The 126,273-nt window shown below is 42.3% G+C and overlaps 1 protein-coding gene and 1 non-coding gene across 2 annotated transcripts; one reads left to right on the plus strand and one right to left on the minus strand.

Moving 5' to 3' along the window:
• Positions 1 to 15,908: 15,908 nt before the first annotated feature.
• PRDM5 (PR/SET domain 5) lies at positions 15,909 to 99,457 on the minus strand. Its single transcript, XM_045537354.1, has 15 exons — positions 99,214 to 99,457; positions 91,266 to 91,349; positions 83,602 to 83,724; positions 77,461 to 77,629; positions 74,038 to 74,212; positions 72,127 to 72,248; positions 68,670 to 68,749; positions 64,359 to 64,443; positions 62,977 to 63,134; positions 49,917 to 50,010; positions 46,228 to 46,388; positions 42,582 to 42,675; positions 37,042 to 37,127; positions 20,911 to 21,015; positions 15,909 to 18,749 (listed from the first exon to the last, which is right to left on the minus strand). The coding sequence occupies exons 1-15, from the start codon at positions 99,304 to 99,306 to the stop codon at positions 18,585 to 18,587; spliced, it is 1,794 nt and encodes a 597-aa protein (XP_045393310.1). The 5' UTR covers positions 99,307 to 99,457; the 3' UTR covers positions 15,909 to 18,584.
• LOC123627772 lies at positions 67,151 to 67,260 on the plus strand. Its single transcript, XR_006731482.1, has one exon. It is a non-coding gene; the product is annotated as a U6 spliceosomal RNA (small nuclear RNA).
• Positions 99,458 to 126,273: the final 26,816 nt, after the last annotated feature.

Raw genomic sequence — 126,273 nt, forward strand, 5'->3', positions numbered from 1 at the left:
CGTAAGTACTCTGCTCTCTTGCTCTCTGCCTTGTCTCCAGGTGACCTCGACGACTTCCAGAACTTCACTTGTCACCTGTGTGCCCACAGTTCCAAAATACACATCTCTACTCTAGATTGTCCCGATGAGGCAAACACCCATGTGCTTTCCAGACATCTCCCTGGGCAACCTGGCAGGGAAGCTCAAGAGTCTCCGTATATTTTTAAGGATGATCAATCACATTTCGAGAATTAGACTCAGCAGGGTGTTCCAGGGAAATTATCGGGTTGGAAGCTGCAAGTTGTAGAAGTCAGTTTTTCTTCCTATAATGAGAGACACTTAATAGGACATTGAAACCCCACCCTAATTATCCTCCAGCTTAACATTCAGGATGTTGCCCGGTCACCTGTGCTGTCTGACTGCATCCTGCCGTCTGTCCTCCCTGCTGTGCCCCACACTTCCATGCCGTGACCCTCCTCCCACATCGTCCACACAGACAATCCACCCCCTCACCCTCGTTCACCACTCAGGGGCCAGCCAGGAAAATGGAAAACACACTACGTGTTGGAACAGAGGGATGTCCTAGAGAGACGGCCTCATACCACCTCTGAAGTCCTCAAAGAGCAAACAGGTACTGAGGTGACCAGGAATGACGACTGCAGGAAACAGCCCCACGAGGACTAGGGGAACAAAATGGCAGAGATGGGAGCATGAGACCCCGGAGACTCACGGAACTGGTGTCCAGGCCCTGGAGCCCGGGGGGCCGAGAGGAGGGACCCTGCGGGGCTAGAGCTCAGAGCTCCGAGGGGCAGCTGGTGCCCAGCGGGGCTGGTACCGCCATGGGGGCATGATTGGTGCTCAAGTCCTTGAGGAACCGGGAGGTTGGAACTTGTGTTTCACACCTGGTCCAGCTGGATCTGGCGCCCAAGTCCCTACACGCTGCTCTCCCCAGACCTCGATTCTCTCCTTCGCGCGCTAGTCTCCACACTGCTCTCCAAGTGCTCCCCCTAATAACAATGCCAATCACGCCAGACCCTTCCTGAACCCCCAGAATCACTTCCTGTGCCTGAGGTTTTAAATCTGTCCCGCTCTCCCTGGTGTCATCGGCCTTCGAGAATTTTCTAGCCTTTTTCAATGTCCCCAAGTGCCTTCCACACTCCCACAGCCCCTCAATCTGCCCTAGAAAAGCAGCAAATGTTCTACCTTCCACATCTTAGAGACTACACATTTCAGCTTCATCTCACCCCTGAATCTATTCTCAAAAAACCACAATACAGAGATGCAAAAATCACGTTGGCTTTCATTTCCGAGGGGCCGAACCAGAGTGAATGAAGTAGCCACTGCACAATGAGTTTACATCATTTCGTCGGGAAAAAAAAAAAAAAGGAACCTAATTTTAGCCAATTAGAACTTAAGTGACAGCTAACTGTGTAAGTAAGACTGAAAGGATTCCATGCTGTCAATGCAAAGCTTTGACACCTTTTCTGATTTTCGCATACGCGGTAGACAGGTTAAAAGGGATAAGTTCTAAATTCTCATCAGTTCAGCAACTGGGAGCACACGCAGACACACTCAGTGGAAGGAAGAGTTTTACTGCCTGTGAGTTGCAGCATTTTGGAAACCTCTGGAGCATCGTTTTCCCATATTTTTCTTTTGAGTTGAAAACTAGCTTTTGACGGGAAAAGAAAATTTGCTACTTACCCTTGCAAGGTGTCTCTTTCCTGTGTGAAAAACACGCAGGTGACGATGTCAGATGTTTCCCGTGTCCTGGGGCCTGTGAAATCCAGGGCTGTGAGATCTTGTTATTCGTGAGACTCAGGTTGCAGGTGCCGGAGCATCTCCTGCCCCGGGTGTCTGCCTCCTGCCCCGGCCTTACCGTTTTATTTCCATAAAGCAAATATTAAAGATTCTGTTCTTCCATTTCGAGTCTAAAATCACTATTATTTCCCTCTATTAAAAAACAAACATTATCCTGGAACTCTGAATTTGTGATTTAAAAAGAAAGCAAATGTTATATGACATCTAATTGCTTAGAGCACTTTAAACCCAATCTCTTTGTATAAGTTCAGGACCAACTTCTGAATAATGCGACTCTGAATACAAGTACCATTTCTATGTTGGTAAGAATTTGCCTACATGTCCAAAGTATGTCCATCTATAACTTATTCGACTTCCAGAGTCATTCATTCATTTAACCGATCTCAGTGCCTAACAGCCAGCTGCTGTGTATTAATGCCTAATTCCTTCTGTTGTTTCTGAACTCCTCCAATAGCCGAGTCACAATGACAGTGTGTCACAATGACAATGAGTCACAATGACAATGTGTCACCCACACAGGGGCTGAGCACTTGCATGCAGGGCTGAGCTCCACAGTGGCTGATACCACCACGACTTAGTGCCTCAGTTCCTCCCATGCCCTCAGGTAGACGGCATCGGGTGCGAGTTTCGGATCCCTTTGAAGACGCATGAGAGGTGACAGCCACCTGGACGGCAGAGATGCTTGACCCGCCAATGAAGTATTCTGAAATCTGGGACGTTCACGTAGGTGAGGATAATTAGTCTTAGAAATAAACTAAGTCTGATAAAGCCTCAGGAGTAGAAACTAGCCAGGATCTCATCTAATAAAAATAAATTAAGTTGAGGCTGAGGCGGGTGGATTGTTTGAGCTCAGGAGTTTGAGACCAGCCTGAGCAACAGTGAGACCCCGTCTCTACTAAAAAATAGAAAGAAATTATCTGGACATCTAAAAATATATGTAGAAAAAATTAGCCGGGCATAGCGGCACATGCCTATAGTCCCCGCTACTCAGGAGGCTGAGGCAGGAGGATTGCTCGAGGCCAGGAGTTGGAGGTTGCTGTGAGCTAGGCTGACGCCACGGCACTCACTCTAGCCCAGGCAACAGAGCGAGACTCTGTCTCACAAAAAAAAAAAAAAAAAAAAGTTAAGTGACTGTTAATTATGTCAGGCACGAAGGTCGTCACTGAGTCATCACTTAGACTTATCACATTCAATTCCATCAGACGTCAGATTTAATGTCAAATGTAGAAGTAGGTATTACTGTGCCTATTTTTTGGATAAGCAAACTGAGATATCAACAGCTCTTCAATTTTGGGTGTGACATGTAGGATTAATCCCACATGGGATTAAACTCACGTGGGATTTGAAAGACCTTATTTTATTCAGGTTTATGCCTCGCAGTAAAATAACACAGACTCTCTTGTTCACGAGGAAGACGCGAATCACCGGTAACAAGCTTAGCTCTGTGCCTTCGTCTACAAAGCACTTAAAAAACCACAGGGAGCTTAACCATAAAATGCATCTGAGAAACCACCATCAAAAGCACGTCCTAGCTTTTCAGTAATGATATTAGCTAGCATTTATTAAGTGCTTGCTCTTAATACGTGACCACCCTATAAGCCAAGTCATTATTTCTCCATTATACTGATGGGGAGACGAGAGATAAGCCACATGGCCACACGGCGGATCAGGGTCCGAGCCAAGATGCAAACCCAGGCGTTCTGGGACCAGGGTGTGCCCGAAGGCTTCCCTTTTCAGTCACATTAATTTTACCTAAATAATATTTCCAGAGATCCTACTATCTACAGACCTGGGTTGGCAGCCTAGAGAACACACACACACAATCACAGAAATTAATGGAAATAGCACATACTCTGTGTGCTAAGCCCAATGCCGGATTACATGGGCTTACAGCAAAATTTCTATGTCATAGGATAAAGCTCTCTCTTCCAAAAGTCAAATGATTTTAAGAGCCGTGACACTCACAGGCTGTCACACAGCATGCTTTACATAAGTCCAGCAGCTCGATCAGAGCCAACATCTGGAAAGCACAGATCAGATGCCAGGTCTCTGCAAATCCAAAACTGACTGTCTCTTCCTTGTACTTTGCAAGTGTGAGGTTCCCACTTACAATCTATTTGGAGAAATGAAATGTAAAAATACTATAGTAACAAAATATTTGAATACAGATTCAAGGCAACAATGAAAGTCGTGATCTCACTACATTTCCTGAAAGCCAAATGGCTAATCCTCTGCACATCTTCAAAAAAGTTAAATACATACATACATGAATGTTTGTATTGAAAGAGAGGAAACTTGCTATTTCTGTTCTTCCAGACTACTTAGACTAATTTTCGGCAGTTTTCTTTTCCCGTGGATCTTCTATTCATGCAGTAGCAAACTATTTATTATTTCCTAAATAATCTACATCCTTGAAAATTCTTTGGAATGCCCTTCCCATGTGAAATTCTATTCATGCTTCAAGATGGTTTGCATGCCATTTTCTTGGACAGTGCTACCCCAATTTCTCTGTCATAGTAAGCTGGCAATTACCACATTGTGCAACAATCACTGCTGTATGTATTTGTCGCCTGCTACACAGACTGCTGCTTAGTGCATAAGCCATGCTCCTTTGGTTATTTTCTAAATTGTTTTATGTTGACCATATTCTCTTTGGTTCACCTTTTCCTGGAATTAAACAACTATATCATAAAGTATTCCAGGTGTATCCTTAAAAGTTCTAAAAACATTTCAACATTTGTTCTGTAGAACATTGTTCACTGCCTATTTCGTGTGTATTTCTGTGCTTTTAAAATCTCTTACGTTCAATCCTTATTTCAGTTTTTAGTCTTTGATTCCTGAAAATTTTATTTTTATTATTTCTACATTTACTTCCCTGGAAATATTTTTTATCTGACTCATCTGCCTTTTCACCTTATTCATTCATTCAATAGTTTTTTACCGAGCAAGACTATGGAAAGACCAGTAATGAACTAATCATTGCCCTCATAAAGTTTAAATCTTTATTCTGAAATTATTTGCTGGACTTTCTGTTCCATATCTTCTGTTAGCCTGTGAAGAATACTAAAGAGTTTTATAAGACTTTTCTTCCTGCTCTCATACTTAAATGTTTTCTGAAATAGGATTTTGTTCTGAATGCTCAGGGAGACACAAGGCTAACAGAAGATATGGAACAGGAAGTCCAGCACCACTGGTGTCTACAATTCAACTCTGCTGTCTGTGTCTAAATCTCCTTCCCCTTCTACCTGATTGTCAGACACAGTACAGAGACCAGCATCTGGCAGCATAAAATCAACAGCCTCTCCTCCTGCAAGGACACTTCCTAGGTCAAGTACACAAAGTCCCATCACCAGGCCCTGCTGCCTCATTGCTTGTGCCCAGCGCCAACCACTAGACCAACCTCCTGTCTGGCAGTTTCCTTGAATATGGGGAGAAAGATCCAAGTGTGGGTGTTGGGGCAGGAGGAGGGAGGCAGCACTCGGTCCACCACCTCCAGAAGGGAGTGCCCCCCCCCGCCAATGTCTTTTTTTTCCTTTTGAGACAGAGTCTCGCTCTGTTGCCTGGGCTAGAGTGCCGTGGTGTCAGCCTAGCTCACAGCAACCTCAAACTCCTGGGTTCAAGCGATCCTCCTGCCTCAGCCTCCCGAGTAGCTGGGACTACAGGCATGTGCCCCCAGGCTTAGCTAATTTTTTCTATATATTTTTAGTTGTCCAGATAATTTCTTTCTATTTTTAGTAGAGACGGGGTCTCTTGCTCAGGCTGGTCTTGAACTCCTGAGCTCAAACGATCCACCCGCCTCAGCCTCCCAGAGTGCTAGGACGACAGGCGTGAGCCACCATGCCCGGCCAGCCCCCCATGTCTTAAAAGGCTCCTTTTCACTTTCACTGTCACAAGAGCAAACAGACAACCTACAGAATGGAAAAAAATTTTTGCATTCTACACATCCAATAAAGGACTGATAACTAGAATCTATTTAGAACTCAGGAGAATCAGCAAGAAAAAAATCAAACAACCCTATCAAAAAGTGGGCAAAGGATATGAATAGAATTTTTTGAAACAAGACAGAAGAATGGCCAACGAACATATGAAGAAATGCAAATCAAAACCACAGTGAGATATCACATTTCCAGTGAGAATGGCCTTTATCAAAAAGTCCCAAAACAACACATGTTGGCGTGGATGTGGAGAGACAGGAACACTCATACACTGCTGGTGGGACTGCAAACTAGTGCAACCCCTGTGGGAAGCATTATGGAGATACCTTAAACAGATACAAGTAGATCTACCATTCGATCCAGCAATCCCATTACTGGGCATCTACCCAAAAGAACAAAAGACATGCTATAAAAAAGACATCTGCACTAGGATGTTCATAGCAGCACAATTCACAATTGCAAAGATGTGGAAACAACTCAAGTGCCCATCAATACATGAGTGGATTAATAAAATGTGGTACATGTATACCATGGAGTTCTACTCAGCTATAAGAAACAATGGTGACATAGCACCTCTTGTATTTTCCTGGATAGAGCTGGAACCCATTCTACTAAGTGAAGTATCCCAAGAATGGAAAAATAAGCACCACATGTACTCACCATCAGATTGGTTTCACTGGTCATCATCTAAGAGCACATTTACAAATAACTTTACTCGGGTGTCGGGCAGATGGAGGGGAGGGGATGGGTGTATAGATACATAATGAGTGCGATGTGCACTGTCTAGGGGATGGACACGCTTGAAGCCCTCATGCAGGGGATGGGGGGCAAGGGCAATATACGTAACCTAAACTTTTGTACCCCCACAATATGCTGAAAAAAAAAAACCCAACAACAAAAATTTCTTACCTAAAAAAAAAAAAGAAGTCAGGGAGAAACACCCACATGGTCGTGCCCTCCACAGCAGGTGAGGGTGCTGCCGGCTGCCCTGGTGGCCATCCGTGTCCACCTCCCGCAGCCACATGTGTGGCTGCAGACCAGGAAAACGGGGAAAATTGTCCCGATTTTTATCCAGCTGTACCAGTTTTAGGTGAAGAATGGGTCAATAAATTTGACAATAAACATTTTAAATACATCTTTAGAGATGATTATTGAAGAAATAGCAATATTGTAAAACAGATGATGTTTCACATTCATTCTTTTAAATATTTTACCTTCACAATGTGGCAAAAATGAATCCAACGTCATGACGTCCAGAATACAACAATGGAATGCGTTTTCATGCCACACATGTGGGCATCGTACTTCCGTTAATTGGAACCATGTGCCACATAAGCCCTGAGTGACACATTGGAATCGCAGTTGTCTTACCCATGCATCTTTACAAAACATGTCCAATAAACTGTATTGGAACACATTTTTTCCACGTGGGGATTTGAAATGAAATGCAAAGAATGGTTAAGTGTGCAAACAAAGCCACATTTTGAAAGTTGCAATCTGTATAAGAAGAGTTTATAAACTGTATCCAAAGAACAGTTAAGTGTGCAAACAAAGCTACATTGTGAAAGTTGCGATCCGTATGAGAAGAGTTTACAAACTGTATCCACCCAGCAAACAGCCAGAACAGGCTCTGCGTTTGCAGAGAAAAGGAGTCTCTGCTGAGCACACAAAGCGCGTCGCTTAACGCCATGTGGTTGATGCTGCAAATGTGGGCAGATAATGTGGGCTGGAAACATTGTTTCATCTGATGCTGCAAATGTGGGCAGATAATGTGGGCTGGAAACATTGTTTCACCAGCGGGTGTCTGGTGATCACACGCACATTAAAGCGCTTTTGCTAATCATAGGCACGCACACTCCCCGCTGGTGGTGACCATCTGACACGGGGACCCGCACGGATCGGGGGCTCATCAGCACATTCCTCTGTGTGTGTCCGTCCCCAACCCCCCACCCCGGGGGCTGCTGGAGTCTTCTCGAATGACTTCTCCTCCCCCTACTCCCTGCACAGATTACAACGTAACATCACCCCGGGACAGAAGTTCATCCTTTCAGGAGAGGAATCGAATACAGCAGATTTTATCAACTATCGTCCCCGAGCTTGGTCTGATAGGAGCAATCTGAGAGCTTTGCCCAGTATGGAATCCTAGAGCTCCTTGGAATCAGTGGCCCAAACTCAAACAAAAGGAAGATCCTGGGTGTCGGGCCACCCCCTGAGACTACCTTACAATACCTTCTGTGTGTTCTAGTCTGCAAGAATTGCAAAAATAATTATGCCCCACAGCATGCAACCTCCACTTTCATATGTCACTCAAAGCAAAATAGTATTTTTTAAAGCAGCACAAAACAGCCATGCAAGCTGAAATTTAGAATATCCCTATTGTAAATCTTGGCTTTTAAAGTCTTGGGTAAATACCTGCATTGAAGGTGGGCTTTTAGAACTCTGCTTCCCTTACGTTGCCCTGGCGGCTGGTGCCAGGGCGAGCATGCGGGGTGCTGATGGGACTTCTGGCTGTGACCCCCCTCCCGCCACCTGCACGGAAGCGACATTAAGACATCTTAACACACCGCCTGTGAGACAGATAATCCCGATCCTCACGGGCTGTCACTGAGTCTCAGGCTGCTCCTGCCTGAGCAGTCGGCTGAAGTCACATTTGCTGTGCGTGGTCCAATGCCTGCCCACGTCCCTGGGGCTGACAGAGATTAAGCCCCTGCGAGAGCCAGACTGCGGGCGTTTAACGCTCCATTACGCAGCCTTCTGCGGGGCTCAGGGCACCACGGCTTCCAGAACACAAGCGAGGCAGACGCCAGTCCAGCCTCCCTGCCCTTCTGCGCCAAATGCGTCAGAGTGACCCCTGCTCGGGAAACACATGCCGCCCAGGCAGCGTGATGGAAAAGTCCACGCCTTGGACACGTCTCAGCATCCTTGGCCACTAGGGAATCACAGGCCGGACAGTTTTCACAGCCGCTGCCCCATCTGCCCCTTTGCAAACCGCATGCTGATGACGGATGTTTCCGGTGTGGGGAAGACGACTCTCCCGTGTTTCTGTCTGCCTCGCAAGCAGGGGCACTGACTCCCTCTGTTCTAGAATATCATTTTAAAAATGTTGATTTAGCAAACAGCCTTGTCAGACAGAAACGGTGCCTCCCTGCAGAGTGAAGGGCGAGTCTGATCACTGTCCAGTATGATAAAGAGAACGTTTCCCTCCAGAGCTGCAGCTCGTTACAAAGTATCTGGGTTCCCTGGGGTCAGGGCTGCCATCTTACAGCAAAACATAGTCCACATGCAGTTCCACCTGGCATTCTTCCGCTTGTCCTGTAGGACTTGGGGCTCGAGAATGAGCACAAAAATGACCCTCCGGCTGCTGTAAGTGTTGTGAGTAATAAACTGTCTTTTGTCTCTGACCCAGGAGTCCAGAGTCCTCTGCCGGCATCCATGAAACTGGTAGGCTAACTTATCACGTTGCAAGTTGAACAAAAATCTCGGACCCTTCAAAGTTTTTGACAGTTGTCAGTCCTTATCAGTTTATGAGGGCATAGATATTTATTACATGTTTGAATGTGTGTATTGTGCATTTCTCCATCTCTTGATCTGGCCATGCATGTATGTATAATAAGTCAGTATTGTTATATCTGTGCACCAGTCTTGTTTAATAATTCTTACTGTGACAGTTGTACCATCATGACCTGAAAAAAGTGTCTACTTTCTCATGAGCTATTTATGAAGACAGAACTCAGAACTACATTTATTTTTATTTTTTTCTTTTTTTGAGACAGAGTCTCACTCTGTTGCCCGGGCTAGAGTGCTGTGGCGTCAGCCTAGCTCACAGCAACCTCAAACTCCTGGGCTCAAGCGATCCTCCTGCCTCAGCCTCCCGAGTAGCTGGGACTATAGGCATGCGCCACCACGCCCAGCTAATTTTCTCTCTATATATATCTTTAGTTGGCCAGATAATTTCTATTTTTAGTAGAGACGGGGTCTCGCTCTTGCTCAGGCTAGTCTCGAACTCCTGAGCTCAAACAATCCACCTGCCTCGGCCTCCCAGAGTGCTAGGATTACAGGCGTGAGCCACTGCACCCAGCCCATTTATTCCCTTTAAAAATGTATTTATCTTTGTAGGTCCACTTACTACCAATGATCATAACAGTAACTACCCCTTGAACTCCAAAGAGAGGGAAACGATTCACTTTTTGTCAAAATTACACAGCAAATAAATGCACCTTTAAATTGTGCACTAACAAATCCACTATAATGTTACAAAATAAGTCTTAGGCTTTTTTGCTTGTCTTAAAAAATGACATGGTGTATTGGAGTGAGTGGTCGTAATAATAATAAACATAACCCCCATCAGGTGCAGGAAACTTTGAAACCTCAAAAAAGATTTTGTAGGATCAAATCATGGTTTCATAGAATGAGGATGTTGAAAGACAACACCCAACCTGTATCCAACACCTGAATCTTAAATAAATCTATAAAATCCCTGAATAGTAATTTCCCAAACACTATCTCCAGGAAGAGAGAAGTCAGTCTCTGGAAACACTCCATTTGAATATTTGAAGGACCAAATTCTTTATCACATGGAAGGAATATTTATTTCTGAATTTCACATCTGATTCTGCATCCGACGGAACCAGGTTTTCTGCTACGGATTCCAACGTCAGGGCTGACATTTTTCAGCTTGGTGACGTACGAAATCTACCTAACGTGTCCCAGCTCAGTCTCCTTATCTGTGTCAGGGGCACAATGATGGTGGCTTTGTCGTGTGAGGTGGGGGTAACATGGGCCTTGGCACATAGGACATGCTCAGGTGATGGAGGTGACGGCTGTTGCTCACCTTCATTTCAGGTTGTGCGTGTGGGTGACATCATGCCATTTCCTAGTGACAATGCTCAGGTGACGGTCGGACCCGCGTGCACCACTCTGTACCTCACGCCACATCCACCCAAGCTCACCTTAACATGGTCTTGGTTTCCATTTGATGCTAGTGTGACATTTCTGCACAGAAAACGGGGTCTTTAATCTTAGACAAGTTATTAAGACCTACGGTTGGCCTTGTTCAATTTGACTATGACTCTTACATGGCATCGTAGGTTTTTAAGATGGAAAAAAAAATCTCATAATTATTGAAGTTTAAATTGTTACAGGAAAAAATAAAATTCTAGAGCTATTCGTGTTTGGTACTTAGAATCTCACCAATTCTTCATGCAACATTTACTACATTTGTTTATGTTGAAGATGAAAAATATCTATATTTGAATGCACCCTCAATCGCTTACATTTTTTCAATATGTACCCTCAATAAATAGTAATTCATTCATTAAACACATACACACCCTGCTGTATGTTATATTAACATATACTATAAAATATATAAAACTATGAGTCAAAGAAAGGAGTTAAATTTGAAGTATCACATTAAAATTTTACTGTATTAACTGTAGTTAATGGTGGTAGATGTAAATGCTGATTTCAAATAATCTTGATAATTTTGAATTGCCATGGCCATTCTCTCAGAAGATCTAACTGCCTTTATCTTGCAATGTGGTTGGCAAACGATAGTAGAAGAGGTGTCTGTGTTACTCTTTTACTTGTTGGTTGCTTTTCTTCCATTGCTGGGATTATTGTTTATCCATGATTTCCTTATAGAGACTTTTTTCAAGTCTGTTTGTCTTGCGAGGTATGGTGTTCAGGACCAGATAATAACCCATCTAACAGCTTAACTATGATGCCCAGCAACCTGCTCAAAGCTGATGAGTGAGGACGCCACAGTGACTCCTTCCGAGCTGTGGAACTGTCACCTCCCGTACCTAATGCAACATGTGACCCCCTCCCATAGAGCCTGAGTAAGGGGAATGTCAATCCCTGTATTGAAAGTTAACAAGGCTCGTTCTTTTTTTACAATTCAGAATAAATTCTCAATAGAAATTGTAATATTTTCTTCTTGCAATTCCCATGGATCCCGTTTCTTAACTCTGTGCTTGTTGTGAAGATCCGTGTTGTGCTGTGTTACACAGGGAAAGCTGCCTCGATCAGGTGTGGAACTTGGAACTGTGTCGTCTCTGTGTAGGATTTCACCTTTCATAAGAGCAGAGATGCCTGGTCAGTGGTCTTGTCACCCTTTGAGGGGGAGGCCACTTGCCACGAGCCTGTGTCTAAAACAGTGGCAGCTACATGAGCTACAGCTACGGGGCTGTGAAGGGTCCGCACACCCGTTGCATTTTTCCAAAACAGACACCTAAGTTCAGATGTTTCAAGCTAACAAATTCCCTAGGACTATAATTGAGCTATGGAGACCACCTATGTCGGCAAGATGCACTGCAGATAAATCAGCCCGTCCGTCTTGCATCTGGGGACTGCACTTGTTAAAGCAGGTGACACAGCACTGCTTGCTGAGAGGCCAGAAAACGGATGATTGCTGGGACGTCTCGTGGTGTGTCATTTGTCCCAGAAACTGACTTTACGAAGTGTCCGTCTGAGTAGCAGTTTATAACATGCCTTAATTCAGCAGTAGCTGAGCGAAAGTGAACAAGATTTCCCAGGGTGCCGAAGTTCCAGATTGTGTCTCAAAGAACCCCATCAATTATCGTGACTCTTTTTGGTCAGCTGTGCGCCATGATTAATTGGAGGGATCCAGAGTTCCGCATGTCCGATGTCACACACTTCTTTGCTTCCCATCTGTCTTGTTCAGGGTCGACCAACAAGTTTCACTTCTCGTAGCTGTCAACGTTCCTCCAGCAAATGCCTCACAATGCGGGGGAGGGAAGCCCTGAAGACGTGGCAACAGTGACACATAAATGAATAGCAAGAGAGCAAGGATTTGGTAGAGAGGCAGGCTTGGAAGCATTCAAAATGGAGACATTAAGTTTGATTCTCTTCAGTAATGTGTAAAATGCAAAGCCTTCTGCTGGATCCAACCAATTTACATGGAGATGTTGAGTCTCGTACCCCCTATTAATAGAATCAGAGGCAGGTAGATGCTTTACCCCAAATAGAAACTGAGAACTGATTAATGATATAAACACATTCATGGGAACGAAAAATTAATACATGGAGGAGAAGGGGAGTTGGATCTCTGATGCGAAACCTCTTAGCAGAATGCAACCTTTTTATTTTCTTTGTGAGATGAGAAAACAGGCCCACATTACCCGGCAGATGATGCACGGAGAATTATTGTCTAGCCCAGGCTTTTTGAGGTTTCCAGGCATTTAATACTCTTAACTAACCTCCATCAAACATTTCCACAAATAAAACCCTTCCTAAGCCACCTAAATCTTTTGGAAAATGGAAGGTTTATCAGAAAACAATGAAAATGAAAGCCAATGAATCGAATTTACCTCTGAGTCTTAAGAAGTTTCCTGTTATTTTGAAACAAACATGCCGTCTCCAAGTGGGAGAGAGAAACAGCGTCTCCCCCTCTGGCGTAAAGGACAGTTTCCCTGCAGGGGTGGCTTCAGCCAGGGCTCCGGCCACAATCAGCGACCTTTCCTCCCACAGCGGCTATCTCATAGGGAAAACAAGGCTGGAGAGCTCTGGATATTTTGTTGAATTTCCCTGAGTAAAATATGCTCTTGAATAAGTGACTCAGACTTGAAGCCTCTCAACCCTTTCCTTTCCTAGCCTTTGAAGAAGTGTTAAAAGTGGGCTGGGAATGACAAGAGGCTAAAGTGAGAAAGCAGTCCTTACTCAGTTCAGTCAACAGATCTTTACTGGATATACGTGATGCACCAGCCACTATTTAATTATCCTGGTCTAGAACCTAATTCTAGCATATACAAACGTCAATAATTTTGCAGTTTTAATATATACTGAATTTTTCAAGACCGTAACTTACCATTTTGAGAAATGGTCGCTCTTTGTTCGTTCAGAAGTTTTCCAGGAGTCACTCCACATTTCTCAGATCACAGTAAAGGTGGTGACGCAGCTCATGGCCTCTCAGCCACCACCGAGCCCACCTGGGCCGGTCTGCCCCTGAGCTCTCCCAGTCACTCAATTCCACAGCGAAGCCCTACTGTTCCAGCACATTCCGGTGAAAAAACAATCCTCTCCCCACTGAATTCCCTTTGCACCATTATCAAAAATCAACTGTCCCTATATGTGTGGGTCTATTTCTGACCTATTTCATTCTGTTTTGATATATTTGTCCAGTACTTAATCAATACTATACCACCTTAACGACTAGAGTTTGAAGCCAGGTAATGTTAGTCCTCCGTTTTATTCTTCTTCAACATCGTTTTTGCTATTCTTGAGCATTTATTGTTTTGAGATCAAGTTAAACTTTATTCTGACAAGTTCTAACTTTTCTCATGCCCTCATCTGCATTATTGTTTTATGACATCTTTGTGTAATTATTAAATTCCCACATTTAAAATACTACTTGACTGAATTCAGCAAAAAAATATTTTGTTTTCTATATGAATTTTAAAATCGGCTTGTCAATTTCTAGTATACATATATTTCACACATATATATATGTATATAATATATATTTTAAAGGCCTGCTGAAATTTTTGTCTGGGCTGCATTGAATCTATACATCAATTTGGGAAGAACTGACATTTTAGCAATACTGAGTCTTTATCCCATGAACAAAACATATTTCTTCATTTATTTAAATCTTTTAAAGTTTCTTTTAGCAACGTTTTATAGTTTTCAGATCTTCTACATCTTTTATTAGATTGATCCCAATTTAGATGATCAAGCTTCTGTGGTTCTACATCCTTTCTCAATTTTAAGCATATCCATTACTGACATTATTTAAAATCTTATTTCCTCCTGCCATCCAATGTGCCAAGACAGCAGGGGGTCAAGGAACAAGACCTTATTCTAATTGCCTAAAAGTCTGCATGATTAGGAAGCTAAATGTGCTATCAAATATTTACATAACATTTTTAAATTTTTATTTTGATAACTAAATACTATATATTTTGTAACTAAATAGAAATATTTGTTTTAGTATCATGTTAAGCATTTTTTTTAAAAAACAAAAGAAATTTAGACACTAGGATCAGCAGCACCATTTTAGTACAAGATAGCTGTTACATTTCATGCTATTCCATGGGCCTAGGAAATCCAGAATATTCTGACATGCCCACACTGAAGGCTCCAGAGGTAATTTTCGATTCTGTCATACAACACGTTAATAAAATGGTGATAACCCAGTTTTGAGCCCACGCTAGCCTAGGCTGCGACTCAGCTCCAAAGAACCAATGCCCCAGGGGATTCTGAGAAACCAAACTTACACGAATGCATCATTTTTAAATCCAACACTCAGGTGATTATTTTTGGTATCTGGGAAACCTCAGAAGATGGGGGCAGCACTAAAATAATAAAACACCCTTTAAAAAAAAGGAATACCTAGAACATAAGCCTTAACTTTCATTACCTGAAAATCGTATTTGTGAGCATCAGGTTATTTTTGCTCAAGGTGCTACTATACCTCAGGTTTCATTCACCCAGGTTTCTTAGTCCTCTTCACATGCTGTTCTGCGCATGCCCAGGACCGAGATGAGGGCAAAGGAAGCTGTTTCTCTCCCTGACACCAACGTGGCTCAACTTCAGAGAGACGGTTCAGATTTAAAAATGGTTAGACGTGCAAACTATAAAGGCAGGAGGTCCAGAGATAATGGCAATTGTATTTCCTTCTTTCATCAAAAACAACTTTAAAACATTCCTTTAGATTTTATGATAGAATCGTACTAGTTATAGTTCTACAGGAGAATAAAATACTAACACCAAGTCTGGTAGGGATATTTATTACAGATTTATAATAAAATAAAAAAGCTATTGGAGTTCTGCTATATTTACAACAAATGCTCTGTTGATATACATGCAAAAAAACATCAATATTAATGGTAAAATCTTAGGGCTTTAAAGAGGCACATTTCCTGCTACCTACCTTCATAGATGATTCAAAATCTCAAGATGAGTTTTCATAAGCAACATTTATGTTTGTGAAGGAAAAAAATGAATATTTCTAGTTCCTATCCTTCTTCCCTTCCAGCTTTAGGAGAGGAGGCAGCACGCAACATCTAAAGCACAAACCAAGGCTGTGCGCGAGACTCCCGCGCACGACCCAAGTGACACTCTGCTGTGAGCAGGCTGCAACAGGTCTATGAGCAACGTAGGCACCTGTGTGTGCAAAAGCACCGCACAAACGGATCCTCTTCAGACAAACCCCTCAACACATGCGGAGGTTATAAGAAATACGCGTCTTGAAAGTAGCGTTTCAGCTATCCTGTGCAATCCCAAGAACAAATGACCAATAAATGCTTTTATGCTGCAAGTGTCGATCATGATTAAACAATAAAGCCTTCCTCATGGCCAGTAACACAAAAAAAAGAAGAAAAAAGAAAAATATTAATATAAGCCAGTGATTGCAAAACAAGAAATTCAAGATATACAAATATCACGAATGTTAACATACCATGGAGGCAGTAATTATGAAGGGATACCCGAACCCACCCACCTTACTGAATACCCGTTAAAATTACTTAGCCAATTACTAATTCTGAGTTCCTTAGACTCCATGGGCACGTGAGAGGTTGGCCTTTTCCTGAGAAACACAGCTGAGCCAAAATCTTTCCAGCAGGAAACAGGAGAAAGGCATTTCAGCTTGCCTTAGAAGGCACTTCCTCTGTGACTATCTATCTACGTTTTTAATTTGTCAAACAGGCCTAAAAAAGTTCTCATCTTTTTGTTATTGCTATGTGATTTAAAAGCTGCAGCACACAAATGCTAATAAATCTGAAACCATAAATAATCATCTCTTGGAGAAAAGGTTGCAGCAGTACAAACAGCCTTGTGAGGGCTCGTTTTGGCTTCAGTCCCTTGATAGGAGGGGACGATGCACGAGTAGGTCCTTCCACACCACCTGCTGAAGACTCCCTTGTCTGTACACCTTGAGCAGGATGAGGCCCAGCACCTCTTCCCGGTCAGGTCACGCCGGGGGGCACCTGGGGGTCAGGGTGGTCTCCCAGCAGCCCTGGGAGCTGTGGTGCGCTGAGACCACACAACATCGGTGTTTGGACTCCCTGCACATGTCAGTCAGCACACAGCTGGGACACGAAGGCCCCTTACAGAGAAGGCAGCGTCCAAAGGAATAAGCACGACACATTCAAATAACACACACCACCAAACTGCACAGCTGCCCTTTCGTACTCAAATGGCATTAAGCACACTGTTTTGTTCAACCAAAAACGTTCTGTATCTAAAAATACATTGTTGAAACAAATGACACAGTGAGAAATAAGACGAAAATTTGTTTTTATAAAATAGTCTATAATTTCAGATACAAAATGCTATAGATAACCATACTTAAGATAACTTCTAAACTAAAATTCTAGGATTTGTATTTTTAAAAGTTATCTCTGGTGACTTTCCAACTCAGTATTTTACAGAGTTTACATGGCTACATTGAATCTTTATGTTTCTTTTTAAAGCTGGATGGAACTGGGCATGAATATATTAATTCTAAAATGAGACTCCTGACGTCAAGAACTGTGTCTTTGGATAATCTTTCTCAACTCCTTAGAGCCAACGACTCCCTCAAGATTATACTTCATCTCTTTTGAGTGAGTTCCAGCTAGAGAGGTGCATGATTTCAGTTTCATTTTAACTTTTTTCTGTTTTTTGGATTCCTTTAGGTTATTCTGACATCACAATTACACTGTATCGTACCGACTCCCCAAACAAGCTGTTCATTGTGTGCTGCTGCCGAGCGTAACGCTGAAATACAACCTCGAGGAAGAAATTACACTTCTTGCTTCCAACTTCCCTTAAACATCAGTAATAATTTCAATCATAACGGCTGCCAGATCTGTAATTTTTATTCTGGATTCCTAATTATATGGGATGATTGAAGATAATTCAAGAGTGTTTCAGAATCACCTACTGCCAAGATTCTGGAAAATGTCTCTTGCACAATGGAATGTCCGTGCGCCGAGGACTCTGTGCCCTAAGGAATGGGAGGGAAAGGACTCGTTCATCGAACTAATGTGGCGAAGCCCCCACTGTCCTGCCACTCGGTCACTCGACAAAGACGAGGAAATGCGTCTGTTTCTGCTTTCAGTTATATACATTTGTATCTCGCTGCTTTCTAAATATCGACAGTATAAACTCAGGAGAGGCAGCCACATGCCTATTTAAGCGTTATGGTCATTTCTGTGATTTTATAAAGGTCGTCCAGACCATGAACATCTGCATCTGCATCACGAAATAATCCTCCTAGGAAGTCTCTAAAATGAGCAGTGTTTTAATAGATGGTTTAGTTCTCGAATATCTCTTTCTTTTAAACTCGTTTGTTGGATGGCGCTAGTAGATAAGATAAATTCTTGGTTTGTTTTATAAAATAGCAGGTATAAATATTCACTCCATTACCGTGGCTTGAGACCTTTGATGACTCTCACCCTTACCCTTATTTGCCAAGAAATAGTTGGATATCTTGATTGCCTTCTGCTGAAGTTAATGATAACCAGCCGTGATAACCAGTATTTGTAGGCACGTGCACACACAGTAACAATAGAATAAGAAGGTCTGTTAGGGGAGTCTGTTAAAAACTTCATTACAGAGAAACTGGTCAAGAAGGAGAACCACGACTCCTTTTCTCCATTTTTATAAGACAGAGTATTTATAAGACGTAGTATTCTGCGAGGCCATGGCATTGTTTTTTTCCATTGGTACCATTATTTTTTTCTTTTTTTTTTTGTGTATGCATCTTCAGGGTCTACATCTGCAGGCAAATAAGGACTGTGGAGCCAGCAGGTTACTTCTGGCGGCTTCTGCCGCACTAATCAGGTGAGAGGAGTCTGGGATTCCCATCAGACCCTTCTGAGCGGTTTAGCTCCTTACAGCCCCCACTTAGCCGTCAGCGACGCCGTGGATATTGTCCATGTGCACCTTGAGGTAGTCGTTCCTTGTAAACTTCTTGTGGCAAAACTGGCATTCGGCCAGGGGGCGATTGGGATTGTGAGTCATCTTGTGTCGGATCAGCATTTTCTTCAGGCTAAAAGCCAAGTCACAGACCTAGAAAAGACCCAAAGGGACCAACCGCATTACACTGAAGAACCTGAAGAGACACCAATTCATCACTGGTACGATACACACTGTGCAAATTCTTTCTTTTTTGTTTTTTTTGAGACAGAGTCTCACTCTGTCGCCCAGGCTAGAGTGCCCTGGCATCAGCCTCGCTCACAGCAACCTCAGACTCCTGGGCTCAAGCGATCCTCCTGCCTCAGCCTCCCGAGTAGCTGGGACTACAGGCATGCGCTGCCATACACCCGGCTGATTTTTTCTATTTTTAGTAGAGACGGGGTCTCACTCTTGCTCAGGCTGGTCTCGAAATCCTGACCTCAAGCGATCCTCCTGCCTCGGCCTCCCAGAGTGCTGGGATTACAGGCGTGAGCCACCACGCCCGGCAACTTCCTTCCACTTCCCATTCCTATTTATTAGGAACACACAGCTCAGACCTCACTGATTCTTGTCTCATACACGCGTACCTGTCGTCCTGCCAAGGGGATGTGCTTATTTTTTTTTAATTGAGGTGAAATTCACATAACAAAAATTAACCGTTTCAAAGTGAGCTCAGAAGACGGGACTGGAGCAGAGGTATTATTTGCGTAGATCTCCACGTAAGTGACAGCGAAAGGCATGACTGCGATCACCACGGGAGAGAGAACCAAGTGAACGGAGCAGAGGGCTGGTGCTCGGGTGCCGAGGTCCAGACTGCAGGGCCAGGGTGGAAGAGGGGCCCGCACAGGACAAGGGAGGGAGAAACGGCCGGAGAATCGGAAGGAAAACAGGGACAGCGGGTCACTATGGAAATGCTAAGGAAAGGAGGGGTGTGCCCAGGAATGTCAAACGATGCTGAGCGTTCATTCGGGCGAAGAGCTCGAGAGCACCCGTTGGATTCCGGGTATGGGGGCCGTGGGGACCTTCCTGAGAGCTGCTGGGGGGGGGGGGGTGAAAACACGCAGGGCAGGAGTCTTGCTGCTGGGTGGGCAATGAGCACATAGAACCGTCACACCATTAACTGTATCTTTTCATGCCAGAATAATATTTTCTTTCTGATTATCAAAGTTTACTTTTTAATTCCTGAAGCATGAGGAAAATACAGAAACAAAAGAAGAAAAATAACATCATCCTCAATTTCTCAGCCGGTGTCACTTAATATTTAATGTTGATCTATTGACATTCTTCTCATATGTTTATTTATTCAGATAGAGTTAAACTTTTTATTTCAGTATTTTAGACTAAATTGCATTGATCTTATGATTCTTCTTTCTTCCCTTTACATTTTCTATTGCCTTTAAATATTTTAAACATGGCCGGGTGCAATGGCTCATGCCTGTAATCCCAGCACTCTGGGAGGCTGAGGCAGGAGGATCGCTTGAGCCCAGGAGTTTGAGGTGCTGTGAGCGAGGCTGACGCCACGGCACTCACTCTAGCCCGGGTGACAGAGCGAGACTCTGTCTCAAAAAAAAAAAAAAAAGAAAAAGAAAATCAGAGTTTATCTGCTGCCATGAAACCAAGATAAGTCAGATGACTGCAGTGTGGTTACGTGGATCATGCGATCAAAAGCTATAAACCACACGAGACATTGACAAGCCGAGATCACTACACACACACACACACACGCACACCCACACACACGCACCCACACACACCCACACATACACCACACACACCCACACCCACACATACACCACACACACCCACACCCACACACACCCACCCACACAGCACACACCCACACATACACACCACACACACATCCCCACACACGCACACACACCCACATGCACACACACACCCACACCCACACACACCCACCCACACACACCCCCCACACACACACATACACCACACACACACACCCACACACCCACCCACACACCCACATACACCACACACACACACCCACCCACACACACCCACACACCCCCACATGCACACGTACACACACGCGTGCACACACACACACCCACACACACACGCACACACACCCGCACACACCCGCGTGCACACACACCCGCACACGCACACACACGCGCGCACACACACACGCGCGCACACACACACACCCGCACACACACACCCGCACACACTCACGCACACCCACACACACACACACACACCCTCCCGTTACTGGAGGACGCTACAGAGAGAAGAGAAAAGCCGAACTCACGTCGCACTGAAAGGGCTTCTCTCCGGTGTGCGTCCTCCTGTGCTCGTCCAGCCCCCGCTTCTGGCTGAAGGCCTTGCTGCACTCCGAGCACTTGTACGGCTTCTCCTGCAACAGAACAGACCCCGACATGCCTGTGAGTGGCCGGACGCAGAGCCCCCCTCGTCAAGCTGCGTGTTGAGGGAGGGAAGCAAACTCACCAAGGTCTGGGGGACGCTGCGGTCGGTTCACAGGGAGGCTATGAGCTGTTTTAAATTTTCAGGGGAAAAAGCAATGACCAATGTCTGTCGCACGCTGCAGACTCCGAGCTGCAGCCGGTCGCGGTTTCGGCATCAGACTGTGCTACGTTTCTGTCCGGGGTGTCCTGTCTCTGCACAGCTGGATTCTGGGGGGTGCTGAGATCTAGCTACTTAAACTGAACTCTTGGGCAATTTCAGAGGGACCATAAAAATTCCCTGAGACACTGAGGGGCAGCAAACAGCCCTTTCCTGAGATACCAAGAGGGTCGGGGGGGGGGGGGGGCTGTGATCTGGATGATGCATCCTTTACTATCTCAGACGGATTCCTGGGAAGGAAAACCTCAAAACTAATTTTTCTACAGATTTTGGGGTAAGTTTAAAAACTAGAGCTCAACTGTGATTTATGTATTTTCATGTCTGTTACCCAGTATTTTTCCCTGGTGAATGTTCTCTTATAAAATATAAATTGCTTTTTAAAAATGAGGCATTTTTATCATAAAAACAGTAAAAACCCTCTTAAGGAAAAGAAGTATCTCAAAAGGAAGAGAAAAATGTCCAAATTCCTTAGCCATCTTTTCTCTTTTTTTCTCATGGCCAGGACCTAGTTCATCTTTAGCCATCTTTAGCCATCTTTGATGCTGCAAACTTAACTATATCACCATCTTCTTAGTTTGGACTGAATTGTGAAATAAATCAGGGAACACTGTTCCATTCAAACAGCTGGCAAGTTGCTACTTAGCACATCAGTAAAAAGTTTTGTTTAGATTTAAATAAACTTGCAATGCAATTTTTTTTTCAAATATACCTTTAAAAATATTGCTCTAACACTTTTTTTGGATTTAGGCAGTGTTATGTATGTGTTTCCTGTTAACAAGCTGTATTTCTATCTTCTCCTTAGTATTAAAAAATTTTAACTTTTTGCAGACCAACAAAACAGCATGTAAATAGGCAGACAGACAGAGGTATGCCCCCCAGCTAGCTTAGGAAATCAAATAATCTCAAGCTAGGCACCCCAACTCCGACCTGTAGCATCTCCTACCTGCTCAGGAATGACCACTGCCCCAGACCTGCTACTTAACATTTCCTTGCCTTTCTCTATATTTTTATTACCTATATATGGATGGGACCCTAAGCCAAATATGGTATTATTTTGCCTTTAATCATATGTATTATAGTACCAAACTGTGTATATTTTTGTGTGTTCGTGTGAGATGTACTCAGCATCACCTTCATGAGCTTCTAGTCCTCCTGTTAGTTCTGTGAACACAAGTAGCTCCTACTCACCAATCTTTAACACTGTGCAGTATCACAGTCAATGGACGTATACCACGATCTACTTCCACATGGTCTTCAGTGACAGATAACTAAGTTTGTCCCAACTGCTCACTCTGACAAGTGACGATGCTCCGCATAATCTCGTGCATGTACACTTGGACTCAGTGAGGGAGACTCAGTCAGGGATGTATTGGACTCAGTGAGGGAGACCCAGTCAGGGATGTACATCGAGAAGTGGGACTGAATCTTCAACTTTTCTACGCATGGCCAAATAGCTGTACAAAGTTAAACCATTTCACACTCCCAATATTCGATGCATTCTTGGGATCTATCACTTTATCTTGCAAAATTTGAGACTCTCATTTGTTACATGAGTATATATATATATATATATATATAAATTCAAAACTACTATGTTCTTGGAAAATAGGATTTTTTATAATTCTCACTAGTTACATGAGGGTATAATAAATTTAAAACCATTATGTTTTAGAAAATAGGATCTTTTATAACTTTGAAGTGACTTCTTATGTGTAGTCATGGTTTTTTACCTTGAAATTAATGTGGTTGTAATATAGCTAATAAAAGCTTTTTAAAATTACTATTTGCCTGGTATATCCATCTTTTTGCTTTCAGACAGTCTATATTCTTATATATGAGAAATGACTCTTGTAAACAGCATACAACTGCATTTTTTTAATCCAAACTTTTCTTTTCTTTCCTTTTTTTTTTTAATTTCAATCCAAACTTTTCTACGATTCAAAGATTACATTTTTTTTAGATGGCCCCACGATCACATTTCTATGTCAGTCGAGCAAGAAAGGTTCTCTGCACTCTCAGGCCGGGACCCAGGAACGTGAAAAGTGGCCGTGTTTGCCCCTCAAACCTCGACTCTCCATCCCAGATCTTAAGCAGAGTCTACACTGTGCCTAAAGAGATCACAGGAGGAAATAAAGTTCCCGACAGATACTGGTCAGACTGTACGGTGCTCCTTGGAAGATCCTCTAGAGCTCACCCTGGAGAGGAATTCCGATACGTGGTGAATGTCGTCAAATCCGTGTTCCAGAATCCCACGTACACCAGAGGCAGAGCCAAGAGGTTCCAGGCCACGTAGCTCAAGAGTTAAGAGAACCAAATAAACTGAGGCAGGAGAAAATAAGTGCATTTCCTGCCACCTCCTGGCTTTCCTTACTGATTTCTTCTCGTCACCTGTAACGAGCCGTGTCAAGGAAACAGCAACCCTTACGTGGCCGTCGGAGCTGGACAGAGGAAGGGCACAGAGTGGCTGCGTGGAACCGCATATAAGGTCAGGGAGACACCTGCTTCCATTCCTGCCCCTTTCTCTGAAAATCACAGAGAAAGTCTTCATTGTCTCTAGAGTGTTCCTGAACATACCGAGTCCTGACTCTCCAGCCCAGAAGGATCCATGCGTAAGTGCGAGGGTGCAGGAGAACTTCGACTTCTAATCTTCAATGCCCACCCTCGTCACAAAGCCCACCGGGGACCATGGTGGTCAGGGTCGTCCCATGGTGGCTGACACTGAAAGGGACCATGTGACACAGAAAGCTGAGGACATCATCCAGGCCAGCAGAGCCGAGGCTGGGCGCCTGCTTCCCTCCCTAGGACACAAGGCGACAGGCCACAGGTGTGTGTGGCCGGACTGTGCAGGTGTGTCTGCTGCCGCCAGACTCCCGAGGACTCTCCCACTCCTCCCCCACATACGAACTCTCACAAATCACTTTCACATTAATCGTGTCCTAATTCCATTACTGCTCTTCCTCTATCTTTCACTCCATCACAAAAATTTTTTAATATGAGCACAAAATATGATTCAATAAAGTATTATGGAAATTGTTTATAACACTGTCAGAGTGGAAGAGGTAGCATAAATTACACATTTTCAACTCATTAGCTGGATTTAACTGGAGACAAAATGATTAGAGGTTCTTGATTAATTCTGTTTCTGAATGATTATGCAATTTAACTGACAAATAGCTTGTCCTTTGTCAGCATAACTTGGGCACCGTTGCTAAGTGGTGGCAATCTATTTGTCAGTTAAATCGTGTAATCTATCGGAGGCAGAATTAATCAGGAGTCTAATCAGTCTGGCTTTAATCAAACGACGTTTGTCAGGATTCATTCAGAAGGTCGGCTTTTCAGAGCTCTGTGTCCTGCGATATAGCTAATAGAAAGTCATATTTTTGTGTTGCTAATACAAAAGAAAAGTAACTTCACATGTTATATTTTTTGTCAACATGAACTGAATTAATAAATCCCAACAGCATTTGAGAGGGTTCTGGAAAAACAAAGTTACACTTTTGATGAATCTTGGAGGGATCTGAACGTGAAGCCCTTTGAAAGAGAAATTCAGTAGAGGCTCTCTGGCAGTTTAGCTAAGGATTGTTCCCAAAAGGTACAAATCATGCCCCAAACTACGCAGCTGACCAAAGACAAGGACAGCTCCTCCTTGGGCTGTTGGAGGGATCCGTCCAAGGATGAACCATGGGCAGATTATCTGTATACAGTAGGTGCATCATATCTAAACAGTCCCTGTGGTTGCTTCCTATGGTTTACATTAGGCCACAGTCAAAGAGAAACAGAAAACACAATCAATGAGCTCGTTCTCTGGTAGTCAGAGGCCAAGGTCAAGGTGTCAGGAAGCCGTAGATGCTGGACACGTTCTTTCATAACAGTGGTAGCCCGACTCCAGTAAAATTAAGAAAGAAAAATTAGTAAGCAACGAAGAGAAAATGGGCAGATGTGGTGAGGAACGTTAGAACCTGTGGTATTTTGCATCTACATAAACCCAGGTTTGCTTAAGACAAGGTTCAACCAGAGAGTGAAACACTAGCTCTTCCGTTGCTCTGTTCTAAGTGAACACACTCGACGGAGCGCGTTTGTCTTGCTCAAAGCTGTAACCAAGCCACAGTGCCCGCACGTAACGAAATACCTTACCCATGAGCAACCTGAGTATCAAATGCAATTCAGAGAACAAACTCGGCAAACAGGAGTCAGATATGGGAGTGCGGCTTTGCCTCTTGCTCTCACACACACAAGGACGTATCAGGATATAACAGTTACCTTTTGTTCCCAACTAATTTCACTTGGTTACTTTTTCTAAATTATTTTATAGCTATTAATATTTACCCCACTATAGTTCAGAAAAATGATATCCTTTGCCAGATGATTGTTTCCTTTTTTTCCTTAGAGACAAGGTCTTGCCCTGTTGCCCAGGCTGGAGTGCCGTGGCGTCAGCCTCGCTCACTGCAGCCTCCACCTCCCAGGCTCAAGCGATCCTCCTGCCTCAGCCTCCCGAGTAGCTGGGACTACAGGCATGTGCTACCATGCCCAGCTAATTTTTTATTTTTTGTAGAGACAGGGTCTCCCTATGTTGCCCAGGCTGGTCTCAAATTCCTAACCTCAAGTGATCTTTCCACGTTGGCCTCTCAAAGTGCTGGGATTATAGGCATGAGTCACTGTGCCCAGCCTCATTTCCTATTTCTAAATTTAAAAACATCTTTAAAAAGCAAGAAGCATAAATTTGGTATGAATTTCCTAAATATGAAATTTCTAAATAAACAGAAATCTTATAAATTTCTACTTTCCCCCTTTTTTTTTTTTTTTTGCTGCTAAAGCAGTAGCTGATCTCTTAGTGGACACACTACAAACTGTGACATAGACAAAATCGGCAACTTATAAACAAAAGGCCTCCATTATATTTTTAAAGGATTTGGGAAGAATTCATTTAACTCTCAAACCTGCTCACATTTGCAAAACGGATTCTTAATCTCCGAGGTGGAACCTGGAGCCTCGGGGTGAGGATGGCCACACACAGTCAGTCTGTCTCTTTCCACCCCGCAACCCGGCGAGACCCACTTGCCAAACCTCCCCAGACGGGGCACAGAGCAGCGCACACCCTCCGCGGCGGAGACTGTGGAACCCATTCTAGTCTTTCCAGATGCTTCCACTTCCCTCGATGCCGGGTGAAATCAGCGACCCTCCCGCAGTAAGATGGGCGCGGTGACCCCAAGATAACGATGACCTGCCTTTATAAAACGTCCCACTGGCAACAGAACTGCAGGTGAGATTTGGAGGAGGGTTTGTGAGTTTGGCCCCAGGCATTCCTGCTGCGCAGGGCGACGGGGACGAGGGACAGTTCGCAGGGCAGCGTGTCACACCCCTACCAGTGCCTCTCGGTGGCCCTGGTTCTCAGAGGGCCTGTGCCACCAGCTGCACACAGTCGAAACACAGTTTCCCTCTAACAAGCAGCCTTGTCTAGAAAACTTCTTTCCCAGATGTTTACGGCCTTCGTGGCTTTTCACTCACCGTCTTATTTTCATAGCTGGTGTGAGCTTTCAACACACGACAAAACATGCCCATGGCCTCGTAAACAATGCACCTAAAAATTACAACTCTCAGGAAGCCACGGAAAGGTAGGAGGATATTTAGAGCAGGTTTCTACGTAACACATCCATAACTGGTTTTGCCTTGTAGCTAATGGAAAACACACTTTCTATAAACTAGGAAAACGGATTGCACAATCCATACATAGAAAACCCAAAATAAGCATAGTACATAGGATATAATTTTTCGATTAAAGTGTTGCATAAAAATCTTTAAACAGCAATGAGGCACCTGGTCCCTTTTTAAACAATCCTCTCGAGGCCCACGGAATGATGCATGTAAGGGAAGAAGTGACCGGCAGCCAGAAAGCCCCAGCCCTGCCCAGAGGTGACAGAAGAGCTCGTCTGGCATAAAGCAAGCGGAGGGTCATTCAATCCAGCTCAAAAGCCTTATTTTCCTGGGGCTGTAGGGGTGGCCCTGAAGAGTCCATTTGGAATAGTGAGTCAAAACGGACCACACTGAACTTCTCCCTCATACACTCCTGATTTCTAGTACAGTACATTTCAGCCCTGCCTGCACATTCGAAATTTTAATCTTTTTAAGAAGCTCCCTGGGGCTCACCCCTAGAGAGCCTGATTTAATTAGTTCGGGCAGGGCCAGGTCCTGGCATTTTAAAAGCCCCCGAGGTGCGAGGTGAGATGAGAAGCGAGAACTTCTTATCCGGTCCACTCATGCTCTGAGGGAATTCTCCTAAAGGTAACAATTACAACAGCAGCAGCAACAGCAACAACTTCTCCTTTTCCTCCTCCTCCTCTTCCTCACACTCTGCCACCACTGCCCAGTGCACGAGCTGCCCACTTTGCACCGGCTGGCGAAGCGCTCGAAACTTTTAGAAGCTTCTCCCCACCCCCACCCCCATGTAATTGTTAAGCAAAGCTGCAAATTCGCTATGGTTATTCTCACTTTACAGATGAGGAGACATTAGCTTAAAAATATCACCGAGGTTATGCCACCGGGTAGAGAGGGCAGAGATTGAAATGAGGCGCTCCTAATCTCAGGACAGTGTCTAGAGCAACCCTGCCAGCTCCCTGCCGAAGCCCCTTCCCTTCCTCCGTCCGTGCTGGCAGAATCCCGGCTCTGTCTGCTGCTTTCCTGCTGCCAGGTTCAGTGCCCCAGAGGACGACACTCCCTGGCTCGGCCAAAACGCTGACCCTCGATCAGGCTCAGTCGGTGCCTGTCGAAGCTCCCGAACCTGCCTGCACGTTGGAATCCGCCGAGGAGCTTCGAAAAGCACCGATGCCTGGGACCCACCCCAGAGCCTGCGAGTTCATGGTCTGCATTGTGCCCTGGGCTTGGGCGTCTTTAAGCCCTGAACCCCGGGATTCTGATCTGCAGACACATTTGGGGACCGTTGGGCCAATAATGGCAACTCCTTAGCTCGGACAGAAGCACAGCACCGAGACAAAGAACAGAAAACTCAAAGCCCAGTGACTGGCTACTAAAAAGGATCCCGTGCGACACAGTCTGACACCAGCTCTAAGAATGGGAGCAGGCCTTCTTTCTTTCGTGCGGCAACATTGTTCTCACACACAGAGTTATAAAGGGGGCTGAAAATATATTTGCCGATAAGAACTCTGAGAACAATGTTAGACTTGTGCATTGTAAAGAGTGTCCTTTGTAATCCTTGAAAGAAAAGGAATGCTGGTTAAGTGAAAGTGTTATTATTTAAATTATCTAAAGGGAAATTATACTTTCCCTGCATAATGATTAATTGTTTAGATTTTATTTTCCGAAATCTTACAAAAGACTATGAATCATATGAACAGGAAGATTTTATTATAAGAAAAAAGTTATGCTCACCATCTTAAAAAACTATGAATCAAACTTTGAAATAGAAATGCAAATTATAATGAAAATATAAGGAAATATAAAGAAAAGAGCTGGAAAAGAATGTAATGGAAGTAAATATGATAAAAAAATATGGGAGAGGCCGGGTACGGTGGCTCACGCCTGTAATCCTAGCACTCTGGGAGGCCGAGGCGGGAGGATCGCTCGAGGTCAGGAGTTCGAGACCAGCCTGAGCAAGAGTGAGACCCCCGTCTCTACTAAAAATAGAAAGAAATTATCTGGCCAACTAAAAATATATATAGAAAAAATTAGCCGGGCATGGTGGCGCACGCCTGTAGTCCCAGCTACTTGGGAGGCTGAAGCAGGAGGATCGCTTGAGCCCAGGAGTTGGAGGTTGCTGTGAGCGAGGCTGACGCCACGGCACTCTAGCCTGGGCAACAGAGCAAGACTCTGTCTCAAAAAAAAAAAAATATATATATATATAGGAGATATATAGAAAAGATAAAAACATACGTCACACCTACACAAACACATCCCTCTACACACAAAGATGCATATAGTGTCTGAGACAAAAATCTTAAGTTTCAAATAACAAAGTGAAGTCAACTATGAAAATAATAAATTTTCAGATTTGTATAATAACAGCTTAGCTCACTGATGTAACTACCTTGGTTCTCTTGTCATGTATTGTCTTCACTGCTTCTGTTTTATGCTAACATTTCGCTAATGAAAATCAAAGCAAGTCTTAGAAATGTATGATAGCCGAAGTTCTTTTGCATGGTGCAGGGAACTTCATTTATTTACCAATGAAACATTCCTGACAAATTTACAGTCTCAAACACACTAATCCACTATACAGGACAAATGTAGGAAGAAAAAACTACGTCCTCTGTAAAGGTCTTTTCCTGTTTGAGCAAGTACGTTAAGCTTACATACCAATTAGTTTAACTGTTGCAAGCTCTGTTTACAAAGGCAATCTGACAGCAATCAAGAGAATTTCCATGATTACGTGATGTAACTGAGAGTAAGCTCATCAGCGGAAGTCTCCGTTGACTATAGAGCAAGACATTGTATCAGGAACCGCGGAAAACAGAAAGGTTTAAAATGTGCTCCTCATCCTCAAGAAGAGTAAAACGGATTTGCAAAGAAAACCCAGGGCGGATGGAGTAGATGGACTCAAGTGCAGTTACTCAAAACCTTCAGCGTTTGTTGCTACCCGGTCTGAAATGTGGTACGTAGCAAACACCAAATGCCCCGTCAACGCGGGCGGATGAGGTAGGAGAACGACGTGAAATGAGAACTCAGCACAGTCACAGACCTTTACATTTAAGCAGCATTTAACCTGTTCACAGCTGAATTCATTCGACTTGCCCACTTCTGACACATGTGACGGTGGCAAGTATAATCCACCTTTGAATAAAACCACAAAGTTGACACCGGGGTCTGCAGGAGAAAGGAATTATGCAAATGCTGAGCCTTAGCAATGGGATCGCTCATGCTCAAGAAATAACATACTTATCCCATTGCACAATTTTGACAATAACGAGAACACAGCAGAACGGTGCCATCGCACATGCAGCTAATTCCCTCGTCGCCAACGGAGCATTCATTTCAGCCACGTTTACGTCAACAGGTGAAACAAGCCTGTCAGGGAGCGGCAGGAGCCGGAGGACTCACGTCATCGCTATCAATCCGTGTCCGGGTCAGCCCACCGCACAGACGGCAGGGGGCTCGTGGGATACCTGCCCCTTCCAAACTCCAAAAATGCTGGAAAAACAGCCTGTCTATTTGCACAGGTGAGGAGTGCACAGTTGTCCTGGCAAAGATCTGGCTAGATTTGAATTTGTTCAAAAAGTCATAAAATGTTTTGACAAAAATTCAGCATAAAAGGTTAAAAAAGGTGGGACCTGTGTGGACAGAGAGCCCCAGTCACTGCCACTCCCGAGAGGGACGTCGCATGTCCCCAGCTGTACCAGCTGCTGTGGTGTGACAGCCACCCTGCTGCAGTCTGGTCTTGTGACCTGCCCAGGCACAGCCCAAGGTCCCGCAGCAACACAGGGGCCACCAAGGCCCAGGCCCTGTGCAGGCACCAGCCACGGTCCTACGAGCTGCTCCACGACGGGTCGCGGTCCTGTGACACGCCTGGGCGCAGACCAAGGTCCCTCAACCTATGTGGGTGCCGGCCAAGGTCTCCTGACCTGCCTAGGCTCTGAGCCAAGGTCCCACGACGCACCCAGGGGCCACCCAAGGTCACGCCAGCCGCCTCCATGGAGAGGGACTTGCCCAGCCCCCGCCCAAGCTTCCAACAGTGGCCTGGGGACCCACCCACCAATGCAAACGAACGTCCCCCAATACTGGCTTGTACCCCAACAACCGCAGGGGGACAGCGGCACCGCAGTCTCAGTGCATCCACCCCTCTCCTGCCAGTCAAGCATCTGGAAAAGGACACAGAAGTGCCACCTAGAGACCCTGCTTCCTCCTCACCAAGCAGGAGCGCTGCCAGCAAAGGAGGACAGGTGTGCCGCAAACCTACCAGCCCTGAGCTGAGAGAGGAGGTTTCAGACGAAAAGAAACCAGCTAAAGAATTCTCCTAACATGAAAAAAAAAGCTAGTTTGATATCCTGAAAGGATCACAATAGATTAATAGCAGTGAACCCCAAACAAAAGGAAATGGTCAAAATATCAGTAACAGACGTCAGAACGGGAATCCGGATCCCAGCTACTGGGGAAGCCCAGCAGGCCCGAGAGATGCTGTAGCAGCGACAAGTTGTTATTTCATTGAGTGAGAAACTGACGCCAGCGTTCTTAGGGTTTTTCTAAAGGATTGGTTCATGCGATACGGGCCACCATGCTCTAGAACTGCGGTCCCCAACGCCCGGCCCGCGGCCTGGGATTGGTCAGCGGCCCGTTAGGAACCCGGCCTGCATTTCCGCCTCCCCTGCCCCCGCTGGTCTGTGGAAAAACTGTCTTCCATGAAATCCCACCCACCCTGTTCAGAACATCTTGATGGCCGTGTGCACAGTAATAAAGAACAAGGTCTTTAGAGACAGTGAGATCCAATCTCCAGTCCTGCTGCTGCCGGTACTGGTCGTGGCATCGATGACTTAAGATGGGACAAGCTACTCACCCTCCTTTGCAACGAGAGATGGGACACCCACGTCACAGGGTCTTGCTTGTCTTCATGCTCGGCACGCAGGGACCCAATAATGATATTTTATGTACTATATTAACCTACTTTCCTCTATTTATTATTGCAATATGCATACGAACAAATAACGCAATTCAAAATTGAAAAAGGCACACAAATCATGAAAATAGAACTGTGTGACTTTATGAAGAAAGAAAATTATGCATGAACTTCAATACAGCATTGTTCTTGAAATATATTAGCAGGACCTTCATATAAATAGTTATTTCCAGATTCTTGTGGTATTTTAGTAATTAAAACTATGAAGAGAGTGCAAGATGAATATAAAAATCTGCTTCAAAAAGAAAGTAGTACAGAAAAATGGATTGCTTTTCTAAGAAGAATGCACTCATTTCTTTTAAAGATTAATTGTATATTGCCTATCTCAAAAACAAAGAAAAGCTCTCTTTCTATGTATTTCAGACAGCATGTACTTTCCTTTAAGTCCTGGAGTATATTATTAAAGTCTAAAGATAACACAGTGGTGCTGAAGCAACAATGAGCTTAAATGCTAAATATTTATGGAGTTTTATTTTAGGTAAATCTGCAAACTGCTCTACTGTACTCTTTGTGGATAAACCAAGTTCACAGAGGAGTTCGGCAGACATCCCCGAAACACAGGGGGGCTCCCTGAGCCGGAGGGAGGAAGTTGTTCTCCGACACCCTCTGCCCAGGCCCTGCCAGGCAACTCGGAGGGGCCGGACAGGCACCCTTGCGCCCCGCTCGGATTCCAGGAAGGGATGTGAGACTCCAGCTGCTGATGCCAAGAGCAGCTCGTGCCCCAGGGAGGACGGGCCACTGGCACTGTCTCGGAGACGGCCTCCCCACACCGCTCCTCCGGCGGACTGTGTTTATACGGCAGCACGAGCTTCCCTTTCCACCCAAACACCTCAAGCTGGGCAGGGACATATTGGATGAGAAGGCAAATACCATTAAAAAATTCCATGGAAAAACAACATTTGATACTCGGGGCTCAGCTTAGTCTCTCACATCAATATAACACTACTCTTGTAACCCTAAATATAGCGAAACAGAATTGAATGCCGCAAAAGAGGTTTGTCTATTTTCACAAGGGATAATTAACCAACCCAATGAATCTGTCGAGAGAATGAAATCCAATTTATTTTAAATCTTCCCCTCTTACAAAGCCTACAGAAACCCAAAGATCACCATGATCTAGTACAATACGTAGACCGAAAGTCCTTATTTTAGGAGCCTCACTTTGCGTGCCAGAAGAGTAAAGTCTACTGAACTAGAAAATGTAAAACTGTCTTTGCTGGCGATTTTAAGAGGACAGACTGGCCCACGGCACACGTCACACTCAGAGTAGGAACAAAGGCTGCTCTGGCAAGTCCGCTGACCGTCAGAAAGCGTTTTCACAAAAGAGCAAAGAAGAGAAAGAAAAGGGGAAATGATGCTGTCAGCTCTTGAAAAGGAAACAATTTTTCAAATGGTCTGATTTTCCCTTTTACAAAGGAAAAGCAGCTTCTTGTGATGGAAAAAGAATGCTCAGTTTCACGCAGGTATATGTTTTGAGCCAAATATAATACAATGGTATCTTAAAGTCATTTATCTTAAATGATTTGCTTGGCAAAGCATGCAAAATTCCTCAAGAAATACGTGGGTTCTAGAAATGATAGAAGATTTACTTATTCCAAAGTCAAATCAAAGATGTTTTCAAACGGTGGGCATGGGCCACATCCCTCTTGTCCCCCTAGCACAAAAGCTGATGAAGTTTAGAAACTTTTAAGAAATTTTACATTTTCTCTAAAATTATAATAAACTATTTTAAAAGTTATAAAATTGGTTTTTCATCCCTTCTTCCCAGCTAGATACAAAAGCAGAAACAGCGGCGAGTGCCCGAGCACCAAACCCGGCCACCCTCCCTTCCCCGCACTTCTGCCCTGGATCTACCCGCTGCCCTTCCCGACGCCATGGGGGAACACCCCACATCCCGAAGTGTCTCTTCGGCCCTCCCAGGGTCATCTGTGACGCTCCCCTCTCCCTCACTACCTGCACGCAGCACACGTGCACACCTCGCCAGCAAAGCTGTCCTGCATGCGTGTCCCGACTCTCAGATCCCGTGGGCCTGGTGCGGGTCCCCACTCGCCTGGCTCCAGCACGGCTCCTTGCCAGGTCCCCCCCTTACGTGACAGCTGCCTCTTTCCGTTCTCACTAGAGAGGGACTTCGCAGCAACCCTTCTAAGGGACAGCGCTGAGCACGTCACTCCGACTCCAAGCCAACCCAAACACACGCCACAGAATCGGCACCAGCTTCTCAGTCCCTGCCTGTCTCTACTCAAGTCATCCTTCCCCAGGTACCCCCAGACCGAGTGACAGGCACGGGCCCCCCTAACTGTGCCTGCGGGTGCTTCTCGCCCTTCACTCGGGCCACCACCTCTGCCCGGCCTGGCCGCACCGTCCTCCTCCAGCCTCAACTCAGGTGCCACCCTCCCTCCTCCAGCATTTCCCGAAATCTGCTCACCCTCCCGCTCCCCGACTCAAGACCCTTGCTCTGGCCTCCCGATCCTGAGCTTTTCATCCAGGCCTCGTAACATGTCCGTGAGGATCCAAGCTGATGTTCACCCTTAGGAGATTATTTTCTGTTATTAGCCAAGGCCACGGGGACCCCACGCAGTGCTCCCGCAGGTGGGGAACTCTCCCGCCTTTTCCTCTCCCGTCTGCGTGTGGCCCTCACTCCTCTCGCCCTAATGTCTTGATCCGCATAGAACGGACTCTTTCCTTTCTCCTTCAACATCACACTTTCCCTGCACCCGCATAGTTCATCAGCTTGAGGTACTGGTCACAATCTTTTGGACGGTTTTCAAACGCTCCATCAACGCACCACCCAAAGCCCCTAGGTAAACCCAGCAATGCCCGATGCCCACGCACCCACCCCAGCACAGGCTCAGAGCCGCTGGCTCCACTGCAAAGTGCTGGGGGAAAGTGCAAAGGGCAAAGGTCTGCTGAACCCAGACCTAAAACCTGAACCACCCAAGCATCTGGGACGGGAAGTTTCATGAAAGAAAATTAACAGAGTATACAACACAACAGACTTGTTCCTTGTAACCACTGGCAATTCCATTTTAATTCTGCAAGAACTGACCTGGCTGTTCCTACAAACAAGGCTGAAAAGAGCTGTCACCTTAGAACCCTGAAACTTGTGTGAGCTAACCTGGGTGTTTTATTATGTGGTGTTCGAAATGCAGAGATTCTGGAATAACTTTCTAATGGGTCCAGGTGCCTTCTGTGTTGAAATCAGAAGTAATTAAATGAGACATGGAGCTTTCTCTGGGAAATGGTTACAAACAACAATTTCCTTTGAACCTAACGTTTAGAAAATGGCTATTTACGAGCTTGTGCCCCGGCTCACTGAGCAACTGTGTTGGCTCCAGGTGTCTAAGACAGCACAAACATAACTCCCATGATTTCCAGATGACCCACGGCTCCTGAGAACACGCCGAGATGGATTTCAGGCACTGCACACACAGAGCTGAGCAACTGGCATCACCTACCTCGGGCGCGGGCTGTGGTCAAGGCCCTGCACTCGCAGACCCCGGCGAGGAGGCGGCCGGGCTGGAGCTGCCCCAGGGCCAGGAGCCTCAGTGCTCTTAGTTTATTTTTGCATTTTTCTGAACTATGTGTATTATTCTCACTAATAACATCAAATTAAAACAAAGTAAAAAAAAAAAAAAAAACAAATTGAATTGGAAATAGCACACTTTCTTGAGAAAACCCAGAAAGTATTTTTTCCCCTCAGTGATTTAAATAGCCTCATCTATGGTAAAAGCATGCCTATCTTCAGTAATCCAATGAAACAGATAATACGCAAACTTTGGTTAACATCACTAGTTTCTATTAAGAGGAACCAGGGCACCTTTGTTGGCATCTTTTAAATAAATACATTATTGATACTTTTTTGACAATTGCTCATGTGTAAAATAACCTCCTAAACTAAACTAAAACTAACTTAAACCCCTTTAATAATACTCATTGTAAAATAAACATTTTGAATATTGTACATTTAAATTATACTAGTATTAAGAGTAATATTTGCTTAATCCTTTATAGTTTATGAAGTATTTTTACATTTAGGAAGTATTCTAATTCCTAACATTCCTAATCATAACATACTATAAACCAGAATGAGAAAAGTGCTGATGGGTTTGCTTTAATGAGTGGAAAACTTCCTTTCTTTGCCATGACAAGGACAGTTAGAGTATTTTCTTCAACAGGACCTCAGACGGCCTCTTTTATGCACTACAGAACTGACGTGGAAGTCTAGAATGATATTATACTGAGAAAGATATTATTATTACGTGTTTTCTCTAAAGTTTTTATTTTATAGCTAAGGTAGAAAAGTAAAATCCAGGAGAGGCCTAAATTAGAATTGCTCTAAAGGCAATTATGCACGTCTCCTAAAATTTGAAAAAAAATGTCATTTATGTACAGACCACAATCACTTTTAAAAGGCCAAATGGAAAAGGAACTGTGAGGACGAGAGCGCACTGAGAAGGTGCGCAGAGCAAACTTGAGGACAGCTATGGAAAACAGCCCAACACATCCAGGTGGAAAGCCCACAGCAAGCATCTAACTGTGCCCCCGCGTGAACAGAGCTGGGAGTCGTGTCTGGACGGCGGCTGAGCTGCTCACGTGCTTTTAGAGGCCAGAGAGTCAGACGCTGGAGTCAGGGAAAGTCACGCACAGCAGGACAGCCGTCCAGCGCGGGAGCCGACAGCCAGGAACCAAGGGGCCTCGGAGGACGAACGGAACCCGGTGCTGGGGACGTTCCGCAAAGCACTGAACCGCGGGTCCCCATTTGCCACCTCTCCTTGTCATTTCAAAGAGCGGAATCTCCTCTCCTGTAAATGTACTTGCTCATAAGAATTAATGGCCAAATGCTGACAGACTGGCCTCTACTCGAACATGTTCCCATTGTCGGTGAATATTCTGAAAGATAAACCCTTTACACGTTAAACGTTAAAGTCTATTTATCCGGCAGTTGGTCCTTTATGATTCCTGAAAATTGATTCACAATTCAAAGAATGGGGAACCCTTGGGATTTGAGTTTCTGTTTCTTTTTCTTTTCCATTGTTTTGCCTTTAGAAAGATCCTCCAATGTCCACCATGAATGTAAACAGAATTTCAGACAGATTGCCTTTATTGTCTCATGGAAAGCTCAATACACATTTCTTTTGAGATAAGTGTGGTTTACCTGATCGGCAAGAACGAGAGCCTTACCCTGGTGTGGGTGCGGATGTGCATCTTCAGCCCGTCGTTCTTACTGAACCCTTTTTCGCAGTAGGGGCACTGGTAGGGACGCTCGCCTACAATGAAGGGAAACAGAGTCGCAGAGTCAGCACGGGCCACCAGCCGCAAGCTCAGGTCCCGGCCACCGCACGGCCCCGGCTGCTTCAGCAAGAGGCTCAGGCACTGCCGGACAGACACCCCCGCGGGCCGGGTGGGACAGCCTTGTCCCGAAACCCGCGTCCCCCTGGGGAGGACACCCGGCCCACGGCACGTCCAGGGCTCGGGCGCAAACCACACTCCCCCGTGGGAGACTCACCGCACATTCCTCTCAACACTTGAGCCCAAAGTAAGTCTCCTAAATTTTAAGAATCTGCAGCCGGGCGCGGTGGCTCACGCCTGTAATCCTAGCACTCTGGGAGGCCGAGGCGGGTGGATTGCTTGAGCTCAGGAGTTCGAGACCAGCCTGAGCAAGAGGGATACCCCGGTCTCTACTAAAAATAGAAAGAAATTATCTGGCCAACTAAAATATATATATAGAAAAAATTAGCCGGGTGTGGTGGCGCATTTCTGTAGTCCCAGCTACTCGGGAGGCTGAGGCAGGAGGATCGTTTGAGCCCAGGAGTCTGAGGTTGCTGTGAGCTAGGCTGACGCCACGGCACTCACTCTAGCCTGGACAACAGAGCGAGACTCTGTCTCAAAAAAAAAAAAAAAAAAAAAAGAATCTGTTAAAAATATTTTATAGTAATCAATTTATTCTGTCACTAGACTGCTTGTTACAGGGGTCTTTATTTACCTGGTCCATTGATATTTTAAGTTTCATATAAATGAATCTGTCTCAGGATTATGAGTTTCAGACTAATTTCGTAAAATTCATGTGTGTTAAACAGAACCTTTGGTGGTTAGAACACTAGATAACAACTGATCCGTACTTTCTGATACAACTGGCACCTCTGCCCCCTAGATGTTATAATTCAGAGAACAGCCAAGATTTTTTACGGCAAGCAAACACACATACACGTCGCATTTAAAAAAAAAATCATCCAAAGTGCAACACAGAACAATCGATTTTACTGTAACAGAAAAACTTCGCTGAGATAATTTCAGGTCATGCAACAAGTCTTTAAAAAAAGCTACCACTTTGAGTTTTAGTGTAATAACTAATAATATCCAAAATGCTTTGACAAAGACTATTAAAATACTCTTCCCTTCTAACTGCGTATCTGTGCGGGGCCGGACTGTCTCCACATTCTGCAATCAAAGAACCTACTGCAGCAGGACGAAGAAACAGACTCTAGAATCCAGCCGTCTCCTCTCAAACCAGACAGTGATTTTCAGAAATATAAAATAACGTCTTCCTCCTCACTAAATGCTTTCTGGTTTGGAAAGTGCAGTTATTTGCTATCAAAGTATGTTATGTTAACATGTAGTGGGACTGATATTGGTATTTTTAACAAACTAGTAAATATTTTAAAATTCTCTAATATGGTAAACAGCTGTAGTATAACCCATGCAAACAAAAGCTTCCCGGAGTCGTCAGTTGTTCTTAAGAGTGGTGTGGAGTGACGAGGCCACGACTGAGCCCACTGATCCCGGGGCTGCATCAGCTGTCCTCTCCTGGCTGTCCCCACCTCTTCATCGTGGCCTCCCTAAATAATACACAGCTAACTACTGCCGGCAGAACAGGGCGTGACCCTGATCCGTGTCACGCTATAACACAACCATCAGCTCGCTGGGCCTAGCATTGGGAAGGGGACTAATAAAACCGCATGACTCCATAAGGAAAAATAACACGAGGAGAGAGACAAATGGATTTGCAGAACTCAATGTCATGAGCGCTGCTGTCACAGTAGCGAAATAACCACGTACGTCCGAGTGGTCCTGGAGCCAGGCTGCAGCCTGGGAGGGTGAGCGTACGGGCAGCCTTTGGGGGACAGGACAAAGCAAATAAAAGAGAAGCACAAGCACCGTTTGTTCACGCAGGAGAAGAAATCTGTGCCAGGACCATCATGGAAACCCAGATGCCAGCGCCAGCCCGGACAATAATTAAAATTTTAGGAGCAATTACTGGTTTAAGTGCTTTATTCTTCCCCACTGCCCATCCTTACGAGTACAATGAAATGTAGGCACACAGAATTCTCAGGGGTGGAATTATGTGGACTAATCCAGTGCTCGACTCAATTGGTTTCGTCTGTTCTGTGCTGGAACCTGTGTTTCAAGCATCCTGAACAATGTAAGTCCCTGGCTATAAAAACACCCTGTACCAAACATAATGCAATTACATCATGTCTCGGGGCATTATTGTAGACTTATTATCTGATGTGCGGATATAACACACGTGCCCTGTTCCCTAACTGCCCTCCACCCTCCACAATCGCATGCACTAGCACGCACAGGCAGACGTGAAATCTGCAAGTATGGCACAGAGACATCTTCCGAGAATCACTGACGCCGAGTGGAACGCTGTCGACTCCACTCTTGCCCTCACCTCACCCCAACCTCCCTCAGCCCCAAGTGCACCTAGGAGAGGGCGGCCGTGTGACACAGAGCAGACCACCAGACTGCAGGGGCTGGCTCCGAACTTTGCAACTCTCTGTTCCTGCTTCACCGATTACTTGCTGCCTCTGCACCCTCAGCAATGGTGCCAGCAGCCGTCGGCACTCCGGGCACACCTGCCCTCAGCACTCCTCCAGGCACCCCTGCCCTCAGGACTCCTCCAGGCACACCTGCCCGGCACCCCTCCAGGCACCCCTGCCCTCAGCACTCCTCCAGGCACCCCTGCCCTCAGCACTCCTCCAGGCACCCCTGCCCTCAGCACTCCTCCAGGCACCCCTGCCCTCAGCACCCCTCCAGGCACCCCTGCCCAGGCACCCCTCCAGGCACCCCTCCAGGCACCCCTGCCCGGCACCCCTCCGGACACCCCTGCCTGGCACCCCTCCAGGCACCCCTGCCCTCAGCACTCCTCCGGGCACCCCTGCCGGCACCCCTGCCCGGCACCCCTGCCTGGCACCCCTCCGGGCACCCCTGCCCGGCACCCCTCCAGGCACTCCAAGCACACCTGCCCTCGGCGCGGCTCTGCTGCTCAGGCCCTTGTGCTTCTCTCTACTTCTCTCTTTGCTACTCTCCGCTTCTGCCACACTTTGTCTCGAAAGCCTCGCTTCCTCTAGATGACATCTGATTCAGCTGACCTTCCTTTCCTTCTTTAGAGCACCCGCTATTCCACAGCCAGTTGCTCTGGGTTATGTGTTTCATGTGAAGCTGTTTAAGTGGCTACTCTAAGACAACAAGTACCAAGTTGACTGTGTGTCTTTTAGCTTCAGCCAGAAAATTTCCAAAATAAGAATCTATGTTCCACTGCTGTCCTTCCTCCACCTACGTCTAATATTCACAGCATTGTTTCCGTGGTCTGCTGAAACCGTTTCTTCATGCACAACACAGCTGCTGTGCTAGACGCTGTGCCCGGGGCCAGGGACACGGTGACACAGAGCAAGCCTAACACCACGGCTCTCGAACAGGAAGCTTCAGCTACACAATCCCATTACACAGTTCACCGTACAACTAGAGTCCAGCTACTAAAACAGTTTTCAAACTAATGTAAAATCCTTTGGTTATCAAAATTAACAGTATTCTTTCAAGTCTTTTTTAAATACTTATCTACATGATAGATAAAATCCAGAAAAGGTTCTTTCAAGAATGTTTAGTTGTTCATTTGCCCCTGACTAGGGCATGGCCCTTTTTCACTGGAGAAACTGCACAGAAACTGGTAAGAAAATAGGGGACCCCCGTTAGGGAGAAATCCATGGCATAAAAGATATCACAGTCACACCAACCTTGTATCCGGTAAAATCCTATAGCTTGCAAGCAACATTGCAAGGACTTTTTCAATTTAAAAGGTCACGTCTGACAGGACCTACAGGAGGGGCTGTAAGAGGAAGCTCTTAACCTTCCATAAAAAGGAAAATGTTACTCCCTATTCCATCCATTAAAATCACATATAACATAAATCACAGTTACATCACAATCAAACATTAAAAACCTAACGTTCACTTTAGATGTTTCACTTAATTTGGGGGGGGGGAGGTATCTGTCTATTAAGTATGAAATGTCTGATTTCCTTAAGTACTAAGTTTGACAGTCGATATCTCTGACATTTCATTTTGACACTTCTTGTTTTATTTTTATTGTGAAGGTACATCCTCAGTCTTTCAAATGCACATTTTGGCTTATAATTATCTTTCAAATTTTTTAGAGCCATTTTTGTGAAACTATAGATAGAAGTTTGAACATGAGTTCCATCGTGGAACCAACTGCAGCGCAGACAGCTCGAAATATCAACGGAGCATTTGGGAAGGACGAGGCTAAGAACACACAGTACGTAGATGGTTTGAGAAGGTCCGTTCTGGTGATTTTAATCTTGACAACGAGCCATGTGGGCGACCTGAGACCAAGGTGGAAAACGATGAGCTGAAAGCTGTAGTGGAAGCAAATTCATCTCTCAACCTACGCGTGAATTAGCAGCAAGGTTTGACATTACTATTTAAATAATATTGGACCATCTGAAGCAAATAGGCAAGGTAAAGAAGCTGGATAGATGGGTTCCACACGAATTAAACAAGTGTCAAAAGAGAAATCGCCTGGACGTTTGCCTTTCTTTGCTGTCACGACATAAAGGTGAACCGTTTTCACAGTGTATTGTGACACGTGATGAAAGATGGATTTTGACAATCGCAAGCATTCAGCACAATGGCTGGATAAAGATGAAGTGATAAAACACAGTCCCAAACTGAATATTCACCAAGTAAAAAAAGCTGATGGTGTCTATTTGGTGGTCCAGCGCTGGTATTATCTGCTACAGCTTCTTGAAACCTGGTCAATTGATTACAGCGATGTCTACTGCAACCAATTGGATGAAATGATGAGGATGCTTGTGATTAAGCAGCTGAGATTGGTCAACAGAGACAGGCCAATCCTCTTGCAAGACAACGCTGGACCACATGTCACACAAACAACGCTGCTCAAACCACAGAAGCTGGACTTGGAAACTCTCTGCCATCCACCGTATTCATCAGACCTTACATCAACTGACTCCCACTTCTTCCGGGCTTTGGACCACTCCTTGCAAGGAAAAATATTCCATTCTCAACAAGCTGTGGAAAACGCCTTTTGCAATTTCACCACCACTCCCTCTCCAGGCTTCTTTGCTGCTGGCATGAACAAGCTGCCATTAAAATGGCAAAACTGTGTGGATAGTTTAGGCACAGACTTTGGTTAACTGCACTGCTTCTTGTTTGAGATATCAACATAATAAACTACACTTTTGATTTGGAATCAGACATTTCATATTTAACGACTTAGTGCACTTATTCAAAGTTCCTCCAGAGTAAGAAACTGGGTTTTATGATACTTTGAGGGAGAGAAAACAGGCAGGATTCACTGTTAATCCGGGAGATATTTTGTGCTGTTACAATGTTTCCCGTCTCGGCAGCGCCTGATGTTTCTGCGTTTGTTTTTCTCACCAGGTGGCGTCGTCCTACCTGTGTGGCTGCGGATATGGACCCTCAGGGTCCCGCTGCTGGCGAACTTCTGGCCGCAGTATGGGCAGACTTTCTCCTTTTCTCCCGTATGAGTCTGAATGGAAAGGAACAAAAAGGAATGTGAAGAATTAGGTAGAGATGATTAAGTGCCTCTGACAATAGCAAATCCTTATTTTCCAGGATTAGGTTTCATTAAAATGATTTAATATCACAATGAGATTTTGCACAATTTATGATGGATATTCCCACTGACTCAAAAAAAAAAAAGAAAAAAAAAGACCTTTAGAATCAGGCATTAGTGTTAACTTGAAAATAATTCTGTAGTTGTCTTTTGAAGCCTGTGTGGAGGCCCATCTAAGAATGATTAAGTGATGCAAAAACCCAGAACGTGCCGGCAAAACCACATGCTCAAAACAGGGCTAGGGCTGCCAAGAAACACTTCCTCTGAAGCATTTTTCACATTCTTTGTGTGCATTTAACTCTTGAGGACAGAATTAATCTTAATAAAGTCATCTGTTACTTTCATTGTGCCGTCTGACTAGACTGGTTTTACTGCAAAGTAGAAGGGAATATAAATCTGACTTGGCCTTTAAAATCGGCAGGTGTTAACCGAGCAGTCGGCGTGAAAGAGCATTTCTGTCCTCAACACACATCTAATCTAGGCGTAGAACAATCACAGGGGAGGAAAGGTGAGTGAGTACCATCAAAAGCAAGTTTCAATAAAAGTTGGAGAGTTCAAGGAAAAAGGAGCGGCCCTTCCCCAAAGGAGGCGGCAGATGGAGCATTTTAAACTGGCCTCACGATCTCATCAAGAGAGTTTTCCTCTGTCAAAACAGAACGTTCCAACACATGAGAGGTTGAGCAAATTCTCAAAGCTCTTGTGCTTCTCAAACTTAGGAGGAGGAGAAAAACGGGGAGCAAGAGGCAATTCCTGCAGGTATCTGAACAGCCTCCACGAGACTTTCAGAATGTTTTTCAATGATCATCTGAAATTTATAAAAGCATATGGTGCATCATCTGGATTGCAATCACAAAACAGCTCCCAGGGCCTGTGTCCGCATCTGCTCTTATGCAAATTACTGGCAAGTATTATTATTTGAACTGCCATGGACAAATGAAAAAAAAAGGCAGGAAAGGGTTTTTAAAAAGGACATGTTCTCAGAAAGGCAAACTGGCCAGGACAGAGAAAAAGGGGTGAGGCAGGGACCTCATCACCTGACAGCTTCAAAGAACAGCCAGTACAGCAAAACATCATCATCCTCCGTATTAGATTCATTGCTAATTTTAATGCCATTGGTTTCACAGCCTTCTTGATATTTAATTTGCAATTATGTAATCTGCATTTGGATGTGTATCATTGAATTTATGATTTTTAAAAGCATGAGAAACTAATACCTTAGTCAACATCTGTGTCTTTTAGAGTTTTTTCCCCCTTGAAAGGATTTATGTCACACTCAAGTTTGAGAAACGTGGTCTAATCAACTGCCGCGCTAGCCAGCAACACTGCACAACAGGCATCTCCTGGAGTCTGCATTTGGCAGGCACCTAACTTTCCATTTTCACTACAAGCTCCTACACAAAAGACTTACACATCTTTACACACAGTAAGAGCCTTTACTCCCCCGGTCCACGTTACGGTTCAGTTTAAAGGAAAAGGTGTAACGTTTTGACTTATAACGACCTATCTTCTCATTCCCTGACACAAGGGGGAAGGAAATATGGCAAATCTTTCTTGATCAGTATAAGGTTTTTGTAGAAATTATATATACATATATATTATTATTACTGGATTACTCCAAACAGGTAACAACCAATTTATTTGTAATATCTTTCTAACAATCACAGGATTTCTTCTGCTGCCAGTTAAATGTGACACTGTTTACTTCTATGACCTAAGGCACTTGTCAGTGGTAGAAGTTTTAAACTAAAGGATGTTAATGGTATATCAATGAAAAAAACTGAAATATTCCTTTCTGAAAGACAGGTACAGGATTCGGTTAGCCGGTTTTAAGACATTAAAGGTATGAAGTGAAACTACCTTAAGCACGGTAAGAAAGCAGGGAGTCAGCTCACTGCAAGAACAAGGATGGGTGGGGGGGCGTGAAAAACTCAGTGGAAATCACAGAGGGGTGGGGGGGGCAAAACCCCACCTGACAGGTACAGCGAGCACCATTTGAGTGACAGACACACACACAAGCTGTGACTCAAGCATCACAAAAGTGATCCACGTAACCGACAACATTTGTACCCCTTGAATATTGTGAAATTTTAAAATTGTTTCTTAAAAAGAACAATGCTGGATAAATGTACGATACGAAAACAAAACACTACAAAATATACTCTGAGACAATTATTGCAGACAAGTTACAAAATCTCTCTTGAAAACTCATTATACTTTTCCCTCATTTATTGAAAAACAACAAAAAAAGTGTTAAATTTAGGCAAAAAAGTAATTCAAGCAAAGAAAGTTGAAGGACAATTATATTCAGAGATTTTAAAAAGGAAGACAACATCATTACTGAGCATTAAAGACAGAGGAAAGGAAATTTACTAAATTCAGTCCTTTCGAAACAGCTGCATCCAGCACAGGCACTCCGGCAGAAGTCACACTGAAGTGACGTCACCTCTCCACACTCAGTTAGCACCACACTGACTGCCAGGAAACGGCCACACTTCAGTTACTTCTAAAGTTAACATTAGCATCTTTAACTGCATCTGATAGAAATTTTGCTACTTCAAAAATACACTTAATGTGGGCACAGAAATTATTTTAAAAATATTTAGAGGTTACTAGCTCACCATCATTAATAGTGCCTTTACATTTTTTTTACTTTATTTTCAATAATACTCCAACCCACGCAAACATATTATAGCAAATTATTTTATAGTTCCGAGAACTCTATAACTGAAATCTATATATGAATATTACCTCTTTCAAAAACTGTATTAATGAATTCATTGCACATTCTTTCCAATGATGCCCTACACAACAACAAAAATAATGAACTACTGCTGTGAAAAAAAAAAAAAACACACTTCAGATATATTTATTCCACAAATAAAAAGCAAACTGTTGATCTGCTTCACGTAATTATCCAATTAGCATAATGTAAAAAAATAGAATCCCCAAATCACTGTAAGTGAGAACATCATTTTATTTGAGTTAAACAACCACTTACCAAGTCCCTGTTCTGCACCGGGAAATTCCCTGCGCCCTAGAGATGCAACATGAAGGACTATTCCAGTCCTAGAAGGGCTCAGGCTAATAACTTGCCAATAAACATAGGAATTAGCTTTCAAAAACAAAATTATTAAGGCACTACCCATATTTCTTCAAAAGAAAAAGCCTATGTTAATCCAAATAGGTATAAAAATTGATAAGCTCCCGCTCACTGAGTACTTTGTACCAATCGCCTAGTAGCACAGCTAAGAGTTACGGAGAATCTGCATCTAACCCTGAGGTTCTCTTTCATGGAAAAAGGTCTGTGCTGAAAAAGGAAGGAGGTGAACATTTTTTGAAGTGCTGATGTAAATAATGCATTTGTCATTTTGAGTTGTTAAATTAATATAAAATTGTTACATAATATATACGCCCATATTGCGTAAATATATAATCCATTCAAATTAACAGAAAGCGTCCACTTACTTTCTTATGACTTCTCAGCACTGACGGTGTGACAAACGCCTTATTACAGAGCTCACACCTGTACTTCTTGTGTCTTTCGTGGACCACTTGGACGTGAACATTTAACGTATCCTTCCTTTTAAAGGTAGCATCGCAGTGATGACACTTGAAAGTCCTCTCACCTGAGAAACAAAAAAGTCAAATAAGAGAAACAACAGATGCAATGGGAGGGTCCTATTAGCTCCTCCTAACGTGTGCCAGACTTAGTGCTGTTCTCTCCCAGTAGTTCATCTGCACTTGAATGTTGTAGCAGCACAATTCACAACTGCAAAGATGTGGAAACAACCCAAGTGCCCATCAATACATGAGTGGGTTAATAAAATGTGGTACATGTATACCATGGAGTTCTACTCAGCCACAAAAAACAATGGTGATCTAGCACCCCTTGTATTTTCCTGGATGGAGCTGGAGCCCATTCTACTAAGTATCCCAAGAGGGGAAAAACAAGCACCACATGTACTCACCATCAAATTGGTATTAACTGATAACACTTAAGTGCACATATAGCAATAACATTCATCAGGTGTCGGGCAGGTGGGAGGGGGAGGAGGGGATTGGTATATTCACACCTAATGGGTGCGGTGTGCACCATCTGGGGGATGGACACGCTTGAAGCTCTGACTCGAGTGGGGCAAAGGCAATATACACAACCTAAACATTTGTACCCCCATAACATGCTGAAATAAAAAAATTTTTTTTAAAAGCTCTAAGAATTTAACATGATTTTTATAACAAATTCCAGTTCCACATTTGCTAATTCACTGTGTGCCCAGGGGACAGTCCTTTAATCTTAAATTTTTCAGGCTCTTCAACTGGAAAATTCAGAGATTGAATGATGTAATTTCCTAAAGGTACCATTGAAGATTTTTGAGAAGTATGTGTTTCGAGGTGCGTGGACTCCTGAGGTGACACAGGCCTCTCTCAGGCAAGGCGAGCTGCCTCTGGGGCCCCCTAAGCTCCCCTCAAACCCCACCGCTGCCCCACGTCCTCCAGTGAGCAGGGCCCAGGCAGAAGCCCATGGCGGGTGGAGAGCCGGGGAGGGAAGGCCCCCGGGAGGGGAGGGAAGCCCCCAAGAGCAGGCGGACTTGCCTCGGAGCAGCCCCCCCTCGTTCCCAGAGCAGAGAGGGCCCCAAGCCCCCCATTTCCTCGGCACTATCCCAAGAACCTGGACTGGGGGCTCCCTGCCTCCTCGGCTGCTGCGAGCCAGCCTCCCAGGCCAGAGACAGGCAGGGAGGCCACCCAGAGAGACAGAGACTGGGACGGGCACGAAGACTGGCAGCTGCTGTTCCCACCCTGCAGCCCTCGGGTGGGACCTGAGAGTTTTCACCTTCTTCTCATTTCCCTTACCTCGGCCTAAGGCAAAAGCCACTCCAGAAACTAGGGCTTAGGTAACTCATAAAATGCTATCTTTGTAGCTTTTCTTAACACCTCAGCCCAACGTTTAGCAGTCCATTTTAACACCATTTTAGCAATGTGTGTGCACAATGAGAAGACAGTGCTTTATACCAGGATGGCATAAGATGTATATAGCACATGATTTATATGAATAAGACAGACTAGTATTTGAATATATTTTCCTTTTTTAGAAAACAATTATATTAGCATAGATTGCCATATCATATCAGTTTGAGGCAAAATATAGAAATAACTAAATTTCTGTACCTAAATAAGAGATGACCTCAATTTCAGCCAAGTTCTTCTAACTTCCTTCCATTATAACTAGCATTAAATTTAGAAATGTGAAGATCCTATTATTTTTCATACCAAATGGAAGAAAGGGAGGAGCCAGGGAGGAACAAAAAGAAAAAGAAAAAGAAAAGTTACCTTTCCTTTGTCTTTTCAAATAGAATTACAGCTCTCCAATTTCAAGTTTCTTAGAGTCCTGTTGATATTTGATGTTTAAAACAAAGTCACATCCAAACCCTGTGCACACTGCGTGGATTCTGAGAGCCGTTTGTTGCCTCTGTGCATTGTTATTGCAGGTACTATATCCTTGCAAACTCCTTTGTCTTTACATATTTTTATTTATTTAAACATTTTATTTGTATAAAACGTATAACCAGTGACAGTATAAGGAAACATCAATTGATATAGGATTATAAAAGTTACTGTTAACAATATGAAATCTATTTCAGCACTGAAAGCGATTTTCTTTGAAAAAAAAACTTCCAAGATTGCTCCTATCAAAGCATTTTCCTTAAATTATCAAGGGAATCAAAATGTTGGTCCCTGGGCAAAAACCTCATCAGACTATACCAAGAATATATAAAAGCTTTTTTTTTCATATTTTAAGTCCAGATTTTTTTGTCTTATATTTATCAGAATTATTAAATTCTGATACGAGATTTCATCTGATTTTTTCAGATTTCCTTTTCTTACATTCACCATAATTTTCCCTGTCTTAATACCCAGAAGCTGGCCAGCAACCTGCCCTTTGGTTTGCAGTATATTAGGAAATAGCAATAATTTCCAAAATAATTATGACAAGGCATTCTTTATATTTTGAGCCAGAGTGCTGATGTAAGTTTCTAACAACAGCCTTCGTATTTTGAAGTTAAATGGGTTTTGATTTTCATATTATGTCAGACAAGACCTAGTATTTTGTCCTCTCTATTTCAACTATTTCTAGTCTTCCCATCCTTTTTACTTACTGATGTCTAACTTTACCTTCAGTAACGCGCTTACTCACTCAATTGTCAAACTGGCTTTCCTGGCCAATGTCATGACACAGGTTCATAAAGCCTGAGATTACTGTGCTGAGCACCAGCGCGTTAAACACACAACACACAGCTCAGTCTACACGCAGTAGTCACTTCAATCCTGTTTCTCAAGTTGATGAGAACCAATAAGCTGCAATCAAAAGTATTAGATTCCTTCTGTTAAAAACTCCTTGCTGTTATTAGAAATAAGATTTCATATTTCAAAAGAAAAATTTCCTGAGCATCAGGCCAAACTTAGCCATATAACTCTTAATAGCTTGAAGTTCACATACCTGAATCCCTATTTTAAAATCCATTTATTTCACAACAGTTATTTTTCTTAATCAAAATGGTAGTGAAATAAGATGGAAATTCCTGCTATTGCACAACAAATTTTATTTCTTAAACATACAGTAGTGATTTATTAAGGAAGATGGAAAGTTTTGCTAGTAAGTTCTGGAAGCTGTAAGCTGGATGCAGAATTTTCATTCCTTTTTATATTTAAGAGCAGATTACAGGCTGGGTGTGGTGGCTGATGCCTGTAATCCTAGCACTCTGGGAGGCTGAGGCAGGAGGATCGTTTGAGCTCAGGAGTTCCAGACCAGCCTGAGCAAGAGCGAGGCCCCGTCTCTACTAAAAAATAGAAAGAAATTAACCGGACAACTAAAAATATATATAGAAAAAATTAGCCGGGCATGGTGGTGCATGCCTGTAGTCCCAGCTACTCAGGAGGCTGAGGCAGAAGGATCGCTTGAGCCCAAGAGTTTGAGGTTGCTGTGAGCTAGGCTGATGCCATGGCACTCTAGCCCAGCAAAAGAGCGAGACTCTGTCTTTAAAAAAAAAAAAAAAAAAGATTACATACCTACTCACAGGTATGTCATCTGGGAAAGGTTGTAAGAACAAAGCCCAAGATAATTCCTTCTGTCCTCGACTACCTGCATTGAGACTTACTGTTATGTATCAGCAGGTGTCTCTGCAAAGAAAACGGGGTCCGGAACAAAGCCTTGCACTCCTCGCACTGGAATGGTCTGTCCTCAGAGTGAGTCTGCAGAGAGAAGACCGAGTCAGGAGGATCTAGAATCAAAGCACCACTACGGTAATTAGAGCTGGGATTCATGCTGTGAAAGAGCAAAGTTCCCTGGTTCTTCTGGGGACATTTTTCCACCATAAAATGGGAAACACAAATATGCTGTGTTCACAAGGGAACAATAACTGTATTTTCAATCTCTCACATTAATAATTTGATACACAGTAAAGGAAATCATTTCTATTATTTTAAACTGCTAATTTCTGAATACACACAGATTTCTCAGGACCTGCTCTGCAGAGTGAATTGGTGTGCGATTTCTCTACAATCTAACCCCCTCTCTCTACCAGTGACCAGGCTTTATGCTGGTACAACATTTGCAACATAGACAAAGGAAACTCTTTTCGCCCTTGTCCTTCAACTTCACTGAATAACTGCAAATAATTTTTAGTCGTAGGCCCTGCTTTCCCCCTAAATTCCATCAGAGCATTTCTTCATGGTAGAATTAACCCTAAGTAACATTTGTTAAATATTTCGTTTGTGGGAAATACCATGGTAAACACTTTACTTTTTTTTTTTTCATTTGATTCCAACAATAACTTGATGAATAAAACACTATTACTGTCCCCAGTTTACAAATGAGGAAACTAAGGCTCAGAGAGTTCCGGTAACTTGTAAAAGGCACAAGAAGCACAGATGCAGTCGACACTCTCAAGCACGGCAGTACATGACGAACAAAAATAAACTGATAAACAAGAAACAAAAAGTCACCAGCTAAATCTAAAATTCAAAACAAAAAACAAAATATAAAGCAACCAAAACAGCAAAAGCATGTTCACTCCACTTGTTATCCATTTTGCATCAGTATAAACCAATTTGGCATAAATTAGTAAATAACTTCTTATTCTACCACGGATGGCAAAATAAAAAGGCTCATAAGAAATATCAAAAATTGAACTATGCTCTCTTAATATTGTACAATGAAACAAATCACATAACAGTTGGATTTTTATGATACATGTGACATAAAAATAAATGGAATAATTTAAAGGAATTCACTTAGAACATTGATTTACATATTTTCTTAGCTTAATAGACATAGTAATATTCAAGATATAAGTATTACTCATTAACACAATGTGGATGAGGAAGAGATTACCATGTTTGTATTCAGTTGTGACAAATACAGAGAAAGGATGAAGGGAACAGATATTTAAGAGCCAGCATAAATTATAAATATTCAAATGTGCTATTTAGCCACAGAAATTAAAATGACTGCATGGAAACACACACATAAGTAAAACAGAAAAAAGAGAAGGTTTCTTTCATTATGCAAAATATATGAACATTTAGTATAGAAAAATATGGCTTTTCAAATTGGTGAGAGAAGAGTAAAATATTTAGTTAATGCTTTTGAGGCAACTCTCCGTAAAAAATAGAGTTGGGTCTATTACTCATCTCTTATAATAAGATAAATTCCACATCAATTCAGGTATATTTCAAAAGTGAAGAATAAAACCCTAAATGTACTAGAAGAAAATATGAGTGAATTTTAAAATAACCTTTTAGTGGGAAAAGGCTTTCTTGTATGGCAGAAAACCAGATATTTAGATGAGAGAAATACATTTAAAACTGCAAAGCAAGAAATTCTGTGACAAAGAAAACATGTGCAACATAAAATGAAGTTTCATATTGGTAACAAAGAGTTATGGCACATTAATAAGAAAAGATAAAAACTCCAAAAGAAAATGGGCAAAGGACTCCCTCCCAAGCAGCACTCCCCAAATTTCATTCATTATTTTATTTCGTGCCTGATCTAGACTATGCACTTCACCCTCCTATATACAAGTCTTACGTTAGATGCTGCGGATATAACAGTGAACAAAAAAGAAAGTCCCTGCTATCATGAAGCTTTTACATTAGCAGAGAGAAAGACAATAAAATAGTAAAATATGTACTGTATTAGAAAGGGATACATGCTATGGAGAAAAATATAGCAAGAAAGAGGACAGCAAAGGTTTCAGAGGATGGGGTAGCAATTTTAAATAGGCGCCAAGGAAGTTCTAGCTGAGGTGACACCGGAGAGAAGCCCTGGTGGACACGAGGGAGCAGGGGCAGGTGCTGTGTGACCCAGGAGACCGGCGTGGCTGGAGCCGCGTGGGAGGCGGAGGAGTGGGGAGATAAGGGCAGAGGAATGGAAGAGGTCGGGGGAGAAGCAAATCATGCAGGGCCTGGTTGGCCATTGCAGGCACTTTGTCTTTTACTTGGAAAGAGACGTGAATCCCCCAAGGCGTTTTGAAGGGACGAGTGTCATGATCTGCCTGACATTTAACAGGACGCTGTATCAGCTATGAGGACAACAGGATGCAGGGGACAAGGAAAGCAGAGAAGACAGACCAATACGCCAAGCAATAGATAAATAAAGCTTATTGTCCCTAACACTCCCAGGGTGGTGGCCACAGAGGCGAAGTAGTGGGATTCTGTACATCTTATCAAAGTGAACAGGTTTTGCAAAGGGACTTGGATATAAAGCGTGAGCCACAGAAAGGAAGAAGCATGAGTAACTCCACGATTTGTACCAGTGCAAGGATGGATTAGCCATCAACAGATATATGAAACAGTGGCAAGAAACAGTTTGGGTAAAAGAGGAGGGGTTCAATTTTGAACAGGTTCAGATAACTATTAAAAGATATCTAGGCCGGGCGTAGTGGCTCACGCCTGTCATCCTAGCACTCTGGGAGGCCGAAGTGGGTGGATTGCTTGAGCTCAGAAGTTCAAGACCAGCCTGAGCAAGAGCCAGACCCCGTCTCTACTAAAAATAGAAAGAAATTAGCTGAACAACTAAAAACATACAGAAAAAATTAGCCGGGCATGGTGGTGCATGCCTGGAGTCCCAGCTACTGGGGAGGCTGAGGCAGGAGGATCGCTTGAGCCCAGGAGTTGGAGGCTGCTGTGAGCGAGGCTGACGTCACGGCACTCACTCTAGCCCGGGCAACAAAGCGAGGCTCTGTCTCAAAAAAAAAAAAAAAAAAAAAGAAAGGATATCTAGTAAGCAGTTAGGTATCTCAAGTCTAGATTATGGAATATAAAACTTGGAGATGTCAGACTACATATGGTGTCAATGTTTAATATCATGAATAAAACAATGAAATATTAAAAACAACATACTATCTGATTCATCAGATTGCCAAGGATTAAGAAGATGGATATCACCGAGTGCTGACTGAAGGCTGAGAACAGGCAATCTCACATACTGTGCTCGGGAATGTAAACTGTCAGTGCAGTGTGGCTCTACGCACCAACATGACAAATGTGCACACCCCTGACTGGCGAAATCCCTTCACAGAAACACACCTAGCAAGTTTTTGTACAAATGTGTTTAAAAGAAGGAAAACTCTCAAATGCCCATGACAAGATACAAACCTGGTTGACTAAATTATAGTGGATATTGTAATTATTTATTTTCTTAGATATGGAAAATCATCCATAACATTTTGAGCAGCAAAAGCAGAATGTACAGTGTCATGTGCAGAATATCATTTAAGCCACATATACATATACACTCACACAGAATGGAATCTAGGACGATGCTGTGTAAGACACTGAGCGGGGTTTTCACAGGACAGTAGAAAGGGGTATTTGACAGAAATGTTTGCTTTCTTCTTTATACCTTTCTTTGCTGTTTGAATTTTCTACAATGAGTAGACAGCATTATTATAAAAAGAAAGAATCTATTTTGTTCTTAGAGCATCTAGATTAGAACAAAAAACTGCTTCGGCCTTCCAAAAATATTATATTCCATGCTAACTCATTCTTTTCCATTTTCCCAATCTAGGACAAAACAACTTGTGGAAATGACTTAGTGGCTTGATTAGGAAAGAAGCTGGGCTGGCATAATGCCTTTCAACTGTGTTCAGCCAAAGCCACAACATCTAGATATTGGCCTAACGTCAAAAGCAAATTTTAAGTAGTAAGCTGTTAGTGTATACCCAGGTGAATAAACACTTATGTTGAAAATATTCCAACACCACCATCTGGGCTGAGATGGCAGATAACGTGTACATTCAATCTGTAGGAAGCCCTGGACCATCTCATTTAAGTAGGGTGTAGTAAAACGCTTGCATGGTGTAGAGAGAACCTCTGTTGCCAAGGTACAATTTATTTTACAAGTACCAGATGAAATTAAGCTTTTTAAAGGTGTCATGATCCAATTGTTCATCTCTAAAGAATGCCAAACTTTTCACTGATTTATTAATTGAATGATCCTTGACAGACCTATAATGTTCTACAGAGCATAACTTGTTTAAATGCCAAGTCACTGCAGATGATACCAACAACTGCCAATGCAACTAACGAACTAGTCCGTTAACAAATACTATGGATGATATCTTTTTATATACCAATTTTTTTTATGTAGTAAGTCTGATTACTGTTGCAGATGGAGAGAATACATTAAGAAAATCTGTTGCACTATTTATAACACTTACTAAAACAGAGGTCAAGCTATGGCTTTTCACTGATAATATGATCTTGTTCTAGAAAAATCCCAAAGATGCCGCCAAGAGACTCCTGGAATTGGTTAATAAATTCAGCAGAATCTCAGGTTACAAAATCAACGTACACAAATCAGTAGCCCTTCTATACCAGCAAGAGTCAAATCAAAAACTCAATACCATTCACAATAGCTGCAAAAAATAAAATACTTAGGAATATACCTAAATCAAGGAGGTGAAATATCTACACAAGGAGAACTATGAAACACTGATGAAAGAAATCACAGATGACACAAATGGAAAAACATATCATGCTCATGGATTGGTAGAATTCTACATTGTTAAAATGTCCATGCTGCCCAAAGTAATTTACAGATTCAATGAAATTTCCATCGAAATACCAGTGTCATATTTTCACAGATCTAGAAAAAATACTTCTGTGCTTCATGTAGAACCAAAAAAGAGCCCAAATAGCCAAAACGATCTTAAGCCAGAAGAATAAATCTGGACACATCTCATTACCAGACTTCAAACTGTGATAGAAGGTTATAGTAACCAAAATAGCATGGTATTTGGTACAAAAATAGAGGCACAGACCAATAGAACAGAACAGAGAATCCAGTTATAGAACTATCTGCCTACAACCAACTGATCTTCGACGAAGTATTCAACAACATACACTGGGGAAAAGAAGCCCTATTCAATAAATGGTGCTGGGAAAACTGGGCAGCCACGTGCAGAAGAATGAAACAGGATCTACCTCCCCTCACCACTCACAAAAATTAATTCAAGATGGATAAAGTACTTAAATGTAAGGCATAAAATCATAAAAATTCTAGAAGAAAAGGTAGGAAAAACTCCTCTAGATACCAGCCTAGGCAATGAATCTGTGAAGACCCCAAAGGCAATTATAACAACAACAAAAATAAATAAATGGGACTTCATTAAAATTTCTGCACAGCAAAGGAAATAACAGCAAATAGACAACCTGCAGGATGGGAGAAAATATTTGTAAACTATATATCTAATAAAACTCTTAATATTCAGAATCTATAAAGAACTCAAGCAAATCAGCAAGAAAAAAAAACAAACTCCATTAAAAAGTGGGCAAAAGACATGAACAGAAGTTTTTCAAAAAAAGATAGACAAATGGCCAAGAAACATGAGAAAATGCTCACTAATCATCAAGGAAATGTAAATTAAAGCCACAGTGGGATATCACCTTACTCCTGCCAGAATGGCTATTATTAATAAAGTCCAAAAACAATAGATGCTGGCATGAATGCAGAGAGAAAGGAACACTTATACACTGTTGGTTGGGACTGCACATTAGTATAACCTTTATGGAAAACAGTATGGAGATTTCTCGAAGAACTAAAAGTAGACCTACCATTTGATCCAGCAATGCCACTACTGGGCGTCTACCCAAAGGAAAAGTAGTCATTTTATCAAAAAGACATCTGAACTTGAATGTTTATTGCAGCACAACTAAGTGCCCATCAATCCATGAGTGGATTAACAGAATGTGGCATATGTAAACCATGGAGTACAACTCAGCCATGGAGAAGGATGAATTAAGGCCTTTTGCAACAATTTGGATGGAACTGGAGGCCATTATCCTGAGTGAAGTAATCTCTCAAGAATGGAAAAACAAACACCACACATGCTCTCTAATAATTTGGAACTAATTTATGGGCACAGAAAGAAGGAAAAATAATTGGAAATCAAGAAGGGGGAAGGAGGGAGGAGAAGAGGGGTAAAAACTTACATAATAGGTACCGTGAACTTTATTTGGGGGATGGGCACACTCCTAGCCCTGACTTCAGCGTTATAAAAGCTACCCATGTGACAAAAACACTTGTACCCCCTTAATATTTTAAAATTTTAAAGAAATGTTGCAGAAGGTTTGTGGCATAGTATACATCAATTCTCAAATTAGTACATGTCTAGCCACATATATCAAATATTAATTTCATGAAAGCAGAGAAAGCAGGGTAAAAATTTCCTTAGGGCCATTTACAATTAAAAATTATAAACTTGGTTCTCAGTAACATACATTGCTCCATAGTATTAAATAATAGTATTGCTAATGGTATTTCTTATTTGGGTTATGTGCAAAGCAAGAAAACTATCAAAAAATTAGAAGAAATAACTAAAGATAAAATAAATTTGGAGAAAATATCCCGCATGGATATTTGTTAGAACCATTACTTAAAGAAAAGAGTTTGGTTACTGAAGACTCAAGTCTGCATATCATAAGAATATTACTGTCCCACTGGGCCACATAATAAACCTAAACCTACATAAAACGCACGTCATCTGGCTGTTTATACGGTCTGCGGATTAAATTTTTACTGTCAAGTTTATAACCGGCTTCTTTAAAAGTCCTCCTCCTCACAAAAATAAACTGAAACTGGAAATATACTGAAGAATTCAGTCTCTTTAAGCTCAGTACAGAAATGGCTAGTTCATTCCACACAGAGAAGTTTGGAGCATAAAATTCGGGTGATTTTCCTACAGAACTATTGCCTTGCACAGCCAAACGCAACCTTTCCAAAGCTTGAGAGTCACAGCTCTGCGAGTACCAGGCCGGAACCCCGTGGAGCTAACTACGGGGTCCTCACATCCGTAGGGATGCCCGGATCAGGGCAAAGGGAACATGCCGAGAGAAGAAACAAACGGACTTTCAGGAGAAGCCTTAGAAGGCAGCAACTGAGATTCTCACTAAGGAATTCTTTCCCTGTACAACAATGCTAAGAAACTGAATCTCATAGCTCTCATCAAGAAAGCTGCTAACAAGCGCTGCTTTGGACACACACACGACTTCCCAGGCTGGCTGATCTGACCAGCAACTGAAAAGTTCGGCCTCTTCGCACTTGCCCGTTTATTACAGATAACTTGGAGCCACACAAAACACGTTTATTCTTCTGCAATGTAACTCCTTAAACATGTGGACACACCAACCACGTCACGTCCCAGAACTATCCCCAGGTAACAGACACCTGCAGCTTCACTCAGGAAGCGACAGTTTTCACACTAATCACAGTAATTGTAGAGCAGAACTTTCTGCATAAAAATAGGTATCCTAATTTTAATAACTCACATGTAACAATTCATAGTAACATCACTAGCTGCTCTAGTGGATACCTTATTTCCTAGGCAGGATGGCTAAATGTGTAACTTTTCATTGAGATTTATGTACCATCCATAAACAAGTGCAGATTCTTAAAGTACAAACCACAATAGGGCAATCTAGTCCTACCAAAAAATTACACTCTCTAAATATTAATGCCAGTCCTTGAATAGGAAATAGTTTTTTATATAACATAAATACCTAGAATTGTTACTAAGATAAGATTCCAAATGTTTGGTGAATACTAGATGAGGCAAGACAGTTAGATCAAGTCAAATATTAAAACGTGCTCGTGTGTGCATACATGTGTATATGTGTTTAAGCCACCACACAACTGTTTAAGTGTCACCAGTGCTAGAGGACATATTCTAAAGGAAACCACATATAACAAGCTGATTTGCTTGTCCAAGATCATACAGGTGTGTCAACTAATGTCAGAAGATCAGACTTCAGTCAGCTTCTAACTTTAAACACAGAACATCTGAGATGAGGCATCAGGGTCAAAGCCCGTTTCATACCAAAAACACTGCCCTCTGGCATGTGCAACACACAGTTCCCATTTGTGCATTTCTAGTTTGCACTGGTTCAGGTTTGTGGCATGTTCTGGTATGATAAAAACTGCTATGTAACAGGGAACATTAAATCTTATTTATTTGAAATAATTTTTCATGAATTTTACTTACTCAGAAAATACCTGCCACATTCAGAGCACACTGTGGTCAAGTAAGTGCTATGAATTAAAGTGCAGCATCTCTCCTCAAAGCTTATAGGCTAAGTGCGTGTGCTGGAAATCAGAACCCTTATGTACACTGTTGGTGGGAAGACAAATTAGCATATGCATTATGGAAAATAGTATGGCTAGTCCTACAAAAAAGTTAAAAACAGGACACCCTATGATCCAGCAGTCCTCCTCCTGGGAATGTGTGCAAGGGAAACGCAATCTGTATGTCAGAGTGACACCCGCATGCCCCTGTTCACTGCAGCACTGCTCACAACGACCAAGAAATGGAGTCAACCCGAGAGCCCATCGACGGGTGGGTGGATGGATAAAGAAAACATGGTGGATATACACGATGGAATACGGTTCTGTCTTCAAAAGGAAAGAAAATCTGTCATTGTCCACAACCTTAAGGACATGAAGCAAAGTGAAATCAAACCAGCATGAGACAAATACGGCATCATGTTACTTACATGTGAAACCTAAAGAAGTAGAACATGTAGAAACAGAGTGCATGGCGGTTGTCGGGGACTGGGCGGGGGGGCGGGGAGAGCTGTTGGTCAGGGGATACAAGGTTTGGGTCAGACAGGACGGATACGTTCTGGAAATGTAACAGCACAGCATGGAGACTACAGTCAATAGTAACGTATACTTGAAAGCTGCTAAGAGAATAGACCTTTTTTAATCTTTCTGATTCATTTCAGCTGTCAAAAATCACATACATATGGTCTACAACATCATGCTTTGATACGTGTATACCTTGTGGAATGGTTAAATCAAGCTAATGAACATGCCCATTGTCTCACATCTTAATTTTAAGTGTTCTCACCACAGAAAAAGATGAGAGAGTAGACTTTGAATGTTTTCACCACACACAGACAAAAGAGACAACCACGTGAGCTGATGCGTGTTAATGAGGTGGCGTCCATTCCACCATGTCTGCATATATTAAAATACCACGTTGTATACCATAAATATATTGTCAATTGTGCCTTAAGAAATATATACATAATTTTTAAAATAAATTATACACTACTATCTTGCCATATGCTTGAAAAAACAACAATTAAAGTAGGGTAAGCAATTGGCCATGAGCTAAGGAAGCTTCAGATAGTGACCCGCATCTGGTACCCCCCGTCGGGTTCAAACTCCACGCGCCCCTCGCGATCCGGGCATTTCCCCCTGTGAATGTGCGTCTAGCACACAAAGACGGGTGACTTGGTACAATCCCACACCTTACACAAATAAGCACTGCTTCACCCACGGCAGGACTGAGGAAGAGGAACCGGGTCCAAAGCTGAAGGAAAAAGTGGCTGTGATGTACTGATTCACTGTCTGTCTCCAATGCAGCATCTTATTTACTTTTTTATTTTTTACTATGTTAAACTTACACCATTTATTCTGGTTTCAGCACCTAATGCATAATCTTTGTAGGGAGAAACTCATCCTTTTCTTTATTCCTAACAGAATTCCCTCTAAGCAAAGTCTGAGTTATATTGTCTTTTAACTTGTTTGATCGTGACTAAAGAAATACTTTTTATTTAAAAATCTAATACACGTGCACATACACACACGTATTATTTCATAAAATGATCCATTTTTAATGGCTACTTGTGACCCAGTAACTTGATTTCAGAACTCACAAAGTGGTCATGGCCTGAAGTCTGAAAATGCCCAGCTGAGAGTCATCACTATGCAAGGCCCAGTGGGATTACTACAGGAGAAGCTGAGACCAGATTTCCTCATAAGCTTCTGAAGTTCTATTCCTGGCAGGCTGCGTGAGGGGCCAGGAAAGAAGGTCCTGTATTGGAGCAGACACACACCTGTCCCCAAAGAGCTGGATTACGGCTGCACCAGGGACAGCCCGGGGGGCTCACTTCCATCACCAAGCAAGTACCACCAGCCCCGGGCCCCGGGCGGTCTGGCCCATGCAGACATCCCCCCGCAGCAGGAGGGGAGCAGCACTGTGCACCCCCCCGAACTGCGCTTTGCACTGGCTGTGAGGGAGCAAAACGGACAGCAAAGACTGACCAGTTTCTGTCTTCTTGTTTCTGAAACGTCTGTCCAATTGGGATTTAAAGAATCAAGGTAAAGTTGGATCCAGATAAATAATCTCTATTTTAGCTAGATCCTAAAATACAATTATAAATTATATCAAATGATTACCACATAAGAGCAGGGAGAAGATAAACTAACCCTTGAACCATTATAACTGGCAAGATGACGAGGTTCTAAAAAAAGAAATCACCCCTTCAGAATTTCACTCTATATCATCATAATCACAACAAAAAAATGACATTTATTTTTTCAAGCAAATTTAAATGTTAAAAGACAAAATAACTCAAATAAATAAAAATGCACAGGTTACATACTCAAAAAAAAAAACAAACGTAGAATTAATTTATGTAAATACCAACGCTTGGACATGCTACATGATGAAGATCATGCTGACTCATTCTGACTTCCATCGTATATCCTTATTTTCAGTTTCCTAACTAGCCATTAAAGAATAATGATAGGAGGGCTGATCTGCTGTTTTTACATGATTCTTGGATAATATTTCAGATATTTTCACATAACCATACCAAACATATGCGAGTACCGTAACAGTGTGAAACATGTTTGTCTCGAGCAGAAGGGTTGAACATGCTTTCTATTTTGCAAATTATAGGCATTGTTGTTTCTGTCCTCCCTGAGGCATCATCATTACTTCTGTAGGATTTACGGCTGAAACTGTGAGACACAGAGCAAAGATTCTGAGCCAAGTTCCCATCTGGCAAACTGTAACATAAGGCAAACTGTAAAAAGCTCATAAATGTGGGCAGTTTCATCAAAGACAAGAGGCTAGAGGGTTCCAGAGACTGAGGAGGAAACTAGCTAGATAATTTTTTACAGTCATGTAATTCTAAAGTAGCAGCAATGAACACAGTTCTGCCCCTGATCATATCATTGAGGTAAATATAAAGATGGTAAGAAAGAAATTAGGCAGAGATGATTTGAGACACTATCAATCAACTCTATTTATTCTTTCATAAATTTGCCTTTTTTCTTCTTGGACAAAAGCTGAAATGGATATAATTTTTAATAATTTTAAAAGAGATAAAATGATTTCATTGGAAAGTGCCCCATAAATATTGAAGTGACTATAATCTCCATGGATTACAAGTGAAAAAGCAAGTAACAAGTTATTTTTTAAAAGATTATATACGTGTTATTTAATAGCATGCTAAAATATATCAACCAAAATCAACAAGCAAATATTTGTCACATCACAATTATGTTTTTACATGCATTTCTAAGATGTTGAAGATCTTTGGACAAACCTCCTAAATTCAATTCCAACATTATTTACTTACACAAAGTAGATAAAACTAATACATTCTGAAGCAAGAAGTTCAGCAACGGTAAAGTGTAAGAAACGAAGACAAAAATCAACAGAAGAAACTGAGAGACTCTAAGCTGAAGAGAAAGGAGAAGTTAGGTCATGAAGACAGAAGGCAACTATCAAGATGTTCTAGTGTAGAGAACAGAAAACTTACCGCTGGACAAGCAGGCTGAGGTCGCTGCAGAGAACTGTGGATGGCAGAAGGTGCCAACACTATCATGTACACATGACAAATCTATCCTAACATCAGAGTCGGGAGCGATACACCAGAGCTATGTTTTGTGACAATTTACTTGGCAGCATAGATTGCAGTGAGAAGTGACAAGGCCCAAGAAAGCCCCTTCAGATGAGGACTGACGCCACCCAGAAGAGAATAATCAAGATATGGAATGGTCAAGGTCAAGGACGGGACAACTGTAAAGGTGAAGAAATAACGTAGAGGATGGAGTCTTTATGATTTGGCTTCTAATTTCATAAGGTGGCCAAGACTGAAGAAAGAGACTGGGATGATTATACAGTTTTGTCATTAACAGAAAGGGGAAACCCCAAAAGGGAAGTTATCTGGGGCAAAGCAAATGAGAAAGTCATCCTGGGGCTACCGAGTTCATCCTGCCAAAAAGACGCCCAGCTGTGCATCGAGGGAGCAGTTGTAAACGGGAGTCTAACGCTGGGAACCAAAGAGGATCAATCATTTGGAATCTGTCAGCATGGCGCTGGTAGCAGAAGTCACGGATGGAGCTGACATTTCTCAGGGAGAGAGAACTCAGAAGAGGCCACAGCCAAAGCACCCAGGATGACCCCTGGGAGGACGGGAAATCACAGAAGTGTTCAGAGACATGAGTAGAAGACCTACCAGATTATACTACAAACACACAAAGATGAAGAGGATTTCAGAAAGGTCCCACAAACAAGAGTGTCAAACTTGTCTGAGGCCACGCAGCCCTGAAGGCGCCCGGTCTCGCCCGATCTGGGAAGCTAAGAGTGTCAAACTTTATGGAATGAAGGAAGAGAATACATATTTCGCAGTGAGTACAACCCCATGGCCCACACTGCACAGCGACGGACGGGCCGAGAGTCGGGACGTTTCCAGAGAGCACGGAAGACGCACGGAGGCCGGGGGGCCCGGCCGAGAGGGTCCCAGTGGTCCCAGGACGTGCAGTGCGCCCCAGCTACACAAAAACTTCTTTAAAGACAGACAATTGGAAATGAGGTCAGCACATTAGTACAAAATAATAAAATATTAATGAGTGTTTACCTTCTTGTGATTCTTGTAAACATTTCTGTGGGCAAAGCCCTTTCCACAGAGCTTGCACTTGTAAGGTTTGTCTTCGCTGTGTATCACCTTGTGGGCACCCACCTGGTCCAGCCTCTTGAAAGACTTGTCACAAATCTCGCAGTGGTAGGGCCGTTTTTCTGTGAAGAGTGAGTGGAGACAGTCTGATATCTAACAAAGGTGAAGGCTGAGACAGGAAGCGTGCTCACCTTGGACTGCTTCCCACGACTGAGCAACTGAGGCACGGCCCAGCACCCAAGCGGGACCCACCCCCCGTGCCCCTGTGTTGGGAAAGTCCATCTCTACTCCCAGATGCAGCCTGAGCTTGTTCTCTTACACAGCCGGTTTGTAAACTGAATGTACAAAGTAGCTTAGAGATAAAGAAGTTTACATGCGAGAAAGAAGTCCTATTTCCAGATGAAATGGGCTGATCTGTGTGGGTACATCAGGGTCTCAGCCCCGACTGCCGAGTGGCCCGACTGTGACGGGGGAGAGGCCGGAGCTGCGTCCCGTGGGGCGGCCGGGCCCCGCGGAGACAGAGCTTCCAGTGCACCGCAGGAACTAGACACTCAGGCATGTAAAATCCCTATCTATGTAATATTCTTACAATGTTGACGACTAAATAAAAATGTGTATCAAATAAAGCATACTTGAAAGCCAATGATTTTTTTGATCTCTGATTTTAATTTACTAAAATACCTACAACAATCTCCAAACAAAGTGGACATTCAAAAAGATTATAACTTCAATGGCCTCAAATTATGGATCATATACGGCACTTCAGAAAGAGAATCCACACAGCAAAAATTATTTTCAGAGCTGATTTTTCTTAAATTTGTATAAGTAACACAGACCTATTACTCAAACTTGCTTAAAATGAAACTATGGCTTAAAAAACTTGCATTCTCAAAACCTATTTATAAATTTCTCACTAAAAACTTTATTAGCATCTTATGTGGAATGTACAAGTGTCTAGAAATGCAGGAACTGCAGTTGTTGAATCTCTACCGAACGTCAGATGCTGCGCTGTGACTGCACACGATGACCTTGTCTAACCTGTGTGGCTATTTTGAGAGACAGGTGCCCATTTCACAGGAAGAATAAAGAAACTGAGGCTCAAAGAGGACTAGGTGACACATCATATGGTGACTGTGAAGATCTTCAATGTCGTTTAGTCTAACTACATCTGCTTTATAAATAAACTTAGGTCTAGAGAATTAAGTCACTTGTTCAAAAGCACATGACTAGTTAATGTCCAAACTAGAACTTGTAGCCGGGGCTCCTGATTACCACTCAGAGTGCCTGAAAATGACAAAGCAATTCATTTTTACTGATTTCAGTATAAACAAAAGCATGTAGTTTACCTGAGTGTGTGATCATATGACGTTTTAGCTGATTGGCTGAAATAAACTTCTTCATACATTCTTGACAATCAAATATCTCGTGAATCTGCAAAAGGTTAAACTGACAGTTAAATCAACTGTCAAATCCTAATAAATTACATACAGTGCAAGCAAATATCTAAGCATGTGGACAGTTGCTACTGTAATATCCAAACTATACATTACAACGCAGCCCTAACTTACTCATACTAGCCTATATAAATTGATAATGCCATGAACATAAGTTGCCCAGTAAGAACTTATTACTAAAAGAAAACACAAGATTCACAGTCCTTAGTTATGTAATATAGCTGACCTAATTAAAATATATTAAATTTATACTCTGTAAAAATTTATACCTAGTAATTCTGAATCTATTGTTATGCACCAATTTAGACTTGGAAATAAATATGTAACCTGCAGGTAATAGAATTCTTTATAGTAGGCAATAGTATTTTAAACTTAAATGTATGTAGTATAAAGCAAAACATTACAGCAACAGACCAGAAAATACATGACTCTGAAAAGCATCTAGTTTACAATAAAGACTTACATGATAGAACCTTGATAAAAAAAAATGGGAAAATATAGGTCAAAGGATACAAAGTAGCAGTTATGTAGAATGAATAAATCCTTAGATCTAATGTACAACATGAGGATTATAGTTAATAACAGTGTATTGTATCCAGGTTTTTTGCTAAATGAGTAGATTATAGCGACTCTTGCCATGGGGGGAGGGAGGGAAATAATTGGTAACTACGTGTTAATATTTCACTATAATAACCATTTTACTACATACGTATCTCATAACATCATGTTGCATACCTTAAATATACACAATTGCATTTATTTTAGAAACATAATAAGGGAAGACATAACTTTAGCAAACAATTAGCTAACGTAAATATTACAACTGGGTATTAAATCAGTTCTTTCCCTCCCAGATTCTAAAGCAGAGAAACTGAACAGGCAGTAGGAAATGTAGAAGCCAGTTTACTATCAGAAATGACGTACTCAACTGTAAAAGCAATGTATTCCGTGATGCCTTGTATTAGAAATGTTGAGCATCTCAATGAACACGACTGTCACATTCTTTTGCTGAATATTCAAAAACGGTTTTGGTGAAGTCCTGTTTTCGCTTCTACCTCATTAAAGGTCCAGCTCACAACACTAAACCCCAGAGGAGCAAAGGCCCTTCTTCCTCCGAGAAGGCGGAAAGGAAAAGTAGAGACACAAGGCAGAAACCAAAAGATGTCATTCTACTGGAGCCTGACGTATGCCCCCTTGCTTAGACGCAGTGGCATCTAATCTTGGCCAGGGGGTATCCGGAGTCCAAAGAGCACCACGGTGCCTTTAGGAAGCGGCAGGGGGTCTGCACACCTGCCCGCACAGGTGCTCGCAATGCTAGTGCCACAGAGTACAGAGGAGAAACTTCCAGCCCGAGGCATGTTAAAGGCAGCCTCTTCAATCGTCAAAGACCTTCCCAGTGGCCTCAGCTGCTCACCTAGGTTTGAGGAGCAATGATATGATGTGTGATGTTTATTTAAAGATAGTAAGAGCAGACTTACATTCTTAAACTACTTTCTATAATACATAATATATAATTTGCTAATGACACAAACACATGTAAAAATGGTATGCATTCTGAGCAATACATAAATGAAAACTTTTATTTAGTTTATTTTCATTTTTATTGGTATCTAAAGTTTTCAAAATTATTAATCCACATATTAAATGGTAACTGCAAAATACTCAATATTCACTTCTTAACTCTCATGGTTTCTGAAACATGAAAAATTTTTCAAGGTTGAATTGAATTGATATTCCCAACATCATAAGAACATTTACTATACATAAAAGCATTTTTGCATTGATTATCTTACTTCTAGTGGAAAATTCAGGCCAAAGATATTTTCAAAACTCCTTAAAAGTCTTAATAACACAATCAGATTTAAGGCAAAAATGATAGGTAAATACTATTTATGCCTAATGCTTGGTTAACCATATTTTTTAAAAATCTTATAAAATTTCTAGTTTACCAAATTGATTTATAGAGTAGTATTTTTGAATTTGAAGTCCCAAATTAAGTAATTTTCAAGAAGGATCAGAATATATCTTATTGTAATACAGAATAATATATAGTAATTTAAGATACTATACTATGCTATAATTTGGCATTGTCATAAAGCACTATCTACTGGGCAAGGGGAAATACCACAGCTAAACTCTATTAGACATTAGATATACCCAACTATAAGAACAGCCAAAACTAGAGCCAATAAAACTGCCTACGGATTCAGAAAGGCTGAGCAGTGAGGGACTAGGGTATAATGGAGGAAGGACTGCATTGTGCTAGTAAGTCATTAATATTACGAATAACATTCCGCAAGGACAACTCTTGAGCTCTAGCTCCTATAATTCCACAACCACCAGTGGGATTTCCTGCTGCCAAGATGTTCCTTTCAGGGGAAAAAAGTTCTTATTATCATGAAGAAAATAAATGAAAAGGGGAACATCATTCAGAATATGCTCCACAGCCAACTTTGATGAGCACTCCAATTGGTAAAATATCTTAAATTATCAACCTCTAAAATGTAAACAGATCAGAGAAACAAATCATAGAATCATAAAAGAGGATGTGATATCCTTTTTCCAGCAGACTGAATCTCTGCCTCAGACTAGGGCTCTGCTTCAGAAGCCACAGGGAGGAGGGGCAGGAGAAAGAGCCCTAACAGACCGGCATTCTGTGCAAAACTTCTTTAAAAGCAATCTTGGTGCTGCTCACTTCGGCAGCACATATACTAAAATCAAAATAATACAGAGAAGATTAGCATTCACCCTGTACAAGGATGGTACACAAGTTCATGAAGCATTTCATAATTTTAAACAAGCTGATCACTTCCCAGCCTTTTGGCTAAAATCTGATACAATCTAATAAAATCACCACTTGGAAACTGAAAAAAAAAAAAAAAAAAAAAAAAAAAGGTAGTTCCATGGCACTCGGAGGGAAAACAAACAAAATAACACCAATCAGTTCAATGTCCCATGTCATAAGTGAGAAAACAAAGGCCCAATGTGACATCGAGGGCTGGTGACAGAAAAAGAAGAGACCCACTGCCCTGACTCCCAGTCCAGTACTCGTCCCACTATGTCTCCCTAAGGATCAAAACCACTCAACAGACAGGATATAACGCAATAGTTTAACTACCATACATGTTAGAAGTTAAATACACAGCACATGATCGTAGCAACTGGATTAAAAAATCGTATGAATTTTAAGTCTTGTCAAATCACTTTGGAACGGAGATATACATAAGCAAAGAGATAAAATTCGTATTACAAATCATAACAAAAGGAAAATTTTGTTTTCATTAGAACCATCTCCCCTCTCCTTTGGTATAAAAATCACTAAAATAAAACATTTCAGACTCCTAGATATTCCAAAAAATATGTGACATTAGAAAAGAATCGTTTATATCTTTGTTATAATAATAAAATACAATATGAATATTTGGACCCAGTCATGATGCAAACAAAAAATCTAAATTTTATTATAATTCTATTTTATTGAAAATTCTAACTAGTTGCTAATGTTGTTAGAGTTAATAACTGTCATTTATTTTTCATATTAACTTTTCACATCAAAATAATAACAGCAACGTATACTTATTAAAAATATGTTAATTTTATTTCCTCCTAATATAACCATTTGTTTGGGCATACAAATCTATGAGTTCATGCTTAATCACCTTAATGGAAAAAATGGCAGAAAGTAAAATCAAGTTCACTAAACATTATGTTGGCAACTCATTACATTATTATAACATATTATTATATTACTTTTATTTTTAGCTTGTCAAACTATTGCAGCTTTGTTGCTGCAGACGGAAGTAGAATATGCATTCATTTTAGTAGCCAAATGCCATGCCCTGCACATTATAAATGCATAAAAATGTATAGTTCCTCATAGATTTATATTTCCTGAGCAAGTAGCAACTGATAAAGCTGGAAACCAAGGTGGGGTGTTATAAATGAGGAACTCATCCAGCCGAGACACTGCACAGTGAAGAAATATTTTCACTAACGCTGAACAACAATGAACAATTTAAAATATCCTTATGCAGTTTACTTTTCTGCACGTTGGCCGTGCATTCTAGAATATATTGTGCTTAAGTTAATGACGTAGCTCTGTCTTGACAACACAAAACAATCAACTAACAATTTGCATGGCCAACACTATAAATGACCAGAAGATCTTACACTGGGATGACTGTCAATGTTTGTCTTACTGACCTTTCTGTGTTCCTGTAGGCTTGATGCTGACGAACACCTTTTATTGCACACGGAACATACGAGCTTTTTCTTAGGATCTCCTAAAACAGAAACAAAATACCATCATGATTTGAACGAGACTATTAAGAGGAGCAACAGATACGGTTTTTCTAGGTGATATGTAATTTAATCTTCACAATGTAGAATTCTGAACTATTCAGCGTTGTAGACACATCCATTAAACTCCAAAAGTTGTATTTTAAACCCTTTCTTTGTAAATCTGAGAAATCTTCCATTTCATAGACTACTTTCTATACTTAAACAGGCCTTTCACTTTTCCATGTACTAATTATTGTCTAGTATTAAAAGAGAAAAGCACATATCCACAAAGAATTCAAATCAAAATTAACCAAATGTGTTTATGAAAGAAAACATTGGATTTATCAGTTCATAAATTGATTTTGCTAACTTCTTTTACATGTCCATAGCATTTTATTTAATCAGGTTTTTAAAGATGCAATTCATAGATTATGCTTTTCAGCACCAGACTCTTGTAAAATCTATGAGCAGATGCTTCATCAAATTAACGTTAAGAAATAAAATAAAATCAAGGACAGTAAAACATTATATTGACAATTCATATTAATACACAAATCAAAACAGCCCAATTTCGTCTGCTCACATAATGATTACGCTTATAGTAGCTCATTTCATATTTCAAATTTCACAGTGGTTATAGAAATGAAGAGTCAATAAAACTTTTTAAAGTGATATAAAAACAGTATCACCTGTACCACAATAAATAACCTCAGAATGGTTTACCAACTTTTAATTGGCTGATTTCAAGTATACAAAAAGGAAAAAGCACACAGTACAATGAACCACCAGGTCCATGTCACCGGCCCACAATGACAAATCCACGGCCTCGACGGGCCCAACCTGAACTCATGCACTACCCCACCCCCATTATCCTAAAAAGCAAATCCCAAACAAGTACAACCAACATTACAAAGTGATTTGACTTTATTATAGGACTATGTTTATGAAAGAGAAACACATTTGTAGAAAATAGAAAATATGAATTTTTGTGCTATTATTTGAGCTACCTATTTCAATGTTTTCAGTATGCTAAGATATTACAGCCAAGAGAAACTTTCTTAGCGATTGACAACCGAAGGGCTACAAAGGGGAAAATTCTCTCAAGCAAAATGAGGACCCGGTAGCGTGTATTTGGCGATCGATTCCCCATACATGTCTTTCACACACGAGGGCCACTGAGAAAGAACATTCCCTCCTTCCCAGCTCCCACGGGTTGGGACTGTCCACCTTCCACCAGCAACACCTTGTCACCCACCCCAACCCTCAGGGCAGCTGCTCCTTGAGACTAGGCCCTGTCCTGCCACCGGGCGGGTCATAGGAGGGGAGTAGAGGAAGGAACAGATTTCTCCACCAGCCCTCTGGCTTAACCCCGTGCCCCAGCACCCCTCGTCCTGCAGGGTCAAAGGTAATACATCCAACCCCCACCCCCACTCTTCCACCTTTCTCCTCCTCACACCTTCTCTTCTTCATCCTAGAACTCAAATCCCAGTTCCCCTGAGAAGAAATACAGGAAAAGCTTACGATTATTCATCTGAAGATGCAGGTAGACATTATCTCCCCTAAGTCCAAAGTCTCTCTGTTGGCACCCACAGAATCTGAGCAAAACAGAACGATGGGAAGTAGGCTGAGGAGCTGAGCCCCCTTCGACCTGTCTCTGCTGGGTAAGTGAAGATTCTCATGGCCCTCCCAGCTGCCACAGGTTCAAGGACAACAGCATCCACAAAGCCACTGTAGCCAGCTCAGATTCAATTTACAAAGGACCTGGGAAGACGTGACTTACAGCAGTAGAGGGTGGTGGAAGAAACCAACACAACTGTGCCAAATACGTATTCACTTAAGTACTCGAGTTTCAACACACTGCGAGTTAAGTATGGTTTTACGAACTGGTCTGAGGACCTACCTACCACATATTACGGTTTCTATGGAAAAATGTGGTCCACATTTAAAAAAATCAGCTTCTCTCCTCTCAGCATCTTCAGTTCATGTCACCTAACAAGAACCATTGGCCATCGCAAGTGGAAGCTGCAAGACTTTCTCTTTCCTTGAATATCTTTGCCTTTTTCCACAACAAAACATTCTACAACCACATATATGAGTACTGCTTTGCTTGCTATTCCCAACAGGGAATATTCTTTCCCAAAACATCTGTGTACCTCACGGAAGAAAGGGGACTATGAATGAGACAATGAAACCATGTCCCAATTCCAGCAAGAGATATGGCATAGTGACCTTTAGCCAAAATACGGCAAGATTTCACATTTGATGATCCACAACATAGGAAAAATAAGAAAATGAAATTTCCTTTCATGAATTATTTCCTACAATTATTTCTGAGTTTCCATAATGAGTAACGCTATAATATCCAAGGCCAATTACAAGAAGCCTCAAAGAAATTTTCTTACAGCACAGCCTGAATACCATATGCCCTGTAGCAAGAATGCAGAAGTTTCCAGAGTTTCAGAACACAGCTGGCTTTTTATTTAGTGCAGCAAAGTTAACTTTAAAACTGACATGAAAGTTCTGTTACAATATATTACAGACATAGATGAAGAAAATTAAGAATAGCATTTTAACCAGAACGGCATTTAAAAAAAAAAAAATGACGGCAAATCTATCAAAAAGTTGTGCTTGCCTTTTGCAATCATAGGGAAGGTCATCCACTTCCCAGAACCAAGTGCAAAAGTGAACACATGAGAAAAGGATGTGCACAGAACATGCAGAGTCCCGTGAACCTCCTTGCGGGAGGCCTGAGGCAGTGGACAGTAAACCCAGGTACATTCGCTGTCCGCCTACCCCGTGCTGAGCAGGTAACATCCAAGTGACAGTCAAATTTTATATTTGTTTTACCGTTTAGGAATTCATATATAGTGTTTGTATTCAATTTCTGTGTCAAAATGTAATTAGTAATTTTCTTTAATATAGGAGTACTTTAAGCATTAAAAAAATCAGATTTTAGTGTAAAAATATTAAGGCAGAAGGGTGTCACTTAATAGTTTCAAAATATAACTACAATCGTCAATGTTAACAATTTATAAAATAAATTTCATATGCTAAAACATTAAAATTGTTGTTCAAAAAAATGTTAATTCTTAATGCACCTGACACAGAGTATCTTATCTAGCTACACCAAGCACTAGACTCGAGCGAAGGTCTATAGTTACGACTAGGTTCAGAGACAGGGAAAATGACAAATGGTGCTGAAATCAACCTAAGAAAGAAAGAGTTTTCAACGAAGAAAAAACCCACGGCGGGAGCCGCACATCTGCGTGAAGCACAATGGAAAAGCCAGCTCTCTCCTCGGGAGTGAGAATCAAAAACAGGTCACTATGGCCCAGGGAAAGGAAGCCCCTTGAATAATGACACCCCAGTGACTCCTCACCAGTGTGGACATTTTCCTGGTGCCTTTTCAGGGCATCCTTGCTCTTCAGCCTCTTCCCACAGCTGCCAGCCTTGCACACGAACCTGGCATCGCCCCGGCACGTCCCCTGATGCTGCTCAAAGCTACAAGACAACCAGCAAGGGGACAGGGAGAGGCAATGGTGAAGATGTACCTACGAAAGTCACACGTCACAGCAAGCTTTGGTAACACATGCTCCCTGTGGAGTCTCGGGACCATTCCATGCATTACCTCTGCGGGTAAGAGGAAAAGCATTTACGTTCTGAAGCCATGGGACACTGAATTGCTAACGAGCATGGAGGCCGCATGCAAAAAGTGACCCACAGCCATACGACAGTCATCTGAGAACTCAGACACAAAACCTCAATGCTGAGCTGAAGGAGGAATTGCAAACAGAGCACTGAAAACCTCGCGAGGAATTCTTCAGACTGCTTTTCGCTGTGCACTGAAGAACACTAAGGGGAAATAGGAAAAAAAGAGAGAAACAAAAACTGGAAATATGAGACAAAAATGTATAAGAATATACCAACTCTGAATAAAGTCACATTCATAATCCCCCTTTTCATTCTGTCTTTTCTGCCTTTTAAAAGTTTTAGTAGTACCTTAATTTAACTATAAGTCCCAGCCTGGCAAGGGTAACTTTTGTATAAATATATAATACTAACTACAACAAAAGCTGACTAGAATGCAATTTAAAGACTCTTTAAAAGTATATAGCCCTTGTTTTTTTAAGAACCTGTAAAAGAATCTCTAAATGTGATCTCTTGCTATTATAAAAAGTTTTGATGTTTTAAACATTAAGCTAAAGTTTTGAGCAGAAATTTTTCATCTCAAATTTTATAAGTAAAAGCTGATGCATATAATATATGGAAATAATCTTAATATGAAATATAGCATATTTCAAATTTTACTTTAATGAAACAAAAAACGTAACATTAAAACTATGTTAAAGATTTCTTGCTTATATGTAAAGTGACATTCTCTTAAAGATAGAAGTTAAGTTTGGAGAAAGAAAGTAAATGAAGGGAAGGGAATGCATGAGAGGAGAGAAAGATGTATATTGATGGTGAGGGATCATGTCATTTATATGACTTTCATATTGGAATTAATTGGTTTCAAAAAAAATGATAGCCTACAGTGGCATCAAATAGGCAAACATGCTTTTAAGTTACTTAAATTCAATTATTTAATTAAAATAAAAAACCTGTAGTTAGTAAAATAAAAATAACGTTTTTACAAACACATGTACCCACTTTCTCACATTTAATAATTCATGATCCTATAAAATATTTAAATAAAAGGATAAATTTTATGTCATAAATTATAAATTGTTAAAATAAAGGCACAGAGCAATGCCTGGGATCATTAACTCAACGGGTTGTCACATCCTGTACCTACTCATCTTTAATTATTCCTCCGAAGTGGCTGTCAACCACAGGGCTTCCCAAAATGTCCACAAATGCTGTATACTCTGAACTCTCTCCATTTCTTAAACTTTTCTTTAACCGATTCCAGAGGGAATAGAAAACACAGACAACTAAAACTTGATCTGTCACCCCAAAGGATTAGCTGAATTAAGTATATCTGAATTTCAGATTAAACCAATAAGCTTAATATTGGATGGCAAGCTATTAAGGGGACAAAGATGAATTAGCATAAACAATATGGACTTGTTAGAACTGATGACCAGAATATTTCCAATATCAACATACATGAGTTAATGACAATGACAATGGAAAAGGCTTAATTTCACTCAAACACACAAACACGTGCACACACACACACACACGTGCGCACACACATGGATGGGTTAGAAACTCTAAGTCAAGCCAAATGAAGTAGTTTAATAAAGTGTTAGCTTATAACTTCACAGACGTTCTTTAATATACGCACTGTCTCTGCAAAGCCTGCTTAACGGGGAATTTCTTCCCACAGTTCTTGCACTTGAATTCCTTCTCCTCCGTGGGCTTCTGGTGCAGCGCCTGCAGGTGCTCGGCCAGGATGTCCTCGCTGGCAAAGCTCGACTCGCAGTGCGGGCAGGCGCAGTCCTCTCCCCGGCCAGCACGACCTGCAGGTCGTGGGGAACGGCATCTGGTCACAGCCAGGAACCGCTCAGTTTCACTCCCATTTTAAAAACCAAAACTAACGTGCTTCATGGCACCATATACGCAAATTCTTACTATCTCGGTGAATATTAATAGTACTGTCCAGAAAACGGGAAGTGTTACTAGAAATACATTATTGTTTAAATATTGTTATATGTGTTTTCACCAAATGAATACAAAATCAAATTCAATATTTAACCTATTCTATGATGTTAACTTCCCAGTTATCACAAATGTTAAATTACAAAACAGAAGTTTTCCTTGCCATGGGTCATTTTTAAGCTCACCTTCACAGGGAGAAAAATCCAACCAAGCCATACTGCGTTGAATTATCAAGGAAAAACCCACGTATAAGTGAAAAAAAAATCAGGGTTATAAAAACATTCGTTATACAACAGGTATAGTGAGTGAGAATCTACCGTCCCATGTGGACTGATGCAATCCTGCCTGACTTTCTCAGAATGCTGCGTAAATTACACATATTTTTTTCTAATTATCAAATAAAATTACAATTAGAAAATACAGAAAATATTAAGAAAATTAAAAACACCACTAATCCCATCTTGAAGAGACAAGTGCGATAATATATTTCCAAGCCTGACTTATCTTTAGGGCATATACATCTTATGCAGTCTAGGAACAGGTACATTTATGATCATACTTACTATGCAATTTTATATGTTGCTCTTTTTTTCTCATCATCTTTTCAAGTCAAATGTTTTGGGTTTGTTTTTTTTTTAACACTTAAAGTGCCATCTTAATATGCAATTTTACATGTTGCTCTTTTTTTCTCATTTATCATCTTTTCAAGTCAAATGTTTTGGGTTTTTGGTTTTTTTTGAACACTTAAAGTGCCATAATTTATTTAAACTAAACTTTCCATTGTTAGACATTCGGGTGGCTCCTTTGCTCCTTTGCTTCTTTTGCTGAGTTTTTATTTAGTCTCTTTGCTTTTCTAAACAAGACACTAAAAATTCTAAAATCAAAACAGCACCAAAGTAAGTACTTGGTTCATACATTTAAAAAAATTTGTTTAGGTTTCTGATTTTTTTATAAAGATAATGAAAACTGGTATTTTGATAACTAAAGCAGAATGTAGGTCAGTAATAGATAAGTAGGAGACTTATTTTTAAATCAAAATAATGGACATAATAACTAGCCCTGAGCGTAACATAGAAACAAATAAATGCTAAAATGAAGAAAACACAGAATACAGAAGTAATTCCCATCACCCGGAATCTGATATTCCAAACAGCATAATGCACACTTGAAAACCAGCACAGACTATAAGCCCATCCTTACCTTCCTCTCAAATAATTCAACTAAAATAAAGAAAAAGAAGCATAAGCTGGCAAGGGGGAGAGAATGTTCATACTCTCTCATGCTAACGGAAAAAAAAGACAAACTGTGTATAACAATTTAAAGAGGTTTATTCTGAGCCAAATTTGAGGACCATGACCCGGAGCCACGCCCAAGAGGCCCTGAGCAAGTGGACTCGCTGTGGCTAGGTCACAGTTTGGTTTTACACATTGCAGGGAGACAGGGGTTACAGGTAAAGTCGTAAATCAGTATGTGAGAGGCTACATTGGTTTGGCCCGAAAAGGTGGGACATCTCGAATGAGGGGAGGTGGGGGGGCACTTACAGGTTATGGGTGGGTTTAAAGATTCTTTGACTTGTAATTGGCTAAAGACATGAAGCTTTGTCTGAAGGCTTGGAATGTTTTAACATAAGCAGCTGTCAGTCAGAGACAAGCTATCAGACACACATTTGTTGTGTGAACTGAGGACCTGCAGGTCTGTCACACTTACCCTTAGGACTGTTAGTGGGTTACAAAGATGTCCCCAAGAAGGGAGGGGGCGTGACGAGGCCTGTCTGACCCCCCTCCTCCTGGCAGGCAGTTTAAAGATATTCCCTTGGCCACGAGGGGGTCCATTCAGTAAGTCCGTGGGGGGTGAGCCTTAAGATTTTATTTCAGTTCACACTCAGCGGATGACTTACGGTTAGAATAGAAAACTCATATGAAAAGCGTTACTACCACTGTGACTAATGAAACCAGGCCCACTTCTGAAGTGGCTTTGCTACACAGAATGGAAAAATGCTATATAGTAAGTACCAGCCTGCTATGGTTTGAAGTTCAAGTACCCCCAGAATTCATATGCTGAAACCTAATTTCCAGTGGAACAGTATTAAGAGCTGGGCCTTTCGGAGGGGCTGGGTTACGAGTGCTCTGCCCTCGTGCGTGGGATCGGAGCCCTTATAAAAGGGGGACCTTGTATGCCCCTTCTTTCCCACGAGGACACAGCTAGAAAGTGACGCCTAACGAGCGACGGGCCCTCCCCAGACAGCAGATCTGCTGGCACCTTGATCTCGGCCTTCTCAGGCTCCAGGACCACCAGCGATACATTTCTGTTGCTTACAAAGAACTCAGCCTGAGGTGTGTTGTGATAATCGCCCAAATGGACTAAGATACAGCCTGTCACCAAATGTGAATACCCAGAACATCGTTCGTATGCCCCCAAACTTCCCTCAGGAGTAAAACACAGCATCATAGAAATGAGGCCCACTAATTCCTTCTTCCCCGGAAGCTGACAAGCGAGTGACATCTATCTCCTGGGCTGCAGGACTGATTTCGTGAGCTCTGACTATGGTTACTAGTTTCGGTCATCACACTAGGGAAACCCAGCGACCCCACAGGCCTATGGTAAGAATAGGAAGAGATGCCCGGAAGCCCCAGATTCCCCAAAGATCTCAAACGAGAGACCAACCCAGATCCCACCTCCAGGGATCAACGCCCTCGGACCCGGCAGGGCCTTCCCGTGCACCTGACCTCACCTGTTCCCACGTTCCCACCTGTTCCCACATCTCGGGGAATGAGCGACCGGCCCGGTGTTTCCAGACGGGCAAGTGCCGGAGCGACGGCAAGAGGACAGAACTCCTCACTGCTGGTCACCCTGACGTACCCATGAGAGCAGGGACAGCCAGGAGCTGCCCCAACAGTGCTGCACCCCTGACCCACGGGGCACATCTGTCCCCGTCCCCAGCGTGCTTTTCCTGCTGTGAGAAAGACGAGCCCACCGCCGGGAACCCCGAGAGTAGTTTTCACAGCAACTCGCTGAGACCACATCACAAAGCGACTATAATCCAAGCCCAGCGCAAACCACGCTGCGTCTGCACCCTGCGCCCTCAGATCCCCCGTGGAAGCTGCGGTACCTTTTCTGCCGGCGGCGGATTCAGAATCCTCGGCCTCCCCTTCCGTGAGGGCCGGCACGATGCGCTGGTCCTCCTCATCGGCCTCCCTGTCACTGTCCAGGTAGCCGATCAGGAGTTCTGTGTCCGTTTCTATGTCTTCAACTGCCAAATAGAAAATGTTTTCCCCTTCCTGAAACACAATGTTTTAGAAAGCTGAACCATTCACTCATTTCCGATAGTGACTAAGAAATCGTTTTCAGACACACTGAGGACCATGTGCCCAAGAAAAATCACTATGACACTTTTTTTATATCTCCAATTGATGTGGATGCTGAAAAAGGAGAGCGACAATATTGTCACCTGGAAAATAAAAAACAAATATATATTCTAGAAGACAGTGGCATTTGTACATATACACATAAGAAATACAGATAATTAATGTCAAATTTTTAAGTAAATTTTGCATCATGAATTGGCCTTATGCAAATAACCCCTTGCTGAGGCCTATAAATGCAGTTTGTCAGGCAACGGTGGCATTTCTACATCCAGACAGAAAGCAATGAGATAGCAATGATTTTACTATGATTTACATCAAATGCAAAACGAAAAGAAAAAAAAAATTTCAAGTTTCAGAGCAATTGCAAACACAGTCTGTCCCTGAAAGAATGTACAAAAAGCTGAATCAGAAATAGAAGAAAAGAGTAGACATCCGGTGAGTTCAAGGTGTTGACTTAGCTGTCATGTGCACCTCACCTAAACTCCGGCCTCCTAAACACCACTGAAATGAGAGAAGAGAAGGGAAAAAAAACCAAAAACACCAGGTCCACCACCTACATATCAAAACTTGTTAGAAAATTGCAAAGACATGGTTGAAATGATAGATGCCCAGTGCAGAGGGAACCTCAGCCAGCCACAGACCCAGAGGAGGAATGCTGCGAGGAACAACCACCTTTCCGAGGAAACCCCAGAGGAACTTCACGCTTGGAATCAACTGGCAAGAAAAGCCCAGGTGGCCTGGGGCCAATCCCCAGGGAAGCTGGGGCTGAAGCTGCCAGGCTGGCCAGCCGGGACAAAGCTCCAGCCTCGCTTTCCTTCCATCGCTGAGGGTTTGTTCCAGGAACCTTCCTGGCTGGACCGTGGAGGACAAAGGGAATCAAACCGCAGCCTGGATTTACTGAACCTTCCTGTTGGGCAAACATGCTCCTCCCGTGAGTGAAATTCAAAGTCGTCTTTCCTCCGGTAGGACCCAGACGTGGGCTGCAGAGGAGGGGCGCAGAGGGGAGGAGGCCAGAGAGGGAGGAAGAGGCATGTGTCACGGACGTACAGGTGTGCACGCGTGTACACACAGAACGCACGTGGAAACTGGAAAGGTGTGCATCAAATTGTTGACAGAGTCATCACTGTCGATGGAAAAGAAGCCAAAGTCTGCAAAACAATTTCAAAGAGATTTATTCTGAGTCAAATCGGAGGCTCATGACCCGGAGCCTCGCCTGAGAAGCCTTGAGCAAGTGGACTCGCTGTGGCTGGGTCACAGTTTGGTTTCCTACATTTCAGGGAGACAGGGGTTACAGGGAAAGTCATAAATCAATACGTGGGAATCACACATTGGTTTGGCCCGAAAAGGGACATCTCGAAGCTGGGGGCTTATAGGTTACAGGTGGGTTTAAAGATTCTTTGACTTGTAATTGGTTAAAGACATGAAGCTTTGTCTAAAGGCTTGGAATGTTTTAAGATAAGGAGCTGTCAATCAGAGACAAGCCACAGGACATACGTTTGTTGTGTAAACTGAGGCGCTGCAGGTCTGTCTTGCATCCCCTTAGGCCTGTTAGTGGGTTACAAAGGACGTCCCCAAGAAGGGAGGGGGCTTGATGACTGTGTGACCCCCCTCCTCCTGGCAGGCGGTTTAGTTTAAGGATATTCCCTTGGCCAGAGAGGGCCCATTCAGTCAGCCAGATGTGGCTACACCCCCTACTAGCAGGAGTAGATAAAGAGAAAGTAGATAAACAGCCTAACGAGGTGTCGCTGGCTCTGTGGAATCAGCTGGCTCCCACCAGCAATTCACAAAAGCACCTGTAGATTCTAGGAAATATTGTGGAAATACCATTTATATAAGTCTGATAAGAAGAAACAGAAATAGAGAACTAGAAGAAACTATAATTTTGTTTATAAGTGATAAAATCTTTTTGATATTTCTTTTTGTTGGTGGTTTGGTTGCTTACTTGGTTCTGCTGCCATTAGAACTCTGCATCAACACTCTGATAAGCCTGTGCAATGTAAACGTCCTATGCGTACTTTAAAAACATCAAAGTTGCTTCTCTCTTTAGAGATCCACGTCTGACCTTCTAGCTCTTTCATACTGGAATTTCATGTGTTGCCAGAGAAGACCCCAGAATAAACCAACTTCAACCGTCACCAAGCGAGGTGGAGATGGGAGACCCAGTCGTCTGTGATGAAACCTCTGCTGGAAACGGAGAATCTAAGTGACAGCAGAACGGGAGCGGAGCTGTGCTCACCGCCTCAGTGCCCAGCCCTTCCCTGCTCGTCTGGACCATCCCCACGTCCCCACACCCTTCATCCTTCATGATGTTGACCAGGGCCCACACATTTTCCCAGATGCTTTTTTTTTTTTAGAATATCAAACCACCTTTTCACTTATGTTGATAATATATGGCAAACAGTCCCAGGGAAGACATGTCTGGAAAAATGTTCCTAAGAACATGAGATGTAACACTCTTACCTCTGAAATTTTCAAGTCATTCATAATTTCAGCTCTAAATAGCATAATACTGATTTTAACAAATAGTTGTCTCCCAAAAGATCAGAAATTTTTAAAAGCCTGCAAAACATTAATTAGTTCAAATATTTTTACAAGTACTATATATACATTTTTTTCTTTTAGTGTGACAAAATTAACATTTAATAAGAATCACTCATTTCTTATGGAGCTTAAGAATGTTTGGGTTCATTTTAAGCTGTATCTTTCACATTCAGACTTTTCCAGTCATAGCTGGAAACTTTTCAGAAGTCTGAACATACCGTTCAAATGATTATTCTGAAAAGTGTGCACGTGGGAAAAACTGTTTGCTTACTAGATCCTTCTTCGACAGTTCAGATACTTAAATCATTTCCAAAGCAAATTTTATAAAATCAAATAAAATTGCAAAACTAGAAATGTAATCAAGTCTTCAAGGAGTTTCGACCCTCTGCCAAAGCAGAGCTCAACTTTGTAATCCCTTGTTCAGAAAAGTTGGACCAAGTATCGATGTTTTCCACCAAGCGAGCCACATGGCCACAAACGTTTCTCATTTATTCCACTCCTGGGGCGTACGGCTCAAATAAAAAATTTCCTGAATACCCCAAATTTCAGATGCAGTTTGGAATGCCAGAGATTCCTAACGTTATGCAGGAAACACTACGATTTTCTCTTACTGACTCAGTATTTCTGGAATGCAATCCTCAGGAGACCACTCCACCCGATTAGAAGGCCGACATTTCTTTCAGCCATGTGACCCAACTATTATGCTGTCTGCCCTTGCTCAGATGTGGCTGTGAACCCTCAGCAGTCTGCAACTCTAGCTACTGTTCAAATACCAGAGGTGTCACCTCCAGGGAGCCAGCACAGATCCCTACCACTAACAGTGTGCTCAACCTCCCACCCCCACCGTTAAGAAAGAGTAAAAGAGAAAAGAAGTTAAAGCCACTGTCATTGCTTCTGCACCGAAAGCCTCTCCTAGGGGCCTGTGAACAAACCGAGATCCTAATTAAATTCAAGCGTGGAATTTCACAAGCTGCTCGTCACGTAAGTCCTATTCCGATTCCATCCCTACCAATTCCATCCCTACTGTTCCCTCCTTGTTAAGCCATCGAGAAGGTCTCAGAGCACCAAAGTTGCAACTTACATCTTCTGTAGATTTCTATTCTTTCAAAGAAAAAAAAAAAACAGTTGGAATAAAGAGGAAAAGTACTGTACTGGATGCACCAAATGAACATGAAAATTCTGTAAGCCCTTAGGAAATGTGAGCACTAAAAATGAGAGAAGTGTAAGTGTCTCCAACGTGGTAGAATACAGGGCACAGTGGAGCAGCAAATGCAGACAGAAGACCAAGATGAATACTTGTCGCTGTACCGACAGCTTTTCCTTCACTAAACATGTCATGAGCAAGATGTACAGTGAAGGCGACTCGTAAACAGATTCTCTGACGGAGTCTGAGGCAAAACTCAAAGCTAAGCACATAATACCTTGAAAGTTTAGGCAGAAGAAGAGAGATACCGATTCTACACAAGTAATAGGCAATAGGAAGAAGTTTCTCAAACTAGAGGAATTTGAGGAAAGCTTAAAATCATCATTTAAACATAAACAAAAGAAATCTCCTTTAAATAACACTCTTTGCAAACGATGATGGAAAACCTACCAAAACAATGGGTTTGCTTAAAATAAATTCATGGTTCTACAGGCAATTTTGCTAACAGTAATATACTGACAATTAAACAGAGTCTGTAAATTAAAATCACGACATAAACCAAAGAACCCATGAGACAAGTTTGCCTCAGAAAGCCATGAAAAAATACAAAAATATTTGGAAATAATGTCTACATATAAAAAAACAGCTTAGATATGTGGTTGGATAAATAATAATGAAAAATCTGAAAAATAGCTTGAATAGCTGCAAAGGTTCTATTCCACCCCCCTCCCCCCAGCTGTTTGAGAGAAGCCATCACTCCTGTATTGGTACAAAAACAGACAGTAACCACTGATCATTTAATACTTATCTGTACTGAAAACACATCGGTTAGATGACAACATTAGGAAATGGAATATTCTAGATGATTGTGTTTTCTGAATACTTTAAAACTTAATTCTGTGCATTGTTCCTCATGCCACTGTTGATTTTATACTCAGAATTGAATGAAATCAGTATAATCCTCAACAAAGTATCAAAACTAAGAATTTCTACAAAGAAACGAGCAGATGCATATGAAGCTTCTAGAACAGGACCCATGGTAGATAATCCAGCACTGTTAGTTCCTCACTCTTTTCGCTTCCCTTCTTGCTTCTGCCAACCATAGCTTGACTCCCTGTTCTGCAATTTAGGACTCAAGAGGCTGAGCTTTCTCATTTGATCAGTAAACCCTTTGCCAGAACTCAGCATTCCCTTATGCTCTTAGTCATCTGATCAATGCATTTTAATTAATGGGTCACTCTGAAAACTGGATCTTTTTCTCTTCTTACCTTAAGTTCCACTGAAGGACCTCAGCTCAACCATGGTCTGTATCAGAGCCTGGTGTTCTGTGCGGCAGGACACCAGGACACAGGCAAACAGGACTCGGTAAAACACGGCTCCCACCGGTCACCCCGCCCGGGCCACAGGGTGCCAGACAGTGGGTCTAACGTTACTCCGGGTATTTCTGTGACAGTGTTTTTGAATGAGATTAACATCTAAGTGTGGGGAATGGAATAAACTACATCCCCCTCCGTCACGTGGGTGGGTGTCACCCAGCATATTAAAGGCCAGAATAGGACAAAGGGCCAGCCCACCTTCAAGTGGCAGAGAGGCTCCCTGCCTGGCAGCCTTAGACCTGGAACCCTGGCTCTTCCTGCCCTTCAGGGCTCCGGACTTCAACTGGTGCATCAGCCCAGTCGATTCGGGCCTTGCTGGCCTCCATAATCATGGGAGCCGATTTTATATACTTATTGCGTAAATATTATATATATATATATATATATATATATACACTATTACATATATGTTACATACACACACATATACACATATGCATATATGTATCTCCCCTATTGGTTCTATTTCTCCAAAAACCCCTAACACCATAACACAGAGAATAGCACTAAGAACCAAATAAACTTTCAAACCAAAAGCAGTATCAACAAACATTCCCAGAATGAAATAAAAGTGCTTGAAAACAGTATCTGCCAAGGTCGACGTCAGACGACGTGATTCATTCATTCCCTCGAGTATTCCCGGAGGCTCGCAGTGACCCGGCCCGCCCTCCCCTGCCCTCGCTGACTAGGGGGGGCGTCCACTGCTCCTACCAGGCAGTTACTGTTATTTGCAGCAGGTCACGGGGAAATAAGTCTAAACCAGGGAGCGGAGTCATATGTTCGTTCATCCCCCCAACAGTGCACAGAGCAGCAGGCGAGCTCACCTGAATGGCGGCCAAGTTCTTCTGCTCCTGGGAGGGCGCCTCGTGCACGAGCCGGAGCCAGTTGGAGTGGCGCGGGTCGGTGGCGTCCAGGACGTACAGCACCTCCCCCTTGCTCCCGCGCACCTGCAACACACAAGGCCCCTGCGTTCACCCCTGAAGGCAGGATAGGCCGTGCTGAACACATCAAGGGTAGGACGTGGTATGTTTTCATACGCAGATACCTTTTCTATGGGCAGGTGTTCCATGCCGGACTGGCATGCACGCTGCCTTCAAACGTGCATACAAATAGGGCCTCGCATTTCATCTGGCAAATATGCAGATGACTCACGATTGCAACCCACTCTCAGAAACACAGCTGCTCTCTGGCCTGAATGGTTTCTCTCCGTACGTATGTTTTAATATACGTGTTGCAATCGCAATGGTTCGGAAGATAAATCATAATTGCAACCTTCTCCTTTTCTCCATAGAAGAGGCTGGTACTGCTTGTTTCTCAGTCGTGGGGGTGGAGGTGGAGGAATTATTAACACTTCGGTTTCTCTCTTCACCTGCTCATGGCATTATCTGCATAAAGGGAGGTGCACGCAGATTCCTCGGCAACAGTAGCGCATTTTCACAGAGCGGGAGATGCAACAGTCATCACCGCTGGCATCCTGCCCCTGGCTGTAAGATCCTCAGGAGGGGTGGTCTCAAAATTAACAAAATCAGGTATTTGCTCAGCTTCTGGCTCAGTCTGTCAACCACAGGTTTGAGGCAACGTGTGAGCTCAGCAAACTGCACCGTTTGCATCTTGTCACAAACCCGGGAGCAGAATGTCTCCGGCAGCATGTCACCAGCACCCCACGCTGCATGGAGATTCATGTTCATGGGCCTCTGCCGGTGGCTGAATAAAGTCCCCAGATGGGCTGTCCTTGAACCCCATTGCTTCTGTTTGTAGTGCAGAAGGACTCTTTTCAATTATATTGTTAGTGAACTTGTTTCAATTTTACAAAAACTTTTGGTACAGATATTGCGAGCTTACTTAGAAAGCAGATACTACAGCTTATTTTTTTTATCCTCCATAATTGTGGCCAGCACATTTGTCCTTTGTGACGAATCTACATGTGTTTATGCTCAGGTTCATGTGATGAACTAACTCTCAGAACTGTCGTTAAAGTTGCAGAGTCAGCATTACACCCAGTTCAGAAATTTGGTATCGATCTTAAACTGGAATTATTTTTTGCCTTACTGTCCCAACAATTTGTTACATTTTTTGAAAAAGTAATATAGCACATGATGAAAAATTCTAACAGTATAAAAGGGTGCACAGTGAAAACTCAGCCAATCTTCCCTCCTACTCTTGACTCTGAAGATGCTGTATTTTTACCAGTTTCTTTGCTCCAGCGACTATAAAAAAGTGTAATTCATTGCTTTGCAAGAACATATGGCAGGGGCTTAAAAGAAATTATAAAAGATCCTTTATTTGAAAGAACATTATGCACTGCTCTAACAAGTAAGTGCTCAGTAAAAGCAAAGTCATCTTTTTCTGGCTGACATCTTAAAATTTACATTTAATAGAGCTAAATGTTTGTCAGAATAATGTGACTTCATGCACTATATCTTCTGTAAAACATTTCCTTTCTTAAAAATACTATTACAAATAACTGAAAAAATTTTATCGTATTGAATTTAATTCTGATTTCAGGAGACCTATTTCACAGATTCTTTTTTGAATATTGAGGAAACTTGTTATCAAATTGACTTCAGCAAATAGCTGAAAATATCTTTCACACTGTTACCTTTATTTATTTATATTTCATCCAAAAAAATCTTTTTCTTTTACTTTACCATAGAAAATACAAACAGCATTATTGTGCAATTTGTGGCAAACCTTCTTCTATATTCACTTTGTCCTTTATTGTTCTGGTACTAGCTTCTACATTTCCATTTAATTCTCCACTTAATCACTTTCTTTATATAATTTTTCCCATAAAGTTTTTATACTAGAAAGCTATGTAATGATACAGTAATTAAAATATCCATTTTCTAATACATACACACAACATACTACATATATATAAACACATGCATAACAAGAGTTCTATATAATTGCGAATTAGAATCTACAGAAGTATTATTGTAAATCATGCTGTCTGCATAAAATATTTAAATACACATCTTAAATATGTTACATCAACATGTAGGGAAAATGATTTTATTGATTTTCAAAAATTACTGGAATTATTCCACTGACGTCCATTAAGTCAGTGATATGTCTCTGTGTAATATTAAAAACAATGCACATGCCTGGTACCCTACAAGATAGTATTTCACAAAATGTGACAGAAAAGTAAAATGTAGCCCCACCCAAGAATAAAGCTGTTGATTGAAAAGATATTGTATACTGCCTCAGTTTTTTAAACTAATTAAAACTAAAATAAAATCGAAAATTCGGTCCATAGTTGCACTGGCCGGATTTCAAGTGCTCAACGGCCATGTGGAGCCAGTGGCCGCCATCTTGGGCAGTGGCCATTGGTACACTTAAGGTTAAATGAGGTTTTGTAAAGTGTTATTCTAGAAAAAAAGGTTTGACTGCAAATACCTTAAATTTCCTCCTTTGCCCCTCATTTTATAGCTCTCAATGTAAAGAAAGTAAAACCATGAAGTATGACAGAGTTCAAAAGTCTAACAAAAATCAATCTAATCACAGCTGCACTGTACTTTCTTAAAGCTGGTTTTCTTTTCTTTTGCCAAATGTCTTCTTTTTCTAGCACACAATTAGAAATCTAAAAACATAGGAACCCTGATTACCACTAATTTAATGACACTATTTATTCAATAAATACTAAAACTGATACCAATACCCATTAAAATTTCCTGCATTGCTAATGGTTTTACTTCCAAAAATGCACACATCCATCTCCTGGAATTCTTTCCAAGGATCTGAAATACATTCTCTGAAACTGATCCTAAGAAGTTAGCTGAATTTTTAATATAAGGATTTAATGTGTTTAGAAGATTTCTTAGAGAAACATGACTCTTCAAATTAAATTTTGCACAAAATATTAATGGGTACATAAAATAGTCAAAAATAACTGCTAAACGGTACAGGGTTTCTTTCTGGGAAGATGAAAATATTCTAAAATTAGAGTGGTGATGGTTGCACACTCTATGAATATACTGAAAACTACCGAATTATACATTTAAAAGGGTAAACTTTATGGTATGTAAACTGTATCTCAATAAAGCTTCTATTAAAAATAATTCACAAATGCCTGCTGAATTCATGCCTAAACTATTAGCGAAGAAAACAAGGCTCTCAGTGACCACGTATCAGATAAGCAATGTTACTACTGCATACGCTGAAATAAGATTTACTTTAAGAAACTCACAATTGTTGGTCCTATATATGCTTAGAAATATACATAAAAATATCAGCAAGAGTGGATACACAGAAAAAACATAAAGTGGGACTTTATCTTCATATGCATTGCTCTAATTTTTTACATCATGGGTGACATGTGACGAAAAATAAATGTTTTGAAAACATCATAACCTGGTTGATATGAGCATCCCCCTTAATTTACACTTTTCCTACCCTTATTTACACTCTCTCTACTTGAAATACTTCCTCCGACCTCTAAAATTACATAAAAGCACTGTTCTTTGAACAGCTCTTATAACCAAAAACACTTTCATCAAGTGCACTATGTTCCCAATCAAAACATTTGCACATCATGGAAATAATGAAAGATATAAATATTAGACTCCTTATCAGCCATTATGTTTTACCTTCTCTGCCAGGTATCTTTTGATCTAAGCAAACAAACCCAGCACCTAACACCTCCTATCTGACACCGAGCAAGCATTCCTGACACACTTGTTAAATGAAGAAGTAACAAATGTGGTCACTCCAGGGACAGTGCTTCCGAGATCCTCCCTGACCGTCCTCCTTCCTCAAAGGACACTAGATCTGTTCCTATGTCCACCCTTCTGTGCGCTCTGAGAAAATGACGACCTACCCCAGCCCCAGGTCATCCCTGACTGAGTAAGAGCAATCCTATTCCCTTTGCCAGTGCAAGAATGGACGTGTTACCCACCTCTGACATTTTATGGGAGATCTACTAGGGGAGAAGGATTTTTGAAAAGATATCCTTTTTCCTTATAGACACTATCTTGTCTGAAACCTGCCTGATACTTGCCCACAGCCTGAGGACTCAGCCACGGCCAAGGTCGAAATGTAGAGCAGTGGGAAGAACCTGGGTGAAGCCTGCTTGACTACTGGACTTCTCTCACTTGACATAACGTCCATCCTCATTATTTAAGCAAGTTGGAGTTGCTGTTATTTGCAACCAAATGCATCTGTTTCATAAAATTCCTGTGGTGCTATAAATAGTGATCAGAACCACAAAGATGGTGCAAGTACTCTAACAATACGGAAGTTGTTTTTTTTCTTTCTTCTTAATAACACTACTTAGCCACAAACTCCTAGCATTCTTCTAATCAGACCTCCAGTTTGGCTCAACAGCCACAAGTTGGACGACTGACTTAGGTAGGAGCCACAAAACCAACACAGAACTTTCAGAAAACATGAAACATCCAGTCACTTTGCATTTACCCCAACTAGAGGGCTAGTGTCAGCGGAAATGTACTGTGGCTTTTGTTTTAGGAGGCCCAGCATCCATAAGGCTTCATAGGTGGTATTTTTCCACCAATGTCTACGCTAATTGATTCCATTTGGAACCTGAAACAAAATGTTATCATCTGCAAAAGAAAAACATTTGGTGGAGAGATTTCTTTGTTCCAAACACCTAAAAGGTCTCCCATAAACAATAAAGAAAAATAAAAGCCTTTAAACAATTGAAAACATTTTTTCCAAAAACTGAAACACATTGGAAACCTGGTACTGAATCAAGTTCTCAGCAATATAACAGCTGTAATCACAAAATAATGACAAAGAAAGAGAAAAACATATAAACAAAATGTCTAGTCTCATATCTGACCAATCAGCTCCTTTAAAAACTGTATTTCAGTGAAATCAGCATCTTCATGAAAAACAAAAATGTCTGCAAAGTAGGCAAAACCCAAGTAAAACACTAAAGGAGTCAACAAGTTGTTTCTGTTTTTTTAACTTTTAAGTTACATATTTTCTAAGAATGCCAATGGTAAAAATAATTTATGATTATTCAATATATTTATTGAATAGGAATGATTTATTAAATGTTGGATGGGAAATGAACTTTTATTCAATTACAGTTATGTTCTAGACAGTGAGCCAAGACCTGGGGAATAAAGCAGTAATAAGACTATGCCCTTTCTTCCGAAGTTTACAACAGAGTCCACCCCACGCTGCCAACCCTCCCACTCGTACCCTCTAACCGCCCTGCCTGGGATGTGCCGCACCTCCCACTCCACCCGTGTGGCTCAAGCCAATTGCTTAAAGTCATTCCCGACTCTTCTCTTTCAACACACACTCCAACTGCAAGCTCCACGGGTGCGTGTCACTTCCAACACACAAGGCGAGCCGACCACTTTGCACAACTCCATCGCGAAGGCCCAACTCCAGGGCCACCAAATCCCTCCTAGACCCCATGGCCTGGGGTTTTCATCCCGGTGTTCGATTATTTCAAGTAAATTTTCATTGAAGTGTAACACCATCACTGAGAAGTGCAGAATCTTCAAGCACACAGCTCAACGATCTCCCACAAAGTAAACGCACCCATACACACAGATCAAGAAACAGCACCCCACAACCTTCCCAGGTCCCCACTCCTAATCACTACCCTCCCGATGAGGTAACTACAGCCCTGATTTACCATTCTATAGATTAACTTTACCCTGCATTTGAACTTTGGGTAAACAGAATCACATAATTGTATTCCTTTGTCCCCAGCTTCTTTCCCTCAAGGTTGTTGCTGAGATTCATTCATACTGCTAAGCATAGTAGCGATACATTCGTTATCACAACAGTTACACAATATGAATATTCCCAAATACATTTGTCTATTTACTAGTAGACAGAAATTTGAGTTATTTTTAGCTTGGGATAACTTGTGATAGTGCTGCTATAAAAATTCTTGTGCAAGTCTTTTAGTAACATACACACTTCTATTCACTACTTGCCTCATGGAATTGCTGAGTCATATCATGGGCTTATTACATTTAGCTCGAACTAATAACGCTAGATGGTTTTCAAAAGGATTGGACCAATTTAAAAACCCAGAAGTCACGTATGAGAGAGTTCAAGATAATCCTCATCTACAATCAGCTGACTTTAGGTAAACGAGATCCTCCTCCATAGGTGTGTGACCCTCATCCAACTGTCTCCAGCCCTAATTAAAAGGAAGAACTGAGGCATTCTGGAGAAGAAATCCTGCCTCACAACTGCAGAGATTCCAGCCTGTGGGCCTGCCCTGAAGATTTCATACTTGTCTCCTCCATGAAAGTGTGAAAATACCACCTTGAAATAGGTCTATTTAAGTATGCATACACACACACATATATACACACACGTGCGACAAAGATACATATAAAATATTTTTGGTTCTATTCCTCTAAAGACCCTGACTGATACACACACAGGCAGAGAGTCTGTGTGTAGTTCTCTCCTCCAGTTTTCCAACTTTTCCTGATTTCCTGAGTCCCACCCCTCTCCGCCCCACCCACAGGTATCTCAGGCCTTCGCCCCCTCACAGAAACCTCCCAACAGTCTTGTGCCACACGGCAGTGACTCAGTCAACAGCAGACCACACGCACAACAGTGGCCCCATGAGATTATAATATCACATTTTTACTGTACCTGGTCTATATTTAGATATATTTCGATACCCAGACACGCACCATTGTGTTACAAATGCCCACAGTGTTCAGTACAGGGACACCTAGGAGCACTAGGCCACAGCACACTGCCCAGATGTGCAGTAGGCTAGACCATCCAGGTGTGTGTGAATACACTATCATGTTCACACAACGACAAATTGCCTAACAATGCATTTCTCAGAACATATCCTTTTCGTTAAGCAATACATGACTGTATAATTCTTGGGGCCGAGTTTTCCAAATTTTTGTTTTAACAGTTTCTACACCTCTGTTTTCCTATTTGTCCCTCAGACCCTTCTTCTAATAGCTAGAAAAGAACAGCAACAAATGCAATGGGCATGACGAAGAGGAAAACTCTCAGAATACACAGACACACGCTGGCATACACAGGTTCCCGCATGCATAAGGGAAACCTTAGATTGCAAAGGACTGTCTACAGTATTGCAGTTCTTTCATTATGTTTTTAAAGGTAAGATACGTTTTAAGGTGGGATTTTTGTGCCAACATGAAACTCACAATTACTTCTATACAATTAGAAGGAAACAGGGAAATAAAAATTAAAGGAAAAGTATAATTTCATTTACAGAAATCGAATGCATGCCTATTTTGAAATCCAAATAATCTTACGCATGAAAAACTTATTTTTCAGTGATGAACTATAAACTTCACAGTTCGAATTGTCTAGTAAGACATTTCAACAGTCTATTTTTTCTAAAAAAAATGCTAAACTTTCAAGTTACTCATGTTTAAAATTAAAACATTTTAATACTTAAATACTTAACTGGAATCAATATGGATTCATGTAGCCTTATAAATGCATTAAATAATATAAAGGAACATTTTTAACATTAAAAGTAAGTCACGCTCACCTCCCACATCAGCCTGTAATCCATATTTTCATCCAAATCTTCAGGCATTCTCTTCTCTCCAGCAAAGGGTCCAAACTTTTCACCCTGCGTAGCAAGAATTATATTGAAAGAGGATTAGTACAACAATCAGGTTGCTAAAATAAACCATTGTTTTCTTCTGGATTTTTGTTTTTCCTCTAAACCTTCACGCCCAATATTAACCAATTTGCATAACACAAAATATTTACATATTTAAAATCCAACTTAATCTGTCTTGAATCTCAGACCCTGCATCTACAACATAGGAGCCAACATAAAAGGGTTAAATCGCTTAACCTTCAAATCCTGGCAAGGAACTGCACTGTGAGCTTCAGGTTTCAATCTTCCTCACAGTCTGTCAAGTGGTCTTGAAAAAGCACCGGGTTTTGCTCGACTTGAGAGACAAGCCCACCAGGCAGAAAATCACCTGGTTTCCATAAAATTTATAAATTCATCCCTATTGTGAATGAGAGGGAAGCAGGCTTGCCATTCTCAGAGGGAGACTGTTCATAAATAAACTTTAAATTCACCCGTCAATCTTTCCATCAGCCGAGTGGGCACACGTTACACCCGGGTTTCACCAAGTGGGTGCTCTGTAGCCCACCTGCTGCTTCCAAACACGGAGCCCCGGGCTTTGTAAAAGTCAGACTCTGGGGGCAGGGTGTGGGGAGCCGCTGGCACAGCCCCTGCGGAGTGTGAGCCACCAGCGGCTGGGGACTCACGAGGACATGCACGAGGGCAGGAACACGCTTTCTCTCTGCAGCCACCAAAGCAGGGACTGCAGAGACGGGGGGGGACCTGTCTGTCCAACCAGGCACTCTGCAGTCACGTGTGTGGAGAGGACACAGACCCACTTGTGCCTTCACACCTGCCTAGGACTATTTTTCCGTAGAATCCGCCCCTTCACACAGACACAGTAGGGAAAAAAAAAAAAAACCAACAAAATCTCCAGGGGAACTTCTGATGAACATTGTTAGGGGAAAAAGAACCACCAATGCAATGTTTCAAGGAATATAAATTACTTAATGAACAACAGAAAACCCAACTCCCGGGAATAATAAAATTTTAAAGCTGAAAGAAATTATAAACAGCTAAGCCAGGCCCTCCATTTTAGAGTTGGAGAAAAGAGAGCCTGAGACGTCATCAATGCTGGCAGGGCCGGGAAGACCGTTTCTTTAACCTCAGGGCAGGAAAGACCTGCAGGGATCCCTCAGATTCAGACTATAATTGCAAGTAACTTAAACACAGGCATAGCAGAGAAGCAGGGGGATTGCCGAGTATTCATAATAACATTAGGGGTATTAATAGAGAGAGCAAACTCGGGGGAAGCTGGGAGCCGGCTCTGCGTGGCAATCCTCTCTGCTAACACGGCTCTCAGCGACACGTCTCAGACAGCACGACACCCCAAAGACGGTTTCTTTGCAAAGTAATCATTCCTCTCCTCGAGAGGGGGCCTAACCAGTCTTTGATGGTAGTTAAGAAAAGCTGCATAAGAAATGAAAGAACGTGGGAGGGGGATTATGTGCCACACTCCCCACTGAACCCCTGAGAAAACCAAAGCTCAGAGAGTCTCAATGACTTGCTTGAGGTCGGTCACCCAGATGATCAAAGACAGGATCTACTCCGAGTGGAGGCCCAGGCACCCACCGCTGTACCAAGCCACCACTCCGAGTCCTGACGCTGGCACTGATGGCTCAGTGCCCGCAGCCTCGTGCCACCTTCCCACTGACCACGATTTAGCGACACCCCGGGCTGTGCCTTGCTCAGTGCACACCCTCAGCACACTGACTGTCGAATGGAAGAAACTCAGTGAACTGATGTGAAAACTAATCTAGAAAACAGACCAAAAATGTAAGGTGTGGTTTTTTTTTTGTCATAAATTGGAGGAGTTGCTATTAATGGAAATGGTTCAACTTTCAGTCTACACTGTTGTGGCCTTGATCAACTACTGCAGAAGGTGACAATAATCTGAGCACACACTTTCCAATGTAACTGATCTACCCAAGCCAGTCAGTTACTCTCTGAAGTAAAAATCTGGAGGAAAGAAAAACTGAATCAATCAATTCAGCAATATTCGAAGGACTCAAGAGAAAGGAATGCAAACCCAAATAAATGCAGTGGGGTCAGGGAAGAAGCCTGCTTGGTTGCAGGCCTAGTAATATTATGAAAGGACTTCAAGCTTTGAAAACGCAAACTAAGAATCAAAATGCTGACTTTAAACCTTCACCATTAATAGTGAATGGTCACTCTTTAGCATAAACTCAAACCGCTAGGGTACAATAAAGATGTATAACTGGTGTATATACACACAGGGCTAATATGTAACAATAACATGGATATGTGAAACATGTAAGCTAAACAGCAACTCTTGAAACAAGGATATACTTTTAAAAGAAATTCCATTAAATAACAGCATTCATCAAAACTGAGAGAAGTTGTTGGGGAAGGCAGGCAGTAAGGTAAAAGCATTCTAAAAGTTTTGTCAAGGGGAGAAGGCAGGAAGAAAGGAGAAGAGGGAAGTAATAGGAAAATGGAAGAACTTGTGGGGGGAAAAAGTGTGTTTTGTGGGAGAAACACCTGAATTCTAGTTATCAAATGATAAAATCATGCACAGGTGATAATGAAAGAGTGAAAAAAGAAGAGTACGGCTAACAAAGCAGTATGAGGGGAGAAAGGAACAAACAGTAACTTGGACAGCAAAAATAAGAATAAAAAATAAGTTGCAAAAATATAAAATAATAAGCATTAAAAATGACAGCAGGAATAAAATCAATTATATCAGTCATTAAATATGAAGGAGTAAAATTCTCCCACTAAATGAGACAATAATACATTATAAAACATACTCTAGCTACACATGATTTGTGAAAGGATAAAACAAAATGATTAAAAATGAACTAAAATGGCTAGACAAAGAGATAACAAAAACAAAGGGCAAAAGTATCAATAACAGATAAGGTTAAATTAATGGCCAAATGCACTAAACAGGATAAAGAGCATTATGTGACGATAATAACTATTTATGAAGAGGATATAGCCCTGAGAAACCTGCAGCACAATATCAGAAATTCAAGAACTACGGTGGGAGATTTTAAAACACTTCTTTCAAAACTGGTGTTAAATCATGAGATTTGCTAAATAAAAAAATAAGAATATGAAGTAAATACCCATTTAATTTTAAGACTTTATATCTAAAAGTTCAGTTTCCACCAAGAAGCTGGAAAGCGCATCGCCCCCATCCTAACCACGAGAAAGGCCAATAAACTACAAAATCGTGACTTTTCTGGAGAGGAGCGCTGGCTGACCTGTGCCAGGTCACAGAAGGAAGAGCTTCCAGCCACCACACAAGCAGGTGGAAAGTCTAACATTTTAACAACTTGCTAAAGGCCTTTTATCCTGGCCTTTTTCTCACATCAGGAGAAAGCCTTTCACCACTGCAAGAAAGAGCAAACCATGTCATGCCCAGGACCCAGCGAACACCCTGCCGGGAGGAGGGCAGCCAACCGCACAGGCCCAGGAATTCAGACCGCAGCCACCAAAGGGCTCCTACCTACCCCTGGGCAAGCTCCCACAGAGGACCACCCGCTGACGGGGGCAAAATCTGGCTCCCGTGGGGAAGGGAAGAAGGAACACTAAGAAGGCCCAACGCCCAGGCCCAGGCAGATGAAGCCTGTGTAAGAATGAGGCCGGAACACAGCCGAGAACCCTCCGACCCCAGCCTCCCGCCCACCCCTCCCCGCGTCCCTCCCCATCAGCCTACCAAGCACCAACACAGCACGCACACATCTGCGGCACCGTGGAAGGACAAACAAGCCCAGGAAATCCGCGGCCAGCACACCTGTGACAGGAGACAGGCGAACTGAAGGTCTTCGATAGATAAAAACTTAGTTCAAAACAAAGAAATGAAGAGCTCCTGATATGGTAAAAACCAAAGTAAGTAACAATTTGTCTCAGTTTTAATTGCCCTAAAAGATGGTCTAAACTAAAAATAGTAAAAAGGTACTATACGGTTACAAGAATAGCCACACCTGGATGGTCACCCCGATAAGGGTCTCGGTTCCTGGAGTCACACATACCACCAGCCCCTCCTGTTTCTCAATACCCGCCCGAAAACTGCAACGGGAAATTCCTTGCTCTCCCCCCCATGAATCTTCCTGCCAGAGAAGCCCCTACCCCCAGCCCTACATATATAAGCCCACTCAAAACTTCTGGGCGATGTGACTTCCTGGGTCTCTCTCTTGGGGCCCGTGAACCTCGCCCGGGAGCGCCCCAATAAAGCCTCGTTGCTTACCCCTTGTCTTTCTTTCTCTGGCGCCGGCCAATCCAAGAAACCTTACATTTGGGGCCGAAACCCGGGAGGGTGCTTTGACTTTCAGCTGCGTGGCCCCTCCCATGGACTCCGGCCTTAGACCTCACGCAGACCACCTCCTCTACCCCCAGCACAACCACCTCCATCCAAACCCCCTGAACCCCTCTTCCCAATCTCTCCCGGCTGGCTCAGCTCCTTCAGTCTCCCGTCCAGTGTCATCTCTGAGAAGTCTTCCCTGTGGGCACGCCTCAGGTAGACCCCACCCCTCATTTACTCTCTGACCTCTCAACCTCTTTATTGCCTTCATTTAATCTAAAACAGGCTTCAACTATCTCGGTAATCTTTCTTTTTCTGCTTGTCTACTGGCCTCCCCACACGAGAAAACAAGCTCCTCGCGGACACACTTGCCTGTTTTGCTCATCTGCAGATCCTCGGGGCCTAATATCGTGCCTGCCACATACGGATGACTAAATGATTACAAGTCAGGGAAGGAAAGCCTACAGCTGAAAATAAACGGGAAGGGAATGGAGGCAGGTGGTGGTCTATTCCCCACCTTAATCTCTTCCTCAAAAATCACAGAATCTGAGAGTTTGAAGCAACCTTAAGCTTTACTTTTCCACTTTGCAGGTTCAAACCTAACGTTGAAACCACCACCCGCTGGTTATTCACATAAACCAGGGAAAAAATGATTGTGATACAAAAAAATGCAACGTAGTGAGGTGTTGGCTTAACTTTAACTTATTATTGTATGTATACTTAATGTATTAGCTTTGAGTAACTATTACTAGTTTTAATCTGCAGAGTACTTTTTGCAACCTAAAATTCCACGTCTTTAGTGAAGCATGAAACTGCTCATGAGATGACACAACAAGCACTTACAACAGAGTCTGGCAAACGGCATGCAAAACGTGACAATTTTGTTATTTTTTCTTATTATTAGCAAATCACAATGTGTAAAAGTGTGAATGAGCTCAGGCCTCCTTTTTCTACTCAAGGGCTTTCCACAAGACTCCTTTTGACTTTTCTTAATGTTGTCACTGTGTACATTTTATAATGAAAAATAAAAACATTAGAAGCACTAGGGCTGCAAGAGAAATCTAGCAGGACTAAGGTTGAGCTGGGGAATTAAGTGATCCTGCTGCAGACACCCCACTCTAGGAAACTGTGCACAAAAAGGGGTGAGTCTAGAGAGGGATTAGGGGGGTCCTGTTGCCAAGGACATCCCAACTCAATGTGGGGAAGGTAATAGGGGTGGAGTTGCTAGCACGATTCCCCAAACTGGGTCTGGCTTAGAGTCTCGTGAGTTTGAAATCGACAGATGTTTTGAATTGTAACAGTTTTTTAAAACAGGAGTACTATACAAGCATATGTGTTATAAAAATGTGACAAAACATCTGTAATTTCCAACACATGTCTCTAAAGTGGTATATTCCAAAATTTGTTGAGAATAAAGAACATGAAAACTTTTAAGGAAGGTCTTTAATATAGCTGCTGCTAACCCTCTCTTCTCAGATCCCATAATTGATGGCCAGAGTTAGGCCTAGTACAAGGTGACTTGGAAAATACTTGAGAATTAAGAGATTGACTCTACACAGACAGGTAAGGGGTGCATTACTGTTCCCCTGCAGCCTTATAACTCGGCTAAAATCTACTATTCAGGTTCAGCTTTGCGCTCAGCCTCTGGAAGGCAAAGGAGCTGAAGTTTGCTTTAAGGTCATTTCTGGCATCAGTGAACCTGTCTATGACCTTGTGATTGAATACCTTGGGATCATAATTAAATATCAATAACAGTTTAGATTTATTGCAAACATCTGCATATTCACTTTGAGATATAGGCAAGAATTCTAGATGTGATCTGGATGAAAATCTCTGTGTTTTATATACATTTTCCTGGCCAATTACACTAGTTTATCAGTAAGTTACACTAGCCAGCACAAGATTAAGTATCTACTTATCATTGTAATAGTACAATGATGCAATAACATATGATGATTCTAGAAGCCATTTAGTCCATGCACCAAAATAAAATACTTCCAAATAATCAAATATGTAAAAAAATTGAAATTAATAAAAAAAAGAATCCAAAGAAAGTACATTGGCTAGTTGTTTGTAAAAACCTAAATACTAATATAAGGTTAAAAAAAAAAAGGATTGTGTAATAATTCTAATCTTTGTTAGGATTGTTTGGTATATTACTATTCATTAAACAAAATTATTTTTAACAACTGTGTTTAATTTTTTAATTACATTGAAGCCAAAGACCTTCAAGAAAAGTCCATTTGGGAATTTTTCACATCTTTGTGAGAATGAATTAAAAGAAGAATTTCAACTCTGTACAGAAGTCATCTGATGACAGCTATATTTGGCTTTGGAAGAATGTGGAATTTACCATGTGGCCATTTGGCAACCTCTATTCAATACACCTCTAACTCCTGTTTTTCACATTTGAGCGTTCTCCCAAACTCCATCTGAAAAAGTAAATACGCGATGTATTTTTTCCAGTTTTGCCCTGAAGTATGTTGTGGACCGTGGTGTCAGTGGAGCCGTTTTTGAAGATTTGGGAGCACCGTGCACCCCCTTCACCTGCTGTGCAGGTGAGAGGCAGCGGGAAGAGTCATGCTCAGATGAAGGGCACCTGGCGTCTCCCCGTGCATCCTCTGAACCTGTTAGCGTCTCTTACCTGGACAAGCCTGCTCTTGCCCAACCTCCATTTTACAAAATACCTGCTAACAAAGGGGGGGAGGTGGACAGACTAGGACAACGGCAGGGCTGGAGGTTTATAATGCCCATTGCTCCTTAAAAGTCAACAAATGTTCTGCAAAGAATGTGACTTAGAACTTTAGTGAGACTTAGGTTTGGAGTCTAACTCAGCAGAAAACACAACTTTACAGAATTTCTGCTTTTTCATCCCTAAATGAGGATTAAAACTGATGTCAGGGGAGGCTTGTGCCAGAGAAGCTACCAAGAGAGGGAAACTTCCAAGATGGGCCTTGGCACAAAGTATCTGCTCATTTAACGGCTTCTCCGCTGCCTTCGCGGCTCCGGAGTTCCCCTGTCCCGTGAAACAACCACAACACAAGTTATGGGGTCATTGGCTCCGACTCCAAAGCTTTAGAATATTCTAGGCCTTTGCTCTTCACAGGCAACGTGTCCAGGCCCTTCCTGGATGGAAGCAGCAACGCGCTCGCTCTGATAACGTGCCTTGAACTAACTTTCTGGAAGGAGAGAGCAATCCGATGCCAGAAAAAAATCCAAAAAAGCAGAGAAAGAAGACGCCGGGATGCAAAGGCGATCCAGCTGGCACCTCCCCGAAGGCACACGCGTTCTAGAAGGGAGGAAAGCGGGCGTCCGGGCGAGTTCCAAGCCCGTGTTGAGCCGCCCCCCACCCCCGCATGGAGAGCCGGGGCTGTCGCCGCGCCCACTCGGCCCACGGGACACGGCAGCGCGAGGGCCCCGCCACGGCGCCTCCCGGCGTCTCGCAGCCGTCCCCGCGGAAGAGGGGGGCTCCCCGGCGCGCACTTCCTGCGCCCGCGCCGAGCCCCGTCCGCCCGCGCCGGCGACACCTACGTGGCGCGGCCCCCGGAGGGACGGCGGGCGAGGGCGGCCCCGCGGGTCACCCACCTTTCTCACGCCGCGGGCCGTGTAGAGCCCCATCCCGTCCTGCACGCGGGAGGACCGGAGGGAGAACCTGTCCGGCACGTACATGCCCAGCATGTTCCCGGCCGCGGCGGCGGCGGCGCATCGCAGGCGGGTGCGGGGCGGAGGGAGCCGCCGGCGGGGCCGGGGACGCGCGTTTCCTCCCCGAGTCCCCCTCCCTGCGAGTCCAGGATCCCCCGCGGCTCGGCCCCTCCTCGGCCCGGCTCGGGCTCGCCCCGGAGCGGCCTCCGCCGCCGCCGCCGCCGCCGCCGCGCTGATTGGCCTGACTCGCGGCCCGGAGCGCCCGGCGCGGAGCCCGGAGCAGGGCGGCGCGCGTCCCGCCCGCGTCCGCTCCGGGTTTCGGGCCTCGCCTCCCAGGACTGACGCCCGGCGGGGAGTTCTGCCCGCCGCCCCCCAGACGCGGGGCGACCGCCCGGCCGCGGCGGAGCCTCCCCCAGACGGCCGCACTCGGGGCTCGGAGCCCGCGGGAGACGCACGCCGGCGCCGGCGGCCAATAACCGCACGCTCCGATCGCCGGAAACTAGTCGGGTTCGGTAACGTGACCCCTGGCGAGTTTTCCGCGTCCCCAGCTAGGCCGTCCCCGCGTCCCCCCGCTGACCGCAGACCTCGAGGCGGGAGCGAGCGCCCGAGCGACACTTGTCGCCACAGACGCTGTTTTAGTGAAGTCGGGAGGTCGCGCCGCCCTCTGCCCCTTTCCCCCGAGGGACGGGGATGGTCCGCGGGCCGGGTCGTTCCCGGAACCCCATTGACGCTCCCAATGCCGGTTCCCAAACCCTCAGAAACATACGGCTGGTTCTGCCACAGTGGACCACACACACCACACACACACAGACACACCACACACAGACCCACACACACCACACAGACCCACACACACCACACACAGCACACACACCACACACACCACACACACCACACACACACAGACACACACACACACACACCACACACACACACACACCACACAGACACAGACACACCACACACACCACACACACCACACACACACACCACACACAGACACACACACACCACACACACACCCCACACACACCACACAGACACAGACACACACACACCCCACACAGACACACACACAGACACACACACACACCACACACACACACAGACACAAGACACACACAGACACACTACACACCACACACACACCCCACACACAGACACACACACACAGACACACTACACACCACACACACCACACACACACACCACACACAGACACACACACACACACACACACACCACACAGACACACAGACACACCACACACACACACACCACACACAGACACACACACACACACACCACACACAGACACACACACAGACACACACACACCACACACACACCACCCCCTCACACACTCACACACACGCGCGCTCCCGTGGCAATGATGCCTGTTTCCCTGAGAAGCCCGGGACGCGAGCAGCTCCCGCGTGCCGATAGGGAGTCCGCTTTCCGTTCAGGGCGCTCGCAGACAGCAGAAGACTCGCAGAAGCAGAGACCTGCCCGGGCGATGCGCCCGAATAACGGAGTCCACGAACCCTCCTTCCGAGGGAAGCGGGTGGCCGGCCCTGTGGGGACACGCGGAGCCGGGCACTGGGAGTCGGCGGTCTCGGGGCGCACAGTAGGTGCTCAGTAACTATCTCCGTAATTAAAATCGCTTCTGGGACGGATCTGGCATTTCCAGACCAGTCCACGGGGAGCCTGGGACTTGGTTGGGCCTCGCAGGGGTCCGCGCCACGCGGGTTTCCCAGCGGTTTCGAACCCGGCTGAGACCCGGCCGGCCGGACCCGACCCCGGCGCGGCGGGTGCGGCCCTGGCATTTTCCGCGGGCACTGGCGGGGTCAGACGGTCTTGCAGCCACCCCTGCCAGACAGGGTTCCGGGTCAGACAGGGTTCCCGGTCTAGCCCTCTGCCATGTTGCCTTGGGCGCAGAAGTTTCCAGAACTTTCGATCGCCGGAGAGGCAGAGAAATGCCTGGCACAGCCCTATTTTTCACGGCAGACCCTGCATCTCTGTGGGCTGCGCGCTCCGATTCTGGGCAGCGGGGCTGCAGCTTTGAGAATGTTTCCCTCCCCGAACGTGGGGATTTTTCCTAATTAGGAAATGCTAAAAATAAGTAAATAAAATTTAAAGATAAATCTGAAATCAATACCATGAGAAACTTCCCAGATCTCTTATGAATCTCGGTCAGAGATTTTTTTTTTTTTTACAGTTGACGCAAACATTGTCTTTTATTAAAGCATACAATGTTCTTTTTTATCTATTTAATAGAGCACTCTGAAGATCAACTAACCAAAACATGGGAGCCAGCAATAAAAAGTTCTTAATAATAAGTTCCAATACAACACATAAAAAAGGATACATGTCTGCCAAATCAAAATGCACGATACTGACCGGAAATTTGATTTTGAAGCCTATAAGACAGTGAGAGTACAGTGAGTCATTTCTTAAAACTTTCAAAGCTAGAAAAGTGACCTTTCAATAATATCTTTGAAAAACGGGAAATTAAAAGTCTGCTTTATATCAGGAGTTTAAATCCAGACTTAAAAAAATAAATAAGAAAATCAAAAATTGATATTAAAGTACTACCATGCACCTGATTTACTTATTCTAGAAAATATTGCACTATCTTGACACAAGAGAAATTACTCAAAATACATTTCTCCTTACTTTCAGATTTGCTTTTAGAGGATTTTTTTTCATTGGTATGCCTAAAGCAAGCTCTAGTTATTGAAGTCAAACTTGTATGCTTGTGTGGGCCTTGTTTTCTCATTTTAGGGAAGACTTGAATTATAATTCTATATTAATTCTTTTACCACATACACTGTTGAATTCTTTTAATTGTGCCTCAGTTATTAAGACTGATTCCAAGTGCCATAGTACACTAAAAGCTTGATAGAAAAAAAGAAAAAAAAACCCTGAGATTTATTTGTCTTTAGTTTCCAGAGAGCCAGAGGGATTTTGTAGTGAATGGATATAAAACTAAGTTCCCAAAGGAGAAAAGAATAAAGATTTATTTGGTATGACTCAAAAAAAAAAGCGTTAAAATAAAATTCAGAGTATGGGTGTCAGATTCTTGCTCTTAAACCATCTCTCCTAAGCATTGATTCTACAATAGCAATAGCACCATGAAGAGATGACCGTGAAACTTGGAAAAGTCTGAACATTAAATTTTTCTTAATCTCTTGTTTTTAAGAGATGGCACTACACACTTGAACGCAGTACCAAAGAAGAATCATAAAAATTTTTAACTTTCTAGTTAAACACTAAAGGTTGTCAGGACTACAGTGAGTAACATTATGCTATAGTTTGACTGTTTCTCCCAAAAGTTCATGTGTTGGAAACATAATCCCCAATGCAACAGTGTTGGAAGGTGGGCCCTAACGAGAGATGACTGGGTCATGAGGCGAGAGACCTCATGAACTGATTAATGTCATTACTGCAGGACAGGGTTGATTATCTCAAAAGGGGGTTGTTATCAAAGCAAGTTTGGCCTGATTTCCTCCATCTCTCCTGCTCACTTCTGCCCTCTGCCATGGGATGACCCTGGCCAAAGGCTGGCAGCATGATCTTGACCATGAGCCAAATAAACTTCTTTGTGAATTAAGTGGTCTGTAGGAATCTAAGAGCAGAAAACAGATTAAGACAGAAAATTGGTTCTGAAATATGGGGTTGTTACTATTACAAATACCCAAAAATGCGCAAGCAACTTTGGAACTGAGTAATGGGTAAAGACTGGAAGAATTTGGAGGAACAGGCTAGAAAAGGCCTATATTGCCAGGAACAGAGCTCTAAGGGCAATTCATGCGAAGGCTCAGAAAAAGATGCCAGAACTAGGGACGTTACAAATCTTCTAAGAAATTATTTAAGTGATCATGACCAGAATGTTGGTAGAAATATGGACATTAAAGGCCATTCTGAGGAAGTCCAGACAAAAATGAGGAACAAGATATCGAACACTGGCAGAAAGGCCATCCTTGTTATAAAGTAGCAAAGACCTGGGCTGAATTATGGCCATGCCCTGTAGGACTTTATGGAATGCAGAACAAGAATGATGAGCTAGAATATCTTGAGGAAGAAATACCTTAGCAGCAAGCTTAGATATTCAGGCTGCTGTGTAGCCACTTTTAACCACATACAGCAGGATACAAAAGCAAAAGAATTAATTAAAAGGGAAGCAGTAGGGAAAGATTTGAAAAATTTGCAGATTGGCCTCATAGAGTGCAAAGCCTGTTGGGGAGAGAATGCTACAGAGATTCACATGGCTAGAGAGGAGCCAGGTGCTATTATTCCTCAGGACAATGGGAGAAAGACCCCTGGGCATTTCAGAGATCATTGAGGCTAACGCTCCCATCACAGGCCCGGAGCTTGAGGAGGGCAGAGTGGTTTTGAGGCCTGGGCCCGGGCACTGTCCCTGGGCCTGCTGCCCAGAGCCACCTGAGGTCTCTGCCTGCCCCGTTTCAGCACGGAGCTCCCCAGCTGCCCTCCGCTGTGGCTCGAGTGGGCCCAGGTGCAGTTCAACCTGTCACTCCAGAAGTGGCAAGTGGCAAATCTTGGTAGCATCCATGGGATGTTGAGTCTGCAGGCACGCAGAATGCAAGAGCCCAGCATGCATGGCTTCCTCCATCTGGATTTCAAAGGATGTCACAGGCAGCCTTACCGCAGGAGCAGAGCCACCAAAGAGAAGCCCACGAGGGCAACACCTAGCGGAGCTATGGGAGCAGGACCGCCAGCAGGACGCCAGGACTGTAGAGCTGACAGCGTGCACAGCCAACCAAGAGAGCTGCATCATGGGCTGAGCCCAGCCCAATCCGGGAGGACAGGGCTACCCAAGGCCTTGGTGACCCAACCCCTCCCCGGGCTGCTCAGGATGGAGAGTGTGCAGCCAAAGAAACTATTCTCCAGCCTTAAGATTTACTATTACTATTTTCTCTGTTGGGTTTTGGACTTACTTGGGGCCTCTTATTCCTTTCTTCTTGCCTATTTCTCCCTTTTGGAATAGGAGTTTCTATCCCATGTCTGTCCTGTCATTGTATTTTGAAAATAGATCACTTGTTTAATTGCACACAAAACCATGAGCAATGTTAATAACCACTCTAAGACTCAGTTTCCTTTTCTGTACAAGGATGATAATGCCTAATTTGCAGAGTGCCAGGCACAAAATAGATAGGGTCAAAATAAATGGGCATTACAGTTAGTACCATGGATCAGGACTATGTTTCATAGCTGTACTTCAGGGTTCTTCACCAAGCCATCTGGATTTTGCTCAATTACACAGAAGTGAGTCTATTATGGTAGCACATGGCAGCGCCCAATCATTGCTCAAGGGCAAGGACGACGTCTTCAATATCTGTATAATGCTAGCAGTGAGCCCACGATGCCTACAGAGAGATGACTAGGAGCCTAAACATTTCCAGTGGGAGTTTGCAGGAAAACTTTTTTCTCCTCTGAGCTTATAGATCATTTGTATCTCCAAAAAAGGTGAAAATAATTCTACCAGTAGGTAAATTCTTAAACATAGTTTGTCATTTTCAAGTTCTTGATTACACTGTCAATTCATTTAAAACTTTGTAAGAAGTTCTTTAATTTTTAGCTCAAAATGCGTGGTATCTATATAAAAACAAACCTTTAAGATCATCCTATATTCCTGCAACAAGTATTTATAGAATTCCTAATTATGTACCAAGCACAAAGAGTAAGCAACACTAGTTATCAGATTTTGCAAACACCAGAGTGCAGGAAACTGTTCCTGTAATTGACGTTGCTTCAGGGTGGGGGAAGAGGGACAGGGAGCTGTCTCATGTGTACAAAGAATGTCTTATCCAGGCTGCATTAACGCCCAGTTGGAGGCTGGGTAAATCTGGGCAGGGAGGTGGGGGCAGTCTTCCTAACAAGGGGGCTTTAACAGCATTTCTGTCTCTGTAGCATTTATCTCACTATTAATAATAGGAAAAGAACGCAGATATGGAAGAGTCGGATTAAAGACAGTACTGTAGTCCTACACAGTAATACAAACATACTGCAGAGCTCCCAGCAAAGAGGCAGGGCCTTTCCTAAGCATCCATTAACATACTGCATTTCAGCAAGTGCATAAGCAAAGTCAGATCCGCCAGCAAGGTTCTAGAAGGTAGAGGTTGACGTGACATCTTAACCCGAAAGAACAATTGTAAGGGACATATTCACCATGATAGACGCAGAAGAGGATTCACAAGGGCCAGAGTTGCTTGTTTGGACTCAAGTTTAGGCAACGGGTAAACACGGGGCAAGACACATATGGCACATGCAGTAAATTGTACACAAGGCAAGTGATAAAGTATTATGAAGAATAAAGTGCAAATTGTTCTCATCGAGAGGGTGGGTAATATCATTTTAAACAAATCATTCATTAGGTGCTAAGAAAGTTCCTCGACAAGTAATTAAATATCAACAGAGCTGAATGACCCCTACCTGTGTTTTACCACCAAAAGTCTGGTGCTCAGAGTGGGCCTTGCAGAATTCTGCCTATCGAGATTGAATATTGTCTGGGTATACTTGTGACTCTAATATTTAGAAAAGATAATTAAAGTCAACACCAAAAAAATAGAAATATTTGAAATCTTTGTAATAATTTTCACACACTGAAAATATGAAAATGAAATAATATGACCTAATCTCAAAACTATTTGGTTAATTTATTTTGGATTCCTGGGTCTAATATTTCACACACATTCCCCTCTTCTATCCCCTCTATTTCTTCCCCCTTTTCCTGCCAGTCTCCTGGAGCTCCAGTGTTATTATATGCTATAAAAAATATTTTACTCATGCAATTGCCTGCTTCTTAACTTTCAAGCTCAGCAGGGGAAAATGTGGAGGTATTTATTCTCCAGTTTTGTACTTTTTTCATGGGAAATGAAAGTTGAAATCTCAAAAGTAGCAACTTGCAGCAAAACATTATTTTTCTTCTTTTCCTAATATGTCTAAGTGACATCAAGTTCAAATACTTTATTACAGGTAATTCTAGCCAATTTAAATGTTCAATTTCTCAATAAAATATGAATCAGGAAAAGTCAATATCTTTGCAAATATAATTCCAAATTTTGCCCTCAGACAATCTAACTAAATTTCCACTGACTTCTGTGGGATTTATAAAAAATAGATCTAAGGAGAGAATTTGGCCCATGAAATTTAGAATGATTGTAAAGTAGGTGAGATAGGTGAAGAGTTTTAACTTATTTTAAAGAATATACCTAATATAGAATGCTTTATTAATTCATTCAAAAATATATATTCATAGCATCACTTGGTTCAAAGGATATTTTCTAGCCCAATAATATTCCATGTGACAACTAGTTTTAATATAAAGCCTCAAAAAGCTCCAAATACTGTCTAACATATAGCGTGAAAGAACCATTTTGATCCATGGAATATATTTAATTGTAAGCAAAAGATCCTAACACTGATTCTAAGAAAAATAAAGACACATAGTAAGATAATAAAAATAAATAAATAAAAATAAAAACTGGCTTTAAATAGTTTTTCACTGAATTCATGAGTCAAAAGTTTATTTTAGACCTTTAGTGACACACCCTCATTATTAGATTAATTATTCTGATTTTGCTACCCTAGAAATAGTTCTGCCGGCATCTGTGATTGAAATGCTGACTGCTTGTTTACCAGACGTTTTTGATTTAGATTGATTCCATTCTTGTCTTGCCCATATCACTGGCACTACCCATAGTTCAGACCCTAAATCCCAGTATTTGTATATCTCTACTCTAGCTTCTTTTTGTTTAAAGACACTGTAGGCATCACTGCTAGATTAATATTCTAAAATATCACTTTGATACTCCCTTTTTCTAATACACTGAATGAATTCACATGCCAGCTGGACATTCCTAAATTTTTATCCTGAAGTCACATATGCTCAAAGAGAATGTTGTCACAATATTCATGTAATTGAAATTACAAATTCACACCAACAGAGGAATAGAAAAACAAAGTGGGAAGTAGTCACAGATGGATAGAACAGTCAGAATGAGAATAAAGTACTGTGCTAGGTTAGAGTACAGCAGTAGATGCTAAAAACAAACAAACAAAAAAACCCAGTTCTCTCCCTTTCCGTTCAATGAAAAGGGTGCAAGCACAGTGGTGTTTAAAGCCATTTTATGAGGGTGCACCTAATCTGTGGATTCACAGTCGACCTCAGTCTGTGTCTGAGAAACATTTGACAAAGAGGATGAGGGGGAACCGGAGACTCAAGCTCAAACATGATTCATTAACCTATATGCATAGCCTTGACTTCTCTTTATTTATTTTTTATTTTTTTTGAGACAGAGTCTCACTCTGTTGCCTGGGCTAGAGTGCCGTGGTGTCAGCCTCGCTCACAGCAACCTCAAACTCCTGGACTCAAGCGATCCTCCTACCTCAGCCTCCCGAGTAGCTGGGACTACAGGCATGCGCCACCATGCCCGGCTAACATTTTTGTATATATTTTAGTTGTTTGGCTAATTTCTTTCTATTTTTAGTAGAGATGGGGTCTCGCTCTTGCTCAGGCTGGGACTTCTCTTTAAAACGCACCTGAAAGTTTTAAGATACTTTGTTTTCCAGTCAAAAGAACTGAAACATTATTATACTAATTACCTTAGGAAACTAGAGAAAAGAACCAAAGGTCTTGGAAAAAACATTTTTGCCTCTTTGACAAATATTTCTAGGCACGGTAAAATTAAATATCCCATTGTAAAAAGGTAAAGGCCCCCAGCTGGGATATTAGTTTCTGAATAATCCTGTGGATATTCCCGGTTTGAGCACCAAATCATAACTCACTCGTGAGGGGTTGTTAGAATCGTAAACTGCCGTAGTACAGTTTTATGAAGGACAGAAGGACCTCAGACTGAACCTGCCCAATTAAACGGATTAAATTCTAGCTATGAATTCAGGCCAGGGCCGTGCATTATTGTTTTACTACAGAATAAACATAAATTTACCAACGCAGTGAGGTTTGCAGCTGGTGAAAGTCCATGATGTTCCCCATGGAAATGTTTATTTATTTAACTCCAATTATAAAGTTAAAAAGGAATCTAATGCATCTAAGGCAGAAAAATGAGGAAAGAAAACATCTGTAACTTAGAGATAAACATTGGGGACTAAATTTATTCTCATTTATTTGTGAATTATTTTAATTTGAGTTCAATGCAAGTACTTGAGGTGCATAATTCCAGGGAGTAGTAAAATAGACCTTAAAAACACAATGTACCAGTGTACAAGTAGCAATGAAGATAATATGCCTACAAAAATATATGGCTTTAAGAGCCGTACCTAACATATGTTCAAATGCAATAAAGGATGAAACTTTGTGGTTTAAGGTGACCCATATATTTTCTTCTAAAAAACTGTTGTAGTCTGTACAGGTTGCTGTATGAAAATACCGTAAACTGGACGGCTTAGAGACAACAGAAATTTGTTGCTCACAGTTCTGGAGGCTGGATGTGCAGGATCAAGGCTCCAGCAGGTCTCGTGTCCGGTGAGGGCTGCTCTCTGGACCACAGGCAACAGCTTCAAGCTGGGTCCTGACAGGGTAGAAATGCTGAGAGTCTCCAGCCTCTTTTATAAGGGCACTAATCCCGCTCATTCATGATGGTTCTGTCCTAATGGCCTGGTCACCACCCAAAGGCCCCCTCCTAATCCTAATCCTATCACCTTGGGGATTAGGATTTCAACATATGATCTTTGGGGGACCCAAACATTCAGGCCATAGCAAAAATACAAATAATAGTCTGAAAAGAATTAGAAGAAATTAATATTTATAAAATCCTTAATAATTTGGGGTGGGAAGGGACGAGGCAGAACAGACATTATTTATTATATAAAGTATTATTTCTTTACTTTGAGTTTTATTAGTCCTTGATTCAAAAAATAGTCATTTTCCCCACACAGTGACTTAAGGTATCAGAAAGTCATTAACGTTTCACCTTGTAATTGTATATATTTTAACATACATGTATGTTACAATAAATCACTATCCTTTTGCAGAAATTGCACATGTTCTAACTGGCTTGTAAGAAATGCTTACAAGGAGAGCACACTGAAATTAAAATTTGTATCCTGACACTGCAAGAATTCTTAATGCACATGTAATTAAAATGGCCATTAATGAGTATTTGCACAATGCAAAACTTTCAAAAGAATTCCCCCCTGAGAGATATACGAGGATAAATAGACATAACCCCCTTCAAGAGCCAGTTCTCCCACCTGGGAATGGTGGAAGGTGCAAATGTTCTGCTTCCAATAGCAGATGGCCTTAAGAACTGTGGTTCTCTTTCTCGTGGTTTTCACAGTCTTTTCTAATGCCCAGAAAGGCTTGCAATCAGCTAGAATAGACTGATCCTTTTTGCAAAAACGTGTAATATTTGGGGGCTTCACGTGGGGATCTCTCTCCCGTGCCGGTACATACATAAACACACACGCATTCACTCGAACAACAAGGTGTGAGAAATTAAGAGCAGGTGGAAAATCCTAGTAGTTCCCAGATGCTGTTAGAATCAAATCCCTCCCGCCACGGAGAAAAGTAATGAGTCCTGACAGACGGGACACCTGGGCTCAAAATCAAAGCAAAGTCCCTCCCCCGGCAAAGCCCAATGTCACCGTCACACAGCATGGCCCTGCTTCCCCACGCTTTGACTCTTGGCAGCAAGGCCTCTGCTGTGCTTTGAATGTTTGTCCCCTCCAAAATCCATGTGGAAACCTAAGCCCCAAAGTGGCACTATTTGAAGACGAGGCCTTTAAGAGGTGACTGGGTCATGAGGGCTCTGGCTTCATGAGTGGATTAATCATTCATGGATTAACGGGTTGATGAGTGATCGCAGGAGTGGGCCTGGTGGCTTCGTAAGAAGGGGAAGAGAGATCTGAGCTGGCACGCTCGCCCCCGCACCACGCGATGCCCTGTGCCAGACCCTGCAGAGAGTCCTCACCAGGAAAGAGGCCCTCACCAAAGGCCGCCTGTTGACCTGGGACTCCTCAGCCTCCACGATGGTAAGAAATAAATTTCTTTTCTATATAAATTACCTAGTTTCAAGTATTCTGTTATAGGCAACAGGAAATGGACCGTGGAAGTCTCTGCCACTTTTCTAATTTTATTTAGTACTAAACCTCTGTACAAATACCATCCACCAATAAAACTGATCCCTCGTCTTCTTCAAATGCACCCAGTGTGTTCACGCTGCTGTCAAGCATGCTCCCCTGTTTCCTCCAGTGGAAATGTCCTCCTTTCACCATTCTACTGACCGATTTTGCTTGCCCTTCGAATCCAAAACGTAAGACAAAACAGACAGAATCATACACACACACACACACTCCCTCTCTCTTTCTTCTTCTCTCTCCTTCCTCTGGTAAGTACTCCTTGATCATCCCAGAAAGGTGACTTGTGCCTGATCTGAATACCTGATACACTCATCTGTCTTGTCCACTTTATTTATAGCAATTCTTGACTTTGGTTATCGGTATTTTCTCTCCGAGTAACAGCCAGCAACTGAGAGAAGAAGGCCAGACATGGGAGTCTGTCTTGGTCAAACACTAGCTTACATCTGCTACAGGGTCTTCTCTGTAACTGAGCTCCTCAGCTGCAGAATCAGAGAACTGGACCAGTAAATCTTTCATGTCCCTTCAAATTCTAAAAATCAATACTCTAGCATGTTGCTGGAATCAGGAAGTTCTTATTTCTTAATTTCGTACTTTTTATTCATCATATCGGTTTGCTAGGTCTACGCTAACAAAGTACCAGGAATGCAGGAGCTTAGACGACAGCAGTGTACCTACCGTCTTACAGTTCGGGAGGCTGGAAGTCCGACGTCGGGGGGTAGGCAGGGCTGGTTCCCCCTGGGGCTGTGGGGACAGTCTGTCCTCTGTGTCTTCCCGGCTCCCTGGACTCCTGCCTTCATCCCCACGTGGCGCTCTTCCTGTGTGTCTATCTCAGGACGGTGCCAGTGACATTGGCTTGGGGGCCACCGTTCTCCGGTGTGACCTTACCGTGACTGAAACATGCGCAACAGCCCTGTCTCCAAGTAAGGTCACATTCTGAGGTCCTGGGGGTTAGAATGTCAACATATGTATTTAGGGGAGACAAAATTCAACACATAGGATTCACCTTTCCAAAAATATAATCTAAACCCAACACGTTGGAATAGGTCATTCGATTCCCACCAGTTGGCCCAAACGTCTTACCCAGCTATGATGCAATCCTTTTATTGAATGAGGAATACGCAACTGAGCCGGTTCTCCGAACATACTTTACCCCATGGAATTTATGTTGTCAATGACATTTAATTATTATGTGATTTGAAGCCACGGCTTTTCTGAGTCTTTCAAAAGAAAATTCAGTCAATTCTTCATTATTGAGTCTATAATTACTGCAGATTGTGCCAGTCTCTTTGCTCCCAGCACTTCCATCCTTGGAAGTGAAAGAGAAAAAAAGAGAATCAAATAAGCCGCTCTGGTAAGTAGTTTCATGGAGACCAAGCGCCTTCTCACACATACGGACACATACGTCTCATCTGCTTGTTAACCACGGTCCAGACAGAGCTAAGTGCTTTTAAAATACATTTTTTCTAATCCTCACAGATCCTGTAAGGAGGTAGGATTTATTATTAATTTCATTTTCCATAAGAGAAAATTGAAGTCTAAAATCACACAGCTGGAGGTGAGGAAGATGGTCTACATGTAAATCTGTACCCTTAACCATGATTCTATATTACGAAATTAATAACTAAATTGAATTACTTGTCTACTTTGTAGACTTCAACTTTCTACCTTGTCTGCCATCATGAAGTATGATCGCATAACCACCTGCCTCAGAAGATTGTAGTGAGGAAAATACAATAAGAAAGAGTGTAAAGCACATTGGAGACCATTTATCAGCCCTACCGATAAACAGGGCTATTCCCACTTCAAAGACATACTGACTCTTCCAGGCAAGGATAGTGTAACTGGTAACATGGGCCCCGATATTAAGCCTAACTCTAATGATACTTAACCAGAAAGATCCCTCTGAAAAATCCGGTTCTTTATGAAAAACAAGTGTCAAGTTATATTGCCCTTCTTTCTCCAGTCTGATCGCCCCCTTTTAATCTCCTGGAATTTGTAAAATGCACTATCTTTGCGGGACTAATCCAGTGATGAAGATTTGAGAATGGATTTAAACCAAATATGAAGTACATTTCTTATGTAATAAATGTAACATTGATGGATTTTTAATAAACTTGTTAAAACACTATAATTTGTCTTTCATCTCTATTCTCAATCACTCAATCCCATCTCTAAGCCTGTGCATTTGATACATCCACACTGAGAACTGAACCTAGAGCAACTAGCCAAAATTCATATTGCTGTCTGCCAGTATTCCTGCAGCCCTCAACATCTGTAAAGACACAGGCAAATTTTGACGTCAAGGAAGTGGTGTGAAACCCTTACTAAAGCCTGGACAGCTTGTCGATGTTTTCTTAGGGGGAAAAAATCTGCATTCTGAATCAAACAGTCAGATTCTGAAAATAAATTCCCCCAGAAATTCTAAGGGGCCAGAGAAAGTCTATGAAACTGGTAAGAGCAGTTGGTGGATCCCACCTATAGCCTAGGCCATCTCCACACCCACTCTTTACTTCCACAGAGAAAACCGAGCAGTTCTTCCTTTCCAAACCCAGCGCCAGCAGGGTTCTGTCCTCTCAGCTGGCTGGCCAAGGTGCAATATTCCTTCAGACTTTAAGTCAGTCACCCTGGATTCAAAGAAGCTCATAAAAAATAAAATTGTACACTCTCCCATGCTCAAAATGCAACTCAGTGTTTCAGTTTTACTAACTAAAGAAGTACTCATTGATTTTTTTTTGAATGGTCTAAAAGTCATCCATTATTTGAATAACTAAAACTGCAAAATTGCATAGGCTTTTATTAAAATAGTTTAACTGCAATAAATTGTTTTTTTTTTCACTATTCAATTATACAAGTCACAATACTCCTGAAATTTGCCAACTAGACTTTTAACAATGACTGTCAATGTCTTTCTGTTTTCAAGTTCACAGTTAAGGGGATACTTAACCTTGAGGCTGATTTTCTTTGCTAATTAAAACTTTGCAATATGTATAATGTGTAATGATTTCAAAATTCACTTCCATCCCACGTTGTTAAAGAGATGATCTAAAAGTGATTGCTAATTCTATTACTATATGTAAAGCTACTAATAACTTTTCGGGCTTTCTCTTCTACTATTCTTCAAACATTTTTTGTTACTAAGAGTTAAAACACAGAATTGTAACACCCCTCTTTCTGGAAAAAGTCAAGTATTTCTTACTGTTGAACTAGAGGAATCGCTCTCTCCAGATGAAGTGGTGCACTGCCGACAATAATTTCCATAGATATGTGTCTGTGTTTACTGCAATGCAGTAAGTATTGCTTGATCATGTAAAAAACGGTGATTAAAGTCTTCCGTCCTGCAGGATCCCACAGTGCTCCTGTGTGAACGGTCTTCTTTTAGAAGTAAATTGTTCACTAGATTAGGTAATTTAAACCAGATTTACATAAATTTGTATCACTTTAAAACTAAGCTCTCCTCCATTCTCCCTCTATGTCATAGCAGTGTCAGTAAATACAGTACTTCCCAGGTTTACACGGAAACACCCACCCCAGGGCTCTTCCTGCTGCTTTTATGACTCAACAAACTTCCCAGAACCTGAGAAAATACAGCTTCCACCTGTGCAAGTGTAAGCATATTGGGGAAATTTAATTGCAAAGGTGAACTCATCTGTTTTATCAACCTTTTTACTCAACAAATGGTAAGAACTCATTCAATCATCCTTTTTCAATTAAACCATTATGAACAGTAATTATAAATACCAAATATTAATAACCTTTCCTGGATTCATGCATTAATATGACTGGAGGCATAACCTCTCTATAATTGGTTCCCAAGAACCCATTTGAAATTTCTTCTCCTTTTTTCCTAGGATACATTTTTTTCATAGCCAGGTAAGTCTTCACTCTTTTCTTCTTGTCTTTGCTTATCTGAACTTCCCAGTGAGGAACACTCTGCCCATTTCTCCTGCCCAGTGCAAACCCTGAAGTCCTCCTTGATTCACTGGCTCCCATTTCCTTCTTACACGTAAGTGATTTCAGCATTAAGGCAGCTGAGAAATTCACATCACGGCTCTAACAATACTGCAGATAACCAATTTTAGTGAATAAATGATGTTTTGGTCACAAGTATTTTTGCATATATTGTACAATCTTTCTTAAATAGAGAAAATTACATAAGATCTTTGAGGAACAGCTCACTCTAAATTGGAATTTGGTTCTTTAGTATTTGTTCTTGCTGTCTACAAAGCCAGATATGGTTTTATTAGTACAATATGATATTTATTATCATTTAAGAACATTATCAAAAATAGCACTTATCTATTTTAAATATTGCCCTTCTGTTCAGATTAACAGACCCAAATATTTTTCATGTTCCTTCTAGAAGGAAGTTTATAATCGTATTACCTTGAGTAAGTTACTGGAGCATATATACAATTCCTCAGACGTCTCCATATATTTATTCATGTCTCCAACATAATCTTTGGCCACAACTTAAGATCCAAGGAATTTTCCTTTAAAAATGGATTCTTCCTTTCTCTTGCCTAATAAATGGCTACTTTCATGGTGAATTTTGTACTTTCTGTTTAAACCCCTAAACCTCCAACTGAATTTTAATGTCTGTATAGGATGATGCGTACAATTTTAACAGCGTAAAAATTTAAACAAAAAGAAAAGTATCCCCCCTCCCAAATAAAAACGTAAGAAGAGTTCATTTGTCCTAATATCTTTCTGTTGTTTTTTGTCCCTGTGGGGACTGTTCTGTGCAGGTGTCATCCATGGGGTACAAGGGAATATTCCCACCCACCACCAACCATCAGTTAATGCCCGTTACCAAGCAGGCCTGGCCCTGCCCACCCCATCTGATCCTAGTCCCCCTTTATAGATTGTCCCTGCATCTAACAAACCCCAGGCCACAAATTCATAAACCAAGATATTTAGGCGCAGAGTCTTTGTCTGAATCTATGAGATGCCTGTTCTGACCTCTACTCCTTTAAGGAGCACAGGGGTGGGGCCCAGGAGCCCTGCTCAGCGGTTCAACACTAGGCAGCCTCACATAGCCCTGGGGCACCTCTGACTGGCTGCTAACCGTTCTTGGATAGTCAATCGTCTGACCTGCGGCTGCTATCCTACCCAGGACAGGTGACAAGCTTGAAAAGCTTGGTTGTAAATGGCTGGTATTAACATCTTGGATATTTCCCAATTGCTCCTCCTTAATTTTGTGTCTATGAATGTGTCTTTTTGCATTTAAAAATTATAAATGCGAAGTTTGGTGCTGTTCAGTACTAAATGCCTCTTAATGACCCTTTTAGAGGAGCAGCTAAGTTATAGTAGACACGCCATAAATATAGCCGAACAAACAAAAACCAGGCAGCAAAAATTTTAAAAGGACTGTCAAGTTGGCTAAAATTACAGACATCTTCTAATAACACAGCACCCAAGCAAAATATAGTAATGAGGAATAACAACAGAAGTGTTATTTAGAAGTTGCTATTATTTCTAGCCTAGCCTTATCTTGCAAAATCTTCTCCCATGATTTGTGGCTGGACAGGGGTTTTTGTCTGTTTTGCTCGCTATAGTATCTCCTCTATGTAGAATAGTACTTGGCTCATAGAAACCACTCAATAAATACAATCGAATGGATGAATGAATGAGTAAAAAAAACGACAGCAAAAAAAGAAGCTAGTGTTTATTGAACACTTATGGTTAAATTCCCACATGGACTTTCTTATCTATCTTGACAAACACAAGGAACTTTAGATCATTCATAAAAACAATCCAGATTAAAAAAAATTGAACTAGAGTAATTAGTAATACTTGGATTCTGCAAACACAAAGGTGCACGAGTACAAGTGCACAGAAAATGGCTCTTTTTAGCTAGAACTACATTATTCAGTAAAGTATAAAACAGATGTTTTGTCTAAATTATCTTGTTCGTTATTTGAGGTTTCCACATTATTTTCTTACTTCATAGCAAAGCCTGGTCAACTAGTGGAAAGCTAAAATATTTAACCTAAATGTTACAATAATTGTAGACTTTGTTGTGAAGAGTAAATGAGATAACAAATGTAAAACATAGACAGATAGCCTAGCATATAGTAAGTGTTCAATAAATGTTAGTTATTCTTATTATTCTGTAAAATATTATTATCTCACAAGGTCTTATAAGGGAAATCGATGGTAGACTACTGATGGTCAAGATTTGTATTTCAATAAGAATAGATGACTGTGATAGTACTGTACTTTCCTAAAAAGTGATTAATATTGTTTACTTGAGAAAACTCTTGAGGACTGTAACCATTAGGTGACTCATGTTGGTTCATTCCAAGTCCCCATGGAAGAGGAGAGGAGCATGATTTCTGGAACTCAGCGGAGACACAGACAAGTGTGAGTAACCCACAATTAACCTCCTTAGGTCAATATGAAAGAAGAAAAATAAAAGACAAAGTGCAATTTTTCCTTGGAAAGATCAGCTTTACTTCGCTGTGGGTAAAAGTGTGATGAACGCTAATCCTTCTTTGCAGGGAGCAAATATAAGAAGTACACCCCTGCAAGTGTGGCCAATATTTTGACAAGTATAATCGGGATAGATAAGGCACGATACTTAGTGTTTGTCTTTAAAGACAGTTCTTGAAGCTTCATTAAATGATAAGCCCTAGAATCTCTACTCTCTGCCCCTTTCAGTATCTGTGGCCAATGGACGGCATTTGTATGAAGAGGTGATAATGACATTCAGGGAATTCATAAGGTAAGAGGGGTCTGAAGATGGTGTCTTTGAGCTATTGAAAGCAAGCTTTCTTCTCTGAAACCAAGAGAGCGAATGTTAAGCTAAAGGCTCCTGATGCCCTCTGGATTTTGTTCAGGTAATTGAATTATGTTGCTTAACTGCCCAGCCAACTTCTTAGGGAACGTGTTAGCTGAGAGTTAGTGATAAAGAAAAAAAAGTGTGGAAGAGTTTCCAGAGTTTAATTCAGTTTTAACTTGCTATTCACATTTACTTGCTTATGCAAAGCACATAAAAAGTACTCTGAGAAAGACAAGACAGAAACTGCAGAAGGTCAAGGTCTTCAGCAAAAGGACAAACTGTGGGAGATGTTAGCTCACAGGAACACACACCACAGTGCCCTATGCTGTCTCGCAATACTTAGTATTTTTACTATTATTAATATTTGTTATAGAATAATGAGTCTCTCTTTATTGACTAGCTGGTCAAAAGCGTCTACTCCAAGACAAGGTGTTCAACAGCAAGAACAATAAGAAATATTGAAATTAAACTTTTCTCCGACACTTATGCTTTCCTTCTGTGCGAACAAGAAAATCAGACAAGGAGTGTCTGTTTCCTATTCCTGAAACAGAGGCGGAGACTCTCAGACATGTGCATTTCTTTTACAACACAACAAAAACTGCAGGTCCATGACTTGTAAAACAACTGTAGGTTCTTTTCTGACATAATCCAAAAGAGGACTGTGAATAGTGTGTTCGGCAAATATGTGAATACTGTTTAACACTGAGTTATGCTTCCACTCAGTGTTCATTAAAATGGAAAGGCAGGTTAAGTAAGGTCAAGAAAATTGGAAACTGGAAGGAACTACTGGAAGGTTTAAGCTAATGCTCAAAAGAGCAAAACCAGAGCCAGAAGTTGCAAGATAAACCCTCACTAAGCCTTTATAAATGGCAGCAAGCTTCCCTGGGTGCAGGTGAGAGTACATGAAACCACTGGGCCATTTTTGGCCCTGTCGCAGGGTGTGGGTCTGGAAGGTGACACCCCACTTTGCAAAAATTGCCTTTGACAGCTCCTCCACTTGCAGCGATTGCTCAGTGCCTGGGGAGTCCCCGGGCAGCGTGAGGCGGGGTGAGGATGAAGGCCAGGCTGTGACATCCCTGCAGGGCGCAGGCAAGGTCATGCAAAGTCTCCTGCACCACGTGCTGCTCCTGAAAGGTCCAGCGCCCTGACTCCCTTTTTCCTTCCCAGTCTGGTGTTGACAGAAGAGGACAGTTGGGGACGGGAGGCCTGGAACGAATCGCGTTGACGTGAACTCAACACAAACCACATGTTCACTACTGATTCCGAACTTTCCGTTTCTCAGAAGAAATCAAAGACATAATCTACTTTCCTCAACAATGCCATGGGCCTTTGTCAGTATTTAAGAAGTCCCTGCCACCCTTGGGGACAATGCCACCCCCTCGGCCACCCCCAATTCTATAAGGCTATTTTCCTGGCCTAGGCTTTTGATGACTTAAAAAAACATATATTTTTTTGTTCTAATATATTTTGATTTGCTTCTAAATGAATTATTTATAAAGATAAAAGTTGGTAACATCTGCTTCTAGAAGGCATTTCAAAACCGTCGACTTTAATCAGTGTCAGTGTAGTCTCTGTTATTTTCTTCAGCCTCAGAAATTTATTATGAATATCATCACATCCCCACGCCCCCCACTCAGTCAAATTTAGGTCATCTCAGATCTGGACATTTTTATTTTTGTTCAGCAGAAAGACGCTTATTAAAGCGACGTTACGCTGTCACTTTGGTACCTTACCTGGAAGAGCCTCAATTAAAATCACTTCTCAATTTTCTAGTATGTTTTCTCCCATCCTCCTCATATTTTAAGTAATGTGACAAGGAAAATTCTCTTTCTCTCATCCCAGATTCCCCGACCCTCAATCAGCATCAACAATAAATAAATAAATAAATAGGATTTTAAGGGGACAGACTGATGGGCACTGGGGGACACACGCCTGCTCTTTTCTCCTGACTTTTATTTGCAAATGTCCTTGCTCTCATTCACCAAGCTATTTTGCCTCCATTCGAAGCCCGTACATTATAAAGTTCTGTTTTCTTTTACCAAGTGAACATACACACATGTGAACAAACAATGGCATATTGTTGCTTTAAATAATACCCAAAATTACAAAGGTGTTTAATACGGGGACTCGTCTTTAAAACATGTTACAAACCTAAGCTAATTTGGCATCGTCGTTCTCCAAGCACGGCTACTACCCTCTCCTTACAAAGGGTGAGCTAAAAGGTTAAGTGAAGTACTTACGGCCGCTGAGTGGTTAATACTACTTCTGGGAGTAGGTCCAACGCCAGGTTCCTGCCTTTAAGCTCCAGTTCGTAAGAATGGTCCATTAAAAAGTCTGAATAAGGGCAAATTTTATTCAAGGAACTTTCTCTTCTTTAAATATAACTACATAATGGGGCCGAGCATGGTGGCTCACACCTGTAATCCTAGTACTCTGGGAGGCCGAGGCGGGAGGATCGCTTGAGGTCAGGAGTTCAAGACCAGCCTGAGCAAGAGTGAGACCCTGTCTCTACTAAAAATAGAAAGAAATTATCTGGCCAACTAAAAATATATATAGAAAAAATTAGCCGGGCATGGTGGCGCATGCCTGTAGTCCCAGCTACTCGGTAGGCTGAGGCAGGAGGATCGCTTGAGCCCAGGAGTTGGAGGTTGCTGTGAGCTAGGCTGACGCCACGGCACTCTAGCCTGGGCAACAGAGTAAGAGTCTGTCTCAAATAAAATAAAATAAAATGTGCCTGATTGGTAATGGGTGGTGAGTATCAATAATAGAATCTTTGATTTCTTGGATTGCTGAGCCCTGCATCTCCTTCTGCTCTCTCCCTAGGACAACCATCATAGTTGAAATCAGTATTTAAATATTCTGTATACAGAGTACCAGAAAATAATATGAGATTTGGGGATGAAAATAGTATGTTAAACTATGTAATGGAACTCATTGAGTGTCTCTGTCCAGCTTCTCCCCCTATAGGAAGCTCCGGTGCAACAGTGAGCACAGCGGAGGTGGGCAGTGGCTCTTCCGCAGAGGCAGAGCGTGAGAACCAACCTTCCCAGCACCGGCTTTATCCAGAGGCCAGGATTTGACACAGGGCTGCACCCCTTATGAGCAGCATGAAATTGGGGAAGTTACTTAACTTCTCAGATCCTCACCTTCTTCATCGGTAAAATGTGGAAAATAACAGTGTCTGACTAATAAGGTTGTCATGCGGCTTAAAGACATAATGCCTTAGCTCAGGATATAACACTCAACGCAGGGCTTCGCATATAATAAAGGCCCAATAAATACCTGCTATTAAAAACCATAACAGGCCGGGCGCGGCGGCTCACACCTGTCATCCTAGCACTCTGGGAGGCCGAGGGGGGAGGATCGTTTGAGTTCAGGAGTTCGAGACCAGCCTGAGCAAGAGCGAGATCCCGTCTCTACTAAAAATAGAAAGAAATGAGCCAAACAACTAAAATATATACAAAAAAATTAGCCGGGCATGGTGGTGCACGCCTGTAGTCCCAGCTACTCGGGAGGCTGAGGCAGAAGGATCACCTGAGCCCAGGAGTTTGAGGTTGCTGTGAGCGAGGCTGACGCCACGGCACTCTAGCCCGGGGAACAGAGTGAGACTTTGTCTCAAAAAAAAAAAAAAAAAACCAAAAAACCGTAACAAAAGAAGTCAAATATGTGCATGGACAACACAGAAACCCAAACAAAGACAACCACAGCCAACTTTTTACATACTGAAACACAAAAGCATTAAATAACTGTTTATTGACATCATATTACAGACACATTATATCATATGTAAGTATTACAGCAAATTCTATATAACAAAGATTTATAAACAAATACTGAGCAAGGTTGCTGTGGTGTAGTATACAACACCCTTAAAATGGGAATGTTCTACACAGTAAGAGGAACTTAGCAACATGTTGTCAATTGCTAATATTTGTCTTCTGTCTCTAGCACTCCGTATTTATCCATGTCAAAGACAATTTGTTTATAAATGCCCAGGCCAAGACTGAATATACTTCACTTTCCCATGTTATGAATGTACTCATCCTGTATTCTATTCTGGCGAAATTCTAGTCCACTAACCAGCACTCGAGGTCACAACCATGCAGGTGGACACAGAGAGAGGCATACATTTGGAGCCAGATGGAACTGAGTTTAAATTCCAGCTCCACCTTGTATTAACTTTTTGAGCACATTATATAATTTCTTTGTTCTTCAGATTCCTCATCTGTTCAATGAGAATACAATGATGTCTTCATCTCATGGTTGTTATGAGGAGTGACTACCTGCATCTCAAATGCCTGGCACTCAGGATGTGCTTAAAGGTTGCTGGTTTCCCTGCCTTTCCCAAAAGGAATCTTAGAGATCATCACCCTTCTCATTTTACAAATGAGAAAACACAGGTCCACTGAAGTTTAAAAAAAAAATGCCAAAAGTCCCATTTCTGCAGTCTTTCCACTGCTATCTTTCTCTTATTAGCTTGCTTAACTTCAGTAAAGAAGAAAAAGTGGAATAAAAAGGATTCTTTTCCTCTTTTCAATATAGGTAAGCCACCAAGAGACTTTTAAAGTAGGAGTGAGTTTCATGAAAGGTAGTAAGTAGTCTAAGAACTGTTTTAAATCCTCAGAGATATTAAAAACAGAAGTTCTGTTCTTCCAAGATTTCCATAGCAGAACATAAGTATTCTGTATGCTTTGGCAACAAAAATTCCAGAGCTGAGTATTTATCTGTGCATTTTAACTCAGGCCTCCTGGAATGCTTGCCCGTGGAGTTGGCAAAGGAGCCGGCGTTCAGTATTTAGAGCAGTCGGCTCTGCTCAGCACACAGCTGTACTGGAAGGACAGCTCTCTGCCATGAGTCAACAGAACTTGCACAGAATGCAATTGAAATGCAAATGCTGCTTTCGTATCTGTCTTCTTTTTCCATACCTGAAGATGACCCGGGCACAGCCCGGGAGAACCTGTGCCATGTGCACAGCTCGGCCTCTGCAGCTGAGGAAGCATGGCAGCTCCACTCCGCAGGAAGGAGAAATCCCATGCTGCCATTTTAAAATAGTCCACCAAAAGCTTCTGTTATTTCTTTAAAAACATGTTTTTAAAATGACATTTTACCATAATAAAACTGGTTGAATTTTACTGGGCTATTTAAAACATGTGTATATGCTTGTTTGTCTCTCTCATTCGAAGTTCTTACTATACCCAGAGAAAGCAAGCAGCGGCGACTATGGCTGTGGCTCCCTGTGGCTGCTGGGATACGCGGACACTCGGCCACATTTCTGACCACACCGGTTGTTCTCACCCAACTGCCCAGAAAGCAGCCGGTGCCTGTTGCCGTAGCTACGGAACTGCTAGGCCACAGTCTGGTTACGTCCGCCATGTGGACCTGCAGAGGAGCGTGGACCGGGCCAGACAAATCAGAACCACTCGCCTGTGGTTCTCCAGGGCAGCACGATGCTTCTAGCAACCGCGTGTTGGTCCAGCACCGTGGAAACGTCCCAGCCTGCCCGGTGACGGTGACCGATGTATTGATCCTGTCGCACAGGCCTGAGTTCATTTTATGGGAAGGGAGGAGACGGAACAGTCAAACTTCTGTGCCTGTTATGGATTCATGTACTTGCTTCTGTTTATTATAAACCATTTCTCTCAGAAGCAAAATTCTGTCAGAGTTATAATTAAATTTGTGCATTTTGGGTTTTTGTCAAGTACACCTTAAAACAACTGTGTATGTGATTCTGTTCTACCCTCTTTACACCAGTTGGAAGGATTATACCAAAAGGCAATTACAAACGAGAACTAGATCTTTGCTTATTTCCAAATCATGGCAATTTGGTGGGATAGTAATGTCGGCAGGTATGCACAGAAGGGAGAGACGGCAACATTTTTAAACTGTCCCTTAAAACTTATCAGTTTCAGATAATATTGGACTCAAAAACAAAACAACACATTTATCACATCTCTTAGTTGTAAGAAGGTTATTTTCTTCTAGACTGTTCTGTCTCGATCTCACCGCCCATAACCAGAACGGATCTTCTCTGACCTCTGTTTTGTACCTTTGTTTCAGTTCAAAAACTTATTACCCACTGTGAAGAGTCTTCAAGCCTGACTACATCCTGAGAGGCTGATGCAGGCCCTGGCTCAGAGTCTCTAGACTACACTCCTAGCAAGTTTCAGGAAAACCGTACACTTTCCTGAATGTTCTCCTCTGTAGCATAAAGGGATGATGAGTTACATTCTGGGACTTCACTCTTATTTCTCTTTTTTAATGGTCTTTCACTAGGACTCAGTGTCCTTCCCTACCCCGCCCGCCTCCCCTCCCCCTGGGATGGCTGAACCGCCCTGTCTCTGTGAGGATCTATGTAATGGCTACATGACACGCAACTGTGCCTCAGACCTTGGACTCTTCAATCCTGAACCAATTATTTTTCTGTGATGGAGATCGACAGCCTTTTATTACCTTTGCACTTTGAAAGAATCTTTAAAAACATCTTTGAAAGAGGTCTACGAGTGATCTGGGCAGCCACTCTAAATGACTTTCTTTCTAAACTTTGATTGCTAAGTTTGCTTCACAGAGGTTGGGAAGGAGGAATGTAAAGAGACATGAAGGAAATCTTACCCAGATGCATGACCGATGTCTGTCAGTGGGATATGATTTTAATAGGTCAAGTGTTTCCGTGTACGGTTGCGTGTAGGACAGAATCCAAAACCTTCGTGAAATCTGGCTGTATTAGATCTCTCACTTCTCCTGAGCTCTCAGAGCAAGAAATTAGATGAAACTACACTTCTCTGCACACTCCACCCCCTTTCCTTGCTCTCCTTTTCCCCACTTCCCACTTTCTAAATAAAGGTCCAAATCCAAGCTGCTGTGTGTTTTCTTGTCCAGAACCCTCTGGAGAAACACGATGGTGAGTGTGCCCCGATGCTCCCAGGTCCCCTGGGCACTTACAAACACAGGACGGCTGTGGCTGCTCGGCTTGGCCCGGGGGAGTGACCCAAAAGGCAAGTCCCCAGCCCACTTCCTCTCTGTCCCACCGTGTCTAAGTGGGGAAGCCAGTGGCTGGGGAGGCTCCCACTGACCTGTTGTCCACGTGAGATGCTAGTTTTTGTTTTGTTTCTCTCCACAGCCAACCAGCGAACAGAGACGGAAAAGCAGACTCTAGGTGAACAGTTGCAGGCTTTCTAGAGTGAAGAAGCGCTCAGAATGAAGTCCTAGGTGAATGTTAAACTGGGAGTAAAGGAATCTGCGTTCGAATCTTAATTGAACCTCAATTTCTCACCTGTAAAATGAGATAGAACTAGATGGTCTTCAGAAGGGAGTGATAATGTATTGGAAGGGATTGCTGGGCTGGGCTCAGGACCATCGAACCCTTGAATTGTATGCAAAACTGTGCATGTGTATGTGTGTGCATGGGTGTGCATGTATGTGTGTGTATGCATGCACATAGTTTCACTGAGAATCACATCATTAAGAATCATTAACCTTTTCCAAACTCTGAAGTTCACCTGTGTAATTTTTTAAAAATTGAAGTCTCCTCATTTGGCTCTTCGGGATACCACAATTATAATTTTTCACATTATGAGTAATGAAAATAAATGCTTTCAGCACTAATCCTTCAATATATGTTTAAAAAATCAATCTAGGCATTGATTATGAAGTAATTTAACTACGAAAATAATCTGCTATCATTTTTTATAGACTCTGAATAGTTTTAGATTTAAAAAAAAACAAGGCTTAAATCATTAAAGCAATTGACTAATAATTGTACAGCCTCAAGTCTCTGTGTGCATGCAAACCTAGGTCAGAAATACTTTGTGCCTCTAAAAATAACAAAATGACCAAAACCAAAACATTTCTATCCCCGTAATATTCTGAAATTAAAAAAAAAGAATTTAAAACGGTACAGCCATTCTGGAGAAATAAATAACTAAATAGATACTTCTACAACCATCATGGCAGACGAAAAAATTTTCTTAAAAGTTTGAAGTGGTCAGTTATGGGTAATACACATTCTTAGGAAAATCTGATATGGTCTTGAAGAATAAGTTACTTTGAAATATTAAGTAACACAAAAAGTTTACTTCTTTTTGAAAAATAATCCACAAGTGACCTTTTAGATCAAGAATTGGTGATTTATATTCTGGTCAGGATTTTGGAGGCTGGGCAATGCCATTATTTAGCTGTTTCAACTATGAGAATATTTTTATTCTTATTTCTCTGGTCTTTAATTTATTTTTTGTATCTGAAAAATAAAGATAGTAAACTAAATGTCCTCAAAGAGCCTTCCCTCCCCAGTGACACATGCCCATACTTGGGACGTTAAAGGCCCTGCCCTCAATATAGCTGTCCTGGCGCTTAACGTACACGAGGTGGCACTTTCATACTATAATACCTCCTTTCTGGTTCTTTTGTTGGTTAAGAACAAGGTTTTCTTTTTTTTTTTTCTTTGTCCCCAGTTTAATTGAATGCTCCTAAAATCTAAACATATCAGTAAACGAGAGAGCTTTATTTTTAACAGCTTTTCCCTTTTCTTGATGAGTGATAAAAGTTTCACAATGTGTATTTCATTTTTTCAATAATTTTAAAAAGGCAAATTTCACTGGGGCCATGAAAGAATTCTTGGATTGATCCAGACTACGTAGAAACCACCACCACAGTTGGCTAAAAAGTAAAAGCTTGGTTCAACTGACCTGGCCTGGATCCCAGGCACTAAGCAGTATCTGAGAGTTCAGGCTGTCACCTTCCAAAGCTGCAGTAACTCTTTGATTCACTAGAGTCCCATCTAGCGCCTCGTTCTGCAATAATATATATGCAAGTATTAATACCACGAGAAAGCTGATTCTCTCTCATGGGCACCACATTCGTAACTCAGGACAGAACATCTCTGGGACGTTGCCAATCTCAGTCTGTCTTTCTAAGTCGGTTAGTTACGTGACCACTGGGTACCTATTATTTATCTTTTAGAAATTTCTTTTAGGTGTCATTACTGTTTTGTACCGATGGAGTCAGTTTTGTTTAGACATCTTCACACTGAGGAGCTGGATGCTTTGACGGGGAATATTTAAGGGGAATAAGGCAACAGAGCACATTCGTCAGGACCACGACTCACA

The sequence above is a fragment of the Lemur catta genome, chromosome 26, assembly GCF_020740605.2.
Source record: "Lemur catta isolate mLemCat1 chromosome 26, mLemCat1.pri, whole genome shotgun sequence".
NCBI lineage: Eukaryota > Metazoa > Chordata > Mammalia > Primates > Lemuridae > Lemur > Lemur catta.

Bases quoted from the DNA above. Each gene is read 5' to 3' on its own strand.
- PRDM5 (XM_045537354.1), bottom strand. From the start codon at position 99,306: ATGCTGGGCATGTACGTGCCGGACAGGTTCTCCCTCCGGTCCTCCCGC. The intron at 64,444-68,669 runs GTCAGTAAGACA...AACCTTTTGCAG, and splicing joins GCCTACAGGAACACAGAAAG to ATTCACGAGATATTTGATTG. The intron at 21,016-37,041 runs GTAAGGCTCTCG...GTTCTGTTGCAG, and splicing joins ACATCCGCACCCACACCAGG to GAGAAGCCGTACAAGTGCTC.